Here is a 130,277-nt window from a genome sequence, read left to right as displayed (position 1 = left end):
CGACACCGGTTCCGGCTCCACAGCTAGGAGTGCCCTCGGCGGGGGTTCCGTACGCGGGGGTCTCCTCAGCAGGCGAGTCGGTTCCGTAGGTACCAGTCGCCTTGGGGGTGTCGGTCTCGTAGACGGGCACGACAGTAACGGTCCCGGTGGGGTAGACTGGGTTTGCGCGTTAGACTTGACACCACTAACCAACTGACAACGGGAGAAAACATACTGGTGACAGGGACCACGTAGGAGGTCACGTAGGTGGAGCATTTGCAGTCGTCGGCCTTCTGTTCGAACCTTTTGAAGATGTCGTTGTGGTTGTGACGACGGTGGTTGTGGCTGGCAGCCGACGCGCCACAGATGGCGGTCGCAGCGAGGGCGATGAGAGAGTACTTCATGATTTAATATCTGCAGCACAGACCACGATCCATTAGCCGTCATCCGTCAATCCAAAACACGACAAGATCGCCAATATCGCCAATCTGTCGCCCTCTCAATCGCACTTGGCAGCAACATACCCAAAAGCAGAGAATTCGTTTCGGAACTAGGTATTATGTATCGCGTCGGAATGAAAGAATGCCGCTGAACGAGTGAAGCGGTGGTCAATTAGGTTGCTTAAAGATACGAGTTGGAAATCGTATTTTTTGCGTGGGGGAGGAAGAGAAGGACAGGAGGAAGGAAGAGAGAACGGGGAAAGCTGGCGATTAATAAGGGCCGGCGGCGGGCGGCAGGAACAGTATCTGAAAAGGGGGTACATGGGTCCGGGGGGGAAGTTGCGCCAATTCACCGGGGCCACCACCAGCACCAGCACCACCTCCACCTCACCACCTCCACCTCCACCAGAATTCGGCAGTGAGCAGGGCGGGCACAGCAGCGGCAACAGAGCGCAACACCAGCGGTGGGTCCAGGCAAAGCAAATGAGCTGCCACAGCTAGGCTCGATCGGACCCGCAATCTCGTCCAAAAAAAGGAAGCTCTCCAAGGGCATCATGGGCCGGATCATCCTCGAACAAGGCTAGCCAGTGGGCAGCGCACAAGTCTGGGACGGCGGCGGCGGTGTTTTTGGAACAGGAATCCCAAAGTCCACTTGTCTGGGTGATTTCCGAGGATTGTGAATGTGGGGAACCGCTATTTACGAAGCTGCCCTGCCATTATTGAAGATATCCGGGCCCTCCGGCGACGATGCCACCGCTGTCCGCCTCCTGAGTCTCGAGAGTCTCGAGAGTCTTGTGGAGTGTGGAGTATCAAGAGCCGACTGACCGCCTGCCTGCTTCTGCTTCTGCTGACCGCACAGCGGCACATTACGGATCACGAAGGACGAAGGGCGGGTCTTGGTGGTGACTTGGCCTTTGCGCTATCTTTGCGCATCTTGTGCATAATCATCATGATCATCATCTTTTCACCATCACCCAGTAGGTGTCGAACTTTTGCTCGGAGGTTGGCAAGGCAAGGTGAACAAACAAATATCCAGGTAAGCAAGGAATTCCAGTCGAAGCCTGCGGAATCTCGCGGACCAGGGGTAATTCCTCTGGCACAGGGCCCCCAGAGCTGCAGCTCATCAGAGACAGCCAACCAAACCTCAGCGCGTCCTGCAAGGTACGAGTAACCACTAACAAACCACACTAGGAATATCTACCAGTCCCCCCAGTGCAAACGCTCCAATAGGAAGGATGTTCCATCTCCATCTCCAATTCGGATCGAGCCTCCCCCTGCGTTGGCGAAGCCTCCCTCCCTCCCTCCCCCTCTGATAATTTCGCGCATGGCAGGTGCCTGGCAGGGCACAAAGAAACCGGTTCCTCAACGGCCGGTGAGGGGAGGTGAGATCCGGCTCAAAGAAACTTCCCTATCCAGTCCGCCCAGCATGTCCATTGCTTTCTCTGTTGCGAGGAAAAGATTCTTCGCTGAAGTCCGACAGAGGCGTTGTCAGTTTGTTGTTGTTCTCGCGCGGGAAGGCGAAGGAACGAAGGAAGGAAGCATTTCGAGGCCAAGGCAACATGCTATGCTGGCTGCCGCTATCCCGCCAGCATCGTTAAATTGCGCAGGATACAGCACGGGTACTCTACTATACAAAGTACACAGCTACGATTTCATGGAGCGAGGAGCGAGAAGCTTGAGGGCCATCACCGTGCGTCACCTGGGATCGTTAGGAACGGCACGGAGAAGCCGTGGCTGGATCCTTTCAACTTTGTCGTCTGAATGGGTGGATGACCGTGGTAGTTATGTAACACCATGGAGTGCACACATATCTACAACCGAGTGCAGATGTATTCGCGCCGTTGGTATGAGATGCGCGCCGTTGTTGGTACATACATCTCCGGAACCGCCTACTCGAGTTCATGATGGTATCCAACGCAACGGTGTACAAAGCGCTGGCAAAGGGTGGGTTGCGAACTCAATCGCTGCGTGGATGACAAGCTACTTACCGAAGAAGTTCAGATGGAGACAACATCTCCGAGCGTGGAGTCTAGTGTACCAAACCACTCGATAAGAGCAACTCGTCAGGGGCATCTCACCAAAGTTCCCCCCTTCACCAGTCGGTGAGTCCCCCTCCCTCTCCCTCCCTCCTCCCACCTCCAGCGGTCCTTTCCTGTCCTCTTCCTTCAAGCTTCACCTGCAGTCAGAGCAGATCCCCAAAACCGTATCGCTTCGATATGATATGGATACAGATAACCCGTGTCGATTCCAGCCCGCCCCAAATCTCGTCGCTAAAAAACCAAATCTCGTCGATATGTAAAAAAGAAAAAAAGGAACATGAAACACGCATGAACCCTTTTCCTCAGCTTTTGCTTTGCTTTTGCTTTTGCAAACTTGCAGTCAGCGATCGAGCAGAGGAGACAAATCTCGACAAATCTCGTTCCCTCGCTCGCTCGCTTGTCCGGTCGTGGCGCCTGCACTGTCAGACGTCTCCTCCTCGTCCCTCCCTCGCCCCCCCTCCGGGCCCCCACCGTGATCGCAGCGGAGAAAACCCAACTGGACAGCGGAGAAAAGAGGTTTACCGACCGATTATGTACAGCCAGCCACGTCACCTTCGAACATATGTAAACATCCTGAGCAACCGATGCAAGAAAAGGGGAAGGAAAACGGAGTGTTGTGTTGTGTTGTGTTGTGTACGCGGCCCTGTAGATACATGGAGCAGGTACACGGGTTCAGGATCGAGCGGCAACGGCCCCGCGCCCCACCCCGGTCTCGACTCTCGACTCTCGGCACCGGAAGTTGGAAGCGCATGGTGGCGACAGCATGGTGAAGAAAATAGTTTATCCTCAATCCACAACCCACGGTGTGTATATACCTACATAGATTATTCCACAGTGGCTGTGGCTATGGCATCTTTCGCTTCTTGGTCCCCATTGTTGTGAACCATCAAATTCCAACGACAGATCTGATCGCGACTCTGTGCGTGGTCTGTGTATGCGTGGGGGCGACAGTTACTTTACCGGTGTAAACTATATATGTACCGTCGCGAGTCGCGACTGACGTGCGCGAGTAGAATATCTGCACAAAGATCTCGCCTTGACGTTCATCTCGAACTGGCCCGATGGTACCTGCTTCAGGAGGCCTGTAGCTAGCCATGCCAGAGTACCCACCCTCTGGTCAAACGCCATCACGCAAGACCACCCCATATCACTCGTCGCCAGCAAAAACTTCCTGCCATGCCGAGAAGATTTTCACGCCCAGAGACGCCGGTGTTTCGGAGGGAAAGATCTCGACCTACATATCTACCCGCCATGCCGGAACTAGAGTTTGCACATCCGATTCGCGGCTGGCGAGGCAGAGCAGCGTGAAGAGTAAGAAGAGTGTAGACGGTGTGATCGTATGTAGTGATGTGCATAGTAGAGTAGCGGTGAGGCTATTGTTCGGTGTCACTCATGAAGGTTGTTACCTATACCTACTACCACTAGTATACATGAGCCGCGAAACATGGAGAGGACTCAGAGGAGCAGGCTGTGGATCCGACATGGCAGATGGCTGGTCGCTTTGACTAAGGCTTTAGACACCTACATCTATATGTAGTACTGCGCTTGATACACACGCCGACCGCCCTCCCCATGTGCAGTTGTTCGTACTGCTCGTCTGCATGACGAATTATCCATCCAGCATATCAAGACCACAGTACATTGCCGGTCCCATGGCGGAAACCAGTACCCACAGCTGCGCCCGTCCACCTCCCCGAATCAATACAATCACTTAGGCTCCGTTCATCTAGCCATTATCTCATTATCTGGATATGCCAAGCACGTAGCGCGATGGGGTGAGGGGGGCACCCACCACTTTATGATTTTCGAATTCATGTTTCTAGCACGGAAAAAACCCCGCGTGGTCTAGTGGTTTAGGCCATGCAATCGGCGAGGGAAGTTGAGGGAAAGTTCTGGGTTCAACCTAGGTGACAGACCTTTTTATTCAGCTCTTGGGGTTTCCAGGCCACCCGCCGGGGATGGTGATGGTTTTTGTTTTTGACGTGACGGGTGAAGCACGATATATCACTCGGTGGTGTCATGTGACACCCGCACAGGAGGAGGAAGTGAAGGAGGATTCAGGCTGCCAGCGGGAGGAAACGAATTGGAGAGAGAAATGACGTTTACTGCTGATCGTTCACCCAAATAAACATTGCAACTTGTACGCTATGAGGAAAAAAGGCCGACTTACAAGCAGAAGCCTGAGTTCCCAGTGCAAATGAGCCGCACTTTGTGCTGATAGCGAGTTCACAAGCAGACTCAGACACTCCCAGACGTGCTCCGCCGCTCCGTGTTATACCGATACATACATTATAAATATGTCATGCCGAAACAAGTTACAAGTTACAACCGACGAAAAAAGGTAGAACTCCATGATGCCACTCGGACTCAGTATCACTCGTCGCTCGGAGTGCTAGGTACCGGTATCACTCGGGACCCTCATTGGGACATGATATTGCCATGATCTAGATAGGTCGCATGCAATCAATGATTGAACAAAAAAGAACACCCATTGGGTGGCGGAGCGGATGAAGCAGCGAGACAGCTCACGACCAGCGCTGGTATTGGTACAACAAGTCCAAGCAGATGAGGACCCACTACCTGTTCAAAAACTGCAACAGGTAGTGAGCGAGCTCAACAGAGAGTGCTGTGGTCGGAAACGATCAGGAAGGAGACCGGAAAGAAATGGAAAAACAGGAAGAAATGGAGCACAGCAGACCTGTAACCTGTTTGTAGATGAGTGCTGCTCGGACGCAGTGCTAGAGTACTTAAGGACGACTGGAGCATCGGTCCATCTATCTGGGTTTCCAAGCCACCCACCGGGGTGGTGAAGGTTTTTGGTTCAAGCCACGGTTCCGTTTTTTTCTTTTGTTTATTCAGGAAGTGCTTGCGACCTGGATAGATCATGGCAATGCAAGGCCACGTTCCGGCACGGGTTGTCACTTTATTATCACTTTATCACTTTGTCACTCGTCGCGTGAGATCGCGTGTCTGGCTCCTGCTCGTGTCCGGACTGGGATCAGCCGTTCCCAACCAACCAGAGACAACACACACGCATCGTTAAGTCTACCAAGACCTCAAATGGCGTTGATAATCTATGGATTCTGGGAGCTCATATGGTTGACCGGTCACCAGCGGGCTCAATAGACGGAATCCGCGGTGAGCCAGGCCTAGCACTGTAAGACAGCATACCTAGGAGGACAACTTGAAATTTGGAATTTCACATTTTACCAATCTTCAAGGCGTCCCCGCTGTGGGAAGACCAGAGGTTGTCAGACATCGAAGTACGGCGAAGGACAACGATGCTTGCTACAAGATATCACTCGGCAGTATACATCTCGTGACACGCCTTGTTGGCTTTTTCTTTTCTTTTCTGTTTAATCATCATTGATTCGACTTTGGTAGATCATGGCAGATTAAATGACCGTTTCCACCCGGCTGTCACAGACCGCTAGCCGCAAGCTCGATACCGGTTCCCTATTGCTCTGATCCGGCCAGCCCTCCCGGCGAGTCAACCCTCCCTGCTCCCTCCCTGCCCAACTCAACCCGACAGAAACAAAGAAGGAAGCAAAGAGGGAATGGATGAACGATTGAGGGTAATCGTAGGTCCGGTTCTCGCCCGTCCAACCACCTGTGAGCTCAACTAAGGAATCCAGTTCTTCGTCCATGCCACCCGTGTTTTCTATGTCCTCTGCCGGCGAACCGTCTCCTCATTCGTCTTGTATTTTCTCACCCTGGCTCTCACTGTGTGCAAGCCTATAAAGCTGCCTGGGGTTGGTCACCCTGGATCGGCTGGACAGAGAGGTACCGCGAGGGGTAACGAGTGAAAGCTCGATAGGCGGATGTATTTCCTTGCAATCCGTCGCTATCGTGTACCTAGCCACCTCTTTTCCTCAACTTGATTGGTGCGTTCGGTGGTCTAGCTAAGGGGCAGTGTAGGAGAGGAAAGCGTATTTCTTTGATTCCGTCATATCCGCCCAACCCAGGAGGTAGAGCTTGTGTGAAAAAAGTGTACTGCGGTGTGGCTAGGCGGAGGTTTGAGAAGGGGCGCACCTTATATGGAGGCCGCCATCGGGATTAGCCACGGAATTACGAAGAGTGTGTACGTCGACGGAGTCTAAATAAGTGGTTTGAGTGCAATCAAAGAAGAGCCGGAACGAAAAAGACGTCCGAAGACCTAAGCTAGGACAAAACCAATTAAGCTCAATGTTGTGACTAGGGTAACCAGCCCACGGGACGGGGGAAGCGGTCAAAACGAGTACATAAAACTCTTGTAGATTCTGATAACTCCGCTGACCTCCAAGCGTAATATCCATCCGCGGACGATTCTTGCTCTATGGAAACCCGAACCGCTATGCCCAGTACTAACGCGATCGCCGTAGAACCCGACGTCCCCACGATGGCTACCAGTATAAACGCTATGGGTAGATCGATTCACGAGGATCCAGCGGAGCGGTTGGAGTTCCCCAAGCCGCCCGTGTTCCCGGACATCCCTGCGTTCGATGACAACACGCTGCAGCTCGTCGAGATCAGGCGCATCGTCATATCTCTCATGAACGACATGATATCTCAGCTGAGGGCAGTGTGAGTGTCTTCTTTTATGACCTCGTTCCGATCACTCGCCGAACACGAAACTACCATCTGATCCCCTCTAGGGACGCCGAAAACGTCGCCCGTATGTCGAACGATGGGCCGTCCAGAACACCCAGTCCGACATTGACTGCGCCGTGTACTCCCGGTAATCAGAGTGTGCCGAGCCCTCCGAATCCGCGTGGTGCCATCGGTCGTATGAGTGGTGCGCCATCCTGTCCAACGGCCAAGTGGACTGCTGTTGACGGTAGATACCTGTTCTTGTAGCGGTACAGCTAAATTTGCTTCTCGCCAGGTATGGACAATCAACGCGGGGGACCATCAACCGACGCCGCCGCCGTCTCAGGCGTTGCTACACAGCCATTTTTTCGGTATTTTAGGGGCTCGGTCTGCTGCACTTCTCACCTTTCGAACTTGTGCGCCTCCTGTTTGGTCAGGTTTTAGGTATTTTTTGTTGCCAGTATTGTGATTGGGAGGGGGCATGTACTGTATGTATTCTTTTACCGATCTCCTGTCTACGGGCGAAAAGAGAGAAATGGTGCTTTCATATAGACGGGGTTATCGTCGTCGTTTGGGTGTGCTGTACATTGGTGGACGAGACCACAGTCCAGCTGCTTTCGAACCAGGGCGCCAAAATTGAGGCCAAAAACAACAACGAGTTGACGCGGTTGCACTTAGCGGCATGCAGTGGAAGAGGGACCACACAGTCCGTCTGCTTCTTGAACGGGGTGCTAGTATCGAGGTGAAAGACACGCACGAGCATGCGGCGTTGCACGTGGCTGCAAATAAAGGCTATTGGACTGCAGTGCGGCTACTTCTGAACTGGAGTGCCAGCAGCGAGGATTGGTATGCATATAAAACACGGGAGTGCCTCAAAAACAGTTGAAATACTTCCCGCTGCCCCAACATTGTTTTCGGATGCCTTCTCCCGCACTGGAAGCCACCAACGAGAATTCCCACCGCCTGACGAGAAAAGTCAACAGGCAGTGTACCTATAACAAAACCAACTTCTATCCTGACTACCAACACTTCCTCAGTTCGCTACTGATCGGGGATGGACGTTCAGACCACCACTTTCGACATCCACAGCAGTAGCTACCTTGTACAAAGACCGTTCGAGAGAGAGACAGAGAGAGAGATCTTCACAAAGGCCGTTCGTAAGATACCAGGACAAATCTATGCGAGCGGCGAGTGATACTCAATGATGAAACGTTCTCAGCAGCAGCAGCAGCAAGAGACTGGATTCCAAGCCGCTCCGTGGTGTCAAGATGTACATACACCGAGTAGTTTGGCAGTCCGAAGTCCGAGAGTCCATGCGAGGCGAACCATACAGATTGCCGACTAATTAGTGTTCGGACTACCTACCATTCATTTGGGATAGGATTGGACAGGACCGACCGCCCCGTCAATGACCCGATTCCAAGTCGCTGTTGGAATGTTGACTCTTGAGGGTAGTTAGCGAGGGAAATGACAATGGCCACAACTTTATCTGGTGTCTTTTTGGTTCTAGCCATTCCAAGCCCTGTCTGGAGAGGGCCCAACAGCCGACCCGGATCATGACACAGACCAACACTTTCACAGCCGGCTGACTGCTGCGAACTGAATACTTGCGTTCAGCACCCGAAATCCGCCTCAAATATTGACTGGTGTCCTTTGAGAATCATTATTGATAGGTATAGGTGAGTAAGTTATGAATGTAAGAATGCTATATGTACAGTAGTCTACACGCTTCGGGAGATGCGGCGAAATATGGATATATGGTACAGCGAACCGCAAGCACACACGCCCGAAATAAACCCACTATGGACTCCCGGAAGGCGAATGGGCAGTCAGCACCACCTCCTCGTCGGTAATCTTCTCCTTCGCACCCGCGCCCCAAACCCTCTGCCAAAAACTCTTTTCCAACCCACTCTTCGGCTCCCACAGCGGGGTAGGCTGCCACGCCCTCACCGCCCCGGAACCCGCATCTGCACCAGGGAACTTCCCTTTCCCACCCTTATCCTTCCACAACTGCTCCTCCAGTGCGAGCACCCTCTGCTGCAATAACTCATGCTCGCGCTCCTGCTCCTCGAGCCGCTCCTGGTCCTGGCGCTTCCGTGTCTCGAGTAGATCCAGACGCTCAAGCACCGTATCCCGCCGCGAAGCCTCCTTCCGCTTACTCCGCAGCGCCTCGACAAAGATCAGGGTGCCCGCCACGCTGAACAGGAAGAACTCAGAGATGAAGTTCGCCCCAGCATCGATCGCCTTACTCTCCGTCAACGGCCTGATCCTCGGCGCAGCCACCTTGCCCGCCTCCTTCGCAGCGCCATCCGCCGGCTTCGGCACCGCGGTCACGATATCACTCCGCACCTGGCCCGTCTCCGCCGGGTAGATCGCCTCGGACTCCTTCATCTTCCGTAGGGACTCGTTGTGGCGCCGCAGGGCCTCGGCTTTCTCCGCTTTCTCGATGTTGGCCGAGGTGTCCCGGAGGAGCCCCAGGCGCAGGCGCATATCGATCTGGTGCAGGCGCTGGGCAAGTACGATGCATACTTTGCGGAAACGGGGATGGTCGCGCGCTTGCGATTTTATGCGGGTCGCTATGGGTTTTGCTACGGGGGATTAGCGGTGGAGATGGAGGAGGGGGAGAGGGAGTACCAAGCGTGCGGATCACGAGCGATCCGAGCTTGAGCGCTGTTGTTGACATCTTTTCTGGATTGTGGTGGCCGGAGTGAGGGTGAGAGTGGTGATGCGGGGTGCAATGGAGGGGGGCGGAGGGGTAGCTCGAGCTCGTATCGTCGGATTAGTTTCGATTTCAGTTCTCAATGGCGGCGGAGGGCCATGGGGGTTCGATGTGACAGGAGGGGACGGGGGAAGAGTGTACAATTGACACGACAGAGAGGAGTCACACCCGCAGGCTGCAGAAGAACGAATTGGTGGATGATGCCGGGCCGACCTGTAGATAGAGGTTGTTTAGGCCTCTAAGAGCCGCCATTCCAGGGAAGACAGCGCAGAGCCGCAGGGTTATTGGGGAATCTGCAGAGCATAGCGGCAGTGCGGGCCTGGGGCGGGGCAGGGTCCACCGACTTCGGCTGAAGACTTCATGGTGTGACGGAAATTGATAGTGCATGGTTGGCGAAAACTGGGCAATTGACTGGTGGTCAGGCCGAGACGGAGATGAAGAGATTTACGGGCGGAGGGTCAGTCCGTCCGAGTTTGTTGATGCCACGGGAGTCGGGGACACTGAAGGTTCGGGGCCGGGACCAGCTGGTTTGTTTTGTGGTCCTGGTCCATGGAAAAGCTACACCGGCAAGGCACACCCACCAGCCACCGCCACATTCCGACACCATCGGCTGGCCACAGCAAAGCCACACGGACAGGAAAGCAACAGCCACCGCCACAATCCGACTCCATCGGCTCGAATCACGCCGCTGCTGCAGTTGCCCTGACAACCAAGCCTCCCAAACACGGCTAGCTAATCCGCTTGCTTTGTCTTTGCGAGTCGATGTACAACACACCCACACACATTCGTCTTGATCATAACAACACAACTCCTCACGCTCGAGCAAACAAGTATCGCCGTGAGAATTGCAAGAGGAGGACGCGAAGGAACGCAAGGGCTTCATACACCATTGTTTCCATTTCGATTATTTTGTGCTCTCCAACATTCACTCACCGCGCTAACCGATCGTTGCTGTCCGTTCGAACCAACCAACTGAACGCCCTCTTCCTTCCTCCCGACCCCCGACTCGTCTTTCTCTCCTCCCCCTCTCAGGTTTATTGATACGGATACGATCAGTTTCTCCTGTCGTTTATTGCCTACTCCACGCGGCTGCATTGCGACATCGCCTGTACCGCTACCATGGCCTACCGCCGCCCGGCCCCTCTGGCCTCAATGGAGCCCAACCTCCACCACAACCTGGCACCCCGAGCTACAGCCCACCGCAAGGCCATGACGAACCGCCTACCCGCCTCGCCCCTCAAGAAACAATCCGACTATGAAGTGGTCGCGCCCCTCGCCTCGAAGCCCGCACGTAAGCCGATCTCATCCCGGGCGGCTCCAGTCACCCCGCGGGTCCGCAAGGAACGTAAGAAGTACCTTTGCGCTACTCCGCCGGCAGTGCTGCACGATCTCAAGGGACTGAGAGAGTATGATCGAGGACGACAGCTGGGAGAGGGTGGCTTTGCGAGGTGTTTCCTTGTTCAGAATAAAGATGGGTCCTTGTTTGCGGCCAAGACGGTGTCCAAGAGCAGTCTGCAGAGTACAAAGATGAAGGGAAAGGTTGGTTTCCGTGGCGGATGTGGATGACTCGGTGACTGCGGAGTGCTGATGAGTAGCAAAAAGTTCTTTGGAGAGCTATCGGTTCATAAGACCATGCTACACCCGAATGTCGTCCGGTTCGTGGAGGTCTTCGAGGACGACGACAACATCTATATGATCCTGGAGCTGTGCCATAACAAGTCGTTGATGGACATGCTGCGTCGTCGAAAACGATTTACCGAGCCTGAGACCCGCTTCTTCATACTGCAGCTGATGGGCGCGCTCAAGTACATGCACGGGAAACGGGTGATCCATCGGGATCTGAAGCTCGGCAACATATTTCTGGACGCAAACATGAACATCAAGATTGGCGATTTTGGGTTGGCGGCATTGTTGGTGGATGAGAACGAGAGAAAGAAGACCATATGTGGAACGCCAAATTATATTGCGCCAGAGGTGCTATTTGATGGTGGGAAAAATGGCGAGGGACACAGCTTCGAGGTCGACCTATGGGGGGTGGGGGTGATTATGTATGCAATGCTGGTTGGGAAGCCGCCGTTCCAGTCAACCGATGTGGATTCGATCTACAAGTGAGTTCTTTGTTCCGATTTGCGCTAGAGTGTTGGACGAGTGTAGACTGACATTCGTCCAGGAAAATCAAATCCAACCAGTTCGACTGGCCAGAAGATGTGATGGTTAGCCAGTCGGCGAAGGCCCTGGTTAATTCTCTACTCAACCGCGACCCTAATGCGCGACCTTCACTCGACGAGATTGCGAATCACCAGTTCTTCAAATCCGGACTTTTTCCCAAGTCGATTCCGGTTTCGGCTACCACCACGGAGCCTGTCTGGCCGAGTGCTGGAAACAATCTTGCTGCCGTTACTGCTAGCAGGGCGGAGTGGAAGCGGAATTACGATGCGGTTGCGAGAGCGGCTGGTGTCGGAATCGACTCTACTGGTGCGCCGGTCGAACCTGTCGGCGAGAAACCAGGGAAGCCGGTGGAACCGGTGCCAATGTCGAGACCTCCGTCGGCCATGTCCACTGCATCCAATGAATGTGCGGACATCGGGAAGTTGCTCGAAAAGAAGAAGAAGGAACAGAAGGAGAAGGAAGAGTCGCTCAAGGCAAACGGTGGATATATCCTTCCCGAAGCCCTGTCACCCAGGGACGGTCATGCACGGATGCGAAATATGGGATTGATTAAGAACGTCCCGAGTCGATTGGCTGCTCTAAGAGGTGCCCTACCACCTGGCTTTGTGCCTCAGCGAGAAGAGCTAGCGGCTGCTGCCACAAAGGCTCCCGGTGCCATTCAGGAGGAATCGGAACCCGAGGAGAGTGAGAGTGAAGAGGAGGAGGACGAGGAGGATGAACCGGCCCCGGTCTCAGCTCCGGTTCCCCTAGCGAGACCGAGACAGATGGACAAGGCCCCCATGCGAAGAACTAACTCTGACACTAGAGAGGCTACATCCGCAATGGCACGCGTTCAGATATCGAAATCTGCCGCCCTGCCGCCGCCGCCAGCCCGCCGCGTGACTAGATCCCATGCCGCCCAGCAACGGGCAGCGGTGGTAGAACCAATACCCACCAGACCCGCCCCTCCGGTACAGGCGGAGAGGTCGGCTAGGAGATCGGCCCCTGTCGAAAATCACCGATCTGCTCCAACGGCCGACCCGGCGCCGGCACCGGAGCCTCAACAGTTGTCGCGCGCCCCCTCGGTCACATCGATGCGTGCACCCTCAGTTGCGGAGTCATCGAAAGAGAGGAACAATGGTTCGGCTCAATCATTCGACGGCATTCCTTTCGGATCCACCCTCTCCTCCAGAGTGGGGAAACCCATCGCCCAGACATCAACTACTGCCATCTTAGCTTCGCTCGCTCCAATCATCGTCAACCTTACCGCCTTTGCATCCGGCAGTCTTCGTTCTCTTCCATCGCAGCCCGCCATCACTACCGAAGCGGTTCGTGCTTTCCGCCGTGGGGAGAGGAATAGGGCCGTCTTCATCAAGAAGTGGGTGGACTACACGAATAAATATGGCATGGCCTACATGTTGTCCGATGGTACCTGTGCAACGTTTTTCAACGACAACACATCCCTCGTCGTCGACTCGATCGGAGGGGAGCGTGTAGAATGGATTACGCACTCCCTCGCCGAGCCAGTGCAGGCGGCGCTTGGTGGTGGCAAGGAGACTATCTTCCGACGACTGTTGACGGAGATGTCGGTGATCAAGCAGCGATCCCACAGTAGCAAGGGACTCAGGGCTAAGATGATGATTTGGAGGAAGACGAGCAACTACATGAACAACTGTCTCGGCATCACGGAGCACTGGGGCTGCGATAGGAAGGAGTCTGTCAGGGAGCCGTCTATTGAGCAACTTTCGAATGTTCTACTCTGGGTTACGCACTACGCTCGATTGCGGCGATGCGTCGTGTTCCGTCTCATTGATGGCACCATTCAGGTTGGTTTCGTCCTCCTTTTGATGTGGCCAGTCCGCTAACATTTTCATCCAGTTGAACTTTATCGATCACACAAAGTTGATTCTTACGTCGGCTGCACGAACCATCCGCATTGTCACGAAGGATAATGAACTCCATGTCTTTAGCCTTGAAGACGCCCTCGACCTCTGTCGTAGAGGCGAGCCACTAGCCACTGAATACGGCCTGAAGCAGAAGATCCTATACGTCAAGGAGATTCTGCGGACATGGCACAGAACCGGAAGGTTCCCTGGGGAGATGGATACCGATGGCGAAGAGCCAGTAGTCATTTTGGGAGAAGGACCAGCGGAGTAGATCATACCCTTCGTTCATTGGTGTTTTGTGGTGTTCTCTTCGTTTGTTGCCGGAGCGCATTACTATGGTGTTTGTTCTTCCCTTCGCTCTGACTTTGTTGTTTCTGTTTCCCGTGGGGGCATGGCGTTGTACTTTCTGAGTACTGTTTTTGTTTCTTTCTGGCCGAGCTTTCGCATCATTTGTGGTCTTCTTGTTGGCGCGGGTCTGGAGTGTGGATACATGTCGATACCTCCTTACACATACATACGATCGAGTGGTTGTATCAATGAGCATTGAATGCTTGTGAACTAGCTGCCTGTAGGTTCTATGCATCCAGTGAAAACTGCCGGGTTCAGAACTAGAAGAAATCACCACAGAGTTCAATTGCCGTTGCCGTTGCCCAAGGCTTAAATACTTTAGTAGGTTGGCCATATATATAGAACCGATCATTTCGCTCCTGTCCCGGCTCCGACTGATGGGGAGCGTCTTGACGGGCGTTACCGGGCCAGCCATCTCCGCATAACAGCCCAGCTTTCCTCCAAGCTGCTATTGCTATCATGGTATAGGTACATTTTCTCTGTTCTCTGTCTACACTTCTCTAGGATGGAGGAGAGAACATCAACATATTGTTGCATGCGGCGCGTCTACTATAGAATAGCGGATAAGAGTGTCCTCCGGTCTGCCGATATCGGGCGAGTGACGTTGCATGTCTCGGGCCGATAAACAAGGCATTGTTTATGCGGCTCCGTGCGGCTCCCCTGTGCTAGTCCCCATTCAGGCAAAGCGCCCTTCCTAGAGGTCGGAGTCTGGGGCGTCGCCAGTAAATGAGAGCGAACATAAGAGCAGAGCCCAGAGAGCCTCTTCCCCAAACCACATCACTCTTCCCGTACAGCCCCTACCCACCGCCCACCACACCTGCCCCCACCTCCTCTCGTCCGTTCGTTTCCCGCTTGCTGCCAACTCTACATCCAAATATCCACTGTTGTCCTGCTGTTCTATTGATCGATTCAGTTCGCCCTTCGAGCGACGAAGCGCGACGCTGTCGTGTAGGTTGACACGCGAAATAGACGTCTCGCCCGCCCTTTCGCCGAGCACCCACGCATCCACATACCGCCAATATGTCTGGCCCGGCCAAAGATAACTGGCATCCTCCATCGCACCCTCCATCGCATCCTCCATCGCATCCTGCATCGCATCCACCGACACAACCCGCGCAGCAGCAGCAGCAGCAGCCGCCGGCTGACCAGTCGCAGCCTCCTCCCCCTCAACAACAGTCAAATCCTCAAGGGCCACCGCCTCAGAGCTTACCCCCACACAGGCCCGCGTACCAGTAAGTGCCAGCACGCGAGATACAGGTGGTTTGGGCGCTGACGTGTGTGTCCGTGAAGAACCAGCTCGCAACAGCCACCAGTGCTACCGCCTCCGAGGGATATTGGGGCGGGTGCTTGTAAGTTTTGATCGTTCGCGGTGGATGAGGGATTGGGACACTGATCGTTCGTGAATGCGTGTAGCTTTCTACAACCAGCCTCCGTCGCACGGTCATCCCCTTCCGCTCCCGACGCTCTCGGCCGCGAGCCACCCCGCGTACTCGCTTCCCTCCCTCGGCGCTGGGGCGCCAGGGCCGCCACTACCACAACCTTCACAGCAACAACAGCAACAACAGCAGCAGCAGAGAGAGCCACCCCAAGCACAGCCTATCGCCCATCCGGGAATGCAGAGCAGTCCACAGATGACTTCGTCGGCCGCCGCGGCCGGCATGGGAGGGATGCACACCCAGGCTAGCCCATCGTTAACATCGCAGGTAGCACAGATCACGGGCATGGTCACGGGACAGGGTCCGCCATTGCCTCCACCTCAACAGTCTCAGTCAGCTACAGCTGCTCAGACTCAACCGCCACCAGGTGTTTCGGGCGGAAGTCAGAATGGGCATATGCATACGGTCACTACTGTCACTCCTGGGTCCGCACATGCGGCTGTTGTCGCTGTCGCTGCTGGACCGCCGCCGCCTGCGGGTGCGCAGGGCCCAGCTGGAAATGGGCCGGGCGGGCCCATTTTAAATGTAGGCCACCATATTGTTTTTAAGTCCGAGATGATCCCCTTGCTTTATTACACTTCCCGTGAACCCCGCGTAATGTTCGGTGGTGGTGGTGTTAGTGTTGGCGGCGTCTGTCTCGTTGCTTTGAGCAGATGGAAACTTCCATGCTAGCTGGCCCGCATCAGTTGCAAGCCCTGCTATATGCGGGTTCGCGTGTGGTCTTCCCCCACCTTGATATCCTTCTGCGAGTCCCTGTAACCCTTATCGGCTTCTGGTGGTTGTGTATACTCACAACATTGGTTCCGCAGGATGCATTATCGTACCTTGATCAGGTTAAGTACCAGTTCCAAGATCAGCCCGATGTGTATAACAAGTTCCTGGACATCATGAAGGACTTCAAGAGTCAGGCGTGAGTGGTGTCTGCTCCTTGACATCCCACGTTTTGCGACTGACATATTTGGGTCTCAGCATTGACACACCGGGGGTGATCGAACGTGTGTCCACACTATTCTCAGGGCATCCAGGCTTGATTCAGGGCTTCAACACTTTCCTTCCTCCGGGTTATAGAATTGAGTGCTCCCAGGATCCGAGAGACACTAAGATCACAGTCACCACTCCTTCTGGTATCCACCATGCTTCTTCTGGTGACAACGTATCCATCACTGGCAACACTGGAATCCCGCTCGCCCAATCTATGTCCATGGCCTCGGCCCCTGCACCTGGACAGCCCCCTTCGCGCTTCTACGAGCAGCAGGGCAGTCGTTGGGGAAACAGTGTTGAGGGAATGTACGGACCATACGCTTCTTCTACCAGTCAGCAAGCCCAGGGACAACAGGACGCGATGGAAATCGCAAGACATCAACAAATCGCCCATGCTCAAGCCCAGCATGCTCAAGCCCAGGCCCAGACCCAACAACATGCTCAGCAACAGCAACAGCAGCAGCAACAGCAGCAGCAACAGCAGCAGCAACAGCAGCAGCAGCAACAGCAGCAGCAACAGCAGCAGCAACAGCAGCAGCAGCAACAGCAACAACAGCAGCAACAACAGCAGCAGCAGAATCAACAGCAGCAGCAAGCGGTGGCGCAACAGCAGCAGCAACAGGCAGCACAGCAGCAAGCGCAGCAACTCCAGCAGACTGTGCAGCAGGGTGTCAGTCAATTGCAGACCGCAGCTGCTCATACCAATGGAGCTGGCTCGAAGGGTCCTTCTGCGATGGCTACAGCTTCTGGTCCGAATACACCTGGCGTCGGCGAGAGAGGCAAGGGGCCGGTCGAGTTCAACCATGCGATTAGTTACGTGAACAAGATCAAGGTAATTCATGCATACCATCAGAGTACGTGTTTGGTGCATCGAGGAGATTAACCTGGTGATTAGAACCGCTTCGCGCACCAACCGGAGATCTATAAGAACTTTCTCGAGATCCTGCAGACGTATCAGCGGGAGAGCAAACCCATCCAGGATGTATACTCGCAAGTGACCCAACTATTCCGGGAGGCTCCCGATCTTTTGGAGGACTTCAAACAGTTCCTACCTGAGAGTGCCGCCCAGGCGCGTGCGGCGGCGGCTGCCAAGGCGGCTGCTGAAGAGGCTGCTGCCGGTTCTGGTGCGATGGGCGGTGCGCCGCCGACTGCTGCTGGTTCTGCGAGGATTCCTGCCCTCGGAACGTTTCCTCCCCCACCATCGGTTGCAAAGGAGAAGGGAAAGAAGCGTGGTGGGCAGGTTCCGCAACCGCCAGTTGACCAAAAGGTAGAGACTGTCGTTGGTGTCGGTAGAGCCGCAAATAAGGTAGGCTCGCAGTCCCCATCCTCGTTGCGTATGGTGGGTAGGATGGCTGTCGTGGACGTGTAGCCGTGATTGCTGTGGTGCCGTTCGCGGTTGTACACGAACAACGGAACAAGTTTGGATCATCAGCACTCGTCACACACCACCCATCCTTCTCTACACTCCCAAAACCGTTTACTGACACAGAACAGCGACACAAAGCAGCACACCCCAAGCCAACTCTCGAGCAGCAGATTGCGAGCGTCTCGCCTACTCTTACGCCTTTTCAACCGGAACCGATGGCTTCGCCACAGCAGGCAATGGCGACTACTGAAGAGTTGGCGTTCTTCGACAGAGTCAAGAAGTTCATTGGCAATAAGCAGACGTACAATGAGTTCCTGAAACTACTCAATCTTTTCTCGCAAGGCCTGATGGACAAATCTGTCCTGTACGACAAAGTTCGCAACTTTATCGGTGGAAACAAGGAGCTCCTGGAATGGTTTAAGAGATTCATTCAGTGGGACGGTGTCTCTGAGGAAATCCAAAACACGCCGCAACTAATGAATAAGGTTCGTTTGAGCGTGTGTAGAGCTCTAGGTCCGAGTTATCGGCTTCTTCCTAAACTAGTATATATATCCCTCCCGAGAAAATGGCTAGGTGCTAATCGATTTGTTGCAGGAGGCCCAGAAGCTATGTTCCGGACGGGATGAGACGTGCAATGAAGTGCTCAATGACAAGTGGGCGTCGCATCCAACGTGGGCCAGTGAAGATTCTGGCTTCGTGGCTCACAAGAAGAACCAGTTTGAAGACATTCTCCACCGGATCGAGGAGGAACGACATGATTACGACTTCAACGTTGAGGCGAATCTTCGGACGATTCAGCTTCTGGAACCCATTGCGTCGCGGATAGCAACCATGAATGCGGACGAGAAGGCAAATTTCCGCCTGGCTCCTGGCCTCGGCGGTCAGAGCAAGACGATCTACCAGCGTGTCATTAAGAAAGTCTGGGGACGCGAAGCGGGTCTTGAGGTTATCGAGGCGCTGCATAATGATCCCGTCCGCGCCGTCACTTTGGTTTTGAGCCGCCTGAAGAAGAAGGATGAGGAGTGGAAGGCGGCACAGCGCGAGTGGCAGAAGGTCTGGCGTGACCAGACAGCTAGAGTCTTTTGGAAGTCGCTCGATCATCAGGGCATCTCGATCAAACAGAATGACAAAAAACAGTTCCAGCTCAAGACGCTCGTGGGCGAGATCTCGGCGAAGCGCGAAGAGCAGATGGCCCGTCGGCTTTACCCCACCACGCCGGCTCCGGAGTACCAGTTTGCGTACGATTTCAAGGACACCAACATCATCCTTGACGTTAGCCGTCTCCTGGCGGTGGCTCTCGAGAACGGTACTGGTTTCTCGATCAGCGACAGGGAGAAGATCGATGGCTTCATCAAGAGCTTCATTCCGCTATTCTTTGGCATCAACTCCAGAGACGTCGAGGATACCGTCAACTCGATCTCGCGTAAGACGCCAGACGACGAGGGCGACCCCGAATCGGCGAACCACAGGGGCAGTCGTCGCGGCGCTAAGTCCGACACCAATGATCTGCTCCGGGACGTTCTCAAGCGTGGCAAGGGCAAGAACACGAGGAAGGACAAAGACGAATCTGCCACGTCGCTTACCAACAGCCGCGACTCTTCGCAGGAACCGCATGACGGAGATGTCGAGATGACGTCGCCGTACTCATCCGACCGGCCCGTCAAGGAGGAAGGAAATTGGATAGCCAGGCCAACCAAGCACCTCTCCGGGGTGAAGCCCAACTTCCCGATGAGCCCCGCCGAGCACGACGATCGGCAGTTCCAGAAGAGGACCGTGTTTACCCTCTTCTGCAACAGCACGATATACAGCTTCTTCCGTGCCTTCCAGATCCTCTACGGCCGGCTGGCGGCTGTCAAGGCTACCGAAGAACAGATCCGTGCCGACATCGAGAGGCGAAAGACGGTCAAGGTTGCACGCGAGATCAACATCATGACGCATCGCGTTGAGGACATCTTCTCGGATACCTCCCCGACGGCGAACTACTACAGCCAGATACTGGACATGTGCGAGAAGGTTCTTGAAGGTGAGCTCGACACTGCCGGCTTTGAGGAGACGCTCCGGAGCGTCAATGTCCAGCAGGGATGGAAGCTGTTCACGATCGAGAAGACGTGCAACTCGATCCTCAAGTTTATTCAGAGCATCGTGCCTAGCGACGGCAAGGAGAAGAATACCGAGAAGGAGAAGACAGCCGACATCGTCCTACGCTTCCAGAAGGATCGTGATAATCGTGCGTACGAGAAGGAGGGTGGTGAGTACAGAGAGCTCATTGCGTACCGCAGAGCCGTTGAGGGTATTCTTGGGCAGACGGATGATCTTTACAGGATCGATTGGGTTTGTGCACTCTCTCTCTCTCTCTCGTTCGCGATGTTTGGATGAGAACTGACTGGATATAGCACGAGATTGAGCAAAAGGCGACTATCCGCCTTGTCCCCCGTGGCTCCCCAACTGTCACCTCGGAGCTCGACCGAGACGAGAGCTGGCAGTACTACATATCCACCTTCATGTTGACCTCGCCGACCGAAGGCATCCCTCTCGACCGCTGCAGCAGGGTTTTCCTGCGCCGCGGCTTCCCACAGGAAAAGGACCTCACCACCGATCCCGGCAAGAGCAAAGTCCGCGAAAATATGGAAGTCCGCATCTGTGTCAACACATACCGGCTCTTCTTCATGCCGGGCACCGAGGATCTCGTTGTCAAGGACCCCAAGAGCTGGGCCTCCGTTCCCCCGGGCACGATGGAGAGGAGGAAGGGCATGTGGAAGAAGACGCTGGGCACGCTGGGATGGATGAAGGATACCAAGCCCGAGGAGGTGGAAGAGAAGCAAAAAGAGTGGGAGTCGTTCCTGCGGGGCGATAATGCTCGCAAGAAGCGCGGCAGCGTCGAAGTCGAGGATCTCGAGGATGCTGCTCGGACCACTAAGAAGGCGAAGAGTGGTGAAGTCGAGATGGGCGGTATGTGATTGGGGGGGTTAGTAGTAAAGCTTGTCTTGTTTTTTTTTGCTGCTTTTTCACACGTATATCTTTTTGTTTTTTTCCGCCATTACATGAATTGATTTGAGTTGTGTCTGTGTTCGCTACGGATTGGGGTTTTTTTGTGGAGTTTTGTTTTGTTCACTGGTCTAGTAGTCATCTTAGTTTGATGTCTTGTCTTGTCTGTTTTGTCTTTCTTGTCTTTCTTGTCTTTCCTGTCTTGTCATGTCTTCTTTTCTTGTCTTGTCTTGCAGTTGATGTGCGATTTGGCTTTACGTAGTACGAATTAACGGTACTTTCAACTTTGCTACGTGTTGCGTGGTGCGTGGTGAATCGTTTCCCTTCGCCCAGGCCTCAGGGTGGCTGGCTGGCGGGCGATAGGTGTGGGATGAGGGCTCAAATGCATGGTGATTTTGCAAGTACTCGACTCGACGATAGTTACGAGTAGTTTTAACGAACAGAAAGATCCGGGCGTCTCGTCATGGGTCATTCGGTCCGTAGATAGTGGTGGGTGGGTTCTCGTCAGTGCCGTGTTGCAACAGCTAGAGCTTTTTTTGTTTACTCATTACTCATGAATTACATGCGACTTGGATAAACCATGGCAATATCACAGCCAGAGTTCCAGAACTCCAGAATTCGTCAAAAAGTGTGATAGACGAGTGATTCGCCGTGATCGCAGTGATTCTACAGCATCAAATAGAATAAAATATTCCCTCAAAACACCCAAAGTGCCCGCAAAGCCCAAAGCGTCCACAATTAAGCACAGATATGGAGACCTCAAAGATTCAAAGTCAATGGCACCTCAAAGATCCAAAGACAATGGCACCTCAAAGATCCAAAGACAATGGCACCTCAAAGACCCAAAGATAAGATAGCTTCAAAGATCCAAAGCCAATGAGACCTTGAACAATCAAGGATACAGAGACTGCGAATCAGGTAGAGACCCCAAAGAACAATGCCATAATAGTACATGCGGCTATCATCGACAGTACAAAGTGGAAGCACTGAAACACAGAAGAACAAAAGTATGGAAGCACGGGTTCAGGGCTTGCAACAGAATGAAAAAGGAAGGGCCGGCGCAAGGTTCAGAAGAGTTGAGAGGCAGTGCATTGGCATCACAAGGATAAGTCGCAGAGGATTAGGGCTGTGTGCAGGAAGCATGGGTAGCGCGGCTGTGCAGGGTATGAGTCACGAAAGGAGGGTACTCGCAAGGTGGATTTGTCATGATCTGGCACATGCCCACAATCATTGTCAGGTTGCAGGAAGAAGTGGAGGATTTCCTATATAAACGGGCCGTTGCCCCTTTGTACTGAGTTCTTCATGCAACAACTTGTTAATTCAATCACTGTTACCTCTGTCCTCACCTCAGCTGCCGTCTGCGCCGTAGTTGCTGTTTCCACCCTTGTTTCTCAGTTGCTGTCTGCACCAAGTCCCATCTCGCCTTGTCTTCAGGGCTAGTCATACCTTGCCCAGCCCAGTTCCCGTCCATCTGTCCACCCGTCTTCGCTACCTGGAGCCCAGCCTGACCGTGCCGTTACACTTTGCTGCGTCTCTATCTCTCCACCTAGCGAACCGTCATGGCTGCCAACCCCCAAGCTTCAGATCTGGCCCAACCGGAGGTAGCCACTGCAGTACCCCCCTTTTACGGAGAAATTCCCACCAACATGTGCGAAAAACTTCAAGTGATTGTTAACCACGGCGCACCAGCCGAAGATGCAACCCTGCAGAGGGTGTATAACGGATTCAAGGTCATCGGGTTAGCAATCACCCAGTCACCAATAGCAGCACCAACATGGCGCATAGACAACCTGGAGGAACAACTTGGCGGCGCAAGACTAATCGTCACCCGGCTTGCCACTGTCAAAGCCCAGCCTCAAAGCCGTGCCGAGCGTGTCCCAGAGCCCGCCATGTGCGATGGTACCTGCGAGAAACTGGAAGGATTCATTGCACAAGTTCAACTCAAGCTGTAAAGCGACTCAACCCGGTTCCCCACCCCCGTACTCTGAATGGCCTAAGCCTTCAATCTTTTAGAAGGCCCCGCTCAAACCCAGATCCTGCCATACATACAGGACAACAACATTACACTTACTGACGCCAATGCTATCATCACACTCCTGAACATCGCGTTTGGTGACCCCAACCCAGCGGCCACCGCTGGAGCCAAGCTGCACCACCTGAAGCAAGGCAACAAGGAGTTCACCTCCTACTTTGCGGGATTCCAGATGCTTGTCTTCAAGCTCAATTGGGACGAGCATGCGAAGCTCGACCCGCTGCAAGAAGGAGTATCCATCGAACTCCACCGGCAACTTGTGCGCCGTTGTGACACCCTGGTCGCAGTCGGCCCGGCTTCAGGGTCCCGCTTCTTACCAATGGAAGTTCGGGAAGCATAGTTAGATAGATCGGGGAGCAGGAGGAAACCTTTAGATTAGTCGTAGCTAGTCAGAGACGAGATGGGAAGGAGGGAAGCAAACGGGACCAGAGTCTAGGTGGGATCAGAGGCGCAGCGATACGCATGAAAAGTCCGATACAGTCATGCTTGACTTGAGGCAGGCGAACCGCGAAACAAGCGCAGAGAAAACTCTGATCGGAGACAAACCACTCTGACGAGTGTTGCCCCTCTTCTCGCGTCTTAAGCAAATAAGAGCCGTGCCGAAAGGCGCAGCCGTGGCCCAGCGAAGAGATAGCTGAAACCGGACTATGCTCGGGTAAGGATTGATGCGCCATACCTGCCTAGTTTGTATAAACTATCCTGAAGGCTTACGACGACTCTGATGACATGGCGGAGAAAATCTCCGCACCAAGTGCAGAGATTTCACGCCAGGGTTTCCATCCGGCAACAAGCTACGGCAACAGCTGGCACGTTATTCGACCAAATCACCCAACTATATAGATGTGACACCCCGATAGGTATCGGAGGTCACGACGGTCGCAAGAGATGTGATTAGATAGTTCGGGTGATTAGAATAGAGTTGCGAGCCGAAAGGATAGTTAGAAGCGATCAAGGACAAGATAGGAAGGAGGGAGCAAACGGATTCCAGAGTCTAGACAGTGATCGGAGATGCGGGAGATCGGGATAACAGTCCAGAGGACTTTGAGATCTCCGATCATAGGGCCCCGCAGTAGGAACTCTGATCCAGGAAAAAACTGTTATGACGAGAGAATCGAACATCGACCGATGGGGGCAGACAACTTCGAGCGAAGAACTCTGCCGGCGCATGAGGGAGATAATTGCTCGGAAACTCCGATCTATCTTGGGCGCGTGGTGTTTACCACCTGCCTAGTCGAGAAGACTATCCGAAGAGAGCTGACGACGACTCAAGGCTAGGCCGCGGAACTCCGATGCAAAGGAAGCAACGGAGCTACGTTAGGCCGCACTCTAGAGGAATCACGTGCTGAGGATCGGGACGGCTATAAGTCGAACCGAGCGGGCAACCGAACAAACTACAATCATCGCACCGAACAAACCATCGAACAAACACCCTTAAGATTATTCCGTTGTGAATTGTCGAAATCCCTGACTTTTATTCTATCCTCGATATCACCATAGACTCCGACGGCACCAACCCGTCCCAGTCTCACACTATAATCTTAAGGTTACAGTCACCGATTTCTATCGATATGTCCTCCTCAAACCTCGACATGCTCCGCCTCCAACTTCCTCAGACCCTGAGCAATGCGCTCGTTAGCATCCCGCAAGCATCCGAAACCGTCGAAGTACGAAACCCGGCAGCCTGGCTCAGGCTGATGAACCACCAATACCAAACGGCACAAAGAGACCTGCGCCAGCTTTACCAAGCATGCGGTCAGAAGTTCAACGAAGAGGACTCCCGAATGCAGGAAATCAGAAGGAACTACGAACAACTCTGCGATGGGGTCAAGTATGTGTACAACCTCTACGCTCACAATGCCGAAATGAATACAGAATGGCTTCGAACCGAGCTGTCAACGGTAGCGAACGCGACGCACGCCCTGAGCAGCGACGTATGGGCAGTCATTCGAGAACGTAACCAGAAAGACGAAGACAACCGCGAGTTGCAAAGCGTCGCAAACGCTCGGCTACAAGACGCCATCGTGTTCCTCGAAACGGCGCAAGTCGAACAACGCAGGGAGCAAGCGGTGTACAACCGCAACGTGGAAATTTGGGCAGGGAAACAGGAAGAGAAGGCAGAATACCTCTACAAGGAGCAACAGCGAATCAAGGAAAAAATCGCTCGAGCAGAGAAAAAATTGAAGGCTGTAGAGGTAAGGACAGGGAAGGCGAAGGAAAAGGCCCCGGAGTGGGTAAACACTACCCCAAGAGGAGGATCGCGGGCAGAAAGGTCAGCAACAAGGGAAACTCCGGCAGGTGCAGGAATGTCCCCTCCTCCTCCACCCCCAAGACGTCCGGTGACTAACCTTGGAGGTGATCCCTCGGATGAGGAACCATCGGATGATGACGATTCCATCCCCTTGCCGCGTCGTTCGCCGCCCCGTCACCGACACGCTCCGCTACCAAGAGAAGACGACGAAGACGAAGAGAGTCGCTTCGCTCGGATCATCGCTGCTGCCGTCTCCGCATCGAACCCGAGGGCCATCAAGCTTAAAATGAAAGAGCCCAAGCCGTTCGATGGCAAGCAAAGAACAGCCTTCCGTCCATGGTGGGACTCAGTTGAAGAATATCTTGAGTTCCACCCAGAGACAAACGAGCAGCAGAAGATAGCGTGGGTGGGATCCCGACTGGAAGGGACAGCGGCAGAATGGCATCAGGCCCGTCGAAAAAGCCTGAGACAGCTACACTTGGAAGATACCTGGCAGGCGTACCAAGAGGCACTCAAGGAGGCGTACCGCGACACGCAGGAAGGAGCGAACGCATTAAGAAGGATGTGGGCCCTCGAATACAAAGGAGACATTCAGGCTTACATGACCTCCTTCCGATCGCTCAACATGATCGCTCGCGCCACCGGCGAACCGCTACAAGACATAGTCAACCAGGCCATGACTACCGACATCGTCGATATGTGCTTCAACCAGCACACCGAACCCTACGAAGACGATGAAGACTTCCTGGAAACGGTGCTCAGGGCTGGCAACCATGTGGAACGACGGGACGCGCTGAAGAAGGCAAGGGCAATGAGGAAAGGGGGATCGGGTAGCCAGGGTTCCGGCGGCGACCGGAAGGGACCTGGCAACGGCCGGCAGGGCCAAGGAAAGGGTAGAGACCCCGGGGGCCGCAAGGAAAGCGGGGAGTCCCCGGAGGGCCGAAAGGCCAAGGAAGCAACAGGAGTCAGGAAGGGAAGGACAAGGGAAGGGGACATCTACGCAGGAGCAAAGGAGGCTCTGGTAGGGGTTCCCCAGAAGGAGATCGATGCCCACAAAGCATCCAAGTGCGACTGTTGGCGTTGCGGACGAGACGGCCACCGAACCTTCCAATGCTACGCCAGAAAAACAGTCGCGGGTACCGAACTCCCCGAGAGTCCAAAGGTGTCATCCGTGACAAAGAGAAAGCGGGACACCCAGGATGCCGAACCCACTCGACCAAGGTCCAAGCAACACAAGGCTGCGGCGGTTGTGGTGGAGGATGAAGCAATGACGGAGGCGCCTCCATTCTGGGAAGGGAATGAGAGTGAGCCGGAGGATTTTTGAGCGGCCCCAGCACTCCGCAGACTGGACGGCCAGGTGTATATGTTTGCGGAACGAAGAGACCACGGCCTCAGGATATCGACAGCGAATCCAGAGATAAGCGAAGACGGACGGACCGACCTATTTCTACGAGTCCAACCGCGCCGAGCGCCTCAGGGTGTGAGCCCCCAAAACCTGTCAGCGGACCACGACCAATCATAGAAATGATGCTCCTCTGGTCTGAGCACAAGCGACGACGGATCCCAGTACTCCTCGACACAGGATGTGCCATTCCGATCATCAAACGAAGCCTTGCACGAGAACTTGGGTTGCCCCTCATTCAACGACCTAAGCCGGTGGAAATCAAGGACTTCCACGGAACCATAGTCGAAGGAGCCGGGGAATATTATACAATGCCGATGCTCCTTCAACACCGGAGGCACTACACCAACGAAACCTTCGAAGTGGCTCCCTTGGACGACTGCGATGCCTACCTCCCGTATTGGTGGATGGCTAAGCATGAACCGACAGGGTTGTGGGAGAATGAAGCACAGAAAATCTGCTTCACCAGTGCCCGTTGCAAGGAACAATGTACCTTGCATCAAGCGACCAGCTTTCCGATGGAACTTGACACGTCTGTCGTTCACAATTCGGAAGCTCGCATTATCGGATACGTGTCGGCTGGCCCGGAATCAGATCCACTCATAAATCTGCTTCCGGAGAAATTCAGACGATATGCCAACATCATGAGCAAGGAAGCAGCCGGTAAGCTTCCCGACCACAAGTCCTACAGCCACGCAATCGATCTCAAGGAAGGAGAGACTCCTCCATGGGGCCCTATCTATGCGCTGTCAGAGAAAGAACTTGAGGCCCTCAGGGAGTGGCTCAAGGAGATGCTCCAGACAGGCAAGATTCGAAGATCCAAATCACCAGCCGGGGCGCCGATATTATTTGTACCAAAGGCGCACGGCAGGGGTCTCCGATTGTGTGTCGACTATCGCGGTATCAACAAGATTACCGTAGCCAATCGCTACCCACTCCCGATCATGGCAGAGTTGCAAGACCGAGTCAGGGGTGCGAAAGTCTTCACCAAGATTGATCTGAAGAATGGCTATCACCTTATCCGCATCAAGGAAGGTGACGAGTGGAAGACGGCTTTCCGCTGTCGATACGGACTGTTTGAGTTTTTGGTCATGCCGTTTGGGCTGACCAACGCTCCAGCGACGTTTCAGGACATGATTAACCACATATTTCGGGATATGTTGGACCTGGGACTGGCCGCGTGCATCGATGACCTCCTCATCTATGCGAAGACGCACGAGGAGCATGACAAGATAGTCATCGAGGTACTAAAGAGGTTGGAAGAAAATAAGTTGGCAATCTCACCAGAGAAGTGTGTCTGGTCGACAGGGAGAGTCGAGTTCCTAGGATACGTGATATCCCAAGATGGAATTGAGATGGCTAAGGACAAGGTGGAATCTGTGATCTCGTGGGAGGCGCCGCGGTCCCTGAAGGAAGTACAAGCCTTTCTTGGGTTCGCCAATTTTTACAGGCGCTTCATCAAGGATTTCTCAAAGATCACGAGACCCTTGACCGAGAGCACAAAAGAAAAAGGGAAGGATTGGAGATGGATAGGGGAGATGGAACTGGCCTTCCAGGAGCTGAAGTATAGGTTCACCACGGGACCGATTCTCAGGCACTTCAACCCGGAACTACCTGTCGTGGTCGAATCCGACGCTTCGGACTTCGCGTTGGGCGCGGTCCTGTTTCAAAAGGCAGAGGATGGGAAGTTACACCCGGTTGCGTTCCACTCAAGAAAGTTTACCCCAGCCGAAATCAACTTCGAGATTCACGATAAGGAACTACTCGCGATAGTAAACTCTTTCAAACGCTGGCGGCAATACCTCGAGGGAGCAAAACACCAGATCCAGGTGTACAGCGACCACCAGAACCTTGAGTACTTCACAACCACGAAAGTACTCAATCGACGGCAGGCGAGATGGGCACAAGAACTCGCTGGCATCGACTTCAAAATCTACTACCGGCCCGGCAGCCAGAACGGCAAGCCTGACGCATTATCCAGGCGCCCGGAGTACCGCCCTGAAAAAGGGGGGGGTGAACATCAGCCGATTACGACGATCCTGCATAAATCACACTTTGCAGGCGACGATTCGAGACTTTCATCAATCAGCACCGGAGGCGAAAGCACCGTGTTCCTAGTTTTGTCAACCCGGCTACAATCAATCCCCGTGCCAAAGTGGAATGAAGAATTTCTGGGTTGGGTCAGGAAGGCAGGAAAGAAAGATGCTGGGTATCAGGAGGCTCTGAGTAGCATCAAGGACACGAACGAGGACGCGGCTCAGAAGGACACTGAGTCGGAGGGCCGAAAGGCCTGGGAACTGGCCGCCAAGAGTAGGGACTCCGGCAGGATGGGTCGAAAGGCCAGGATGTTGAGGATTAAAGAGGGGTCCCTGTATAGGAAAGAAAGGCTATGGGTACCAGACGACAAGGAACTCGTCAGACACATCCTCGAGTCGGAACACGATACGAAAGTCGCGGGGCATATGGGCCAGGACAAGACTATCGAACTTATCCGGCGCAATTTCTGGTGGCCAAAGATGGACGAGCAGATTATAGACTTCGTCCAGAGTTGCGCGCAGTGTCAGAAGGACAAAGCAACAAGGCACCAGCCGTATGGACTACTCAATCCCCTCGAGTTACCATACACCCCATGGCAATCAATAGCCATGGACTTCATTACCGACCTACCGGAATCCAACGGATGCGATCAGCTATGGGTGGTCGTCGACCGCTTCACCAAGATGACGCATTTCATCCCCCTACCTAAGGATGGAAAGATAGCCGAGGATTCCGCGAAGATTTTTGCCCGCGAGTTATGGCGCTTTCACGGATTACCAGCAGGCATAGTGTCGGACCGAGACTCACGGTTTACCTCGGGTACATGGAAAGAATACATCCGGCTGCTAGGCATTAAGCCCCGGATGTCAACAGCGTTCCACCCACAGACGGATGGACAAACCGAACGCCTCAACCAGACGATCGAAGCATACCTCCGCTCCTCCGTCAACTACGAACAGAACGATTGGGTAAATCTCCTACCGATGGCTGAGTTTGCCTACAACAACTCGGTTACATCGGCAACCGGAATGTCGCCCTTCTATGCGAATTTCGGATACCACCCGTCGGCGACAAACCCTGCTGCGGCAAATTCTCTCAACCCCGGCAGCAAGGTCTACGCTCACTGGATGCATACAGTCCACGAGGAAAACATCAAGACCCTCGAACGAACGCGCGAACGAATGCGCAAGTATGCAGATCAACATCGTCAGGAGGCACCGGCTTATCAAGTAGGAGACTTGGTAATGCTCAATGGGCGGAACATTCAAACCCGCCGACCCTCGCGGAAGTTGGACCACAAGAACCATGGTCCCTTCCAAATCGAGAAGATCGTATCGCCGCTCGCTGTCAAGCTCACTCTGCCAAGGAAGTGGAAGATTCATGATGTCTTTCACGTCTCGCTCGTTGAACCGTTCCGAGCCGGCACCCGAGCACCACCGGATCCCTCTCAGATCTTACGAGAGGCCGACGATGTGGAAGGCAACGAAGAATACGACGTCGACGAGGTTATGGGCAGCTCGAAGAAAGGTCGACGAGTGCTCTACCTTGTGAAATGGCTCAACTACCCCGAACGACGGGACTGGACGAACGAGCCATTCGACAACTTCTCAGTAGGCGGTCGGGAAAAGCTACGCGAGTTTCATCGCAAAAATCCCGATGCGCCGAGGGACTACCGGCTCACAGATGAGTAAGAGTTTTTTCCCATGTGGTTTTCTCGAACTCGGGCAGGTAGTATATGAAGGGGATGGAGGACTTCATCCACAGTTATCAAAGTTAGGATAAAGGCGAGGACTTGGGTGCTTCGGGCCGAAGCCTCGTGGGAGGGGAGATGGTGTGACACCCCGATAGGTATCGGAGGACACGACGGTCGCAACAGATGTGATTAGATAATCCGGGTGATTAGAATAGAGTTGTGAGCCGAAAGGATAGTTAGAAGCGATCAAGGACAAGATAGGAAGGAGGGAGCAAACGGATTCCAGAGTCTAGACAGTGATCGGAGATGCGGGAGATCGGGATAACAGTCCAGAGGACTTTGAGATCTCCGATCATAGGGCCCCGCAGTAGGAACTCTGATCCAGGAAAAAACTGTTATGACGAGAGAATCGAACATCGACCGATGGGGGCAGACAACTTCGAGCGAAGAACTCTGCCGGCGCATGAGGGAGATAATTGCTTGGAAACTCCGATCTATCTTGGGCGCATGGTGTTTACCACCTGCCTAGTCGAGAAGACTATCCGAAGAGAGCTGACGACGACTCAAGGCTAGGCCGCGGAACTCTGATGCAAAGGAAGCAACGGAGCTATGTTAGGCCGCACTCTAGAGGAATCACGTGCTGAGGACCGGGACGACTATAATTGAACCGAGCGAGCAACCGAACCAGTTAACCATCATCGCACCGAACAAACCATCGAACAAACACCCTTAAGATTATTCCGTTGTGAATTATCGAAATCCCTGACTTTTATTCTACACTCGATACTACCATAGACTCTGACGACGCAAACTGGTTCCAGTCTCACAGCAGCCGAGGCAGAGACAGAGGTAACAGTGATTGAATTAACAAGTTGTTGCGTGAAGAACTAAATACAGAGGGACAACGGCCCGTGTATATAGAAAATCCTCCACTTCTTCCCGCAACCTGAAAATGACCGTGGGCGTGTGCCAGACCCTGAGAAATCCATCTTACCAGTACTCCGCTTCCGTGACTCATACCCTGCGCAGCCGCACTACCCCTGCTTCCTGCACACAGCCTTAATCCCTTGCGGCTCATTACTGCGCTATCCCTGCTCCCTGCACACAGCCCCCAATCCTCTGCGACTCATCCTTGCACTGCCTCCCAACTGTTCCAATCCTCGCGCCGACCCTCCCTTCGTCATTCCGTCGCGAGCCATGACAGGGTCGTTGAATGAGGGGCAACCCAAGTTGTTGTGCAAGGCTTCATTTGATGATCGGAATGGCACATCCTGTGTCGAGGAGTACTCGTATCCGCTGTTGCTTGTGCTCAGACCAGAGGAGCATCATTTCTACGATTGGCCGTGGTCCAGTAACAGGTCTATTGGGCTCACACCCTGTGGCGCTCGGCGCGGTAGGACCTGTAGAAATAGGTTGGTCCGTCCGTCTTCGCTTATTTCTGGATTGGCTGCCGCTATCCTGAAGCCGTAGTGTCTCCGTTCCGCAAACATATACACTTGGCAGCCCAGTCTGCGGAGTGCTGGGGCCGCTCAACAATTTTCCGGCTAACTCTTATTCCTCTCCCAGTTTGGAGGAGCCTCCGTCATCGCTTCATCCTCAACCACATCCGCCGCAGCCTTGTGTTGCTTGGGCCTCGATTGGGTGGGTCCGGTGTCCTGGGTGTCCCGCTTTATCTTTGTCACGGAAGATGTGAGACTGGGACGGGTTTGTGTCGTCGGAGTCTATAGTAAAATCGAGGATAGAATAAAAGTCAGGGATTTCGATAATTCACAACGGAATAATCTTAAGGGTGTTTTGTTCGATGGTTTGTTCGGTGCGATGATTGTAGTTTGTTCGGTTGCCCGCTCGGTTCGACTTATAGTCGTCCCGATCCTCAGCACGTGATTCCTCTAGAGTGCGGCCTAACGTAGCTCCGTTGCTTCCTTTGCATCGGAGTTCCGCGGCCTAGCCTTGAGTCGTCGTCAGCTCTCTTCGGATAGTCTTCTCGACTAGGCAGGTGGTAAACACCACGCGCCCAAGATAGATCGGAGTTTCCGAGCAATTATCTCCCTCATGCGCCGGCAGAGTTCTTCGCTCGAAGTTGTCTGCCCCCATCGGTCGATGTTCGATTCTCTCGTCATAACAGTTTTTTCCTGGATCAGAGTTCCTACTGCGGGGCCCTATGATCGGAGATCTCAAAGTCCTCTGGACTGTTATCCCGATCTCCCGCATCTCCGATCACTGTCTAGACTCTGGAATCCGTTTGCTCCCTCCTTCCTATCTTGTCCTTGATCGCTTCTAACTATCCTTTCGGCTCGCAACTCTATTCTAATCACCCGAACTATCTAATCACATCTCTTGCGACCGTCGTGACCTCCGATACCTATCGGGGTGTCACAGAAGACACCTTTGGACTCTCAGGGAGTTCGGTACCCGCAACTGTCTTCCTGGGGTAACATTGGAAGGTTTGGTGGCCGTCCCGCCCCCAACGCCAACAGTCGCACTTGGACGCTTTGTGGGCATTGATTACATTCTGGGGAACCCCTACTAGAGCTTCCTTTGCTGCCGCGTAAATGTCCCCTTCTGTTGTTTTCCCCTTCCTGGCCCCTGTTGCTTCCTTGGCCTTTCGGCCCTCCGGGAACTCCCCGCTTTCCTTGCGGCCCCCGGTGTCACAATTCGGAAATCCTGGCCTTAAGTAGCTACTGGGATGCAGGCCTTCAGCCATCAAAATACCTTTTGGTCAAGTCGTATAGTACCTTCCCAGTGTACTTTATTACACGCAGGGCTTGTGGCTGTAGGGTAGAAACGGTAGTTCGCATAGAAGGCGAGATTCCTGTTGCCGTGGTGGCGGAGTTGTTCTCTGCAAACTCCGCCATTGGTAGTAGGCTGACCCGCCGTCTTGTTCGTGATTCACGGAGTAGCGTAAGTAAGCCTCAATAGTTTGATCCAGGCGCTCCGTCTGTCCGTCGGTCTGGGGATGGAATGCCGTGGAGATATGGGGCCGGATCCCCAACAACTCGGTGAACTCCTTCCAGGTTCCTGATATGAACCGCGAGTCCCTATCCGGTACAATATCCGAGGGTATCCCATGGAAGCGCCATATCACACGCACAAAGATTTTCGCGAGGTCTGCCGCTGGTTTCCATTTTTGGGTAGGGGGATGAAGTGTGCCACCTTGGTGTATCTGTCCACGGCCACCCACAGCTGGTCACACTTTTCGGATAGGGGTAGGTCAGTGATGAAGTCCGTCACGATTGACTGTCATGGAGCGTATGAGAGCTCGAGGGGGTTGAGCAGTCTGTAGGGTAGGCAATGAGCTGTCTTGTTCTTCTGACATTCCACGCAGCTGCGGACCAAGTCTATGATCTGTTCGTCCATCTTTGGCTATGAAAAGTTGTGACGGATCAACTCAATCGTCTTGTCTTGCCCCATGTGACTAGCCACTTTAGTGCCGTGTTCTGATTACATTATCTGAGAAGAACCAAAAGAAGGTGTTGTTGTTCACACAACAGTTGAAGACGTGTATATTGTAGAGATGATAGTACAAAAAGAAGAGAGAAAAGCAAGGAAATTCAACTAAGAGAGTTGCATGGGGCTTTGTGTGATATGTGGCGCACACAACCAGTGCAAACCTTCGAGAAAGCAGTCACCTTCAATCTCAGGCCAGCTCAACCGCAACCCCTAGGTCTTGGCCCCATCACCTCGTCAGCTTTTCACACTTCACACTAGGGAATTTGCGCATTTGTATCAACACAACAAGCTTAGACCCACCAAATTCGGCACTGTAACACATTTCTGGTTGCAGTTCCCATTCCCATTCCCCTTCCCTTTTCAGTTCCGTTGCAGTTCCTGTTCTGATACGCTCGTCATCCGGCAGGTGGAGTTCTTACCCGGATGGGCTGCTGGTCTTTGCCTGTCTTCAGTCTTGATTGTCGTCCCTTACGGTACCCTCACATCAACCCCACATCAACCTAACTCTGCACTGCAAGCTTCACTCCCTACTGCACGCTTTACTCTCCACTGCATGCTGCACTCCCACTGCACTCCACTGCACTTCACTCTCCACTCACTGCACGCTTCACATCAACCTCACTCTCCACATTAACCTAACATTTTCACTCACAGCACAGCACAGCACACATCTCATAAGATCAAAAACAGATAACACCCCCGCCCCCTCACTCCCTACCCTCGATATTTTCCCAATGATTCGCTCCTCTTCCAGTACCTAAAATGTACACACACACCATGGCGCTCAAACAACCGCACAAACAAACTGAAGAATCAAGAAACAAGATGCAGCCACAAAACAGCCACAAAACAAAACAGACGCAAGGTATCCCCACACACAAATCCACTAAACCACAAAAAAAAGAGCACAGATTAGAAGTTATCGTACCTTGGCTACCAGCCAACCTAAAAGTACGTGTAGCAACAAAAAAATAAAAAAAGAAAAAAAAAGAAAGGTATCCAAAAGAAATGTAGTCGAAAAGAAAAGAAAAGAAAAAAACCCAAAAAGAAAAAAAGAAAAACATCACATGATACAGCAATCGCCCTTCCCTTCCTTCCCTTCTTTGCCCTCTTTCCCATCCTTCCCATCCTTCCCCTCCTTCTCCTTGTCTTTATCCTTCTCTTTCTCCTTCTCCTTCTCCTTCTCCAGTTTCCGCGCCTTCTTCCCGCCACCGCCGCCTCCGCCAGCCGCCTCATTGATAACCTTTAACCTAGCGACGGCGCGCTCATCGCCATGGCTGGCGGCCTTGACGTACCATACATTAGCCTCTAGGGGGTCGCGACGACAGCCAATGCCCATTTCCGTAAAGTAACCGATTGCGTACTCCGCTTTCGGGAGGCCTATTCGCAACTGTCAGTAGCTGTAAAACGGGGGCGAGGGGGGGAGGGACGTACCGAAATCACACGCCTGCTTCGCCCACGCATACGCCTCGGCCTCGTTCTTTTCCAGCACTGGTTCCGCGCCGACGAGGTACCAAGCACACAGTGCCATCATGGCCATTGGGTGGCCGCGCTGGGCCGCGCCGGTATAAAAATGTACCGAGAGGGCGGGGTCCCTCGGACACGAGAGTCTCCCGTGCTCGTAGGCCTCCCCCATCCTGAAGTTGGAATCCGCATGTCCCAGTTCCGCCGCCTGGGTGAACAGCTGTGCGGAGTATGCGGGGTCGGGGAGCACGCTCTCGCCGTAGCCGGATTCGTGCAGCAGGCCGAGCTCGTACGGCGCGCTCGGGTACTGCTCGTCGGCCACTTCGGTGGCGCGCTTGAGCCACTTGAGCCCTTCGCGGTAGCGATCGTGGAGGCCGAGGTCGGAGCGGAGGCAGGCTATGCCGAGCCGCGTCATGGCGCCCGGGTGCGATTTCGACGCCGCCTGCCGGAAGAACTGCACCGCCTTGAGCGGGTCTTTCCTACAGCCCCAGCCGAATTCGTAGCAGAGTGCGGCGCGGTAGCCGGCTTCGGCGTGGCCGTGCTTCGACGCTGCGACGAAGAGCGGGAACGCCTTCTCGTTCTCTTCCCGGCCCTTGTTGAACAGCCCGGAGGAGTAGGCGTCCGCGAGGTAATACTGTGCCTGCGGGAGCTTGGACTGTATCCGTTCCAGCGTTTCCCGAGCCTCCTTGAGCAGTTCCTTCCTCGTCACCGCGGGGGTGGTGGGGGTGCCGGAAGGAGTCGCCGAGTCGCTCGCCGCAGACATCTTCCGCAGACCGGGTGATTCAGGAGCGGAGGTTCCCTCCGCCGACTGTTGCTGGGCAAGCTGTACCATAAACACGGCGAGGTTGTATTGCAGCATGGGATCCTGCGTCTTCTTCGCGTTGGCGCGGTACATCTCGAGCGTCTGCCTGGCCGACATCCGTGACGCGAAGGCTCCGACCTGCGACTGCAGGTAAGAGTTGTCGAACGAAGACACCGGCCGGTGGTGCTCCTCCTGCGTGTGCGCGGGCTGCGTCAGGTCCATGTACGAGGAGCGCCGACTATCGTAGGAATGGCCAGAAACCGCACGAAGGCGCGGTTCGGCACCTGGTGATCGCCCGCGACTGTCGGGCGCCAGCGAGTACTGCGATGTAGGTCGCGAGTTCCTTCGGTACGCGGCTTGCGGCGCCAGTAGCTGTCCACCGGCAGGTTGCGAGAACGGGCTCGCATCGGATGCTGGCGAAGACGAACCGCCCGTGTTGATCGTCAATCTCGAATCATTGTTGAAGCTTGGGTTCGAGCTATTCGGCGAGTCCTGGAATTGCGGGTTGTTTTGTTGCTGCTGCAAGTGCGGGTAGACCTTGGCGGGTTTCCGTGTTGTTGTTTTTGTCGTCGTCTCCTCTCCCGCGGAGGACATGGCGCTGACGGGCGAATCGGTCCTACCGTCCGCGTAGAAGCCCGAACTCTTGGACGACCTGTTGCTGTCGCCGGATGATATCACCGCCATCTGCGGCTGCGGTATGGGATTGTCCTGAATAATGTGTTTGGGTTTGAAGGAGGGCGACGGGAGTGGGTCCTGGAACGCTGGATCGTCGCGGTACGGGCGATTCAACATCATCTCCGAAGTCGGTGTGGCGAGGTCCTGGGAGTCATTTGACTGCAGCGACATTACGCGGTTGCCGCCACTGAACTGCGGCAATTGATTCTGGTATGCGGCGGCGGATCCCCCTTGCGTATTTCGATCCGGCGATCCGGCGTCCTGCTGTTGCGGGGACGCCAGCTCGTCAATATCGTTGAGGGGATAGCTATGCTGTCGCTCATGCATGGACAAGGCGGGGATGCTCTTCCGCCGCACCTGCTGACTGCGAACCTGTCCTTGCTGCTGCTGATTTTTTGCGGAGGAGGTCGGGGATGGGGGATAGACCCCATTTGGTGACGACGGGTCGCTGGGATAGTGGGTCTGGGAAACCACTAGGGGAGCCACGACGGGGGACATGGCAGCCATCTACGTAGGTACTCCGGTCTCGTGTCAGATGTTTCGCTCGTGATCTGATCGAATGTCGACCGATCGTTTGGTCGGTTCTCGACGTCCCTCTCTCTTCGTATGCGTAACCGTCGGCCGCTTGCGTCCAAACACAATCCTCCAAGATATCCGATCCAGATCTCACGGTTGCGCAACCGCAGATGTTGCGAAAGCTGGCGGCAGACGGCAGGCGGCTTGGTGATCCCCAATGAAACCCCCCTCCTTCTCCTCCTTCGCCGAATCGACCGCTGCGGGACGGTGACGGTTAGAGCAAGGTCCTGAGACGCGCACGGATCACACAGTGTGCCACCCAACCCAGCGAACTACGAATCCCCTCGGAGGAATAAATGCGCAGCGATCGGACGGTGGTAAGCGGGGCGTCTCGAGGGGTTGGATGTCGAGGAATGCAAGGCGCGGCGCGGCGATGCAAGGCGGTAGTGGGCTGGCGGTTCGGAGCGACTGTAATCCGTCGAGGAGGCAGAAGCGACGGGGAGGCGAGGATGCAATGTTCAGACGAGTAACTACCGGTGGAGTACGATCCAGGCTTCTACGTGCAAGCAACGTCACTCGGTCAGCGGTATATAACTTTTGTGTTTGTTTGTTTTTTGTTTTTGTGTTTTGTTTTTTTTGTTGTGTCCCCACCCTCATCCATCTTGAATCAGGAGGCGGCGGCGGTTGGAGGAGGAGGGGAGTGGGAAGAACAAGAACAGGGAGGCATTGCATGGGTTTACGAGACTGTGCAGTGTGCGTACCAAGGTTATGCTATGTACGACACTCTACAACGGACCAGAGGAGTCCAACAAGATGCTTGGGTATTTCGATGCTGTGGAGGGACACGGGGAACGAACGTCGGGAGGGGAGGTATGAGGTATGAGGTGCGAGGTATTCGTGATGAATTGCGGGGGAGGGTGAGGTTCGGTGGTGGTGGGAATATGTACTCTGTGGTGATATTAGGAGAGGTAGCGAGCGTGGGACCACAGTGAGGCTGGAGCGCTCAAGGTCTGTGAAGTTGTGGGGGGAGGAGGAGGAGGAGGAGGAGAAGAAGGAGGAGGAGTGTAGGAAAAGAAAGAAGAAGGAGGGGGAGCAGGGGAGAGAAAGTAAGAAGCAGAAAGAAGAAAGAGGGAGTGGTAGTAGCAGTTGGCAGCAACTACTCTAGTTCGATGCGGAGAGAGTGCACCACCGTGCTTAGGGGGATCAGGGTCTCGTCCTTCCTTCTCTTCGGGCTTCCGCAATTCCGTGAGGACAACGACCAAGACGATGACGGCGACGAATAACAGCGTCGGAAAGCCTTTTCGAGACGCTGCCACAGCTTGCGTTTATACATACTCTGTGTACACGATTCCTCACGCCGTGTGAATGCGAGAAGCGAGAAGCGAGCGAAGTGACGGAATCCGCATGGCCCATCATGTGCACGAGTATCACACTATACATGGTATATGTAGTGTAGGTGGTGGAGAATGTACTCCCATGTCTCGACACTCTTCAGCCTGTGTTCCCTGTCTATTCTTGACCTGTCTGTCTGCAGCGACTCCCGTCAGTCCGCCCGTTTCCCCTCACCACCGGACAAGTAGAGTACCTCGAGAGTACTATATAGTACATTGCGGAGTGCCAGGAGTAGGTACTGCGCATCATCCTGCACTCGCAGCAAACAAGTCTCGGCCTCCTCCTGATCCGCGGTGGCGGCGGTGGTGGTGGAGATATTCATAGCAGTTGATTAGTGGTGCTGGCGATGGTGGTGGTGGGTTCGCGACGCTAGCGAGCTGCGTGGGGTCGGCGTTCGGATGTATCGCACTTTACATACAAAAATGACCGCTTCAAGGCCGCCCGTGGCGACTGGCGAGGACCTTGCGCGCCGACCTCGCCTGCTGATTCCCCTTTGCCTGGCCGCTGGCGAGCAACGGAAACCGGGGGAAAAGCCCAGGGCCCATGCTCATGCTTATGGCATCGCCGTCCGCTGGCGGAACAGTACCGACAGAGTCCGGGGCATCGTCCAGTCGGCTCCAGTCCAGTCCGACGATTCGCCTCGGCTATTACTACCACCACCACCACTACTAGACCATCGTCCCATCTCCATCGTCCCATCTCCAAGTTAACGGCAAGCTACGGAAAACGACCTACGGCAAGCTACGGCTGACTTCGTAGCCGGCAGCGCTGAGCAGCAGTAGCAGCCAATCGTCTTTGACCGCACCGCATCACATCATGCAGGGACGAGACATATCCGCAAATCCACAAAACTAGGTACTCTCGTGCCGGTAGAATCGTCTGAATCGATCCCCACACCCGTTGACCGCTAACTACTGACCACTCCACCGATCACCGACCACCGACCACTTGTTGCCACTTGCGCCTTGGTGCCGGTCTTTCCTTTCCCTTTCCATCTGTGGCCGTTGTGGAGCGTCGATCCGAGTCCGCAGACGTAGACGCTCTCGGGCTGGCGGGCTGGCGGGCTGGCGGGCGAAGGGCGAAGGGCGGGTATGTAGGCGGACGGTGCTTCGACTCGAACGTATATCTATCCATCCAGGTGGTTATCCGTAGGTATGTAGAGATCTCATACATGTAAGCAAGCAGCACATCCACGAGGAGGCAAGCTGTTCAGTGTTGGGGCTCTTGCGCACGCACCCGTCCGATTCACTGTCGATGCTGCTGGCCGTGCGAACCTCCACTCCTAGTAGATAACAAAACCACCAGCAGTGACCACCACCACCACCCCACCGGAGCCAATATCGCTAAACACAAAGATGGTGCGAAAATACTCCACGGGGGATCGACTCGGGCCTGCCATGCCTTGCCATGCCTTGACGGTACGATACCATGTAGCCCCACCTTCCTTGTTCCCCCAGATGCGAGATCATTGATCATAGATCTCTCTGGAGGGGAGCTCAAAGCTCCAGGCTCCAGCAGAGAAATAAATGCCAAACGCCTTGTTCTTGCGGGGTCGGCGGCCGGGGTAGTTTCATACGTCTCCACCGGATGTATGCACTACTATATAGAGTACCGGTACATACCCCGTACCGTACCGTACTTCACCGAGTCTCTGCGCGTGTTAGAAAAGGAGATGGATTTTCTTGGCGAGGCTGAGCTCTGGTTCTGGTTCGGCTCTGGGTGTGATTCTGGACTTTCCGTGAACTCGGAATCACCAGGTAGACACTTGGTTACCTGCTCGAATACCGTGCTGCTCTGCTGGCCGCTGTAAATACTACCGGTATATAGAGACATATGTAAGTCAGAATGTAAGTGGTGGTTACTCCTCCACCGCCCCCGCCGCCCCCGCCGCCCCCGCCGCGGCCCGCCGCGGCCCGCGAGTACTCTACCTATCGCGGCCCGCAGCCCGCACCGTCAGCCCGCACTACTAGCCTCCAAGTGCCAGCCTCCCTCTCCTGAGTCTCTTCCGCTCTCTCCTGGGCCCTGAGTCCCTCTCCTTCCCCCACCGGACCGGACCGTGCCATCTACTCTAGGTATCACATGCCAACCCTCACCGACAACGACCGGCATGCCGTCGTTCCGGCGGCGAAGGAAGAGGCTACCTATACCACATAGTACTTTAGACGGCGGGGCCGGTCCCTCTCTCTTTCGCTCTCTCTGCCAATACCTCTGTGAAGTGTGTGCAACCTCTCAGCCCCTCCAGGCTCCTCCAGGCTCCTCCAGCTCAGGGGTAAGAGATTGCCCTGCCCATGCTCTGCCGTTGCGAGGCGATGTGATGCGCAACGTTGCACCAGACTGAACCAGCAAGCGACCTGACCCGTCGCCCAGCGTCGTTCGTGGTCCGTGGTATGTGGTATGTAAGCATAACAGAGATTCGTGCGCAGTCGGCGAGTGCTGGTGCTGGTCGTGGTGGTGGTGGTGGTGGTGGGGGGGGGGGGGGGGGGGGGGGGGTGGGGGGAGTGATGTTCGCACATAGTGTACCTAATCGCAAGGCACGCTGTGGAAAGTTGCTATAACCACTATATCGCTGTTGCTATTGTCGGCGCCTGAAATATATGGTGTTCTGCGGGCCTTGAGGTGTGTTGGGCCGTTGAACGGCGGCGCGGGCCTGGGCATGCGCAGTGGGGCCTGGGGTGTGGCTTCTTCGCGCCTCGAGCCTCGACTTCGTGGCGGTTCGGAGGCGACAACCTGGAGTACCTATTTGGCATCTTCAGGTCTCGTCTCTTGAGTCTTCGTGGATACTTAGACCTCCCATTCCTACCAAGTATGTACCTCCCTCGCCCCGCCAGTTCCCTCGACTGAGCAGTGAGTGGAGAATTTACACCCTGAATCACGTCATGGAGTACCGTATTCTACCCATAGGTAGTATGTAGAGCAAGCTGCCTACACAGAGTACTTAGGTAGTCCTCGGGCTGCGCGGAGGCTGACACCCGATGGCGAAACGCTCAGTGCTCAGTGCTCACACTCGCTTACCTACCGTACCGTACCGACGTTGCCTGGCTGGCTGACTAGCTGGCCGGCTGAGTTACCGGTGGGATCCGACTTTTCTCTCCATGGTGCGGCACGGCGGGTGAGATTCCGTGCGATTCCGTGAGTGGCCACTAGTCGGTCCGGTCCGGCACGGTGCCTGCTCTTGGACTGTGGATCGTGGACCGTGGACCGTGGATCGTGGATCGTGGATCGAAGGCAGAGCACACACTCAGGAACGAGCTATTTCAGTTCCCTTGATGGTATGTACCTATGTAGAACCTCCATCCGTCAGTGCGAATCCTACATAGAAATGGAGAAGCACGGCGGACGACAATGCGGACGACTAGTACCCAATGGCACGCCCCGCTTCGGCGACCCCACATTCCAAGCTCCAAGCTCCGGCTTGCGCTGCTACCCAAGTCCATCCAAGCCCGAAGCCCAAAGCCCGCCAGACTACTTCCACCGAGCGGCGGAATTCCGACAACGAGTGATTGCGCGTGAAGCCCGTCACCGCCGACTGCCCACCGCGCACTGCCATTCGCCAACTGCCATTCACTCACAGCCCATAGCCATTCGCCAACTCCCGTGCACTACCTAGTATCTTGTGAGGCGGGCTTGGAGAATTCCGACTCGTGTAGCGCGGGTACTTCATCTGCGACGACTGCGACCGTCGTCTCCGCCGTCCGCCGGTTCGTGAGCTCCGGTGCAGAAGGAAGAACACACAGAGGCTACTACTCGCTACGGGGGAGGATTGGCGGCAGTGCGGTGAAGGTATGCGGATTCAGGTATGCTCCCGGCTCCGAACTCGGGGCTCGGGGGATGGGCATGCCCTCGAGTACCGAGTCCGAAGCTGTAGGTACGGTACGGTATGTGCATAGGTATCTTAGATCTGGAATGATGAATCGATAAAATTGGCCCGCCGACGATGGTGCTGCTGGTATGTTTACACATATTCTACATACCTCATACCTTTATACCTCATACTTCTCTACATACCAGTAGGCACCTAGGCATGTAATTCCAGCCACCCGCGAATCCGCGATGTTACATGTTTTCAACGTCTTCCGATCTTTATTTACTTTCTGCCCTTCCCCGCACACACACATCATCCAGAGACGGTATCTGCGTCATTTGTCGAGAAGCTTGTTTCCGACGGCGCAACGCGGATTCCTCTCCTCTCCACTGGCCGCACATTTCCCGTATGTACCGGTGCTCTTATATATTCAGCCGTCGCGCTCCGGTTTGCGGTGGGGTGGGGTGAGAATTTACGATTCGTGGGTATCTGCACCGCCCCGCCGGCCAATCGCCTGCTTTGTTGATGTTTTGTTGATGTTTTGTTGTTTTGATTTTCGTGGTGGTTTCGTGGTGATTTCGCGATTCGTTTGGCTGGCTGGCTGCACGCTCGTTTGGCGGTGAGGCATCACGGGAGGCATCACTCTATTACTGCACTAGTACTGGTAACTGGAGGTAAATAAACACGCCCTCTTTTGCCATCGTCACTGTGGCAACCCCCCACGGCCCCCACGAATCAGCACCGCCGCGACGCCAGGATATGTACGACTCCACAGTCGAGAGTTCCCAGTGGTCCATGTAAGGTTCATCTACCATACACTAGTGGACCGAGTGGTGGATTGTATGATCTTATTGGCTGCTGGCGGTTCGCCGTAACTCTTGGATATCAAAGGGGGGCAGGGAGGCAAATCGCAACTCGGAGGGAAGATGGAGAACCAAACATCAACAATCATCACTCGTTCTGATTGACCCACTCCGTAGGTTGCTCTGGTTACCATCTGCACATCCGCCACCCCACCTAGGAAGCTGGAAGTCATCAAGTAGGTATCTACCGTATCTATCGTGGTTGCGTGAGCAGTTGTTCGCTACTACTACTACTACCACTACAACTACTCCTTTTTCGTACGGCGCAAACGAGAAACCAGGCGATCCAACACCCGAACGCAACCCTGTACCTGACTCCGGGCGAGCCGCGCTTCACCTGCTGGACTCTACTCTAGTTGCAGTTGGCCTGACCCCCCGGGGCGAAGCTCTTCTCTGCTCAAACCTCCCCCCTCCCTCCCCTCCCTACCACAAGCGCGAGAGCGAATTTCGCACAAAAGTTCCGAGTCCCGCTGAACGGACCGTTTCCCTTCGAACCCGCAACGTCGACGACGATTCTTTCTTCCTTCGTTTCACCGAGATTTCGCGTGACCACAGTCACTCTGCTCCACTCGTTCGCTCGTTCGTTCCCCTCGAGGTCGCGACCAAACTCTACATACGCATCGGATCCGGCGCGCTTCACGCCTACACGCACGATTCCACGGTCGCCGCGGAGAGTGCATAGTTTCGGGGTTGTCACAGGGTGCGCTTCCATCCGGCGCTGCGGAAGGACGGAACAAGCAAAAAGCAAGGGAGGGAGGGAAGTTGACAGTGACGTTTAGGGGTCGTCCACAGCAGCAGCGATGTCGTTACCACCGCGTCCGAACCCGGGCACGCCCACGACCCGCTCGGCGCGACGTAGTCGATACCAAGATCTAGAAGGCAGCGGCGGAGGTGGAGGCGGTGGCAGCGGCGGAGGAGGAGGCGGAGCAGGATATTTCCCACCGGCGGGCGAGGAGTCGCGGCGGCCTGCGCAGTTGTCAACGCCCATGTCGCCTATCGGATCGCCGGGCCCGTACTCCGATGGAACGGGCACGCCGGGCCCTGATCTGGGCAGGAAGAAGAGCCTGGTCAAGCCTGAGCGCATGCGCATTGGAAAGGATCATCCTAATTACTACTACCGCCAGCACGCGCAGCAGAGGGGCGTCGATGTCATGCCCTCGTCCACCGGGAACGATCCGATAATTGAGGATCAGGAGGCGGCGTCGACGAGCACGAGCACCGAGGAGACGGATCTCAAGAGTTTTGCGAGGCATCAGCAGAGGGAGTATGATGATGAGCGGCCGATTGGCGGCGGTGGTGGGGCGGCGACTAGCAGAGCTGCTGCGCCGAAAAAGCTGCAGAGACAATCGACAAAGAGGCAGTCGTACAATGAAAAGGCCATGGCCAAGAAGCAGCAGAAGGAGACGCTGAGCCCGCCGAGCGCGTGGAATGTCTACTGCGCGATCGTCACGTTCTGGTGTCCGGATGCCGTGTTGAGGTGCTTTGGCAAGCCGCAGAAGGCTCAGGCGAGGGCGTGGCGGGAGAAGATGGGATTGATCTCGCTCATCGTGCTGATCTGTGCGTTCGTCGGCTTCCTCACCTTCGGATTCACCCAGGCCGTCTGTGGGAACGCCACCGAACGACTGAAGCCGCTGGGTCTGGACAGAGGCTACATGATCATCCACGGCCGCGCCTACAACATGAACCTCATGACGCATCCTGCCGCCGTCGACATCCCGGCCGGCACCAACCTACTGTACAATCTCCCGGTCGAAGGCGGGGTCGGCTACGGCGGCATGGACATCTCGTTCCTGTTCCAGAACGTCAACGGTCACTGCAAAGGGCTGATCACCGCCGCCGACAATTCCGACGTGGTCACCTCCTCCAACGGAGATCTGGCCTGGTACTTCCCGTGTAAGGCCTTCCGACCCGACGGCTCTTCGCAGCCAAACTCGACGCTCGGCGAGGGACAGTACGAGGGCTGGGGATGCCACACGACCGAGGTGGCTCGCCAGGCCTACTGGAAAATGAAGGTGTACGGCGACGTCTACTACAAGTGGGAAGACATCCGGAACTCGTCCAGGAACCTGGTCGTCTACTCGGGTAGCGTCCTCGATCTGAACCTGCTCACCTGGCTCGACCGGAACCAGGTCGTGTACACATCCAAATTCGACGAGATCCGACAGAACAGCGCTCTGCGCGGAACAGACATCACCCATCGATTCCAGGCCAACGAGGAGAGGCAGATGGCAAAATGTCTTAACGAGATCATCAGGGTCGGAAGCATCGACACTGAGACCGTTGGGTGCATCGCTTCCCAGGTCGTGCTCTACGTGTCGCTCGCCTTCATCGTCAGCATCGTGCTCATCAAGTTCATCCTCGCCCTGTTTTTTGGATGGTTCCTGAGTTGGAGGCTCGGTGCGAACCGGGATGCCGCCTCGAGGAAGAACCTGAAGGCAAGACGGAACGAGATCGAGGACTGGGCCGATGACATCTACCGCCCGGCACCCAAACTCCAGGACGCAAACAACACCGATCGATCCGCCAAGAGGGGCAGCTTCCTTCCCACGACTAGTAGGTTCACTAGTCCCTACGCCGCCGATCGCCCTCAGAGCAGACACAAGCCGACCATGACGACGATGGGCTCGCAGACCTCCAGCGGGCGACACCTGGCCCCCGGCTCGAATTTGTACTCCCAGGGCAATGGATCCCAAGCAAGCATCAGCGGCATGAACTCTGGCGTCAGCTCGCAACTGTTGAACCCTTCCTACGGATCCGGAGTGCCGGGCGACAGGTTCAGTCAGGTATTCAGCGAGGAAGGCAGTAGTCCTGCCGGCTTCGTCCACGAGGCCGTTGTCCCCCAGCCGCCTCCAGAGTACCAGCCTCACGGATTCCCGCTCGCTCACTGCATGTGTCTCATCACCTGTTACTCGGAAGGCGAGCAGGGAGTCCGCACCACCCTCGACTCGATCGCGACCACCGATTACCCGAACTCGCACAAGCTCATGCTGATCGTCTGCGACGGTATGATTATGGGTCACGGAGAAACCATGACGACGCCGGATGTCATCCTCTCGATGATGAAGGACCACGCTACCCCGCCCGAGAAGGTCCCCGCGTTCTCGTACGTGGCTGTCGCATCGGGTTCCAAGCGTCACAACATGGCAAAGGTCTACGCCGGATTCTACGACTACGGTGACAACTCGCAGGTCCCCGAGGACAAGCAGCAGCGCGTGCCCATGCTCGTCGTGGTCAAGTGCGGTACCCCCGCGGAAACGAAGAAGGCCGGTAACAGAGGAAAGCGCGATTCCCAGATCATTCTGATGAGTTTCCTGCAGAAGGTCATGTTCGACGAGCGTATGACGGAGCTGGAGTTCGAGATGTTCAACGGAATCTGGAAGATCACTGGAATGTCGCCAGATTACTACGAGATGGTGCTCATGGTCGACGCCGATACCAAGGTGTTCCCCGACTCGGTCACCCACATGGTCGGTGCCATGGTCCACGATCCCGAGATTATGGGACTCTGCGGAGAGACGAAGATCGCAAACAAAACGGCCTCCTGGGTGTCCATGATTCAAGTGTTCGAATACTTCATCTCGCATCATCTTACCAAGGCGTTCGAATCGGTCTTTGGAGGTGTCACCTGTCTGCCCGGATGTTTCTGTATGTACCGTATCAAGGCACCCAAAGGCGGACAGAACTACTGGGTCCCGATCCTCGCCAACCCGGACGTCGTCGAGCATTACTCGGAGAACGTGGTTGAAACCCTGCACACCAAGAACCTGCTGCTCCTGGGAGAAGATCGTTACCTGTCGACACTCATGCTCAAGACCTTCCCCAAGCGCAAACAGATCTTCGTGCCGCAGGCCGTGTGCAAAACCGTTGTCCCCGACGAATTCAAAGTCCTCCTCTCGCAACGCCGCCGCTGGATCAACTCGACGGTGCACAACCTCATGGAGCTCGTCTTGGTTAGGGATCTCTGCGGGACCTTCTGCTTCAGCATGCAATTCGTCGTCTTCATCGAGCTGATCGGCACGCTCGTGCTCCCCGCCGCAATAGCATTCACCTTCTACCTGATCATCATCTCGACGTACACACGGCCGGTGCCGATAATCCCGCTGGTCCTGCTCGCCATGATCCTGGGCCTGCCCGCCGTGCTCATCGTCCTCACCGCTCACCGCTGGAGCTACGTACTCTGGATGCTGATCTACCTCCTTTCCCTGCCCATTTGGAACTTGGTCCTCCCCAGTTACGCGTTCTGGAAGTTCGATGACTTCTCGTGGGGTGATACTCGTAAGGTCGAGGGCGAGAGTAAGGGCGATGCACACGACGACGAGGGCGAATTCGACTCCAGCAAGATCGTCATGAAGCGCTGGGGCGACTTCGAGAAAGGTACCCTCCCTTTTCCCCCCTTTTCTCTCTCGCTTTTGTGGTTTTGTTACTGATGTGGGGATATAGAACGTCGCCTGAGAGCCCCCCAGAGCAGTTGGGCGCCAGACGCGAATCGGGCCGCCGCTGCCGCTGCCGGTTACCCGCCCCCGCCACCGAGTCAGTATCACTCTGGAGGGGGAGGGTGGCATCATTATTCCGAAAGCGAGATGTAGTATGTATGTATGTAAGTAATGTTAGGCGTGCGTGTGCGGTATGAGCAGGAGGGTGGGGAGGGAGGTATTAATATTTGATTGATTGATTGATTGATTGATGTTCTTTTTGATTTTTGATTTGGCGGCCGGCGGGGTTTTCTTCTTTTCTTTGGCGGGTGGATTACTCTACTCTACTTGTAGCGAATTATGCGTGCTCGTGGTGGTGCTGTTGGTGGTGGTGGATGATATCCTGTTTTCTTGTTTTCTTGTTTCTGGTCATTTACTTGACTTGACTTTTCTTTTCTTTTTTTCTTCTTCTTCTTTGATTCTATAAAACGGGCGGACGAGGGCGAGAAGTGGGGGGTGAATGGCGGGTGAGAGTGAATGGAATGGAACAGCTGTGAGAGGACAATGTGAGATGATATCTTTCTTCTTTCTTTGACCCAAAAACTTTTGTTTTCATGATCGAGTGATATGAAACATCCAGAGGATCATTTGCGCTTTGTTTCTTAGTATCTCAGTAACGGGATTAGGGTTAATGGCGGCGAGGTGCGAGCGAATGGAGTGGAGCAAGGCAAGGCGAGAGTGAGGACTACTGGAAATCTAGAATAGGTAGACATGAGGGCGAATGGACAATGCGAGTACCTATTCCCTTCACCGTCGTCGACGTCGAGTGACCGACCAACCAACGCGGCAGACAGAGAACAGAGTGAAGCTTCAATTCATCAATCATGACGGTCACTACCTACACCCTAGCACAGCGGCACCATGAAAATAAAACCCGTAAGCAAAACCGAAGAAGTAGTCCATAAGTAAGTAAGTGAGTAAGTTCATCGTCGGGCAAGAAAGGCAAGAAAGGCAAGAAAAAAAACGGAAAAAAAACGGAAAAAAAACAGTAGAAAATGTGCGACTCCCAACTCCTAATAGTATCCAACCTAAGCAACCGACCGCGACGAGCCAATCCACAAGCAATGTGCAAAAAATTAAACTAAACCATGACCGCCAGCCCACCCGAGCCGAGCCGTTTCCACCTGCCGCCCTTCCCCGTCCTCTCCCTCCTGCCCAATCTCGTCCCTCCATCAACCTCGATGAACTTCTCCTCCTCGGCAGTCTTCTTCTCCTCCCAGTCCGGAGTCCAATCAGGGTACCAATCGGTGCCCTTCTTGCGCTGCAAAGTCATGACGCCGCCGACGTAGCGATCACAGTTAGCGACGACGACCTGCTCGCCGTCGGGCGTAAAGTCGAGGCCGCCGACCTCTCCCCAGAAGCTGACCGTCTGCGCGTGCTCCCACGTCTTCGTGTCGACGAAGTGCAGCAGGTCCGCGGGCTCGGCCATGGCCAGGACCTGGCGATTGCCGTTGCCCATGGGCGAGAATTTCAGAGTCCTGCAGCCAGCCATGGTCATGGAGAAGGTCTTGAGCGTGGACGAGAGGTTTCGCGCGTCGAAGATGCGCACTGTTTGGTCTTGGTTGCCCGTGGCGATCGTGTAGCCGTCGTCTGACCACGCTGCCGCGAAGCCAAAGTCTTGGTGGCCCGGGAGTGTGAACTCGGTGCGGCCGCGCTCGGCGTCGACGATGAGGACGTCTTTGGAGTCGCCGACTACGGCGCGGAGGCGCGAGTCCGGGGATGTGGCACTGCAGTTTACGGCCCATGCGAAACTGTGGTGAGATATGAAACGTCGGCGAGGGTCGACGATGTCCAGGATTCGGATGTGGTTGTCGTTGCTGCAGATTACGGCTTGAGGGGTAGACGTGCGCCGCGAGCGGATTATCTGAATATGGTTTGTTATACCGTTTTCGTGGCCCGTTATCGCGCCGGTTATGGGAGGGTCCGATATGTTCGCGTTCAGCGGTTTGATGGCGAAGGTGCCATTAAAACCTCCGGCCATGAGAACCGCGTCAGGGCCCCCGCAGGCTCCGAGGGTGGAGATGCGGATGGGGTAATAGTCGCCATGGGCTTCGTCGCTGAGGTCGAGGAAGGGCTGTCGGATCGTGTTTGTGACTGGGTGGAACGAGGTGACCTGGTCGCCGTTCGAAAAGAATATATTGTTTCTGTCGGTCAGGGCAAGCACGTTGCGCAGTTGGAAGTGCATCAGCCGGCATCGAAGGGTATTATGTCGGAGGAAAGTGAAGAATTCGCGATTCGACCTGATTGGCTGCTGCTGTACGTTAGTTAGAAACTGCCCCAATGCCCCGAAGGCAGTAACATACCCGCCCTTCCTTGGTGAAACTCTGGATGTTGCGGTAGTTGATATATCTCCCCTGCCTCCATCTCCTCGCTTCCTTCCTTCCCAGCTCGAGTTTGTCCCACTGTATTCCCTGGATGTCTGAGCCGATATCCACATCCTCTCGCGTAATCTCGGCAGGCCGTGTCCGTGACCATTCGGCGATATTCAACCCTTCCGATGAAATGTGCGGTGGCGAGTGGTTGCCGCAGCGATAGTGATCTCGTATCGACGGTATCTGCGAATGCCACAGCTGACCGCAGAAATTCGCAAAGTCCGAATTGTACTTGTCCATCTCTTGCGTCACCAGAGCATCGTCGAATATCACATCATTAGGGTGTTCGTCGTGGTCATCGAACGGGTTTATGGCCTGCGCAGAAGCGAGATTGACGAGGGACGCGACGTGTGAAATGGTAGGCGGGTTCGTGAACAGGTCCGGGAAGAATGCTGGCACAGTCATGTATTCGGGATAGGCGAAGATATGGGGGTGATTCTCCAAGAACGAGGTTGGCGGGTAGTCGATGATGAGCTCGGCAATCGGTGTAGGTACTGTAGGAGGGCTTGCTGGAGACGATTCATCGTTGTCTGTAGGTTGGCTGGGAGGTATATGCATCTCCTGCTCTTCCTCCTCGTCGGATGCCGCTGTTGCAACATCTGAACTCGGGGATGATGGCCCGGAGAAAGGTGTGGTAGGAGCTTGCGGGTCCGTGGGCGAAGCAGGAGAAGGAGGGACAGAGGAAAACAGTCCCGACGCTGATGGCGGAGATGGGTACTCAACTTCAAAATCGAGTTGCATGGCCGACGTCGAAGATACTTCGCTCCCGCCAGCGCCCCCATTCAGAAGTTGTACGGTTTCTGTCAGCTCGCCTCCTCCTCCACCAACGGGCGACAGCGATCGAGTCGTGAAGCTACTTGGGAGAAGCTCGTCTACGGCCATTGCTGGTGACGGATGCATGGCTCCGACCGAAACGCTGTCATCATCAATCTCCATGTCGAACGAGATGCCACCTTCGTCGTCGTCGTCGGTATCGATTTCTTCGTACGCAAACAGGCCTAATTCCTTCCCGACGATGGACGTTGCCTGTGTATCTCGCGGCGTGATGGCAGCACCTCCAAAGTCCGACGCCACCGACGACGACGATAACTGGCTGCCTGACGAGCCGAACGACGGTGGCGATTGGAGATTGTCCTCCCAGCGGCTACCAGCAGCTGTGGTGTTCCAGATATCGTTGTTAGTGGTGGTAGTGGTGACGGAGGCAAGGGCGCTAGGGGCGCCGCGACGTTCTAACGTAGTAGCCCCCTCCTCCACCTCCATCTCCACCTCACTCTCGGAGTCGGCCAGTTCTCCTTCGATCGTATCCTCGAAAACGTGGAGGTCGGGCGATCGACCAGCACGGGGGACCGAGCGTCTGCGAAGCGAGTGCGGCATGTGCGAGAATCCGTTCGTACGGTCGCGGGCTACGCCGACGGGAGTCGACGATGGTGTTGATGGATGTGGGGGCGTCGAGTCGGACGTTGTCGGATTAAGCGGCGTTTCCGAATGTTCGCGAAAGCGGAGTCGGTTACTATTTCGAGGAGCTGGATTATCACTCGAGGACCAGAGTAAAGAAGATGGCGTCTCTGCCGTGTCCGTCCCCGCTGTTGGGGATCTCAGGTTCGCTGGCGATGAATGGCGGTAAGCGCCGCGAGACCGCACTCCACCGCCACCTTCTGCTTCTGCTCGGGCTGCAGCAGCTGCACCGAGGTCGAGGATTGCTGACAGTGGCGATCTTGGTTCATGCCGCTCTCCGTCGGCAGATTCGTTGGACAGCTGAAGCCCCACCTCGTGTGCTACTAGAGATACGCCGCCCCATTCTCCTTCTCCTTCTCCCTCACTCTCACTCTCGCCATCTCCTAGTCCATGTCCATGTCCTTCTGCTGACCATGAGTGGCTAGGATTGGCCGCCGTCGACGGCCGCCAGCCAATCGCGGTGTGCTGCGGAGTTCCAGACATGAAGCTAGGTACTTTAAATAGTTATGCGTGATGTTCCCCTGCCCCACACTGTCGTCAGGTATGTAGATGGTCAGTCCGGTCCTGGGAACTTCGCCGCCGCGGCCTCCGGCAACGAACTTGGCGGTTGGTTCAGATTGGAGGGGAGAGGGTGCGGGGAAGAGAGGAACGTGAGGTGGATCGTGCGTAGAGTATCGAGGGTTAGAGCAGAAGGAAGGAGCGCGGATGGGGATTGGTTTTTCGAAGAATTGGCGGGGGATGGCGCCGATAGCGGGTAGAAATCGGGACTTTCGCCTTAAAGTTGGTTGAAGGTTCGCTTCTGGCTCTGGGCTTCGGGGGGGTCGATAAGCGTCAAGCCAGGTCAAGGGCAGTTCTGACTGGCAGCTGGGTCTTACCAGCCATATGACGATACCTGAAAAGCTGCCGGAAGAACGGCCGATCATGGTTGACGGCCAGAGCTCGGAGGTATGTAGCAGTGACTCGCCTGCTGTGTAGAGTGTTTGTTTCGTGTGTGCGTTTGGAAGTCTTGGCATCGCCGTCTTGGGCGTCGCGGAGGACCTTGATGGCCGTCTTGGGCTGTCTTGGAAGTTGGCCGTCTTGGAGTCTGGCTCGGAATGCTCACACCGCATCAGCCACACCTTCTTGCTGGGGCGCATTGTGGCGGTGCACTGTAATACCTGGCGGCATGGTTACCACTCCCACTCCGAAATCTCTCGGTACTGTGGCGGCGCACTGTGACCGCATAGTTACCGCTTCCTCTCCGAAACCTCTACGTACTTACACGACCATCTACTCTACTCTATTGCAATCCGCAATCCCACACCCGGAGCTGCTGCACCGCTGGGCATCTCAACTAGCTTACACACCTTCTGCAGCGTCACCAGCCATGCTAGGACCGAGACGGAAACATGCTTACCAAGACAAGCTCCCCCCGTGAAGACCTCGCGTGACAGTCGAGCGGAAGGCCATACAGATAATCGCGTCGACGACCAGGGAGAACAGGTTATACTACAGGTTAAGGTGCTTTCTCGAGGAGGGGTCGCACGATTCACGAGCCTGCTGACAATAATGACAGCGCTCTCCACGACTGCAACCCTCACCGCCAAATACCGGTACATGCGGTCCTCGATTGATTTGCATATTGGCCAGCCGAACGCACCATACTATCAAGTACCCACCTTGCCTACCCACGGGTTGATCTGGGTGACAATGACGCTCGGTAGTCGGTTTTGGTTGATGGAGTCGCTCGGCAGTCTAACCGGCCATCTCGTTCAATCGCAATGAGGGAAAGGATACGGCCAGCTGATTCGAGCAGCCCGACTCGAGCTATCGCAGCTCGACCGGCTTGAAAGATCCGGCCAGCTGATTCAAGCAGCCGACTCGAGCCATCGCAGCCCGGCCGGCCTAAAAGATACGGCCAGCTGATTCACGCAGCCGACTCAAGCCATCACAGACCGACCCAGCCTAAAATTATAGGACTATCAAAATGCATATTCTGTGCAGGAGAGGAGGGACACTCCATGCAACTACGGATTTGCGCAACACACCACCGCAACAAACCGGGGTGGTCGTGCTCACCCCTACTCTGTTAGTGTCACCGAAGCCTGACATCATCGAAGACCTGGTGTGCTGCGGTATTCGACATCACACTGTAGAGTAACTACATACTGGTTACCATTCACCCAACCGGACAGTTGTACTTAGCTGAACCTGCTGCTTCTAAGGCAGGAGAGAAAAAAAAGCCATAAGCTAGCTGTTATCGCAACCCATAGCTCTTTCGGCAGATGTTAGCGACTGGAGGCGAGTGACAGCTTATGAGTGCACGTCTACTCCTGCACGCATATGTGCCAAAAAAAACCTGGCCGGAAACGCATGCATGTATCGTTCCATGACGACGATGGACCTAAAACAAACAATATCACAACATATTCAAAAGTGCTTCCGCATTCATCCAATCTCCGATCATCGCAGCATCCTCCCCCCTGACCTTCGTGCTGACCGAACACCGTCCACACCCTTTCCTCATCTTTTGCAAGTCCAACTGGTCCCCATTCTGTGGTCCTCACGCTGCACTGGAGCAGAGTGCATACATATCCCGGCCCTACCTATGCTAACTCGTGTTAGTGTTCACAGGCTTCAAGCTCAAGCTGCTCCCTGAGCATTCCGCCGCGGATTGCGATCCATGAACTCCATTGCTTTGTCCGCCATGAAAAGCTTCGGCTAGCGCCTACCACCTAACCATCGATCCTCGTCGAGGAAGTGAATCAAACCCCGCATCCCCATCAATCTTCCCACTCATTCCTCGATTGATACCATCCAGGGTCTAGGCGGTTATGACCTCAGATACGTGGCATATCTCCATGGTTCCTCATGCATAGCACAGGTAATATCAACGGATCAAGAATTCGACAAAACCAAAGAATGCGCCGGTCCACCCAACTCTAGAGTGAGTAGTGGGGTGGAGTGGAACATCAGCTTCTCCCTGGATTACAGTCGGGTGGTCAAGAATTGCGCTGTCCAGGGAGTTGACTGGTACATACATACATACGTACAGTCATGGCACGGAGAGGGCGGGGAAGATGCAGATATACGCGTCTGGTTCCGACGTGGACTTTCCGAACTGGTCTGATTGGATCTATTCATTCGGTTTCATCTGCCCCATCGACACACATCGGCCCGCTAACCATCCGTTGTATCGTGATGGAGTACATGAGGAATTTATCGGGTGATCGGAAGCCCCCGCCGAGACATACACTACCCAATCTTCTCTACATGTGGGCTGCTTGAGCGAGCTGTCCCGCGCAAATGCGTATGTGCGGGGGTTATACTCCAGGCCCCAGTGCAGTATACAGCTTCGTGCAAGAATATGGGCAAGCAACCGGGGGTTACGGAGAGCAATGGGTCTTGTGGGCAATAAACTCGATCCACAGAGTCAGGAGGAAGTTTGAAACGAAGCTCCTTGATGCGCCAGTCACCTCCCCCACCCCCCACGAGCGGTGTGCGTGGTCTCGTGTGGAAGATCATTGACCTAACATCGGTAATCCCTCGATATCAGCAGCACAAATATAACGGCGCTAGTGCAGACATTCCGAGAGCTCCGTTCCAATTGGCACCGTAGATAGGCATCGTGCGTATGCAGGCAGGCTGCCTTAGTTTTTCAAAAAAGGCCCGAACATCTTCAACCAGGGAGCATCATCAACACCATGACCACTACCCACCATCACCGGCCACCACCACCACAACCACATCACCACTCATCATCGCCACTATTCCCTGAGTTGCAGCCGTACTTTCAGCTCCTTAATTGGGCATTCCATGCACTTCATACTGCCCGAACTCCGGAGTGCAGTATCGAATCATCGCAGTGTTGGGCACCAGACGAAGCAAGCTGAGATTCGAGCAGGCGCCAAACAGATTTGGCTCGTTTTGGAAAGAGCTTGTGGCTTGGATATGGGAAAAGTCTTGAACAGCTCGAGCCTAATGGCCGAGCAAGGATGCCCTGGGCTTTTACGTGACGACGGGTTGATAGATAACCACTTTCGCCTTCGCTTTGCCTTGATCGACGTGATGGAATGCCGCTTCTTCTTCGTGCCGAGTCGGGAGGGTGGAAGGGTGCCCCATCACCCGTACGATTAACATGTGTCTGTTGAGGTGCTGACTATGGCCGTAGTTACTGCTGGACGCCCAATCAGTACTACTTACTCGACCCATACTGCATCACTGTATATCACTCACAAAGCGTAGGGACCAAAAAAGAATAGCCCTGAACATGCTTGTCTCGTCGCTGCTCTTCCGCTCGTCTCGCTCGCCGTAAAGTCCTGTCCCGGGGCCTCAAGGTGATTCGCCTTGTGCCCAACATCAAGTCCTCCAGCGGACGGCGAATGGGCAAAACAGGAGGGCATATTTACCGTGCGTTGCAGTCCTCAAAGCGAGTATGTATTTTGGAACTTGAGAGTGGTCTTACAGCCGGGCGAGTCTAGAATGCGCGCGCAGGGCCAACAATGGGGGCCGATCGGTTTCTGGCGGCATTTGTGATCATGTTCAGGGCCGGCTCCTTCGATGTGCCTCGCAGCGTCTACCTACATCATCGATGATCGGAGGCCGGCCCAGCTGGCTATTCCTTGGGGTGTCGCCCGGCCGTGGATTGTTCCGGGAAAGCTCACCCCAAAAGAGACACCCCTCCCTATTGACGCGGGACGGCTCCCCGCACCTGGTAATCCGCGCGCCTAATCGGGGCCTTGGCAAGCTATTCGCAAAGCAGACTGGCGATTTATATATTTTCTGTGCGCTGTTCGGAAAATATATGTGCGTTAAGCGCGAAAAAGCAAACAATTGAGGGGGTTGCCTCTTAAATGAGGTTTTTTTTGGGCTGTGTACTTTCTACCACTTACCTGCCCACCACTGTCCCCATCCGACATATCGTAAAGAAAGCTCCCTGCCAACCCCCCATCTCCGTCATCGCTTTCTGTCTTCCTGCAAATCCTAAGTTCCAAAGGGATGCCCGCCCACACGCATATACCTCCTCGAAGAAGATTTCCTCCGGGCAACACCGGCTTCATCTTTGATTCTTCGCACGTTAGTGCAACTTAGACTGCGTGTTAGTGGTGTTGGGGTAGAGAGAGCGACGTGTGCGGGGAACCCAACATTACTTCCGTCCGTCGCTCGGGTTTTATTCCACCACTACGCCTCCTATCAAGACAGGCCTTCAGCTTCACATAGCTACAGTCGTCTTGGGACGCCATTCAGGTGACGGCCTCCTCGGCGCAACGAAAGTTCTATGCAGCTACTCTTCCGCGACTCTGGAATCTGGTTGGTGGGTGATATCATGCACATGGCTTCGCGAGGTTTCAAAAGGTCACCAGCTGACATCTGTGCAGATGCCTTGGTTCAAATCATCAACCTTACCGGGTCCCAGGAGCCGGTTCTCGCCCCCCCCCCCCAGACCGCTTCCTATGCAGGCTCGTGGGAAATCGAACACGGGTGACACATTGATACCGCCTTTTTATCGACTTGGCCAGGCCAGGTCAGAAGAGGCGACCCGTCGTTCGCTACATATTGGTCCCAGATACCTATCATCCGCTAGAAAGCCACAGTACCTATCCTCCACCCCAACAATCGACTTACAAGCGGGGTAGCACACCGCTATGTAGGCTCTCCCTCTCGGCGGCAGAAGTTCGGATTCCTGAATCTCGCCTGCTAACAGCTCGTAGCAAGACCAGCTAAAGATTACGGAATTCCAATCCCGCCTTCTCTCGACGCACTATCCTCCTAGAAGCCCCTAGGCTTTCGCCTCCCGGGAGGTTTCCGCTACGTACGTAGTAGTACTGCCCGGCTTAAATACATGGCTATCGAACCGATGTCTCGTTGTCTCCTTGTCGGCGGCCCGTCCTTTGGGGGCAGCCGTCGACCAGCTCCTGCGGAATTCTGGCAATTTCACGTTCCGCAGGTTCTTTGGCCGTTCGCACCATCTCAATCCTCTGATCCCGGATCTCGGATGAGGGGAAGCAGCGCCTTGCGATTGCATTTTCGATCATCCCATCACATCGGTACCGAAGATGTGGAGATTTGCGGAACAGCCAGTGTGGTGGGGAACCCCAAAGGAATAGGTCAATTATCACTTTTTTTTTGATCGTGATTCACGAGCAGTAGTGCTAATTAAGGGTTCATGTACAGGCCTAGTTGAAACATTTTTGCCCACACCTGCGGCATTCGGTCCATTCCGACGCAGCTTTATATCGATGATGCCGAGCACTTTTCGAAGGGGGCGGCTTTTCATGGAGGCGCGTGGCACCTGCTCCGATTACACGCCATTCGGCGTTCCCCGAGATGTTCTGTCGTTCCGTCGATCCGATATCCGAGCGTACCGGGCTGAACCGAGCGTCCCCGGGATGGCGTCTGATCGCTGCTTGTCCTCGAACCTCCTCATGGCGTTATTTTGCTACATCCGATATGCATTCATGTCGATGAGGTCCGAATGGTCTTCGACCGTTTCATGTGCAAACCACCTTGATCGTTGGAAACGGTTGGAGATATCTAGCTCCACCCGATCTGGCTATTCTCTGTCGACTGCGAGTGCGAAGGAAAATTTGACGATTCTCGATTTCGATCCGACTTTCGGCAGTTTCATACCTTGATAAAACGACAATCTCTCGACCCCTTGTCACTCACAATGACAATCGACACTCTCTTGATGCCGCTCGACAACCAAAGGGTTGACCTTCGAATGGTGTTTACAAGCATCCTTCAACTGAGTCTTCAAACCGTCGATGAAGAACTTTGGTTTTTAGTCCTGGCCCCCAGCACTTCGGTGCGATTACGCTCCTTTTTATCTTGGCCCTTCTGATACAGTCCGCGGATTATTTGTTTGAACCTTTAATCTTTTCATCCTCTCAGACCCTAGGATTCCCTTCCTACAGTCTAATCCCACGACACAGTTTCGATCGATGGACCAGTACGAATTCTCCGTCACACCTCCTTCTCCGTCCACGGCTTTGGCCGACCCGGGTGCCACCACCTGGGTAGCGCCAATGTTGCGTATAACTTTAATCGATTAGGTTTTGAGATTCTACATACGTGCGAAACACTTTCGATATCCGCAAAGGAGGTAAAGAACTATCCTCCACCCGACCTTCCGCCGAGAAGCCGCGACATCTCTGAATCACGGACTCCTTCGATTTCATCCAACCGGCGGAAGCTCATTGTCTGCCTCAGCTGAGGCAGAACCTACAACCCTGCGAAGGGTGTTACCGCAAACAATTCACTCTGGAGGTGGGCTATATCTCGGCGATGACACTGTGGTTGGGCGCTTGCTAATCCTTCGTGTAGTTGTACGACAATTATTTTGATCACTCGAGTATCCTAAACGTGTCGACTCCGCATGCGCAATTACAATCGTGTCCTGCGGCGAGCTAGCTTTCCCCTTACGAGGCTCTCAATTACTCCAGCAAAATCTTGACCGATCTTGACCAGTCGAACGCGACGGCGTTCACCGCCGGACTTCAGAGGCTCGTACGGCAGTTTTGTGCGACGAGTCTCGTTGATGACGAACCTATCTTTAACCATATCACTGCATGATTGGATCTACATTACGAACCGGCGAATACGGCGCAAACAATTGAAGCTGATACATCCACAATCCATCGCTTTATTTTCTTCATAGTCGACAATACCGAAACCATCGAATCCCAACTGCTAAGACCCATCAGTATCACCGTCAAATCGACCGACCTTTTGGAAAGTACCCTCGGGATCGACTTTGCCGATAATTATTCGCCTTCGAGTTCACGGGGTGGATGCTGAACGAGCTGGCCATGTGTTGGTTACGGAGGTTTATCTAGCGGGACTTTTGACCGAACTTTGGACGTTAGGGGTGGTCGGGTGCATCATAGTGCCCCCTGCCCGTGGTGATGTTTTATGGCATCACTAGTGACTACGGATATACCCTCTGCCCTCCTCGATATAACAGCAAACTTGAACAACCACGAGCTACCCCCGATTTGCCACTGCTCTACCGTCGCCGTCGGACGGATCATTTTCCTTCCCGCACCCCGAGACTCTGCCGCATCGGTCCATCCATTACAACGAACGGAAACCCGGACCAGAACCAAGACACACCGCGTCCCTCGACCACTGCACCAGACCGGCACGTCATGATCCCCCCCCCAACAGACACCGACTTCGTATCCGATCATTCCGACTACCTGTGTGTATCCGTTCTCGATTTCGGCGGAACATGAGTCGTCACCATGGATTTCAATTTTGAGACGACCATTTGATCGATAACTCCCGTTTACCCTTGCCTATGACCAAGATATGTCTGTGATTCTTGGAAGGAGATGATGGCAGTCGGGACAATGACGAACCAACGAACGAGGTCGAATGCTATGATGATTAAACAAAAAAAATCCGGAGACAATCGAATCGTACTTCCGGCAGCCAGACAACCAACTGCAGAAAATTCGACACTATCAACTTCGCCGAACGGACTGGGCCACGTCAGTCTGCGGGAGGTCGCGCAAAATACACGGGAGGTCGAGCAAAATACACGGGAGGTCGAGCAAAATACACGGGAGGTCGAGCAAAATATACACAGAGGGGAATCCGCATCGAGCTGGAGATCATTATCTCACAAGCGGAAACCTAGGTTCTGCTTTCGAATCGGAGGGGGAAGAGGAAGGGGAAGAGGAATGGGAAGAGGAAAGGGAGGAGGAGAAAGAGGAGGAAGTTGTTATTTCCCTTATTTCCTGTGTGTCTTACCTACGTCTTGTCCAGAGTTGGCGGTATATACGCACGTTTAAACATCATCCGCATAACGACACGGCCTTTTCCAGAACGCCTTCACCACCGATTTCCCCTAGCCCTTTAAGACCGATGCGTCCAGTGGTGTGGACGACGGTCAGACCAAAGAATCCAGCAATGACAGTGATCCATCGAGCTGATCCCACATGCATTCAATGGCCGCCCGTCCGTCACTGATTCCCCCACGATCGAAGAGATGGTGAAAACCAGCCCTCTCATGATCTTTCGCGGAGCGGAAGTCAGCACGCAAGCCCCTCGGAGACGAAAAGAAGAACTGTTTGATCCTCGCGTCATAGTCAATTTCAATCCCAAAGGCTATGCCAACTCAGCAATCATGATGTTTTGGTTCGAATACATGCTCCTTCCCGCTCTCGGCTCCCGTCCCACCCTCCTCGTTATGGACCTTTTCAGATCCCACAGCACTCAAGAAATCAAAGATTGGCTACAAGCCAGCCATGAACAGTACCCAGAAGAAATGGAACCTACACCGGACAAACGACCTTCACCAGACCTAACGCCTCCTCCGGAACCAGTACTACCGACACATCAGGACTGCGAAGGAAACTGCATGGAACGAGTTCCTGGCCGATGCCAGGAACAAAGACATCTTCACGGCTTTGCAGTTCACCAAACCTAGGAAAACTCAGAGAACACCTACCCTCACGGCCGGCAATGACTCCTTCACCACATTTGCTGAGAAAGCTCGCCTCTTCCGGAAGGTGATGTTCCCACCCCCGCCCGAACGACCACCCCCAACATCCCATCCAGCCGACACCAAGGAAGGCACCCGGTCCTGACAAAATACCCTTTCTCTGCCCGCAACATGGTGACGGAGGCCGCGGTCACAACGCCTCTAACCCCCCGAGCTCCCCTTCCTCGTCCTCGTCTGAGGATGACGCCTCTGGAAGCGATAAGCGCAAGCGGAAGCCTCCGCGGCCTGAGCGTACCCCCCACAGGAAGGAGGGAGTCCGGATCACTATCGAGAAGCCCAAGCTCGATAAACTGGAGAAGTTTTCGGGTCGAGACTCGAAGCCCACGTTCTCTGTGTGGTGTTCAATAATAGGCAACTATTTTGACTATTACAAAGGCACCTACCAGAACGAGGTCGACAAGATCTCGTTCATAGGCAGCCGCATGCAAGGGAACGCGGAGGAGTGGTTTGAGGGAAGGGTCGCGCATCTGCACAAAAACAAGCTGACCGACAACTGTGAGGCTTTCACCCACGTGTTGGAGGCCCGTTTCCAGAGCCGCTCTGAGGAGCGTGATGCCCTCAAGAAACTGGACAAAATAGAGTACGATGGCAACATTGACCTCTACATTAACCGCATGGAGATCGTGAACGCGAGAGCCAACCTTGCCGGAGTTATCTGGCAGGAGAAGCTCAAGGCGGGGGCTCTTCAAGCCTATGCGGTCGAAGCTTTCCAATGTGGGACGCCTTCCCATGCTCGCTGGTGCCTCCAGTCGTCTGTTGGAGAAAAGGGCCGATATCACGATGCATGGGAACTACATGGATGGGATATTTGGACTGAAGGAATATCAGACACCTCCTGTGTGCTGATGTCGATCACTACGCATCACTTCGGCCGGGAACAATCCATCTTCATCCAAATCCTACTGCTATCACACTCCACGCTGCCTTCTATATTGCCATGATCTAGATAGGTCGCATGCAATTACTGATTAAACAAAAAACAACACTCCACCAGCCCCCCGCCCCGTCTTCCTCCGCCTAGCTTGCGTATCGAGATATTCTCGGAAGTCTGATGTGGCTGATGCTGTGCACCAGGCCTGACCTTGCCTTCACCGTGTCCATGCTAAGCAAGTTCAACTCGGCACCGACCACCAACCACCTAGCCGCCACTACTGCCCACAATGTTATTCCTGTACCGAATTCATTGCCTTCATGTATCTACCTCACTTTTCAACTTTTTTCCATACTCCCAACGGAAGTACGCCATCCGCACCCTCACCATGCCCAAGATCCACCCAATGAGAGGACGCTGCCCATCTCCATCTCGCTACCAAACGTGTCTTCACTAGCCGAGACGTTAAGTTCGATGAAGAAACGCTATATAAGCACTCCCCGCAAACCACTGGTACAAACTGGACCTCAGCCTAGAAAATCGGAAATGGAGGACCAGTCACGGCTACTTCAACAGCTACCTAAGCAAGTTCCCCACCAACGACGTCGAAGACAGTGGCTGCTACTGTCCTATTCCCTTTGGTACCGAAATTCCTCACGGGTACCATGTACGTAAACCCACCCTGAAGGATTGAATTTTACTGATCCAGTATAGCTACGATCAGAGATTCCCTCATTTCTGACGTCGCTTCTCCAATCCTACGAGGAGCAATACCTGCAGGTCAAGCTCGCATCCAACCAATTTGCGGGCCAAGTGGCTACGGCACCGAAGGCCGCAAAGGAGGTCGATCAAGAAAACTTCAAGCTGCTTGCGCAGGAAGCCGAACGGCAGGCAACCGAGAACCAAGAGGCCGTGGCGTTTGTGAAGCAATTCGCGGGCCAGAAAGACCACTACCGGGAAGGGAAAAGGTGTTGAGAAGGAATGTACGGTGGAAGAGGTGGACTCCGAAAATGGTGAAGATGGGGGGGACAGTTGCGGAGCAGAAAGACGAACGGACGCAGGAAAGGGTTGGGGAGAATGAGAATGAAAAAGAATTGTAAGAGAAGGAGTTAGAGGAGTCGAAAATGCAAGGTGTTTTACAACAGGAGAGGTACATCGGGAGACATTGAACCACATGACACATTGAACCACATGGAGAGACACTGGTACAACAACGCGAAACGATGGGAAGCTGATCCGTGAGGGAAACGATACTGGAAGAATCTTTTCCTACGGCTCTCTGATATGTCTCCCCGGTCAACACAAGCAAACTGGTGAACCGCACGCCTGCCGCCTTGCTCATGGATTCGAACGGAAGCAGTGAGAGGAAGCGATAACGGAGTCAGGGGCTGGGGGGATTCCCCGGATGCGGTTGAGTGGAGCCAGCAGAATTTTGATAGCGAGGAAAGAACTGGCTTCCAGGGGAACCAGATCGGTTGGGATCTCCGCCTTCAACCCTTTGGAATGGCGGACGATTTGCAACGAGAAGCGAAATATCCTCACATCCTCACATCCTTACGTTCTGCGACACTGGTCGGCCAGATCGAAGATCGCCCTTTATCCACCAACTGGCATTCACAGGTCAATGTTGCAAGAACCGGGAGAAACACCATTAGGCTTCAGGATCCAATTGGACGATTACAATTCTTCATGTATCCACATCGACGATCGAGCGCATATCGCCGTGATTCCCGGGCTGCAACTGCGGCCTGGATCACAATCTTTGCGTTGAACTCCATCCCGTGTGACACCAACTAGGTTTACCCCGCACCGAAGAACCGATCTCAGTATTCCGGCGACTCGTATCGAACTGGCGGGGACGGGGAGGAATCATCACTTCAATCCCTATCTGTGTCGGCTAACCACTTGCTTCTTCGCTTGGCTGATTGCTGGATGGATGCTAAAAAATTATGTTTAAGACGGCCATCGACTCGATTCCTCACTTCCCCTGATCCGCCTTCAGTGCCAGGTTGATGGATACCACGTTGACGTTTGACGGTCCCTACCGATCCATTCAGTGCCGGGCTGCGGGGCGTAGTACTGCGCAAAATATGGGCTTGAAATATACCTTTCCTCGTCACCTACCTTCTGCTCTCAGCATCCACCCAGACAGGAACTTCGTTCGACCGACTACCATGGGAACCGATGACTCGCGATTTTGGTCCTCAAGGGTGCCCGACTGTTCCCACCCGCTTCAAAAAGAATACTCTTTATTCGCTCCTTTTCCCGCCGTCCGACTGGTCTCCTCGGGGAATTCAACCCTCCGGTATGTCATCCCACGTCAATGATGAAGTTCTCCATGCTGATGATGATCTTCGATCAAAGGTCCTGGGCTTTTAATGCCCAATCGACCACTACATCCGCCTATGGCGTAACTCAAGAGGCCGCGGGCCAAGAAATCCCCGAAAAGGGTGTTGGTCTTAGAGGAGCGTTGAGGACTTTTAGATGATGAAGTCACACTCTGAAGCTACAGGTGTGAGTTTCCGAGGTGAGTAAGCGAATCCCCATCAACGCACATCTCCCCATTATGTACTAATAACTGTGGTTAGGTGCAGCTGGGCCAAACCAACTTCGACGTGGCATATCCGGGCAGATGTACATCAAATATCGGGTGTCCGGAGAAATCGGTTCTGGATCATGCATACCTTCGAGTCCACGGCAGTCTTCGTCACGGCAACACGGCCGCCACAAAGTGGGTGCCCCCGGGAACTGGTCGAAATGCACGAATCCGAGTCCCTTTGAACTCAACGAAGCCTTACTCTCGCCAACCAAGTCCACCCGTCGATTGCGATAAAGACGCTTTCGTCCTCCCCACTAGCAGCCAGCAGGCACGCACCCGGTAACATCAGCGATGACGACAATGTACGATACCATCTCGATCATGGCAATGAAGAACACACCATCCTTACAAGTGATGCCTCGAGGTCTCGTTCTTCAACCGAAGACGACAGTGAACTCCTGCACTCACCTGAAGGAAATGAGGACCATACCAACGTCTCGGGTCTGGACGGCATGGCTGCCCTTCGTACGGATACAAGCAGCATATCACACGCTGTTCTCGATGCTCGCTGGCCCGACCAAATACCGATCACCCGCTCGTCTCAATCCACCGATTTCCCGAACATCGGCATTTTTGTGGAGGGATCCTCCAGACCAGAAAGTGTATATTCAAAAATTAGTCGGGAGAATTGAGTCAAACGAGGGCGGAAATGGTTGAACATGATCCATTCGTTTGAAGCTCGGTCCGTGATCCTTCAGGAACAGTTTTCACCCACCTCCCTGCCTGCTCGCTGTCCCGGTTATTCGACAATTTTCGGTTGATCGTGAGCAGCGGTGGGGGCCGTGGTGCTCTTGGCTGAGTCTGTCACTCGTCTGCTCGACAACGCACTGCCCTGCCAATCACCGGTGCCTGACTTTATATTGCCATGATCTAGATAGGTCGCATGCAATCAATGATTAAACAAAAAAAAAACGGTGGGCTGACTTGCCATGATCGAAAACGATCACATGAAACACGACGGAACAAAAAACAAACGAAAACACCGGCGCGGCTGCTCGTAAACACCGGCGTGGCTGCTCGTAAACACCGGCAGACCCCCTTTCCACCCTCCCTAACGGTCCCCCCCCCCCCCAAGCCCCTGGGGAAGGTTCGCGCGTGTCGGACGCCAAACGGATCACGTCGAGACCGTGCCATCTTGGAACCCCAGCCGCCTTTTGACATCGGAAACGGAATCCCAGCCATAACCTTAGGGTTCCATGCTGTATGAAATATCATCGGGTCGACGTCGAAAGATGGCCGAGGCATTTGGAAAGCATCGATAGGGTATCCCTCCGCCAGCGAGCTATGATTCCGAGGATCACAGATCGTGGAAATTCCGAGCACAACTTTCACAAGGAGTGCGTGAGTATCACTCGTCTCTTTGAGTTGCTGCGGACGGCAACTAAGTTCGTACCCAATGACGTGAGGTAACGAGTTCGCGGCCAGCGGTCGGAGACAGTGGGGTGGAACTGGACGAGTGTACAGCCATGATCTGATAAGGTCGAATGCTATGATGATTAAACAAAAAAAGGCGGATACTGCAAAGGCCAACCCCACCCGGCCCCACCTAGCTAACGCACGCGTCACTCACAGGAAATACAAGTTCAATCTCCGGTAGCTGACGACGTTTTGGAACTCGCCATCGCGATCCAAAAGCTAGGTGTTGAGGGTCGAAAATCGGGCCAGAGACCGGACGGGACCTCTTCGCGGACAAGCGCTGCAGCAAGGCGATTTTGGAATTCCTCTTCACCACCGATGTGGGTAGACGGATGCTAGAGGCGGCTGAGGGAGATTCAGAGAGCGAGGTATCGGAATGGGAGCTTAGGGAGCGGGAAGAAAGGGGGGCAGAGCTGGAGCGAGAGGAGGAGGAGGGTGCTGAGGTCGAGGAGCCAGGCTCATTCCCGCTGTTCCTCCCCACACCTTCTTTCATGGAGGCGGGGCGGAGTAGGGAGAGGGAGCGGAATATGTCTTTTCCTAGTGTTATTTCTATCTTCATTGCTGGGACAGGCCGGGGCGGGGAGCAGGGAAAGCCACATCAGGCCACTTGATGAAAGTCGGGTTGAACAGTGGCGTGGAATAGGAGTGTGTACATATATTGCCATGATCTACATAAGTAGGTCGCAAGCAATTGCTGATTAAACAAAAAAAAAATGACGTGAAGGAATGGATCAGGAGTCCAGTCAAGGGGACTTGTCACAAGTTTCCCTGTTCACCAGTGCAGGAGCTTAAAACGTGGAAACAATACACCCGATGGCGGACAGGCTTGTTGATTATCTCAAGTCAGTCTGCAATCTTCGTGGAGACAAGTCCAGTTCTAGCGTTCGGCCGATGGAACGCAGGTCTGAAGGATTCAATTCAAGCTCCACGTCTACTGTTCAATTCTTGAGATGGGAATGAGTTATGTAGTTTTGTCGGGCTTCTTGTGCCGAACCGTGAATAGCTCTTTGTCGACTCGGCCATCCTTTTATCTCGCCATCCCAGAGCTCAATGGGACCTCGTAGCTGTGCCAATGACTCGCGCATTCGTCGTCTCTTACAGTCTTACTTGTAGTACCCCAGTATGACCGGAATAGAATACCCCCCATCGAAATAGAAGCGTGGTAGTGGTTGACCGATCACTCGCACTCTCACTCTCCCCTGCCGTGAAATAACTTTCTCCAAGCCAACGTTACACACACAAAATAAGCTTCACCCCGCCATCCACCCAACCTACCTCCTACCTACCACCTACCACCACACACCTCAAGCTTCACGTCACCCTCACCATCCTACTACTAACTAACCCCACCAACCAACCACAACCCACCATGTCGACCACCTCAGAAACCGCCACCGCCCCATCCTCCAAGTTCCGCGGCGTACTCCCCCCTTCCCCTCCCCCCTCCCTTCCCGCTAACACCCCCCAGGCGACAGTCGAAGACCTCGACCTCGCGCCGGCGCTCTCGATCACACCCGAGACGACGATCGAAGCGGCGCACGCGCTCGCGTACGAGCGGGACTACAGCCAGCTGACGGTAGTGAACGAGCGGACGCGGGCGCTGCTCGGGTACGTGGACTCTCGTACGCTGACCGTGCCAAAATTCTTTTCGTCGCCGAACCGCCCGGTCAGCGCGGTGATGCACTGGTTCGACCGGCGGCGGCGCGCGAAGCCCTACTCCGTCATTACGCCCGCGACCCCGCTCGAGGAGCTGCAGGGGTTCTTTGAGCAGGGCGGTGAGCAGTTTGCGGTTGTCACTGACCCCGCCAGGAGGTTTGTCCTCGGCGTTGCGACGAGGGGCGATTTGGAGGAGTTTTTGAAGAGGAGGCCTGAGTAGGAGAGGGGCGACGGATGAGATGGAAGCGAATACTATACCAGCTGTCTGTCTGTCGCATCGTGTGTGTGATTGTCGTTCCGCCGTGATATTGTGGAGATGGAGTGCGATGGCGGGGCTCCTCTGTGTAACATCAGATGCGGCATCGAAGAATTTCGAAGAATTTCGAAGAATTTCGCAGCCCCCACAGGCCACAGCATCACCGTGCAAGCACTCACTCACTCGATAAGGTACCTAGGTTCTGCAATATTTGATTTTGGACAATTGACCCAAGAGAGCTCGAGTCCGAATTCACTTCACTTGACTTTACTGACGAATTGAATTGAATTGAATTGAACAGCTTTTGAAGCCTATATATATAAGGTCGGCACTCCCGCGCAGGTAAGCTACCGTAGTTAGCCCCACAGGGCCGAAGCTTCCCTCCGAGGCTCCAAGATTAGCGCATCCGCGTCCTTAACTAGAGTACTCATGATCGCCCCGCCCCGCATAGCCATCAGACTCACGGCCGTGAATTCCAAAAAATCCATAGGATCCGAGTGTGTATACAATCCCTCGTGTATATTCCTACTATAATTGGGCTCGCAGAAAACAGAGATAACCTTCTCAGTTCTCCATTCCGTTCATCTGTCTGCCGCACCATCCCGCAGTTTTCGAACCCATGGTACATAACTACGTTGGAGCTTGGAAACTTCAAGAAGTATCAGCTCCATGCATTCTCGTGCGATTGTATCCCGTCGACTCCACGTCGATTCCAAGCCATTCTGTGAATACGTTATGTAGTTCCGACACCACCGCCGCAACCACCACCACCCCGCCGTCCATCCGCGCAAAACTAAAACCAAAGTCAACATTCCCTCCAACTCCCGAACCCGACTACTACCTACACAAAAGCCTTAGGTACAATCAAACAAAACGCAAAAGCAAAATCCAAAGCAAAGGGTATCCCCGCACACGCAACACTCCACACTCCACACTCCACACTCCACACTCCACACTCCACACTCCACACTCCACACTTCACACTCCACACTCCACACTCCACACTCCACACTCCAGACACTCCCACCCGGCAGCGCCAATCGCAACCGCCCACCGCTTAATTGTCTAAAAATACCACCATCCCGACCCCCTCCGCAAGCCGCCTACACGCCTCACCACTCTTCCAGAGCACGTGCCCGATCTCCGCGTCCTCAACCGCCTTCCTCCCCTCCTCCCTGGCGGCCCAACAATCCGCACTAACCCTGCCAACCAGTACATCCGCCCTCGCCACCCTGCCCGCCACCCTGCCCACCCTCCCCTTCCCCCCCACCCCCGCCCGCCCCCCATCCGCATTCGCAGCGACAAGCTCCGCCCACTCCCCCCCCTGCACCCTAACCACCCGCAACCCGTCCAGCACGGGCATAGCAAAAACATACACGACCCCGACCCCCTCTCCCCCCACCCCCCCTTCCCCCACCCCCTCTGCCCTGCCCCTCCCCACGCCAGCACGATGAACAGCCCACCCCAACTCGGCAGTAGTATACAACCCGGCGCCGAGCTCCGCCGTCGCGCCGCGCGGTAACACAGGCGCAAAAAACCCGCGCTCCCGGAGGTCGCCTCCTTTGTACAGGAACTCGGTGTTTGGCGGTAGGAGCGCTTTAATCGCGGCGGCCGTTGCGGCGGGCGTGGCGTGCCGGCGGAGGCGCAGGGTGAAGACTGCCTTGGAGACGGGAATGGGGAGGTGGAGCGAGCTGAGCGGGTGGAGTTTCGGGGTCGTGGTGATGGATGGGGGGATGCTGGCGGGGCGGAGGGGGTGGGTGGGGAGGAGGTCGAGGAGGTCAGGTGGGAGGTCGGATGGGAGGTGAGGGGTCAGGTAGGGCAGCAGCCACTCGAGTGGTTGCAGGCCCTTGGGGATTTGGCGGTGCGCCGGGGTTAGGAGGGGGGTGTACGTGGCGGCGGGAATGCCCAGGGGCGCGAGGAGGCGGGCGAGCTCCGCGGGGGTGAGGACGCATTGGCTTGTTGGCCAGGGGGCGGGCGGGGGCGTGTGGGTGTGGGTGTAGGTCGGCGTGATACGGCGGCGCTTGGTGGGGCGCAGGGGCGTGTCGCAGCTGTTGCTGCTGCTGGCGGGCGGCGAGAGGAGCGAGATGGCCATGGTTCGCGTGGCGGGAGGTGAGACGTCGTGGGTCTGCGGGAGCATGCGGGCGGGGGCAGAGCGCGATCCAAAACAAAACAAATATGTACACACACAGGTGCAGGCGTGACTTCGCTATCCCTGCAGCTTGGCACGTCACGGACGAGTATATCACGGTGAATCCCTCGACTCGAACCAACCCCAGCAACGCTTCGGCATCTCGATGTAACTATTATGGTACTCGGCGTCCCCACGCGCCATCGGCCATCGGTCGTCTTACTTCCATCGCGGAAAATCAAAAGGTTTCGAAATGCAAACGCAAGAATGAAAAATTGGTTACATCAAGCTGGTTCCAGGTTCCAGGTTCCCCTCCCCCAGTGTCCCCCCGAGCGACTCGCAAAACGCCGTCATGCAAAGATAGAGTACTGTATCACGAAGGGAGAAAAAAAAAGTAGAACAAAAGCAAAGCAAAGCAAAGTATAGGGCGGGGGCGACGTCCGTGAGGGATCAAGTGCAATAAAACATCTCGAGAAGGAGAAGGAGAACAACGAAAGAACGAGAAGAAAAAAAAAACACATCGGGCGAATTTTGTGCCTGGAAAAAACAAACAAACATAGACCAGAACCGCTTGCTCGATAAAGAAGGAGGTAAAAGGGTTAAAATGAAAATGAAAATGAAAAAGCGAAACCCACAAACGGTGGTGAGCTGATATCCATACAAGAAAAACCCAGAAAGCAAAATTAAAGGTTATTCTACAAGTAGTACCGCACAATTCCCCCTTATTCCCCTACTCCCAGCGCCGTCTGCGCCTTCGCCTTCTTCCGCAGACCCCATAGGCTCGGCCGGTGGTGGTGCAGTTTCTTGCCGCTCTTGTCGCTGTCTCCTTTGTCCTTCTTCTTGTCCTTCTTCGATACCACCAGAGGCAAGTTCTCCTTGTGATGGACCACCGGTTCGGGGGCTGGCGGGTCGTGCAGATCGACACCGTTCGTCATCGCAGGAGCGAATCTAGGATTCGGAGGTTGCACTGGCGGTGGTGATGATGGCTGTTGCGGTGGTGGTAGCTGTGCTGGCGGTGGTGGTGATGATATGGGCCGCTCGACCGACGACAGAGGGAAGGTGGCTTGTCTAGTTGGCGATAGCAGCGGCACGGATGGCGTGTCCTCCTTGTCTTTCTTGTGCCCAACTCCGAGCCACTTGGGCGGTTGTCTGAAGCTTCTCGACCCGTTTCGGAATCGACTCATGCTTGTCCTGCCTTCCATGCCATGCTCCTTCTCGTCCACCGGCCTCCCACCCTTCTTCTCAGCCTTCTCACGCTCCTTCTCCTCCTTCTTTTCCCGCTCCCGCTCTTTCTTCGACTTGATGTGTGTAGCTGGGTGCTCTGCCGCAGCATTACCTGGCGGCCTATGGTCGTCGTGTGCGAATTCCGACCTGGGTAGCGGCGACGTGACGGCGGGCTGGATCGAGACCATGTCCTCTCTCGACAGGTCCAGAGGCTTCAACGAATGTCCGTTGACACCGTTGGGCACAGATGTAGCCGCAGCCGCAGCCGGGACTGGAGCTGGCGTATCCGTCTTACCCGCTGCAGCAGGATTGGATGCCGCCGACGCCTGCTGCTCCTCCGCCCACATCTCCCGTTGCACGGCTTCCAGCGTAGTTTCCTGGTAAAACAGAACGTACGCACTGGCAACACCCGTCCCGGTCCGTTCCCCAAAGAAGTTGCGCACGTACGACTTGTCGACCGGCTCGACCAACTCGTCGTCAAACAGCAGCCATCCCTTGTCCTCGGTCTTGACGATGGCAACGTAATGTCCGTGGTAAGGGCCTCCGCCAATGTGCACGACAACCGCATACAACTCGTACAGCCGGTCCTGATCCTCGGCGTCGTCGGTGGTGTTGAATAGACGCAGGTGGTACGGGTACAGTACCCTGTAATGCAGCTTCTCGAATCGATTCGACGATTCCATGTACTTGAAGCGTTTAAGGTGCAGGGCGAGCACCCGTGGCAGCCGCTTAATCTTCATCCGCTTCTCGGCTTCCTGCAGCCCTCCGCAGTGGTCGCAATGGAACTTGTTCCTCTCGCATAGCATCTCGGACGCCGAGAAGTTGCGGAGACAGGATGTGACGGAGGAGTTCTTCTCCAGATCGATTGAGAGATCCATAAACTGCTCGTTGCGCCTAGAAACGTTTTCGCAGGTGAGACATTTTGTCTCGGAGGAGAGGAGCCCCTCGAACAGATCGTGAATCCATCCTGCAGCCGTCGCGGACGTCATGGCGGTGCTCGTCGAGGCAACCGATGAAGTCTCGACGGGTGTCGCCGAACCGGACAGCTTCGGCGCGCCTCCGTTCTCGCGCAGCATCTTCTTCTGGTGAGCCTCAACGTTCTCGATGACCTGATTCAAGACGTAATTGAGAAACTCGTGGGCGTCCTGATGCTGCTGTCCGTTGAACATGTCATTCTCGCGCCTCAGAATCTCCAGGAATTTGTTCGGTTTCACGATCCCTGTCTTGGAGCTGTGTGCCATAACACTCTCGAATATATCCTTGAGTGCCGTGAACAGCGACTCCTCCATGCCGTAAGCCGCGTGATTTCCCTGATCCAGATCCAATACCGGCCCGGCTTCAAGCGCCTTCTTCTTCTTGTAATCCGGAGAATCCTTGTTCTCGACGGGATTGGCCGGCATCTGAACCATCGCAGTCGCCGGAAGTATCTTTTTCTTTCCGTCGTCTTTTCCGTTGGGGTTCACTATCGGCGTCTTTGCTTTCGCGGCTGCAGCCAGCGCACTTGCCGAGGTCGTCGGCAATGGTTCAGTGTTGATCCGGACAAGAGGCCGACCGACGCCGTTCGCCAGCGGGTCGACAGGCCCACTGGATTGGTATGGCTGCTGGCCTCGTGCGGGAAAGTTGACGACGTGTTCTCGGAACGGCTTGGAGTAGTAGAGGCACTGGAGGATCGAATTGCAATAACTGCAGCCAACCAACAAGAAAACGTGTCAGCGACCAGGAAAAAACGTGCGCGTAAGGAGGGGAGGTCAGAGGAGGGGAGAGTAGAGGCGGCATGGAGGCAGCCCTCTCCAACAATCTCCAGCAATCCCTAACCAGGACGAAGCGTCAAGCAGGCAGGCCGTACCATGTATTGCCAAACTGTGCAACCTGTTAGCAAATCCGCTTCAGATCCGATTCGTTACGTACCGGAGGCTCATTGCGTACGCCGACGATGTTCTCCATGCCAAAGAATCGGTCGCTTCCGTCCAATCGAGGTGGGCCATCGCCCGTCAACGTGTGTAGTCCCGGCGGTTGCGAGTCGACCTTCTGTTTCGTCGGCGACGCAGCAGGATTCTGAAGTGCACCCTGCAAAGCCACCAATGTCAGCGTTCAGCGCCATCCCATCGAGTCCGATCACCGAGCGCGCCTGTCCCCCCCGCCCCTCCCCTGCCCATTGCGTTGCCGCCGCCGCCCATCCATTCCGACGTGCCAGATCGGAAGACGCGCTCCGCCAGGGGCGGAAAGGGAGCGATGTGGGGGAGGGGGGTAAGCAGCCCCAAATGCGCGCAGCCGGTTGGAGTGCGGAGAGGCTCTCGAGTCCCCGGGTGCGTGTCTCGAGGAGAGAAGTAAAAGCTGGGGGGCACTGACCGAACGATTTCCAGCCCATGGTAGAGACTTTATCGTGTTGAACATCGTGCTTGGACCGCTTCAGCGTGCAGCGTGTGATGGTGGCGGCGGCGGCGAGCGATCAACACTTGTCCGTCTTGCTCTTTTCTCCGTGTCGCTCCGTTTCGCGCGTCGTCGTCGGTAGGTTCCGTCTTTCGGTGGGTGGGGGAGGGGGGGAATATCTCGGTAATGGGATGTACAACGGCTCGCGACACGACAAGATGAACGACGACGGTGACAGCTGGGCAGGCTGGGCGGGGAGAGAGGGGGGTTGGGATGGGTTGGGTTGAAGGGGTTGGAAGGGTTGGAAGGGTTGGGCTGAATGGTAAGCGCAAACGCAGTCCGGCCTGGGGGGTGGGAGATACTATCGAAGGGTTGAGTCTCTGGCAGTTGGAACAGTGTCTGGGGTCAAGACAAGACAAGACAAGACGATGCGGGATATGTAGGACGAGGGGACAGGAGGACGTGAGGATATGATGACAGCAGGACAGGCAGACAGGAGGACAGGAAGGAGTGCAAGAAAAGCGAAAGCGAAATGACCCGGGTGGCTTTGCTTGGTTGTTTGCTCAGGCCGAATGGAGGGAAAGGAAGGTGGGGGCGGGCGTCACACTTACAGGAAGGTGATGTGGTGAGTATGGGGAGGTGGAGGATGGAATGTTCTGGTGGTGGTTGTAGTGGTGGTTGTAGTGCTTGTAGCGGTGGTGGTGGTGGTGGTGGTGGTGGTGGTGGTGTTGGAAGTGGTGGTGTTGGAAGTGGTGGTGTTGAATGGCGGTGGTGGAGGAAGTGGTGGAGGTGAATGGCGGTACCCAGTAGGGGAGCATTTAGTACGCCTCCGGCGTAATAGCCGGTGGGATACCTATATGTGGAGTATGGGGTACGGTAGGGCGAGGCTGTAGGTGCGTTAGGTGTGTATGCATAAGTCAAGTTTTGCCTACGTTTGACCGTCAGTCTTTCGTTCCACGTCCTCAACCCGGGCAGAGAAAGGGTCCCCTCCATTCAATCTCGCGGGGACGCCAAACGACAGAGCCAATAGCAGCGACGATCTCTCATTGATCTTGCTGGCGCTCGAATTGCAAATATCGTGGGTTCGGAGTTCACGTGACTCGCCCCGAAGCGGCAATTGAGTGTCCTCATCGAGGCACTGCCACCCTCAAACGGGAGAAAAGAATAAAATAAAACGACTTCTATGACTGCTATGACTGCTATCGAGAGTGGCCGATGGCTGTCTCGCCGTGTTACCACAACACTGAGCCTTGCCACTGAGCCTCACCACAAATCACAAACCCCTCGTCCGCCGCGGGCTGTGCGGAATGCGCAGAACATCGGAAGTGGAGAAGGCAGACGACGCGGCGAACAGACAATCGCCCACAGCCCCCCGAAAGCATACATAAGCATCGCAAACGTTAGCCGCTCCTTGCGCGCTCTCATCCCCCCATTCCCATCCCCGATGCACTTTAAGCATACTTGTCTACCCCAGATTCTCCAGACATCGCAAACCTACTCTATAATCCCCCACCATGGTCCACCAGCAGTTTCATCGGTCGACTCCCCTCCCTCCCAGGCTCCCACCTCCCACTCGCTCCAGCAGAAATAGGTAGCTACCGTACGGGGCAATAACCACCGCAGCCCGCATCCCGGGTATGTATGATATGATACAACTCGTACACACCCACACGTCAGCCAGAGACCAGAGTCCAGACACCGACAGACAGACAGCATCCCTTGCCTTGCCTTCCCTTCTTCCTTAGCCCACTGCAGGAACAGCCTAAACCTAACATCCCGCCCCAAGGTTCACCACCCCTCGCAAGATTCACCACCCCCCCGCGACCGACCGACAGAACCACGTTCCCTCCACGATAACACGGAATAGGTGCCGACCTACATACACACATACTTATTCACTCAGAACTCTCCACCCCGACTCCCGAGACCAAGGAACGAGCGCCCATCCATCCATCTATATAGTACCAGTACCAGCAACAGTACCAGTACCAGTACCGAGCATGGTATCATCCAAGTATCCGCCCGCGCTGCATGACTAGCAACGATGACGACGCCGCCGCCTCCATCTCGGGAATTCCGTGGTCGCGGAATCAAGATGCTCCACCATCCCCATCAACCCCACACTTCAGACGCCACATCTTCTTTCCGCCCGTGAGTTTCAGCTCGGGATAAACCGCCCCGGCCGGCCGCTGACGCCCCCGCTATCACCACTACCAGCACCACCACGCCCACCACCACCACCACCACCACCACCATAACGCCCACCCCGTCCCTAGCCCGCAGAAAGAACCTCCACCAGTCGGATCTCGCAAAGGGGGAAGCGCAGCATATACACAGCATATGTATAGCATACATATGTAGGTATTCAAGCATAAATGCGACAATGCGACAGTGCACTGAATCACTGCTGCCGAAATCTTGCGGCTGCGGCTAAATCCCCACCTCCGCCCCCCTCCCCCCTCCCCTCAATCGCCACCCATCCACCACCCATAACCCACCCACCACACACCCACAGTCAGGGAAACGTTAAGGAAACGCTTGCATCGTAGAGTAGTTGCCGTGTTTTGTTGACTCCAACGTTTTTTCCATGCCTCTGCCGCGCCTGCAGCTAGGTAGGTAGGGAGGTAGTTAACTGCTCGCCCAGCGGCGACGGCGACAGCGACAGCGGGGTAACTGGGTAGAGCAGACGTGTTCGCACAACATATACCTAGAGTACATGCTCGTGAGTGCGCCCCCACAACCATCGGGGCCTTATTCGGGGAAGAGGGATACTGGGCAGATGGATGGATGGATGGGATGGGCAAAAGGATGGATGCTTGGATGGGGCGGAGGGTGGAAGGAGGGTGGAAGGAGGGGGGGAAGGGTGGTATGTAGAGTACTCTATGTAATATCGTTCACCGGTCCGTATAATGCTCACGTGATGGGTGGTGGGCGATGGGTGATGGGCTGCCCTTACTCTATATCTACCGTAGCCACGGCGAGTATTGCTAGCTTTATGTACTCTATGCACGCAGAAACAGTAGAGTGGAGAAGAGTAGAGTATAGTGAAGTATAGTGGAGAAGAGTGGATGGATGGCTGGATGGTGGGGCGCTTGTTTGTTCCGAAGTGCTCCTCCTGGCCAGGGCTGTCCCGACAGACAGACAGACAGACAGACAGACAGACAGACAGACAGACAGACGGACAGACGGACGACACATGGAAGATGGAAGTCGATGGCATGGTTCCTCCCACCTGCTTTCCTTCTTCCTTCTTCCTCTTCTTCTTCTTCACCGTCGTCGTGTGCCGTGTACTTGTCCTATCGCCGGTATTTGGACTGTTGACAGTTGCAATGCCCCTTCGGACCGGTTTTCCGGCCCACCGATGCGGCGCGGTGCGGTCGGTGCGGTGACACAGCGTTGACCGAGCAACCCAGCCCAGTTCCGAATAGCCTGGTGGTGCTGCGGATGGGATTGCGTCGGGTTGGGGTATCGAGTGTTCACGGTGGCGGTGGTGGTGGTGGTGATGGTGGTTGTGGTGGTGGTGGCGATAGTAGAAGTAATCTGCAGAGTCAGTGATGGGAGTGAACCAGGCGAGCGAGCTGGCAGCGGAAAGGATAGGGATAGGGAGGGAGGGAGGGAGATGATTCGTGCAGCCGCAGCGGTTAGGTATCCCGCACCGATTTCCAGGTCGCCATTCCCATTCCCATTCCACAGTATCGGCTGTTGCGGTGCACGCGGCACGCCGACCATCCTCGCACCGATCATATGGAGCAGAGTACAATTAACGGCCGCATATGTAGCGACATAGGTGGGTGTCCTATACAGTACACGACCAGGTCGAAGCACTTGCAGCTTTGCAGCCTTGCAGGCCCCTAGTACTCGGGAGTCGGAATGCTCACCCGCGGCGGCAGGTGCGGGTCGAGTGGCCTCGTGATTGCTGTTGTGGACTGTAGTCTCCTCCTCCTCCTCTTTGTTATTGTTGCCGTACGATCTGGTGATCTGGTTGTAGTCATGGCTGTAGGTAGTCTCCTCCTTCTCTTAGTTATTGTCGCCGTACGAGCTGGTGCCGTGCAAGCTGGTGATCTTCTGGGAGCCATGGCTGTAGTCTCCTGCTTCTCTTCGTTATTGTTGCCGTGCGAGCTGGTGGTCTTCTTGGAGCTATAGCTGTAGTCTCCTGCTTCTCTTCGTTTTTGTTGCCGTACGAGCTGGTGGTCTTCTGGGAGCCATAGATATAGTCTCCTCCTTCTCTCCATTATTGATGATGCACGAGTTGACGCCGTACGAACTGGTGATTCAGAGCCATAACTGATAGCCCCTCGCCATCAGCACCGCTGCAGCAAGAACTGATCCCAGAAGCATAGCCGTTGCACTCAAAAGAGAGACATCGAGAACCGGGAGCTTCAGAGGGATGAAGAAGTGAGAAGCACTCTTGAAGGGAAGTCCCTTCAAGAACTAGAGCTTGAAGCTGCGAGGTAGTGAATCCGCACGGTTGCCAAAAGAAGTGGCCAGCTAGGTACATATAAATACGGCTTTCGTGGATGGGGAGTAATGCAGGCGGGTATTACTGCCGGTACACTAACTCTGGAAGAAAGAATGGAGGTTGAATGAGATGAATAATGAAGTAGACTTTCAACTCACCTGACTTTAATCCCGTTCGGAGCGTGGGATATCATGAAATCTCACACCTGATTCGCCAAGTAATGGACTATGTGGTGCAATAGCAACTCGGGGGCCAGGAGAGGTGTTGTAGGATGAATGGGACACTCTTTTCCTCGTCTATTATCTGGACTCCGTGAACGCCCGGCATGGTTCGGTCCGGGCGGTAGTCCGGACGGGACGGACTGACGTGGTCCAGTCCAGTCCGCTGCTTTGAAGGGCGGCTGTCAAGCCAGTCCCGGTGGCTAGCCACTGGATCGACTGGATGGACGGCGGTCTTTTGGATTGATGCCGAGGGGAATTGGTACTGAGAGGCCCAAAAACGGGTGTGAGACAAAACGTGATCAGTAGAAAAGAGGTCTAATGATGATGTACAAGATAAGCAAGATGAACAGGAAGAACAGAAAAGATTCAACGTTCAACGACCGCATCGGGTCTGCATCGGATCCCATCTCTATAATACATAGGTCCGGCCAGGTCACAACATGGTCTCCTCTCATCGGTGCTCACCGACGACGCCAAGACTCCAACTCTTCCTTCCCGCCCCTCAGTACAAAGTGTGTAGAGTATCGTGGTGAGGGTCGCGGACAGAGGCAGCTTGGCGTTATCCGATGTGCACCGAACGAGCGGGACTTGGCCAGGCCTAAGTGAGACCGATTGCCGAAGGAACGGGACCCTATCGGATCTGAGTGGGACTTGGTCGGACTTGAGTGGGACTCACTGATGGAGAAGCGGGACTTTGTACTGACCTGACGAGACCAGCTGTCTTGAGGATGATGCCAGTTGTTTCTGATGGGAGACTTGATGCGGGGCATCAAACGTTTATTTGTTTTGCTGCGACTATTTCTGTTGTCCTTGCCAGTGTTCTCCATAGTCCAGTCCAGTCCGTCCGACCCATGGACAGGACTGGACTACATACATCCAGTCCGTCCGGAGGTGTCTGTCGGACGGATTAGTCCACCAGTAAGGAGGACGGAACGGACTGCAGTCGACTGCCGTCCAACCCCGTCCAGCAAATTGGCGGACGGGACGGACTACTTTTATCCCGTCCTCCGAAAGGCACGGACGGGACTGGATCTTGGCAGTCCGTCCCGTCCGGACTAAAGTCTAGACCGGACTATGGAAAACACTGGTCCTTGCTCGTCTTGTTTTGTTTTCATCGTCATCGTCAAAAAACCTTTAGTCCAATTGATCACGATTTTATTTCTCACCCGTTTTTGGGTCACTCAGTAGAGCAATAAGGCCCTGTTCATTTCACATTATCTCATTCCTGCTACCACACAAATTTGACAACTAGTTTTTCACTCATAATTTGGAGTGGCATGCGTTCTTTGCGACCCGTTATCTCAAACATCAGATCATACCCAGTCACTCTGATCTGATCTGATAAGATAAGATAGTGCCAGGCCTTAGAGTCGACGCTGAGAGAACATCACCTTCTCATTCATCTTCTTTCCTGTGCCTAATTCATCTTCAGATTAGCTGGTGATCGTGGTAGAGGCATTTTTTCACTCCTGTGGGGCCATAGGTCTTAGACGGGAGGGTGTGTTCCACGCCCCTCGCGGCTGCTGCTTCCCGTGCCCACTTGTGGCGGGCCGAGACGGAGAGAGAGAGAGAACATCAATCTATTGTCGCATGCGGCCTTTACTAGACTATGGCGACCACCAACTTCCCGACCTTTCCTACCAGCTCCGCGGGGTAGACAGTGTTCTCCATAGTCCGGTCCAGGCTACAGTCCGAACGGGACGGACTACCAATATCCAGTCCCGTCAGTGCCTTTTTGAGGACGGGATAAAAGTAGTCCGTCCCGTCCGCCAATTTGCTGCACGGGGTTGGACTGCATCGACTGCCACTCTTTTCAGCACTTACCCCACCAAATATGATAGTATTTCCCACCATCGTGTGTCCAATTCCGTCCAGTGCTAGCGAAACCGTGACCGGCGACACCATCTTCGTCCAGTACCAGCATTGCCGCGCCGCAATCTTCGTCCAGTAACAATAATCTGCGCCACAATTTGCACCACAATATTTATTTAGTACCATCAACGCCGCGGCGTCATCTTTAGCCCATGTGCATATACTTCCCTCAGCCACTGCAACCACCGGTAATACGCTGCGAGCTTTCTGTCGTGATTTCTATCCCCTTGTACCAGTCTTGGCAGTCGACTGCAGTCGACTGCAGTCCGTCCCGTCCGACCTTACTGGTGGATTGGTCCGTCCGACAGATGCCTACAGTGGAAAGTAGCAGTGACACCGGAACAGGCTTTTGTTTTTGTTTAATCAGCAATTGCATGCGACCTATCTAGATCATGGCAATATCACCCCGTTGACACCGGAACAGGCAACAAGACGCATAATATCAACAGGGCCCGTATCTCTCTAAAGAGTGATAGTACGTGAAGCAGTGCACTCGGCAAGTAGGTAGGCGAAAGTTTGCAGCACTAACTATGCAATCCGAAAATCTTCTCTGAGGGACAGGTCTGTTTTCCAAACCTTCGTTTAAAAGACTTGGATACAGTCTGAACACTTTCGGACGGCTCCAGGAGGCACCCCATTCGTCATCATCAATTGCACTCAAATTAAAGAAAACTCATTCATTAACTCCCACGCCCCCCACGCCCCCCACCCTCTAACACATCGTGACGCTCTGTGGCATCGTGGTATCATAGCGACCGACATTGGAAATCCACGAATTTTCAATCCAGAAATAAGTAAGGAAGACATCCACAAACGCCACCAGCAATTGAGCTTCAGTAAAAGACCCACTTTTTATCAATGGAACATCGTATATTCCTTTTTTCTCCAATCGCGCTACCCCCTCGCTATCCCGATCGCCTAGCAAATTTATGGAACTGCAATCGACGACCCCAGGCTCACTAGTCAAGGTGTTGGTTTGGAGTCTATCGGAGTCCTTTTCGGTGAGTGCCTTGAATCGCACTAGCAGGTCTGTGAAGAGGGGAGTTGACACTAAGATTGCCCATATGAGATCGTTTCCTTGGTAATTCAGTTCATCCGTGGACGAGAAAATCTTATGAAGTGTCTGGGACGCTTTCGAGATGATACCTATGTCGTTGATCGTAAAATCCGCTCGGCCCGTGCTCTTGATGGCTTGGAATTCGTTTCAAACAGTCATAGCGTGGTATAATTGCCCGAGTCCGGCTTCGGGTGGAGAAGAATCGCTTTCCCAAGCTTGAAGTCCGCTGGTTGGAAAGATTTTCGGATCGAGCCGGTCCGAATAGTCATCGACATGTTTCCAAATATTCATCACACTGTTTTTGAGTATCGCGCTGGGCGTGAAGTAATAGCTGTCTGGCTCCAACCTCTGGACAGCTTTTTTGACGAGCTTTAGAACTTCGTCGCTCATGCACAACTGGCCGAGTCGATGCGGGTTTTCGCTTTTGGTGTAATTGTAATCGGCAATATCGGTGTATTTCCTACGATATTCGTAGCAGTTGCGCGAGCGAAGGTCGATTCCGCGACAGTCCGCCAGTTCTCCTTCTGTAACCACGGAGAGAAGGCCGGGGCACGGAACGAGGACGGCTAGTTGCAGAGACTTCTTCTTTTCCTGTTCCTTTAGATCGCCGGCCTGAGATGGGCCCATCTGGACGACATCGGGTTGGAGGGCTCGAGGTCTCTGGGAATTTTTCCCCCACAACATGTCCATTATCTCTTCTTCTGTGAGGTCGCGAGAATCAGCCATCACTTGGTTGCATATATCGTCGGTTGAGCGCTGTTCTTCGGCGGGGTCGTGCTCCCTAGGATCTGCGCCTGAAATGTAAAGAAGCTCATCATCTGGCAATGAGAATCCGGACATTGATTGCCAGAGCCGTGATTGAAGGCATAGAGGTCGCGCATCGAGCTTCGCATAATATGTGTGGGTTTCTTTGGCTAGATGGTCCTTTCGCACCCTTCTCCTCCGGAACTCGATGACGCATCCATCTGCGCTGGCCCTGAACTGCAGCCAACCCAAAGGCCCCGACCATTGAGAGGGAAGGGTCATGGGCATATCGGGTTCCTCTTGGTTTTTCGGGGGCACCTGGAACCCAAGCATCGAACTAATTCCAGCCAAATACCTCCCCTTCCAGCGCATTGGAACGATTCCATTGACCATGTCGGATTGGGTTTGCATTTCGTAGCACTTCTTGTTGTCGTCGGCAATGCTTAACGCCTCGAGGAAGTTGACCCAACTAGCCTCCGCCAGGACGAGCCCGAGATCCGCAGCCTTTTCGAGGTCGCAGTGAGGGTCCTTTGCGGCACCCATGGGGGAGGTGATTCTTGTCCGCCAAGAGGGAGTCTTCTCCGGCTTTGGGTCGAACCGCATGGGGAAAGTAATCCTCGGTTGCCAATCTTCGGGCTTCAAGGCGCCTAATTTCGCCAAGTTGATCGTCGGCGTGGAGATTTGCGTTTGCATTTTCCACAGTGATGGCCGAACCACCGCCTTTTCCCACGGACCGAGAGCCTCCCGGGAAATACCCAACCGATAGGCTTCGCGGCGCGAAATTATCGATATCGCTGCGTGGTACACCGTGAGGAGAGTGATGATTGCTGCAATGGCTGCCACTCCGGAGAAGACTGCCGACATCCAGTCGGTCGCCGAAGCTTCGACCATCGTGCGAGAGGCAGTGCCGAGAAAGAGAGGAGATGCGTGGAAGTCCGCCGGATTGACGTCGAGAGCTGGGGCAAGCCGGAGGCACAATCTGTACACTTTTCAGGGCCGTCGACTGGTATCTTCAAGAAATTGACTGTGGACGTACATACGGAAACGTGATCGGGTTGGCGTTTTAAGGATCGGATATATGCCCAGTGAAAGGACGGTGACGGTGTGTGATATCGGCAGCCAACAGAACAGTAGGATATAGATATCGGATCAAAGAATATAGCAGTTATTGCAGACGAAAAGTCTTGATTGAAGTTTGAGCGCCGGCGAACTCGGACCACCTGGATACAAGTGAACATGGCCCGCGACTGGCCCGCACGAGTTGCATATATACTAAATAGGAGGGTGTTTGAATACCAGTCTTCGATGATGAAAACAAGACTATGGACGCAGCTGTATGCATAGTTAGCTGTAAGCATCCCACATCTAGCGCAGGGTTGGCTCAAGCAGCCCTAACAGGTCACTCAGTAGAGGTCTAATCTCGATTCCTTGGGTACATATGGAGTATATACTGTAGATAATCAAGTATCACGCAGGCACTCGGCCTTACTTGCCGTCTTCGGGTTCCGAAAAGTGGTGAAAAAATCTTCACAAGTACGGGACTTTGCTTGCTTTCAGCCATCGCCAGAGCTTGAGTGCTGTATGGAGCTCTCACGATGCTCTTGAGCCTCTGAATTTTCAGGTATTAATGCCAATCCGCCTGACCCTCATGATCACCACAGCGGTGTTTGCAAAGTACTTCTACGATTGCACGCATATCCTCGTACATGATATGGCTGAACTGAAACACAACAAATCCGAGCGAAAGCACATACATATCAGCACATGAACGGTCACTATTCTCCATCCAATTCTTTGATCTCGACAGCCCTCCAGATCTCCTCCCGCCAGGTCTCCTCGGCTGGTGCACGGAGCGTATTTCCTAGAAGAGTACGTGTGGCCGCCGCCATCCCACCCCAAAAAAACACTGCATCTCTGATGTGTCCAAAGGTGCTCAAAAGTTATCGTTCTGTATTCCATATGACAATCGCCTCGAAATGTCTCATTTTCAGAAAACAACTGACTGTCAATCACTCCACGTCTGGTGTAGAATATGGATGCGGCTGAGGTCCAACCGCACGACAGCCAACAATCCAACCCCAATGTAATTCAGGTCTCACAATCCATATGGACTCCAGTACGTTGCTAGCCTTTCGATCACTCCAGGTATTTTACGAATCACCTTTCGACCACTCCGGTTTATGTACGAAGAACACTGTGCTTTTCAGATGTTGAAAACCCGACATGAGCCAACGTTGCAGCTATTTCTGCTGTTGCACTGCAGCTATGTCTGTTGTTGCACTTCGGCATCACTCTTCGGTTGCTCCTTTCCCGTTGACATTCTTGCCACGTCCCCTCCATCCTCTTGATTTCGGGGGCGGGGAAAGCCATATCAGGGCCACTTGATGAAAGTTGGGTTGGACAGTGGTGGGGAAACGGGGGTGAACGTGTAGATATTGCCACGATCTTGATAGGTCGCACGCAATCAATGAATGAACAGAAAAAAAAACATCCTCTTGATTTACCGTCCAGCAATTCATACCCAGCGCAGCTTCGCCCGCACTGACCGGGCCAGAGATGATGCAGCCGCATAGTAGAGGCTGCCAGCCTCGACCTTGTTCTAAGGGCATTTATTTGTTTCATCAGATTCGCATTCAACCCATCCAGGCCATGGCGGCAACGACTAGAATGTTCACCCTTCCGAGGGGATTATTCGTGCAATTTCCCTACCACGTTTTGCCCGGTCTTTGATAAAAGATATACTCCAATTCCACGAGAGGGGTAAAGAAGAGTCCCGACTCCCCAAGGCATTAGAGTGTGTTTTTAGTTGGTCATCGGCAGAGGTATTTTAATTACACCGTGTGCGAGTATTTTTGATCTCAGGATCATTGAGCCGCCAAGCCAGTAACTAGTTAGCCGGGTGGTGTCAACCGAAATCCGTATATCTAGATAACATTACTCATGGATAACCACGCCTTCGACCAGGCAATTCGCGCCAATCTACATCCAGTCTCCTCGCCGGACTCTCTCGAAGGATTCGGAGTGTACGAGAGCTGAAACTCACCCACCTACGTGGAGGTAGGATGCAAGACGCAATGGCGACTGTTCTCCCCGGTTGCCTTTCGTATACGTCCGTCGGAGAGATGAGCTCGAGTGCGCACCTTTTTGTGGTGCATGCACGGAAAAAACTGCCAGATTATGGCGAGCATTGGTAGCGGCCTCTCTTCCATGTGGTGTTTTGATACCCTCTCCGCTGCGAACTGGTTCGACTACGTGTGATAGCTACGAGACCAAAAGAGACAACCTGAACACCTGCCCGTACAGGCCCCCATCAGCCCGGTTGAGCAACACTAATTGCCCAGGTTACCTCCGTCGTACTGGCCTGCGTATGCTACGCCCAGCTATTCTAAACGGTTGTGGCCATACCTATCTGTATGGTGTACAGACACTTGCATTGTGCTTCTAAGCATGACAGGTCACTGGCCAGTGATTTAGGAATACATGGCAGCGCAGAAAACCGACCTGTCAGCCTCAAATGTACTGCGGGACGGCCATCACCCAGTGTGGACGGTTGTGCGCACCGCGCTGCATAGCCCAAACGTCTAGTGTCTTGATGCCGTGGTCACTTATATCACTCGTCACCAAACAACCTTCACGCCCGAGTGGTTTTACAAGTGTGGATCCATAGCGTCAGGTACTACAGTCAACCGTAGCCTTTGCTTTCGAAGCTCCTTCCGTCAATGAACCTCGGAACTCGAACGCAACCTCCGAGAAGACTCATGACACACGACCGTTCAAGCCCTTGCATTCCGCTGCAGCGGAAGAGTGGGAACGGCAAAAGAAGCAATATGACGACAAGAACGATGCGATCGACGAACTCATGGTCCCATTTGCGAAAGAACGATTCAACGTCGTGTTCCAAGGAAATCCTGGGACTGGTATGTGACAAACCCTGGCTTGACCATCGGTATCGTTCTCAGTACTAAACTGGTACATGTAGGAAAAACAACTGTGGCTCGTATTTATGCGAAATTTCTAGCATCTGTGGGGATTTTGACATCAAACGAAGTAACTGAGACATCCGGCGCAAAACTTACACATCAGGGGCCCGATGTGGTTCAAATGCACATTGATGAGCTTATCAAGCGGGGAGGGGGGGTCCTCTTCGTGGACGAAGCTTATCAACTTACTGCTCCCTACACGCCGAACGCAGGACGACAAGCTCTCGATATCATCCTCACTGAGATAGAAAACCATATCGGCAAGCTGGTTGTCATTTTTGTCGGGTACAACAAGGAAATGGAAACCATCTTCGAACACAATCCCGGATTGTCTAGCAGGATTCCTTACACCCTGCAGTTTACCGATTTTGAGGATGTGGAGCTGTGGCAAATTCTATCCGACTGCATCGACAAGAAGTACAGCATCTTCGAAAAAAGAAGAAACCCCATCACTTTCGTGGCTCGGACTCTGATAGCTCGGACTCCTACGAAGAGGTACTCAAGATGTCAGGCGCTGATAGGATGGTGATTGCAGGGGGTATAGACGGTCTTTTCATGCGTGTTGCTGTCCGCCGATTGGCCCGAGGCCGAGGACTTAGGGGTTTTGGGAATGCTCGTTCCGTCAATAATCTGTTGACGAAGATATCAGAGCGCCAGGCCAGGCGTCTGACCGAGAAAAGGAGGAGCGGCATCCGTCCACAGCCGGAAGAGTATCTTGAATTCACGCAGGAAGACTTGATCGGACCAAGACCTACAAAAGTATTTGCCGGACCAGCATGGGAGAAGCTCAATACGCTCATCGGACTCGAAGCCGTCAAGTCGTCGGCGCGGACGATGAGCGAATTGATTCAAACGAATTACGAACGAGAGCTCAAGGAACTGAAGCCACTTGACTTCCCTCTTAACCGGGTCTTCGTAGGATCGCCAGGAACAGGCAAAACCACGGTTGCCAAGCTATATGGGCAAATCATGGCTGATCTATCGCTTCTCAGCACTGGAGAAGGTAAAGAGCTCCCTTCATCGTTTGGCACGTGGCAAAGTCGCCTACTTCATCGTCTTAATAGTGGTCGTGAAGAATCCAGCGGATTTCATTGGCGAATGTCTCGGAAAGTCGGAGGCCAAAACGAGAGCCCTCCTCGCAACTACACTAGGAAAGGTTTTAATCATTGACGATGCGTACATGCTGAACTCCGGCGCACCCGACAAGCAGCAGGATAACTACAGAAAGGCAGTGGTCGACACCATCGTGGCAGAGGTTCAGGGCGTTCCTGGGGACGACCGATGCATCCTCATGCTCGGCTACGAGGACAAGCTCAAAGAAATGTTCCAGAATGCCAACCCCGGACTCGCCCGACGATTCGCCATCGATGATCCTTTCCGGTTCGAGGACTTCGATTTAGGGCAGTTGAAAAACATCCTAACGTTGAAAATGAAGGAATTGGATGTAACTGCAACACCGGAAGCTCTCAGTGTCGCTCACGACATCCTAGACCGCGCCCGAATGCGCCCGAACTTTTCCAATGGAGGAGAGGTTGACGCATGTCTCAATAAGGCCAAGCTGAACTATCAAGCCAAGCAACTGAGGGGGGAAGATTATACCAAACGACGATACGATGCTGTATTTGAGCCCGAAGACTTCGACCCAGAATTCGATCGCAGCCAAAACGCAATCAGCAAGTGCAGGCAACGTCTCAAGGACCTCGTGAGCAATAGCATCATCACGAAGTTGGAGGGCTTACAGCGACTCGCGACTGTGCTGAAGAACCACGGTTTCAATCCCCGTGAGCAAGTTCCCACGCGCTTTGTATTCACAGGTCCACCGGGTCAGTAAACATCCACTTGCGCACATCAATCCGCTCTCATTGGGTGGGCAAGGCTAACAATTTCGATATTCATAGGTACTGGGAAAACAACCACGGCCCGCAATATGGGCAAGATTTACTATGATATGGGCTTCTTGTCCACCCCGGACGTGATTGAGTGTTCCGCTTCAGATCTCATCGGTCAGTATGTCGGTCAAACCAGTCCCAAGACCAAGGCACAACTCGAAAATGCCCTCGGAAAAGTACTATTCGTGGACGAGGCGTATCGTCTTGCCGACGGACAATATGCAGCCGAAGCGGTCCACGAGTTTATATACCTTCTGGGCACCCCACGATACTCCGGCAAGATGATCGTCATTCTCGCAGGGTACTCTGTGGACATGTCTCGCTTGATGGCCGTCAGACCCTCGCTTTCGAGTCTCTTTCCTGACGAAATCGTTTTTGAGAAGCTGAAGCCCGCGGAATGCTTGTCCCTACTAGACCGGGAGCTCGAGAAAAGGCGAATTTCCGCCAGTTTCCTTAAGAATCCCTCTTCCCCGGGATATCGTCACCTGGCCAAGCTGTTTCGAATTCTATCCGTCTTTCCGACCTGGAGCAATGCCCGAGATATCAAGACACTAGCCGCGCAGATGTCATCGGTTGTGTTCGAAGTGATGGCTCAGGGTCACACAAGGGAACTGTTCTTCGAGCCTGCCACCGCGGACGCGTGCATACGGAGGATGATTGCTCTGCAACGAGAGAGATGCAATACCAGCGCTGGAAAGGCCGGTTGCCCAACACCAAATCAAACAGGTGAAGATTCCCTTGCCCGTGCCCAGGACGAAGCACCTCAAGATAACACAGCTACCCACGCCGACACTGCCACTGCCAAAGCTACTGACCAGGCGCCACTAATTTGCACCCCCCACCGCACCAAAGAAGCAGCCGGCCCCAGCGGCAGCAGACGAACGAACACATTCGGACCATCCTCTCCACAAGATGCTTCCAAGGTACAAGAAGAAATTGACAAAGAGGGCGAGTAGGAAAAGAGGGCGCAAAAAAAGCTGAGAGAGATGGGGGTCTGTGTGGCGGGATACAATTGGAAGAGAGTAGCGGGTGGATATGAATGCGAAGGAGGGACGCATAGTATCAGCGACACGCAGCTGCTTGCAAGTTGAGGCTGTGTTTGCGAATTTGTTGGATGTGTTATTTCGGAGTTCTACTTCTGTTTCAGCGTCGTTATTTGGTGTTTCGAGGGAGGCTACCGCACTTATGATACGAGTTATCTTTCAGCAAAAAAAAATGTGGGCAAAATTGACACGGTGTGAACCATGTATTTGGCCTAACCCCGTGTCAGTACGGTGATTTACCAACCACTCTTGCAAGTCCGGATGCTTGGAATTACAGAGTGCTGTGTTTGAGCAAATCCGGTGTGAATCTTGTATTTCTAACAACACGTATTCTGCTACAACCCCGATTGGCGTGGACTGTTAGCCAACACCAAAAAAAAACTCTCAAGAAACACGGATTTATTCTAATTCCGCAGTTGATTGCCCTTTGCATGAACTTGAATAAGAATTCGAAGAAAAGCGGTAGAGACCGCATTAAACGCAAACACAAGAAAAAATGAAACAAAACATCAAGGAGTCAAGAAACTGTAGGTATTGCATGTGGAAGAGGTACTTTCTTCATCACAGGCAAGACGTAACATGAAAGTTGTTCCACCACCCACCCGATGCTCATTCGTCACGGAGCCCTAAGTGAGAGTCCTCGCCATGCCACTGCACCCGCGGCGGATACCGCACTGGCACCACCGCGGATACCAGTGTCTTCCCCTACTGCTACTCGCCCTGCTGGACCTGCGGTGGATACTCTGATATCCCAAAGGCTGCTCCTCGCCCTGCCCACCAACGCGGATACCGTCTCCTTCTATTACTCCTTGTCCTACCGGCACCACCGTGGATACCGTCTCCTCCTACTGCTATTTGTCCTGCTGGATCTGTGGCGGATACCTTCTCACCCCTATTACTCCTCATCCTACTGGTACCACCGCGGATACCGTCTCCTTCAAGTAGGATACACGCCAAAACACCGCTTGCAAACGAGCCGCGAGTCAGAATCGGGGACAAATCTGGTCACAGCCACACCTGAAGATTATAACTACCTACATCCTATTCGTATCCGAGATCCAACATATAAAAACCCTCAAGGACTATCCATGGATCGTAGTGTGCTGGAGTTCCGAATATAATCGCCTCAAAAGTGCCGGCCTCTCCAATGCCGACACCCGAGGCGCCCACCCAAATTCAATCAGGAAGATTTTGACCCGCCTGATACGTTCTTCGGATACAGATCTAGCATTTAATCCATTGACGTGATATTGTGATGTTGATGTTGGTTCAAGGCACACTTTCTACCTATGTAAAAGTGCAAATCCGCGTGATTTTTACAGCTTTTCACGACCCATACCGGCCCACCACCACCACATGGAATCTTTCCCCGAACCCCTAAAATTCATACAATATGATACAGCTGCTCCTCAAATTACTGTGACGTAGCGAGAATCCCCAGACCTTACACGATCATTGGGTCTTGAGCGCAAATGGCGACACTTTCTCTCCTCTCAGGATGAGGCTGATTTTTGTCCTGCGGTCTATGCCATCGAAACTACGGTAGTAAAGAGAGGTTGTATGCCATGCTAGGTTACCTTTCCCAGCAACTTTGAAAATTATATAGAACTATCAGAGATGACTATCTATAGAACAATGAAAATGCGGACATCTGAAGGCTTTGAATTTTGTGGAGAATCTGAGAAGGTAGGTAGCTGGCACGGTTCCATGTATGGCCTCTTGCGGAAACGGAGCCAGCAATGCGGCCTCAGGACTGTGATTGTACCATGTCTCCAGGCCAAGCAGGTGAATTTCGGATAGCCGGGACTTGTTTCAGGACGGCGGCGGGGGTGCGATTTGTGTGAATGTCAACTGCTAGCGAGTGATATTCCGTGTCACTACGTTTTTTCATCCGTGCTTTGTCTTTTGAGGAGCTGGTGACACTGGATAGCTTCTACTATACCATATCTTTGCTCTCTGAAGTTTCTATGATGCAGAAAACGGTTGTTGTGCTGAGCCTACCAGGTTTTTGTCTGAAGTTTTGACTCGCCGGAACACGAATCCCTCACGCCGCGTCTCATTTAAAAAATCAACCATAAGGGTGGAGACTTCCAGATCTTGCCACATTGTAGATAGGAGGTAGAAGAGCAGCGTCCTTCTCCACAAGTTCTCTGGGCTTATATGATCTACTTTTCGAGAGATACCGGGGTGAGTGGATCTGTGTAGTCATTTTGGAACTCTAAGCCTAAACTTACGATTCATGGGATAGGGCCACAGGTATCCTCCGAAATTGGGCACAGCGGATTCACACACACAATGAGGCTCGTCAGTCACAATCGCGACGACCAGAACCAGACCAATAAACCGCATTTTTTATTCAATGATCCCCACCCCCATCGTCAGTGCGCCTGTCTCACTTCATCAAGAACTGCTGCGCCAACCCCATCAACCCAGCACCACCACCACCACCGCTACCTCCAGTAGCAGCATCCATCTTGCTCTTCAAGAAAAGCTTGAGTGCGAACTGTGCAGCCTGTCCGACCACGTCCTGCTTGGTCTCGGTGGGTGCCTACACCCCAGTTAATCCACGTGTATCAAATTAAAGAGAAATAAAAGTAAGACTTACCACATTGCCCTGCGCCCTCTGCGTATCGAACAGCTTGACCGCCTCGGCCATCGCCATGCCAATAAACGCATTCTGACCTCCGGCGGCGGCACCGCCCGAGCTTCCGCCACTGCCGCCCGTAAAGTGTTTCAGCGCCTGCATCGCCGCCGCCTGCCCAAGACTCTGGCTGCCGAGCTGTCCGGTGTTCCCGCCACCATACACCTGCTTGTGCGTATTGACGACTTCGTCCTCATCGACGTCGTCCTTGCGCGCCTGGCTGCCACTCAACATCTTGAGCGCACTACTAAACAACGATCCGCTCTCGGAGCTCTCTCGCTCGGCCACCTCAACGGCGCCCCGGTACTCCCCAGACGCACCGGAGTAGTACTCCTGCGCCGTATTCGCCCCAGCACCAGCACGGTACTCTCTACCAGCAGGAACATCCCTCTGCGCCTCCTCGCGAGAATACCCCCTCACATCGCGCTCGCTATCCTCGCCGTACGTCGCCCTTCCCTGCTCCTGCGCGCGGCCACCATGCCCACTATATCCACTCCCCCGCTCATCGTCCGACGGCCGCGGGTACCCGCGCACATCGCGCTCCGAGTCCTGGCCGTAGCCCGCCGGCCGCTGGTCCTGCGCCCGCCCCCCGTGCCCGCCGTAGCCCCGCATGTGGTCGTCGTCGCGCGGGTCGTGGCTCTGTGCTTCGTCGCGGCTGTAGCCGCGCGTGTCGCGCGATGAGTCCTCGCCGTACCCCGCCGGCCGTTGGTCTTGTGAGCGTCCGCCGTGGCCGCCGTAGCCGCTGCCAAGGTCCTCGTCTCGGCGCTCGTCACGGCCGTGCGAGGACTGGTTGGGTGGGTAGGAGGAGGAGGATGAGTGCTCGTTGCGGTTGGATGAGGAGGGGTAGGAGGCGCGCTCCCGGTCGGCGTCTGTGTCCCGCTCTCGCTCGGTGTCTCGGTCCTTGTCTTTGTCGTCCCGTCCGAGGGCTTTGTCAACGAGGGTGTCTTTGACGGCGGCAAAGATTGAGTCCATTGCTGTTTTATTTACTCGTAGTATTTGCTTGTGATTTGTGGGAAATTGAGTGTGATGGATGAGATGAGTATCGAGGGGGGAATTGAGTGATGAGTGAGATGAGCGTAGAGGCGGGCGGTGGGTTTATATCGAGCGGTATGTATACGTCACCGCCCTCCCTCCCCGCTCCCCGCGCTCCGCCCCCGTGCCACGCTGTGGTGGTGGGACGTCATGGCGTTATGGTTGCTCGGCGCATCTGGTCGCTGGGTGCATCTGGCCACTGGCACTGGTGGGTTGGTGGTGGCACCCTACGCATGTTGCCACCGCAGATGCAAGATGGTACTCAGGTAGTTTCTTGGTTTGTTGCTCGCACATGCACACCAAGGGCTTGGTGATGCATTAGTTACGATTGGCGTCGATGTCTCGAACACTTTGTCATAGATAGTCACTCGACGGTATCGTGATAATGAACGAATAAAGACTGGTTGGTATATTACGCCAAATCAAAGCAACCTCGCTCCGTCCTCCTTCTTCCCCTTATTTTCCCCATTCTCTATCCCATTCTACTTCTTCTCCTCCTCCGCAGCCGCGCCACCCGTAGTCGGCAGTCCGACCATGATCTTGAACGAATCATACATGAGCCACTGCAGACCGGTGAGGGTACCAATCATGACGATCCTGACAGGCAGACCATTCCACAACCCTCCGAACCCAATCTGCTTGTAGATTCTACTGGTGGCCTGGCCCGCGCTCTCGCCGGGCGCGCGCTTCTGGTTCAGCTTGGAGACCATCACGTCTGCCGGGTGTGATACGATCGCGCACAGGATTCCGGCGAGGTAGCCTCCCGTGAAGGATACCGCCGTCTGCACGCCCTTGCCGTATTGGTCCTTGGGCTTCGCGAGCCGCGCGTAGATCATCGAAACGATCGTTTCGAACGAGGCGAATTTCATCATCGTGTCTGGCAATCATGCATCAGCAACCATCCCCGCATTCCCCCTCTCCTCCCCCACCCAATCCCCCAGCTCGTTACTCACAAGGAATCTGCCTCCCCCACAACGGGACAATGCCCTTATACAGGCCAGCCACGCCCTCCTTCGCCACCACACTCGAGATGCCCTGGAAGGTGCCTGTGAACGTGGGCGGAATCGTCGTCTGCATGCGCACCTTGACCGCCTCGAACGGGCACAGCGCGATATCCGCCAGGAACTCTGCACTGGCCGACGCAGCAAGATAGACTCCGGTCTTGTAGCGCTCGGCGTTCTCGGGGCCCGCGAGCGTCGAGTACGCTTTCTTGAAGTACTCGTATCTGGCCGCACATCCCCGTCAACCCAGCCCAACCCAGCACGCCATTAACTAAGAAGGAGGAGACATACCCGCCGTATTTAAACGCTCCCTGCGCACTGTACCCAAAGAACGTGGGGGAGCCGCCGGTGTAGATCCCGCGCACGCCCTCGGCCCGCATGATCGTGCTCCACGCTTGGAAGTTGCCCTTGTAGAGCTTCGAATCCACTTGTCTGCGGCATTTGACAAGGTCTAGCGGGGTGACGGCGGTGTGTGTTACGCCCTACGTAGGTGGACGAGTGTCAGTGGAGGGCGGGGGAACTGGCGGGGGGCGGGGGAACTGGCGGGGAGCGGGGTGGGAAGAGGGGGATGTACGCAAGCAAGCATCCCGCCAATGGTGCACGCGCCGTAGAATTTCGCGGAGTACAGCTCAATCCCCGGGCCGCCGGGGGTGGCTTTCGCGGCGAGTGCTTGCGCTTTGTCCATGGCTCGAGTGATATGCTGTGGGGTTCTGTGACTCCGTCGATGTGAAGATAAAAGGGAAGAACGAAGGAAAAGAAGTGCTCGTTATATTGTGTATCCGGCTCAACCGGCAGCCGAGTTGTGTTGTTGCTGCACCGTCTTATCTCCGGCACGCAGTTTATCCAGCAGCGGAAACCTGGAAGCTGAGACGTGAGGGGTGATGTCACTGCTAATATGCCTACTCTAGGGTTGAGGGAAAGCGAGTTGCCGGAACCTGACGGAGCGAGAATACATAGGAACTGGATAGAGGATACCATTACCACTGCGGGGGAATTGTCCATCCCGGCTGCGGATGAGGGAAATCTGAATCTCGATCGGTTTCGGAATGAACGCACAGTGGATTCTGGAAGAGCCATGGAACGTGCTTTACTAGGTACTACTCGTCGGTGTGGCGCTTCCCGTGTATCTGTGGCGGTGCACTACGTACTCTGGAGTACTTACCAGATCGCGTGGATATTTAAAGTCCACTGCAGCTAAACGCGGCAACTCCCTCACGCTCACGCCCACGCTCACGCATACGACACCTCGCCCGCGAACCTCACCACGATCACCAGCACAGCACGGCAACACCCACCACCTCCCATTCCCGGAACACACCACCCCCAGAACCGCCAAAATGCTCTTCGGCCTTCTCCCACTGATCAAGAGTGCGCCCCCAGTTCCCTCCGCTCCCCAATCCCTCCCCCCTCCCCCCTCCCCTAGCTCCCTTCCCCCCTTCCAGTAAGCTAACAACCCCCAGTGATAATCCTGATAATCAACGGCATCGCGATCCTCTCAGAAGACCGCTTCCTTGCGCGCATCGGCTGGGCAGCAACGCAGCCGGAGCAGGTGTCGTTTGGCGGGAACACGGGCGATGTCAGCATCAAGGCGAAGATGGTAAACCTCATATCGGCGACGAGGTTGTTGACTAGGAGTAAGTGCTTCTCTGCTGGGGGCTGGGGGCTGGAAGGGGTGGGGGAAGGGGAAGCTGGGGGTGTATTGTGGAATTGGGGGATTGGGCTAATGTGTCGACAACAGTACCGCTCATCGGGATTAATACTGTGGTTATCATCTACGAACTACTTCTGGGCTAGACGTTTCTCCTGACGGGGGAAGCGGCGGAGTAGGAGGAGGAGGAGGAGGATATCAATGCCATAGAATTACTGCTATTTTTACAAACTCTGCCTACGCACGATCCATATCCACTCCCTCATGTTGACACCGACCCACCACCCACCCAGATACCTCCGTAGCCCCCACCCCTCGCCGCCCTCCTCATCACCAGGCCTGAACACCCGCACGCCCCCAAACCCACGGATGACATCCACCACCTCGTACGGGCCAATCGTCTTCTCCTTCGCCGCGACGAGCGCATACTCCACGTCCTCCCAGAAGGCGGGCGTGAGCAGCGTAGTCGCGTCTTCCGTCTTGTCCCAGACTATGTGACTCGCATACTTAGGTGTCGAGGGGGGATACAGCGGCGCTTCCTGCAAGAACCGTGTGGCGCCGGTCATGCACGTCAACACGTCGAGGTGGACCTTCATCTCCGTGCCCGTAGTATTCCCCGACACCGCAAGCGCGTGAACCCTCTGCATCGCCTCGCCACCGGGGTAATTAAACGAGCTCACTGCGGCCATCCCGGCGGACGCCATTAAGCTCACGGGGACCGACGCGAGCACCGCCAGCAGTAGCAGTCGGATGGCCACAAACTTCGCGCGGCGATTCCACAGCCACGCCGCCGCGAGGGCGGACATCAGCGTGATCTGCGGGACGGTGTACACGATGAAGCGCCACTCTTTGTGTTTCACGGCGGCGGAGTAGACGGTGATGAACGAGAGCGCGGGTAGGAGGAGTGCGCGTGCTGCGTGCGGCAGCGCGAAGGCGCCCAGGGGTAGCAGCACGAGGCTGGTGGGGTTGAGCAGCAGCTTCGGCAGCGCGGAGGTGAAGTAGTAGTGCCAGTGACTATCCCCCCATTGCGAAGCGGAGCCCAGCACCGCGTTGAAGTGAAAGGCCGAGAACTCGGGCCACAGCAGGCCGAAGCGCTCCGTCAGCACCGGCGTGGTAAAGATCGGTGCGGCGCCGAACGACAGCCAGAAGTAGGAGTCCACCGCGAGCGTCGCCACAAGCCCCATGATCCCGCCGGCGAGCCCGGCAGCGAAGATTTGCGGCAGCGTCAGCCGCCGCGAAACTAGCAGGTCCAACGCCTGGAATGCCAGGAGCAGCACCAACTCGCTGCGGAATACCACCGTGGCGAGGGTCAGCAGGTAGATCCCGAGCTTGAGATGGTTCCGCTGCGTGGATTGCCGCCAGCCCGGCGCGGGAAGGAAACATGCGTGTGCGATCACCGAGGGGATCAGTGCGAATGTGTTGGGGAGCGTGCGCGAGGCGTAGTATGCAAAGTGGAATTGCGACAGCTGGAGTAATGTGTAGAACCATGCTGTGGGTGCGCCATAGGCGAGGCGCACGCGACGGATGTAGTAACTCAGTGCTAGAGAGGAGAGGAGACCGAGTGTGCCACGGACTGGTTGTGAGGCGTGTAAGCTGTGCGTGTCACGGAGGTGAGGGGGGACGCTGGACCTATTACTTGCTCGTTCACGGAGCCGCCAAAGAGGTGGATGAATGGTATGCTGGCTTGCGAGAGGAGAAGTGGCCCGACGAAGGAGCGAGGGACGGCACCTGGAAAGGCCAGGTGGTCATAGTGCGCGGTGAGATAGGAGGGTAACGTTGCTGGTTGGGAGGCCGTGGCGAAGTATGTCGTGAGTGGCCTGGAGGGAGAAGGATTCCTCGACTTTGGTGAAGGGCGAGACGAGTAGGTGGCTCAGGATCGTGAGCGGTGGCAGCAGGTGCAAGATGACATCTAGATGCCAGTTAGTAGAAGGTCTGGCATCGAGGCGGCAGAGTTGTCGACAGACCCATTGCGCCCATTGTGATGGTAGGATCGAGCCTTGGGGTGACGTTGAATCTAGGATACCGGCTACAGTTGAGTTACCAGGGAGCTCGAGATAGAATAGGCACCTAACTATACACGTCATGTCGATCGTTGGTGGCGCTCGAAATCTCAATCGCGTAACGACCATCTATTACCACCCTTAGACCGCGCGAAATCATTAAACAAAAGCAAACCGCTCAATAACAATGATAAAACTCATAAAACATACACAGGTGACAGGAGCAAAAGCAGAATAGAGCAAAGAAACACCATTAAACACCATTATCTCCCCAGAAAGCCAACCCCAATACTTGAATGAAATAGACCTTCCCCGAGCACTATCCTTCGTCCAGTCATTCTTATTTTCTCAGCCCTCTCCCACACTCCCATAATAATAAGAAACACATAAAGCATCTCGTAAAAATAATGCCCAAACACCACACCCCATCACTCGAGCGTTGTACCACAAGCCAAACAATCAACAGTTTCATCCCATTCCTGAATCTTGTATTCAGCATGTTCGTGTTCGTGATTCTTATTTCCAACTGTAGCACTGACACCGCGGATATCACGCACATGCGCCATCACCTTCTTGCCGTCGACGAACGTAACCTGTATCTTTTCGAGCTCGGCGAGTATCTCCTTCTTCGTCTTCCTCTTTCCGTTCTTTGCATGCACCGCCCCGGCCGCAATATGCGTATTCTTCTTTGGCATCTCGGGGACGGCAGCAGTGCGCAGCGCAGGGACGGTAAGCCCCACACCCACACCCGTACCGCCGCCCTTCCGCTTCGGCGCCACCTTGACCAAGCCCCCACCACCCTCGGTAATATCCACGTCCATCTTATACTCCGTCCTCGGCGGCGGCCCACCCCCGCGCTCCATCACCCGCTTTTTGACTTCTTCAATCAGACACTCCTCATGCAACCACTTCCCACACGCCGGATTACCGCAGCCGTACATCTTCCTGTCGGGATTATAATATCTGTCACACCTGCAGTGCCTCCTGACCTCACCAACCGTTTTGCTCATGTAGTCGTAAATCTGTCTCCAGTAGAGCATCGGCAGCTCCTCGTCGTCATCCATTTCGAGCCAATGTCCAACCTGGGCCTTTCCAATGACCGTCATAGCATCGACCACATCCATGTGATTACTATTGACCACCTCGTTGGCGCCATGATGCCACTGCTTCCCGCCCTTCAGGTCCCCGGGCCGGTACATCCAGTAGATCCGCAGGTACACGTGGAATTCGTCCGAGGCCTTGATCTCGAGAATCCGCGCGATCCAGAACTTCGACTCGTCCACGCTTGTCAGCTCCGTCCCGTGCGGTATGCTCTCGTTGTTGATGTACACAAAGTCGCCGGGCACGAAGTGCTCCTCACCGACTGTCCCAGCATCAGCAAGCATCACCCCCACTCCCATCCTCCCCCGCCCCAAAAACAACAATCACAACCCACCAGTAAAATCCCGATACCTCTTCAAGGCCTTCCACTTCTTCTCCGGCCGTACAATATAGACGGTATTCGAATCCTCCGGGGGGCGTCTGACATCGATGGCGGAGGCAGCCGGCTTCGCACAGTACCTTCCCGTCCTCCCCTGGCGGAACTCAATGTTGAACGGACAGTCGACGACGGGCGTGTGCGCCTGCGACGAGGACGAGGCCGGGTTGCTGCTGGACGTCGGCGTGAGCACGCGGGCTGTTACAGCGATGGTCGCGGCGTCAGGGCCGGCGGAGGCGGAGGTGGAGGCACCAACATCCACCGCCGCGGGAGGCGTCAGTGTGCTGGTGCGCTTGCGCTTGCTGCTTTGAGACATTGAGTGGAGGGGCACGGAGGATTGGAGAGGGCGTTGGTGGGTGTATAGTACTACACAAGAGTGTACGCGTCGGGATGTAGAGTAGGGTAAGTAAGGAGATAGCTATTTCTCTAGGTGGGATGTATCTAGGCAAGGTACGGTAGCCGAGAACGGTTCGTGCCGATCGTATCTATCAAACGTGCTGATTTCTGACCTGCACGCAACGATCTGGTCATTCGAAAGCTGTGGCACAGACCCGAGACTAAACAAAGCCGGGCTATCTACCGGTCACGTGGTGTCCCACCGCGCCGACCACAGTTCCGGAATTCGATTCTTTGGTGACAGGAAAGGAAACGAGATAAAAGTGGTTTCCGTCGGAGGTCTTGCTACTCTAGATCTACGATATTCCTTCGAATCTCACTATTCCATACAACGGAATGCGTGGACGGCTCAAGCCCGTTCACCCACCGGCCAAAGCAACATCTCGCCATGTACCGTATTAACATTATCGACTCCCTCACGCCTTACGTCACCCAGGATATAAATCTTGCATGGAGCACACAACACAAGTACACCCCCAACTCCGGAACCGAAACTCCCCTACCGCAAAGCCTCCATCTTCTTTTCAATCTCCCTAACCCACGTCTCAACCTTGACCATGTTCCCCTCGACCGTCTGCCCGCTCGTCTTGACCACCTCCTCGACTTTACCCAGCGTCTCCTCCCACTTCAGTATCTCTGCCGCCATCTCCTCCTGCCGCTTCTCCACTGCCACCAGGATCTCGGCCGCCCTAGCCGCATCCTGATGCACGGCCCTCAGACTCCGCAACCGATCCAGCAGCGCCGGCAGCAGCGGTTTCATACTCTCGATGGTCGGCAAGACGCCATACAGCGCATTGATCTTCGCGGTGGTCTCATCATCCTCCTCGGCCGTTACCGCCTCCGTCTTCGCCGCCTTCCGCGCCTCCGCCAGCTTCTCGGTGTCGGCGGTGAGCTGCTTTACGCGGCGCGACGCGGAGTCGAGCGAGCTGGTCGTGCTGCTGTTCAGCACCGTCATCTGCCGCGAAAGCTCCTCGAGATGCGGGATCATTGCGGGGGCGAGCAGGGAGTCGCTGTCGGCGTCGAGCGTGAGCGCTGACATGCCCAGCACCTTCTCGAGAAACGTTATGCGGTCGTCGAATTCTGCCACTTTGGCCAGTGTGTGTGTCTTCTTGTAGTCCGGGGCATATGTGACGGTGTACGTTGATGTGGTCCCGGACTCCATATCCTATCGATCATCAGCCGCCGTACTCCACTATGCATAGAAAAGACCCCACCTCTCCCTTTTCCGCCTCCCCCCCCTCCCCAACCACCCCGGGCGGCACCTCCTTAGTAGCTGTGACCACCCGTCCCTCCATTAACCTCTTCAACCTCCCCGGCGCGCCATCGACCAACATCTCCAACGCCTGCGCCAGTTCCTTCACCCCGTCCCCCTCACCCTCTTTCTCCCCCACCTCCTGCGCCCTAACCTCCTCCACCTCCCTAACCAACCTCGCAATCCGCATCTCCCTCGTCTCGCCCTCCCACTTCCGTCGGACTTTGTAGCTCCGACCGCCATCAATCCTGTCCGAGAAGTCCACGTCACTGGCATCCACCTCTGCATGTAGAAACCTCTTCGCGGCATCGCTGGGCTGCAGCGGGGTTGCGTCGATACTGCTGGTCGACGAGCCGGCGGACGACGAGGCGTCGTCAATATCTGGGAGGGTGGTGCCCGGAGCTGTCGAGACATCGGAGGTCAAGTCGGGTGTTTCGTAGATGTCTTGAGAGTTGTCCTGGAAAGGGACGGGGAGGTGTTAGCATGGCTCTGGGGAGCTGCTCGGAGGAGCGTGGGGCAGTACGAGATCGGGTAGTGCGGCGTATTTAGAAGACATTGTGGAGGTGTAGTCTCGCGACATTTTGTGTTTGGTTTGGATTTCGGGATGGCGAGGGAGGCGGGCGCGAGTGATGGGCCGGTTATTTGTATGGGGTAGATATGGAGGTGAGGTATGGGTGGAGCTGGCTGATGCTGGATGAGCTATGCACCGGTGTGGATCTTACATACAGGGTTCTCGGGCTTGGCAGCAGCTGAGGACGTGACAGCCACGCATCGAAGCACGTTCACCATGCACATCACCGTTCTCACTACTCAGGTACACACCAGACCTTCTTCACTGGAACCCTCTACTCATTCTCATACTGTCCTGACCATCACCTGTTCCCTAGTCTTCCATCTACGTTAGATACGAATCTCTTAAAGAGGATAAGAAAAGAAAGAAAGACAAGAAACCCCTTTATACAAATACAAGCCTTCATCCCCTCACGCCTACCCCCACCGATCCATACCCCATCCCCGATCCCCCTGCTCCCCCAAAATCAAACGCAGAATGCAGTATACGCGGAAACTCCAATCAAACAATACCGAGAAAACTAAACATACAAGAAAGAAAACCGGAACCAGCTCATTTCAAGTCTCACTTTATCACCTTTTTCTTTCTAGCTCCTCTCTGTCGGTTATAACTGAAATAAGACAAACGGACAAGAATAAAAACAATAAGCAAGAGACAGTAGCGACGCCATCCCCAAGTCTACGTCTACGAGTGTGATCCTTCAAAACTCCCAGTTCTCATCCGCGGACTGCAACGCCCAATTGAACTTGTCCCGGAGAGTCTTGGTGAAAACCTTCTCGATGGGTACGTTGTACTTCTTGCAAAACATAACCGTCAAGCGAGGGTCGATGTAGTTCTGATTGATATAATTAGCTTCAACTCGAGAACAAAGGAAGGAAGCAGTCGGAGCTCACAATCTTGGAAGTACCCAAGGCGACAGTCTTGTTGTCGTCCCTGACCTTGGCTTCGACTTCAAGTTTGCGGATACGCTCGTCCATCTTCTCGATGCTAGCCTCGATCTTTTCGATGGTGGCACCTCGGGTTTTGGGCTCGGTGGTGCCGGACTTGTTCTCCTTCTTGAACTCGTCCTCCATCTCCTTGAGGGCCTTCAGGCGCTCGTTGAGGTCGGCGGTTTTCAATTCCTTCTCGCCCTCGGCAGCAAGCTTCTCGTTTTCCTTTTCGAATTTCTTCGTGATCTTCTCACGTTCCTGTTCTATAAGGGCCTTCTGGTGCTCTTTGATCCAGTCATCGTCGTCGATTTCCGGATCCGGCTTGAAGAACTCGGGATTCTTCTTCTTCCGCTTAGGATCGAGGAAGAGGATCTGTCTCTTCAGGCGCAACTTCTGATACCGAAGAGCTTTGATCTGTACGCTCCCGTTAGAAACGAGGTTACCGCTGTAAGGGGCGGATTATCATACCCTCTCTCCCGCCTTGGCCAACGAGGCTTCGTGCGTATTGCTCACGGTCCTCTGATGGTTACACAAGATGGCAACCATTCTGTTGGCTTCGTTGTAGGCGGCATACTTGTCGTGAACTGTACCCTCGTTCGGTATCCGCATCATCTCACGCTGCATTGTCCAGGAGGCGTTGTAGGTACGGAACACCTTGGCAGACAATCCCTTCATGTAGCCCTGAAGATGCTTGTTGAGGTCGGTGGTCTAGATGGAATGTCAATAATCCGTGCAAATGCCAAAACGAAAGGGCGCAGAACGCACATTGAGCCGGTCAAAGATCATGTCACCGGTGGTTTTCGGTGCCTTCTTGAAGATCTTGATATTCTTGAATACCTGGGGCGTAACCTCGACAGTATCGTGGTAACGAATCGAATCTTTACCCAAAAAGTCGAAGACGACTTTGTTCGGCGGCTCAAGTGTGACGTGCTCGTAACGCAGCGAACAACAACCCACAGTGTCGGCCTCATCGTCACCCTTCTCATTTCCAGCTCTGAGAGCCAAGACGTCAATGAGGTACATCGCTGTGGCACGCTGACGATCGGCCATGAGGGTAGACTTGAGGTCCTTGGTGTAGTCTTTACGGATACGGTCGATGTGTTTCTAACCGCAAAAATGATCGTCAGTTGCTGCCAGCCACATATGAACATTGAGAGTTTCCCACCTTCAGTTCCCGAGCCTTTTCGAACTTTTTGTAGTCGCTGATGCCCTTGAGACTACTATTGGCTGCCAGCATAACGTACTTGATGTTGCCGTTGATGTTCTCCTTCCATGTCGCCAACCATGTAACTTTGTCGTCATGCTGAATTCCGCCCCACTTGTGGCCCTCCGGAGGCGGAGGAACAGGAGCTTCGGTGCCGATGTTCAATGTGACTTGCTCAGGCTGAACCCGTTTCTTGACTTTTCCGGTCTTGGGGTGGTCACCACGTCCTCGGAAGAGTCCCGGAGGTTCGATACGGAAGTTGCCAACTTTCTCCTTGCGACCATCGAGGAGACAGGTTGTGTACTTCTTCTCGGCCTCCTCTTTCTCCAATTTGAGTGCCTTCTTCTCCGCAGCGCTCATTGCCTTCTTCTCGGCCTTCCTCGCTTCGAAGTAGTTGAACATGGCCGTGAAATCGCACTTCTCAAAGACCTTAATCGGTACTTTCTGTATAATTGTCAGCATCGAAGCCACCTGAGAGAGAGAAAGATGGATCATCGAATTTTTACCTTTCCCTGTGGATCTCTTGCACCTCCACTCTCCTTGAGAACCTCTTGGAAATCGTGGAAGAAGTTTTGAACGAATTTCTTGTTGTTTGCCTCGTTCGTTTCCAGCATCGCACCAAAGAAACCAGCAACCTCCTCGGCGGCAACTGGCAGTGTGACGGGAACACCATTGTAAAGCATCTTGACATCCTTGGGAAGGGGCTCGTAAGGCGGCGGAAATACGACACCGTTGTGCTCCAACGTAGTCCATTTGACCGTGCCATCCGTTTCAGGCTGTTCCCACCACTTGTACTCTTCCTCCTCCTCCTCATCTCCCTCTTCGTTCTCTCCGTTTTCACCGGGCGTGGCTACCGCGGGTGTTTCTGATTTCTTGACACGTCCCTTGCCCTTAGCTTCGGTCTTGACGGCGGCCCCCTTGACCGCCGCTGCCTTGGAAGCCCTCGGCTTTTTGGCAAGAGGCTTGCCGTCATCGGAGGACTCCTCCTTCTTGACGCCGTTCGCCTTCTTGGCCGGGGGAGCGCGTTTCTTGGCCTTCAATGGAACGTCGCTGTCACTTTCTTCCTCCTTCTTGACCGTTGGTTTCCGCTTCTTTGCCGCAGCAGCCTTCTTGTCCTCGGCCTGAAGCTTCTTCGAGGTTTGGTTCTGTTCCTTCATGATCTGAGCCTTCTCTTTCGACAGTTTTGCCGCAGCCAGTGGAATGTCAGAGTCCGACTCGTCGGTTCCTCCTGTTATGGTGGGAGGCATCCTGATGACGGTTGGGGATGTTGACTTTCTCGTCGCCGCCTTGAGGCTCGATTTCTTCGCAAGCGGTACATCGTCGTCCGAGGAATCAACTGCGGCAGCAGCCTTGGGAGCACCGTTGGCGGTTCTTCGGCGTTTCGTCTAGAGGGCATCAACAAAGGCCTGAATGATGGGATGGAGGGACAGGAGGACTCACAAGCGGAGCGTCACTATCGCTGTCACTTTCTTCCTTGATCGCGGGCTTCCGGACTTTTCGTTTCGAGAGTCGCCTACCGTTGGCGTCGTATTCCACTACAGGGCCATTGCTGATCGAGATGCCCTGCGGAACGTTTTCCCCCAGGTTGTCGACGTCCATTTTCTGGTACTCCTTGTCGGCCTTGCGATCGGTTGCCTTCGTAACTTTCGTCGGAAATATAGGGCTTCTTCGGAGCTTCGACGGCGATGACGATCCTATGCATCGACCGAGACGTCAGCGACCAGCGAACGGGTCCGGGAAACGGAGTACACAACAGAAACAGCAACGGCAACCGCCACCGCAACCACCGCCGGTGCTTCCGTTGTCTGTGTCAAGCCACGCCACGCCACGCAGCCAGCAAGCGACACGCGAAAGCAAAGCTGAAAGAAAGGAACGGAAGGGAGCGGACTAAATGTACACGCATGGCGAGGTTGAAATGGAAGTCGTGGCGAAAGGTAGTGGAGGTTTCACATACCATTAGTTGGCGCTCTCCTTGCCAGGGGCATGTCTTCGGAGGAGGACGACATGGTGGCGAGTATCGAGGGCGGCGGAGGTGGAGGACGCGAGAATCTAGCGGCGAAGGTTGTCGTTGCGGTCGTAGTAGTTCTCGATATTGTTGGGTGAGGTGTTCGCGGAGCGCGGGTGTTGAGGTGTCGCAGGTGAAGGAGGATTCGGGGGTTCGAGAAAGCTGGGAGGACGTGGTTGCTGGGTGGTGGCAGGAGGCGTCGCGCAGCCCAACGGGCTGATGTGAAAAGCGAAGAAGCGGCAACCCCGATGACGCGGGAGCCACCACTGTTGGCGCAAATTATGTTGAGAGGGAAAGGGATTGAAGCAACCCCGATGCAGGATTCTCTGGGGACAGAGAGAAGAAGATAGAGAACGGCTTCGGGATCCGAAACGAGATGTACACGAAACTATATCTATCTCTGAAGTTTGTTGGAGCCGTGGGCGGAGGTCGTTGGGCGACGGTTTGCTGGCGTTGCTGTGTTGAAGTCGACGAGATGGAGATGGAGATGGAGATGGGAGATGAAAAGAGAGGGAATAGAATGAGGAGAAGCGGAAGGAGAAGGAGTAGGAGGAGGAGAGGGAGGAGAAAAGGAAAAAGGGCGAAGAAGAGACGGAGAGAGTTGAAAGGATCGGAGAGAGTTGTGTGAGAGAGAGAGAGAGAGAGCGAAAAGAAGACCGAGAAGAAGAGTGAGAAAAAAAGATGCTCGTTCGCCGTCAACTTCCACTAGAGCAGGTATGTAAACCTTCTTGACGATTCGATGAAGATGGCAATTTCAGGACCTGGCACTCGCGCACGCGGTCCGCCACTACCCGCTTTAGCTGAGCATAGTTCGAGCGGAGAAGAACAGCGGGCATTGCGGATGTCCCGGAATGCGTGGTGTAGGTAGGTGTTGAGTCTCCTCCACATGACCGCAAAGTCGGGCTGAAGAGACTGAGCGGAACAGAATTCAGTATCTGTACTTCGGGCAACCGTCAGGACCCACAACGGTGATATCCGCACTCAGCACGGCTGTGAAGTTGGAGAGCAGAACGGGTGAGACTCGAGCCCAACCCAGCTCCATATTCGCCAAGATTAACGAGAGAGGTTGACACGATGATCATGGTAGCGGGAAGACTCTGCCGAGTGAGAAGGTCTTAATCCATTCGACGGTCCCCAAATCTCTTCTCCTCTTGCAGCCCATCTTCACGTGAAAGCAGATGCATCGTCTCATCCGTCCCATCTTTTTCTTCTTCTTCTTCTTCTTCTTCTTCTTCTTCTTCTTCTTCTTCTTCTTCTTCTTCTTCTTCTTCTTCTTCTTCTTCTTCTTCTTCTTCTTCTTCTTCTTCTTCTTCTTCTTCTTCTTCTTCTTCTTCTTCTTCTTCTTCTTCTTCTTCTTCTTCTTCTTCTTCTTCTTCTTCTTCTTCTTCTCCATCATCCTCTTCCTCTTCCCCTTCCCCTTCCCACTGCACCCGCGTGCCCGGTAGATACTTCCGATCCGAGTTTATCTGCTGTATCTGTCTCGGCTATCGATCGCTAGGAGGCACCTTGCATGCCACCCCCTCGAGTGCTTCTCTGTGGACTGCTGCTGGTGGACATGGAACTTTCTGTGTGGGATGTGAATCACTGTGTTGCCGACTGTTTACGTGGTGGAATCTCCCGAAATGCCAACGATTGCGATGGTCGAGATCTCTCTTCCGGGTGGAGTTGTCGTTAACCGCTGCAGCTGGGACCGGCACATTTCGTCGAACGTGTCGAGCATGTCGAACACGCACCCAGCAGACCGGCCACCGCATCAGGTAGGCATGCGGTAGAGTATACATAATACACCGGCAGAAGAATCTCTGCCAGCCGAGAACCCGGATTCCTGTCAGACAGCCCCGTCATCTGCGCGAGAGACACTTTCCTGGCCATCCACAATGGAGTGCCCGAGACATGTAACTATGATAAGTCGATTTGAGGACTCGGACCGTCCCAGTATAAACCACAGTCCTCGATTTTCTGCTGACGGTGATTGCTTGCCGGCCGAGAATTTCTTGCGATTCTTTGTCGAGGCCCAGACTGGGTGCCTTGGGCCCGTAGATCCCCGCTCACGGAGTCGAGGCTGCGAGCACCATTTCGACAGATGGTGAAGAAGCGCAATTGTTGTCCCTGGATCGTGAAATCACGTTGCTGTTCCAGATTAGCGGCTTCAACCTACTTTCGTAGCCAAAACACATCGTTGAGATGTAAGGCTGAGTGACAACAGGTGATTGGGGGACTTCTCAGTCACTGTTTGGCCGGATGGAAAACTGCTGGACTGTTGAAATAGCATGCCCCAAGGTAACGATATTTCCTCGATGGACCTCTGGTCAGTCTTTGGGCATCCATCTCGCCAATCTGTCATCTTGGTCACCGTAGTTTGATCCCATGGTGGTCTCGATAATGGATATTGGCGACATGAGCGGTCCCATTTTCTAGACGTGTTATCAGGTATCATACTTGAACATGCCCTTTTCGCTGTGCCGCTCCATCGTTAAGGTGAATCCTAAATTTGTTTCTCAAGCCGATTTCTATCGATTTCCCGCAGTCGTTTCTGAGGGTGAATGGAACAGAGTCACGTATCATAACTCTACGATTCGAGGGATACAGATCAGAATGAACTGCACCGCATATGACTAGAATTCTCCTCATAAGTCCTGCTTCGGGGGAAAAGAGCTTCACAATCGTGCGATATCGATTACTTGTATGCATTTTTTGCGTGAATAAAAAATGAATGTCGAAAATCAAAGAAATACTGTGGTCATTACTAAGCCCTAGCCAATCAGCGTTCGTCTAGACAGCCGAAACGGACCAAAATGAAGCGGAGTGAGACAAGGCAGGCAAATCAACCCTCCCCGGCTCTATCGCGACTTTCTCCGTTTTGAAACCGAAATTCCGTCACCTCTCCCCTCCGAGCCATCGCCCCCCACCCCCCACCAACACCGTTCACTTCCACAAGCGTCCTCCATCGCTATGCTTTCCCGGGCAGCCAGACCCGCCCTTCAACGGGCAGCCGCTGCTTCTTGCAGGTAATTGCCCTCCCAATGCTCCTCCCCCACCCTCAACCCAGCATCCCCCGCTCCGAACCGAGAACAAGAAGAAAAGGGTGTCGGTCACTGGTGACTGGTTGCGGGTTTGCCGAAAGAAAGAGAGGAAAAGAGAGCGAAGGAGGAGAAGAGGGAATAGAGCGCTATGGACAAACCGAACTGACCGCCTTCGTCATCCACCTTTTGTCAGGCCGGTCCTCTCCAACAACTATGCCACTCTGCGCGAGATTGAAGGTCGTCTCAAGTCGATCAAGAACATCGAGAAGATCACCAAGACCATGAAGATTGTCGCTTCTACCAAGATGAACCAGGCTCAGAAGTCCATGGCCGAATCTCGGATCTACGGAAAGACGTCCAACAAGCTTTTCGAGGAGGCCGAGGCTCAACCCAGCGAGACCGGCAAGACCCTCTACATCGTCTCGTCGTCCGACAAGGGACTTTGCGGAGGTGTGCACTCGAGTTTGTCGAAGGCTGTGCGTCTGAAGTTGCTCGCCAACGAGAATGCCGACCTTGTCGTCATGGGCGAGAAGTGCAGGGCGCAACTCGGAAGATCGAACGCGAGGAACATGGTGTTGAGCTTCTCGGGTATCGGAAAGGACGTTCCCACCTTTGCGACCGCCCAGGCCATCGCAAACCAGATCATGGCGCTGGACACCGAGTACGACAATGTCGAGATCGTATACAACTCGTTCTTGACCCCCGTCTCGTACGAGGCTACCACCATGAACGCCTACTCTGAGGAGTCGATGAAGGCTGCTGGTGAGTCCATCATACCTTCCCCCTAGCACTCTCCCCCCTTTCCTACCCGAACTAGTGATGAAAAGAATTCGGATGTAAACCATTGTCATATCCGAGAGCGCAAAACCATGTGGATATTTTCCGTTGCCTTCCTTCTGAGGTTCCTTGTCTTTTCTGTCGCATCCGCCGTTGGCTTTCCGTCTTCTGTTGTTTAATTCGGCTAATCCGGCAATCACCAACCAGCCAACATCTCCGCCTTCGAGATTGAGGATGAGCAGCTCCCCAACCTTCGTGAGTTCGCTCTTGCCAACTCCATCTACTGGGTAAGAATGAGCCAAGACAATCCGATCATCCCCCGCTCCTGTATTCACTGACGCTGGACAGGCTCTTGCCGAGGGCTACGCCTGCGAGATTGCCGCTCGTCGTAACGCCATGGATAACGCTTCCAAGAACGCTGGAGAGATGATTGGCAAGTTCCAGATTCTGTACAACCGTACCCGACAGGCTGTCATCACTGGTGAGCTGGTCGAGATTATCACCGGTGCCGCCGCTTCCGCCGAGTAAGCAAGTACAAAAAAAAGGACAGGACTTCGAAAAAAGGATTGTTTTTTTTCCCTTGTATAATGCTTCGGAATGGACGAACGGAAGTACGGATGATGGATGCATGCGGGTGGAGGGGGGCGACTGTATCTTAGTTTTGTCGGAAGGCGGATTTCGCAGTACAATAGAATCGCGTGTCTTGCTTTCCACTGAATGCCGAGCGACTGTCGATGTTTCCAGCAATGTATCTAAGGACTCATCTAGAGTAAATGTTCCATTCAAGTAGTTGATAACGCAAAGACGAGCGACATCTGATGATGGACATGGTCCCTGCAATCCGCCGGGTAAGCGAGTGACGTACCAACACCTCCAAGCTCCCGCAGTGCTCAACCTCTCGCCCACTCCCGCACCTCCCCCCACCTTACGATACCCAACGACCACTCGCCACCCACTCCTCGCCCATCATGTCCCTCGACGGCCAAAGCATCCTCGACGAATACAAATCCTTAGTGCGCAAGCGTGCGGTAGCGTGGGATGCATACATCCGGTACAATGTAGTAACAGACGCGGATGTGAAAGCGATCAAGGCGGCCGACAAGGTCTCGGCAGCTCGCAGGACACAGATCCTCCAGGAGGAGCCCGAGACGTATGCGCAGCTCATACTGGGCGACACCGGAGTCGTGCGCAAAAGCGCCAATGTCGACAGGATTGATCTCGTCCAGTGGATGCTCATGTGGACAGGCGATCTGTTGGAGGGTGAGTGTGCGGAGATGTCTGGGGGGTGATGGGAGACGATGGGAGAGGGCTGATTGGGGGTGATGATAGATGTTCCCAGCTTTGCGCAGTCGCTACTGGCCCTAAAGAACCCCTTCGAGCTCCTCCTCTCCCTCCTCGAAGGCTCGACCGACCCCGTAATCCCCGTGCTCAGCGCCGCTATCCTCACCCCGTTGCTATCACTCTCCCTCGCCAGCAACAAGAAGCTCTCCCCCGCCGTCCTCGATGCGGTCCCAAAATTCTACCGCTACCTCAGCACCGTCTCAAAGGCACAGGAACGCGACCAACAAGACCTCGCCATACAAGCGTACGTAGTGCTCCTGCGCACGCCATACGCTAGAGAGGCGTTTTGGGACATGAAGGAGGAGATCATGCCGCCGCTCGTGGGGCTGCTGCAGGAAACGGCGGGTGGGACAGCGAGTGATCGGAGTGATGCGAGTTCTACGGGTGCGTCGGTGGGTATTGTCCAAGGCGGCGTGCCGCTACAGCTTGTGTATCATGTCCTGCTGGTGGTTTGGCAGTTGACATTCGACGAGACCGTTGCGGAGGAGATAAACGAGTACGCATATCCCCTCCTCCGCCATCCATCCGTCCCCGTCTAATAGCCAGTAGCAAATACGACATCATCCCCCCGATAACAACGATCCTCCGCTCGCCGATCAAGGAAAAAATAACCCGCGTCACCCTCGCAATCCTCACCAACCTCGTCCTCAAATCCAGCAGTACCAACCTCCCCACGCTGCTCGTAACCAACATCCTGCCGTACCTGCAAACGCTCTCTACGCGCTTCAACTCCGATTCGGACCCAGACCTGACCTCAGACCTTAACACGGTGACCTCCTCCCTCGAAAACTTCCAAAACTCACAAACCACACTCTCCTCGTACCGAATCGAGGTGATGTCCACACACCTTCGCTGGTCACCCCCGCACCGGAACGAAGGCTTCTGGAAGCGGCACGCGCGCGAGATCGTCGAGGACTCTGAGCTGGTAAAGCAGCTGGCCAAGGTCCTCGCGCAGAGCACGGACAAGACGGTGCTCGCAGTCGCGTGCAACGACGTCGGCGTCCTCGTCAGAGAGGTCCCAATGGTCAGGAAGAAGTGGGTCGAGCTCGGCGTTAAGGCTAGGGTTATGACGCTTATGGGCGATGGCGATGCGGAGGTGCGCTACGAGGCGCTTAAGGCGGTTCAGGGATTCTTGCAGACGGCTTTCAGTGGATAGATCGTCAAACGAGCAGGAAGTGGGGTTTGTTTTGTTTTGTGCTTATTGTGCGGTATGGTTTTGATGGTATATATTTTACGATTCGAGCGATCTCTTTGTGTTGTGTTGTGCTGGAACTGCTAGTTGGTGGAAATAGATGTGGTGTTGATATCCTTTGCACGCTGGATCACTCGTGTTTACTCTACGTTTTGGTGTGTGTTACACCCGCCAACTTCCGGACGACCCACCAAGCAAAAAAAATAAAAATAAAACATTTCACCATTCACATTTACATCACATGGTAAAATGTAGCGACCCCGTACCGGTAGTATGATAACTACGGTAAACACCCATCCGTTGGAACTTGGCTGTTCTCACTACGGCCGCTGCCCACCGCCCACCCACCCCACAGACAAATAAACACACAAACACACAAACAAAGAAAAACACCAGTCCACACAATGCAATTCGAATCGCGCCCAGAAATAACAGCAACGAAGGGAGGGAACGAATTAAGAGAGCTGTAGGTAGAACAAAGCACACGTAGCAGACAAATCAGAAGAATGGAAACGCCCCCTCCCTCCCTTTCGGCTCGTGGTATGTATGTTATGACGATGATGATGCCATTACATACCGATGAGAGCCGCACCGACGGCGATACCCGCCGCAACGATGCCGACGCCGTATGCGCTGCCGAGCTTCAGCAGCACGCCGGCAGCAGCGTTGTCGGCATCGGGGGGTACCGGTTGTGGCGAAGCCGTCACCGCTGACGACGCCGGTCGAGGAGGCGGAGGCCGACGTCGACGACTTAGTCCCAGAGGCGGTGGCATTGATCTTGCGGGGGGACGTGGCGCCGCACACGTACGTCTTACGGCACTGGTCGGCACATGTGTTGTCGCTGCCGCAGTTCTTGATGCAGTCGCCTTGGTCGAGCGTGCAGAGGTAGTACGGGATTGTCTCCGAGTACTGCGTCAGGTTTGGGCGGCTGCCATCGCTGCACACGCACACGTAGAAGAGGTTCTCCTGGGGGGACGGGGTTAGTGGGTTGCAGGTGGAGGAGGAGGGGAGGGAGAGCGTACGGGGAAACAGTCGTTCTCCTTGTCGGTCAAGCCCTCCTTCTGGTCGGCGCAGAGTGCGGGACACTGGGCAACCTGTAATTCACCAGATCAGTGTCTTGGTCCAACCATAAGCACATACGCCGTCCGCCTCATACCTGTGCATTACACCAACCGGTTCTCGTATCGATAGCGATGGAACTGATGTTGTAGCCCACGGTCACGGCAGGGAAGGTAGCTCCGAAGACGAGCAGGGCAGCGGAGAGGAGCGTGTTGGAGCGCATCTTGTCGTGTTTGTGATGTTTTTTTGTGATTTTTTGTTTGTGTGTGTGGGTGCGGGTGAAGTGAAGGGCGAGGAAGTTGGAGAAGGAGGAGGAGGGAGTTTAAAGCGCTGAAAATACAGGAAATACAATCAGGTTAGCCAATCGGATCAATGCTGCAATTAACGGATCATGAGGAAGCTGGCTAGGAATGTGGAGTCCTTTAGAGGAATATCCGAAGGGAGAGGGTCTGTGACTGAGGGTAGGGGGGCCGGTCTGTAGACTTACGAACCTCAGGGGTGGAGACAAACGAATGAAGCCAGGGGAGCTTGGGAGAAGCGACAGTTGACGACAAGAAGTGAGGAAAGAAGTGAGGAGGTGAGCACGATTAAGAAGTAGTCAAGAAGAGCGTTGGTCACTGGGGCAGGGTGTGTGCAGCAGATAAACGAAGGACTTCGGGAAGCACGGGGAAGAGCGGATGCTGGCGGATTGAAGATAATAATAAAAACAATGAGCGATGACAAGAAGGAGGGAGGGAGGGAAGGAGGAGGAGGACGGGGGACGAGCGTGATGGGGGATGTTTGGCCACACCGATCTCGAATCAGCCGAAGTGAAGGTGTCACACACGCAACTTCTCCACACAAAGGGGGCCGCCATCCCTGAGGATCATTTTGGGCGATTAGTTAGTGACTTGGGTGCGGACTTCTAACTGTTGACCGCAACGAGCAAGGCTGGGCGGGTGAGTTGCTTGCTTCCCAGCCTTTTTTCGCGGGAGAGCGCGAAGGAAAAAAGCGAAAGCGAAAGAGAAAGAGAAAAAGAAAAGAAAACGAAATCCCCCCTGCATCCGAGCCCGTTGCAGTGTTGCTTCGACAATCCGGATTCAACAGGGCCGCGCAAGCCTGAAGACTTTCGTCCTTCGTGATCGAGGTGCAAAAAGAGAATCAACGGACAAGCCTCCTGCACTCTTCATAGGCCGGCCATGGCCAGCCGTAGCCTGCCAGACATCGGACGCCCATCATACGACCACTAACGCTCGCTGCCGACAGTTCCGTGGGTTCCGTTCCTTCGGCGTTGACAGCCACCGGCCGCTGAGCGATCGACAATCTGCATCTGAGTGCAACACACTCTACATATCTAGGTACTCTACATATCCACCCATACGTGCGACGTATCTACCCGCACCCGTTGCATACCGGTAGTTATCTGTCTGGCTAACTTGTGATGCGGATTCACTTCCCGCCAGTGCCCGTACCTACATGAGTACTATATACTTGCGCGGTGGCTGGTAAAATATGTGAGGATGAACATCGCAGAGTAATTACTACCACCATCACTACTATTACTACAATTGCCACTACAATTGCTACTACTCCTACCACTCCTAGGCACTACTACTCCTACTAATCCTACTACCAACTACTACTAGTGGAGTGGAGTCCTCGGCCTGTCAGGCAGATTCCCGAACTCGGTTCTCCACGTCAAGGATGTCACTGCTGACCGGGAACGTCCTTGCACATCCACTGCGGTCAGATTCCTCTTGCTCGGACGGTTAATGGTTAATGGGGGGGGGGGGGGGGGGTTCATCATCGCCAAACGAAGTCCGGGGAATCGATCGCTGTGGGGTACCGTACACAACCAGCATGTATGTATCCACCTATGCAATCATATGCTGGAGTTGTGGGGTGCTCTGCAAAGAGCGAAGAGCGAAACGGCCATACCACCAATCTGCTGCCGGAAGCTTACGTACGTACGAAACACACACACTCTCTCCACCAACTCTGGCGATACTTGCTTAGTCAAGCCCTGACCGATCTGCCGTCGAATCGCCTGTACATAGACCCCAGACATCTCCAAACGCTTGTTTCAATTACCTGCTTCATAGGTGCATTCTATCGTTCGTTCGCTGCGGATCCTGCAATTGCAATTGCGATTGCGCTTGCAGCGGCCAAGCTTGAGCTGAGCTGAAGAACTGGATGCGATGCGATGTGGTGTATGCATGCCGTTTCGAACTTCAGAGCGGCCACTCTATCGTTGGAGGGAATAAAAGGCAATGCAATGTGATTTGTAAAGAAAATTCGAGAGGCTTCATACTATTTGGAAGGATCGACACGAATAGATGCAGGTTTTTTTAATGTTATATCATTTCAGCATTCGATCTGTGAGGATCATATACTTAACGTACGCACTCCGTTTCTCATCCACAGTTCTACACATGTCCATACCCCCAAAACGGATAACGCCCAATTACTTCAGAGCGAAACGTGAGAAAACCGAGTGACGGTTCATGAAGATACCGCCCCCCCCCACCCGTGGTCGACGACTGACCGTCGCACGCTCCGGCCGGATAAACTGCCCGAAGCAGCGCGATTTTGCTCATCTATGTAGAAGTATATGCAACGCTTATTTTCGTCGTGATGGAGGCTGGAACACCCAGGTATTATGTATTATAGTTGTGCGCTTACTCCGTGTAGTCTATGTAGATACAGTATATAGAATTTGATGAACTCTCCTTTCTCCATCCATCCTCCATTGAGAAAATTTCACAGCAGGGACTTTTCATCCCTGCCCCATATGAAGAATCTAGATACCCGTATGTACAAGAAGTAAAGCGAAAATCTCTTCTAAGTTCTTGGCCTCTTTGCCGTGGTCCTCAGGCTCAACTTTCAATTGCCATGGCTGGCAAATGACCACCTTTCTCCGCTGCCACACACGGCTACATACGCACGTGACAACCAACGAATGATTTCCAGGCTCGTGGAAGAGTTGCGTCTCCCCCAAGCCAGACTTACCTAGGAGCTCACCCTTGCAACCCGCAACCGGCTTTCGACGAATACTTCTTCTTCTTTCTTGCTGACGCAACACCCAACCAATACCTACAAGACGACACGCAACATGTTGTAGCGAGCAAAAAGAGACCGAAATTCATCTCCGGACATGAACATTACTCCCGAACGACCGCACGAAGAATCGACACATGGTGGTGGCGGTGATGATGGAGGATGCCTGAGCTACTATGGTCATGACGACGACCACGCTGGCGGAGGGGGAACACTGAGCTACAACCTCCACGACGATGACGACCACGAAGGCGGCGCACTCCAGCTACTATCGCCCGCACCGATCACTCTCGAGGACCACACGGTGACTCCAGGCGAGAACACGGCCGGCCTCTGGGCCCGGCGCGCCCAGGTCGTCGACTACGCCATCGTGTCCGGGAGCAGGACCCGAGCGGGTGCGTATGTGGCGTGGAACTGTCTGATCGAGACGTTCGAGGTGCGTTCCTGTCCAATCCCCCGTCGTCGGGAAATAGATTTTTGACAGACGTGAACAGGGCGCTCAGTTCACCGTTCGCAAACGGTATGCCCATAACACCACCCAGCGCACCCCACGCACGCGCGAGTGCGTGCGCGCTTAGCTTGATGCTATGGAACTAATGTGTTGCTGTTGAGGTTGGACAGATACTCCGAGTTCTTTCTGCTCCATGAACAGTTGAAGTCGACGTTTCCTCGGTCCGTCAAGTACTTGCCGGAGCTGCCTCCGAAGAGTGTGATATGTATGCACGCCCATTGCCCCATATATTGCCCCATCTTTCCCCCATCTTTCCCCTCCTCCGGGGATGTGTTCTCCCCGAGTCCAGCCCGCCCATGGCTAACTGTTGTCCAGCCAAATTCCGCCCAAAGTTCCTCGAGTCGCGCCGACAAGGCCTATCGTACTTCCTATCGTGCGTCTTACCCACCTATCTAACCTCCTCACTTACTCATTCTCTCTTGTCCTCATCTTGCTGGGTCGGGTCGACTAACGGGTCACCGCAGCTGTATTTTGCTCAATCCTCAGTTCGCCGGCTCGCCGCTGGTCAAGGACTTTTTGTTGCATTCTTGATACCTACCGCTTTCACTCCTTACTCGACGTGACGATGGGGATGGGGTGTTCAAGTCCCACACCTTTGTCGCGCAGTGTCATGTAACTTAATGTCTAGTCGTTCGATGCATTCTGGCGTTCGTTTATTTGTGGTTTTTGCAGTCGAGATTCTCAGTCGGTTCGGTCAATGTGTTTATTTTCTTTATTTTCTCTCTTTCGCATCGTGCCGATATTCCATAGATGGTCGTCTCCTCTCTCGGACGGAACCACTCAGTGCGCGCGGACGGGGCCCCCAGCACCTGCATAATGAAATAGAATACTTGCCAGACGCTTGGATTCGATCGAGCGAGTCGGAGTCGTTGCGTGAAGCTTAGATTGCCCTCCCCTTTGTTCCCGTTCCTCAAGCGCATAGGCAGGCGGTGCTTCCGAGCTGCGCGGTGATGTGATGTAATGTGATGAGTTTGGACCAACCTTCGAATCCTAACCCAGCAAGCAGAGTAGTCGCAGGTAGCATCTTCTCCATATATCACATCCCAGTTGTGCACGCGAGCGCGACCGGGTCGCTGTGGTGAACGATCGAAAGCGTTGGGAAATTGAAACCTCATTTTTTGTCTTCTCCTCCTCTTGCCCTCCTGCCCTCCCCCATTCAGCGGCGGCGGACTCGACTTCGGGCCCGGGGGGTTAACCTTCGCAGTACACACTCACAAACTCACACACTCAACTTTAATAGCACCTCACCTCACCACACCTCACCACACCTCACCTCACCTCGTCGCATCGCACCCTCACCCTCACCACGCCACACCTCAACCCAACCCAGCCGAGACTCAATAGCCCTCTCACTCACAGCGTCAGCGAACCCACTCCTCCGACGAGAATCCGCAAATGAAAGCGACTTTCCAACATGAAGGGACGACCACGACCTACGATAATCCTTCGGTTCAAGTCCGACACCACCACCACCACTACGACTACCACTACCACCGCACTCTTACCACCACCACCGACACTACAACCTCCACCAGAAAAATTACCACAACTACAGAGAACAACAGACATGACGTCGAGCAGCGACAGCAACGGGGGCGACTGCGGCGGCGACAGCGGTAGCGGCAGCGTCGGCAGCGGCCGAAGCACCAGCAGCAGTTCCAGCAGCAGCGGATCGGGCGCGGAGGCGGCTACGACCAGCACGCCCACAACCACTCACAATGCGAAAAGGAAGCGGGAACGCGAGCGCGACATTCCCATTGCAATTGGCGGCGGAAAGGGGAATCTGATCCTACAGCAGCAGCCGCAGCAGAAGAGGGCGAGACAGGGCAGCGCATCGGGAAAGGAAAAGGAAAAGGAAAAGGAAAAGGAAAAGGAAAAGGAAAAGGAAAAGGAAAAGGAAAAGGAAAAGGAGAAGGAGAAGGAGAAGGAGAAGGAGAAGGAGAAGGAGAAGGAGAAGGAGAAGGAGAAGGAGAAGGAGGAGAAGAGGGTGCTGAGGAGTCAGGACGTGGAGAAGAGGAGTGAATACGAGGAGTGGTTTGAGGAGGTGGAGCGCGGATGTTAGTACCCTACCATACAATTCCCGCGGCAGGTGCAGATGTGGGAGGGAAGGGGGAGGGGGGAAGAGGGAGGGGGGGAGTCGCAGTGCGCTGACGGAAGTGATGACAGTGAGCGACGACATCCAGATCCCGATCGTTCGGCGCGAAGTCTGCGAAGGCCCACGCACATCTACCCGGAGCGCACCCGCGCCCTCGCCAGCTTCGGACGTCCCCACGGCGGCCGAACTCCTCATCTCCCCCTCCAAGAGCGTTCTCGCGATACCCACGCACGATCCGGACATAGTGCGCATCCGCAACGTGCCGATCCAGACGATCTCACTCGAGGAGGAGCTATCGAAGGCGGGCATGCGGCCTCCGCGCTTCACGACCGACCCGCTCGCGGATGCAGTGTACGTCTCGGCGCACACGGGCGCTGAGCGCCTCGAGAAGCGCAGCAAGAATATCGAGCGCGACTTGCTGCACCATAATGCGGCGAAGATCGAGAGTGATCTGGAGAAGCTTCGCGGCCCGGAGTGGTGGAAGGTGATTGGCCTGAGTCAGGCGGTCGTCGCGGCCTGCGGAAAGAAGGAGCTGGCCAAGCGGAAGGAGCCGTTGGTGAAGCATCTCGAGGCCACTCTCGATAAGTACAAGGCGTGGAGCAACAGCGAGAAGAGGAAGAAGCATGGAAGGACCAGCAATAGTCCCAAGGACAGTCAGGATAGGGATAGCTACGACAACACCGGCAGTGAGCGCGGCGGTGGTAGATTCGCTTCCCACGAGAGCGGAGTGGCGGGAGAGGAAGGATACGGAGGAGAGGAGGACGGAGAGGAGGAGGAGGACGAGGAGGAGGACGGCAACGAGAGCGACATCCACATCCAGAGGAGAACCACGAAGAAGCGCGCTCCGACCTTGAAGAAGGCCAGGCGCACGTCACCTACCGCTTCCGACGCAAGAGTGCAGAAGAAGCAGCTGCCACCGAAGCCGCCGAAGCCCGAGCCGGAATTCACCTCGTTCTACGACACGCCGTCGGCCCGGCTACAGGCCATCAGCAATAACCGCCGCAAGAGCTCGCGCATGCAGACGGCTTTCGGTGTTCCTCTCCCCACTATGGAGGATAAGGAATTCCAGCTGCCCGAGGAGCTGCTTGCTAGCACCTCGGCTGCGAGGCATGCCAGGGCCAGGAAGCGGTTGTCGAGGTGATCGATCCCTCTGTAGATGCCCGAGTACAGTGTGTTGGTGCCACTGGATTGGAGGTTCCTCGTTGGATGGATGTACAGTTTTCCGGGAGTGGGTTTCTTTTTTTCCTTCTTTTCCTTTCTTCTTGGGTGGGCTTTCGGCACCCTTGTGTTTCTTTTGAGTACTTTTGATTCTCTCTTATATTCTCTTTTTGTTTCTAATTGGGTCTGGATTTGGGTTGGGGGTGTCAATGGATGTGTTTTCCTTTTCCGCTTCTGTTTTCCTTTCTCGCTGGATGGGATGGGAATTCGAAATTTTGGATGGATGGGAAACTGTATACTAGTATTACAGATGCGTGCTGTGCTGTGCAGGTCGGGAAATGGATTGAAGTGGATTGAAGTGTATTGAAATGCATTCCTGTAGAGTACGGTACTCTACATTAGGTACATTATGTAACTACAAAGCAGGAGCTGTAACCTCGTCTTCGGTCTGGTGTATTGGGTCGAGGTGAATGATATCGTCGAAGTTCGACTCGTCGTGAATGATTTCGGGATTGATAATTTGATATCAAGTGATGTCTTGGCGTGGCGCACGTGACACTGCCGTCCTTGTTGCGGCGCATTTTGCCGCTTCCGTACAAGCGCTCTAGCTGAGTTTCGCTGCGGTTGAATGGTTGATGTGCGTGCGTGAGCGAAAGTAAAGTTGAATGACGCTGGCCAGCCATACTGTAGAAAGTACGGTAGTTACAATCCACCACTCACTCACTCTCCAACGACCCTCCACTCCTCAACGACCCGCCGCGCCGCCTCCTCCCCCTCGCTCCTCCCCTCCTCCTCCTCACCACTCCTCCTCCTCCTCCGACAACGACGACGACGACGACGAACACACAGCACACGCCGCACCGCACCGATCGTCGCACGCGCACCATCGATACATCCACAACCTAGCGCGATTTTTCACCTCGTCTCTCTCAACACACATATCACACCGTGCCGTACTTAACCCACCCACCAGCTCCTTTTCGTTTTCGCGCGCGCCGCACGTAACTCCGCTCCCCGCCACCCACCACCTACACCTCCACCGACACTTCTAGGCGATTCGACCCACTCACCCGCTCGCTCAACGTCAGCGCGCACTCGCAATCGCATTCGCACCTGCTCCACACGCGAAGGATATCCTGCAAGCAAGCACAGCGCAACGCACCGCAACGAAACGCAACGTACGGCATACCGCTCCGCACCGCAGCACCACCGTCGGGAAAGACTGCGGCAGAACTGGGACGCGAGACAGTGAAGGAGAGACAGAGATAGGGACAAAGAGAGAGACAGCGACGGACGGGACGGGGGACCGGGAATGAAGACGGGGGCTTCTACCGACTAAAGGAGGGCCTGCTTGCTTTTTGATTCTTTCCTCATTTTCCACTTCGGCGCGAAAGTTCGAGTTCAGTTTAGTCAAGAAAGGAAGAAAGGAAGGAAGGAAGGAAGGAAGGAAGGAAGGAAGGAAGGAAGGGAGACCGAGACCGAGATCGATGCCTTCTGCCATGATGGATCCGCTTGTTATGCCGCCGCCGCCGCCTGTTGCGCCTATTGCTACTACTGCTGTTCCTGCTGTTCCTGCTGCTCCGGCGGTTCCTGGGGCTCCGGCGGCTTCTGCTGTTGGGGCGACGCCGGCGCAACCGATGCCGCCGGCTATGGGAAACAGGGGGTTCAATATATAAGTCTTCCTGCGTGGGAGTGGTTGTACGGGTTCGTGGGGGATATATAGGGCGGGGAGCTGATGGGCTGTGCACAGGTCATCAGAAAGTGGGATTTGATGTGAACTTTGCGAGGCGCCAGTTGAATGTACGGACGTCACGGGGGAGAGCCGGAGGTGATGGATGGAGGTTGGTGCTGACGCTGGATTAGTGCTGGACGGAGATCTCGATCAATCCTACGGATCCGGCGTTGAGGCAGATACGACTGAATTCGAGACAGTGTGGTATGTTTGTCCCGCAGTTCTATATGTTGCGTGCAGCTGTGTGGGTTTGAGCGGAAGGTTCATCGTCATTTTCGTCTACAGATATCATGATGTGCACCGTCAACGGCAAGACCGCGTCGCAGGTCAAGTACGAAGACCCGTATTCGAAGTTTAAGATCCACGGATCGGCTACCGTACATCAGCACCACATGCTGCGGAAACGGCTCGATGGCGTACTACACGATCCTCCGGAGTTCGAGCTGGTCATCACTTTACCGTCCAATGTTCGGATTGAGCCTGCTGTTAGCATCATCCTCCCCCCTGCCCCCTTTCGCATATCCCCGGAACTGTTTGCTCACTATACATGTGTCTCGGAATAGGATCCGTTCAGTCTCGCCGCACAGAACGCATTGATGGGCCGCAATGCTCCCGCTAGACGTAACACTCCAGATGCGCCGGACGGAGCGGCGGGGGCTCCGCCTAGAACGCCTGCCCCCCCTCTGACTGCGAGGCCGGACAACATGTACACTCCCTATATGCCGCTACTGCTGAGAATAGAGTACGTGCTTGACAATTTTCGCGATGGGTTTACGTTTGTTGGCTGCGAGTCCGGAGATATGCGGTACCCCCATGCGTTCACGACCAATTCGCCGTCGCCCGGCGCCGCCTGCTGTCTCTTCCCGACGCTCGATGGTATACACGAGCGCTGGACCTGGGAGCTCGAACTCACTGTGCCGCGCACCATTGGCGATATAAACAAACGCCCAAGCATCAGGCGGGTTAATGATACTAGTAACGGCATCACCGGGGGTCGTTCCTCGAGGCTGGATGACGATACGCCGATAACAGATGAGGATGACGATCTTGATATGGTGGTCGTCTGCAGTGGTGATTTCGTGGATGAGGTCTAGCTCCTCGTTCGTAACATGTGTTTTTTCCCCTTCGGTTAGACTAACGGCCAAAAAGGAAACCCATCCCACCGACAATTCCAAGAAGATCGTGAAGTTTATCCAGTCCCAGCCCGTTGCTCCGCAGCATATCTCGATAGCAGTAGGTCCCTTCGAGGTGGTCAACCTTTCCGAATTCCGTGATCAAGAGAACGAGGACGCAATGGCTGCGATCGCTGTAGATGTGATTGGGTACTGTCTGCCAGGACGAGATGCTGAACTGAAGAATACATGTATGTTCATGCCTAAGGTAATAACCCATAGTTCATCCTTCGTGATATTTCGTTCGAGCAATGTTTGCTGATTGCTGCTCGCAAGGCCATTGATTACATCGTCAAGGAGTTTGGCCAGTACACCTTCTCCAGCTTCAAGCTCTGTTTCGTGGATGATCTTGCGACGGATACGGTCGAGTCTGCGTCGCTGGCTCTCTGCAACAATAATCTCCTCTTCCCCGAACAGATCGTTGATCCGTTATGGGATGTAACGAAGAAGTTGACGTACACCCTCACGACGCAGTATGCAGGTGTGCAGATTGTGCCCAAAGACTGGGCGGACATCTGGGTCATCATCGGCATGTCGTACTGGATGACGGGTTGCTTCATGAGGACATTGATGGGGAACAACGAGTACCGTTTTCGGCTGAAGAAGGATGCTGAGCGGATAACGGAGTTGGACATCGATCGAGCGTCGCTGTACGCCCAAGGATTCCAGGTGCCGATCGAGCCCACGTCGTTGGATTTCATCAAGTTGAAGGCACCGCTGGTGTTGACGATCCTCGAGAAGCGGCTGTGGAAGATCAGTTCCTCGATGGTGCTGCATCGCGTCGTGCGGAAGACGTTCATGTCGGCGGTGGCTGGAGAGTTGAAGAACGGGCTGATGAGTACCGCGCACTTCATCCGGCTATGCGAGAAGAACAGTCACAACAAGCTCGATGCGTTCTTCCAGCAGTGGGTCTACGGCGCGGGATATCCGCAGTTCGAGGTGTCGCAACGCTTCAATAAGAAGCGCATGATCGTCGAGATGGGAATCCGGCAGGTACAGGCTGCGCAGACGCGGACTCGGAGTGTCGATCCGGACGAGTTCCTCAAGGACGCCTTGGACCGAGAGAGACACGTCGTCACTGCTCCTACGCAGCCGGTGTTTACGGGGCCGATGACCATCAGGATTCACGAAGCCGACGGAACGCCGTATGAGCACGTTGTCGATCTGAAGGAGGGCTACACGAAGCTGGACATTCCGTACAATACCAAGTACAAGCGGCTAAAGCGATCGCGGAGACAGAAGGAGCGTGCTGCTGCTGGGGCGGGTGTGGACGTCAGTATCGATGCCCAGCAGAACGATGACGTGCTGCTGTACTGCTTGGGCGATGTGCTGCAGGGCGAAGAGGAAGTTGATGATTGGCAGCTGGAGGACTGGTCCAAGGAAGACGAAGAGCGGATGGCGCAGGAGAGCTTTGAGTGGATACGCATGGATGCGGATTTCGAATGGATATGCACCCTCAACATCAATCAGCCCGACTACATGTTTCTGTCGCAGCTGCAGCAGGATCGAGATGTCATCGCGCAGTACGACTCCATCCGGCACTTTGCGATGACACGGGAGTCGGCGCTGATATCGACCATCCTCGTGCGGACACTCATGGATCGGCGATACTACTATGGCATCCGTGTCGAGGCGGCGATGGCATTGTCGCGATGCGCCACGGCAGAGTTGGACTGGGTGGGCAGATTTCACCTGGTTAAAGCATTCCAGGAGTTCTTTTGTTATCCGGGCTCCCAGATTCCAAGAGGCAACGACTTTACCGACCTCACCGCGTACTACGTTCAGAACGCCATTCCACGCGCGATGTCGCACATCCGCAACACCCAGGGCGCCTGTCCGGACCACGTGCAGAAGTGGATTCTCGATGTCTTGCAGTATAACGACAACTCTAATAACAACTACGACGATTGTTACTATGTTGCCAACCTGATGAGATCACTCGCCGATACCCTTTCACCTCAAGCTCCGGCGATCGATTATGGATTTGATATGATGGATGAGGATGTGGATGACGATGAGTATGGAGAGAAGAAGATGCATGAGTTGGCACTCGCCGAGATTGAACGGTACCAGCGGATGGACCAGTGGCAGCCTACGTACCGGAACATCGTTTCGGAGGTGGCGTTGGATATTCGCAAGGACCTGATGTTGAAGGGCATTAAGGATGTCGATTACAAAGTCTACATGGCCTACACCCGAGAAGGAACGCTCGATACACTGCGCGTCAAGGCGTTCGATTGCCTCGTCAAGCTCGGTGCCCTCCGGCAGCCCGCGTTGGCATCATACATCTGCTACGTGATGGGGCGGGACCCTTCGCCATTCGTGCGGAGGTGGGTCCAGCTCGCGTTTGGTCGGGGCTTGGGTATGATTGCCGTCGGTGGACCGAGCGGACCGAGTGTTCCCAGCGGATTGCAAATGTCGGGCGAGATGATCATTGAGGACTCCAGCGCCGATACCTCCGCGGCCAGAAAGGATGAGCTCGCGAAGAAGACGATTGAAGGCGCCGTGGCGGTGCTCAAGGCTGAGTTGAGCAACGATGAGGCGATGAAGAAGGCTATCTGGCGCGCTGTGATGTTTGTTCCCCAGACAATGCCGGATGATTGAGTCATGCTAACCGTGGGTAGATCTCGGAATCTCGGCTTGCTAGAGCTGCGGTTCTTACTCGATATCTGCGCCATCTTGTATCACACCAAGACGTCTCTCATCGTTACCATGAGGCATCCAAAGCACCTTCGCTGCACGCATCTTGGCGGGGTAAGACCATATCTTGTCATGATATCGAGACGCGTTCACTGACTATTAATAGGGTAAATTGGCTTTCACGCGCGTATATCTAGATCCCTTACGACAAATATCCATTCCAGCACCCCCACCCGCCCGCGCTCCTATGCCCGGACCTTCTCGCACACAGTCCATCCCGCCAGCGCCGCGCACGCCCACCACAACAATGCCAACGCAGTTCCCTCGCTCGAAGTCAATCAAGCTCATCACCAACCCGCGCGGCAAGCCCCCAGGCACACCGACCAACGGCGTGAGCAAGAAGCACAATCGCGACTCCTCCAGTAAACCTGGTAGTGTCAGACGAACGCCGTCGATGTCGTCGATCAGTAATGCCCATAATACCCCTTCTGCGCCGGGAACGCCGACTCCTCCCTCCTCGTCTACGGATACTCCTAGAAAGATTATCCTCAAGATTCGCCCGCACAGTTTGCAGCAGCATGGCAGTTGACGTGACGGCGACGGCAATGACTTATATATCTAGCTTCCCCTTCCTATCTACAAATTCCATTCTTGATTTTTTTTCCGGTTGATCACCCACTCCCGACCCTCACACTCGCATCGGGGGTTTTCTCTTTTTTCTCTCTCTCTTTCCTTTTTCATTTCTTTTTCGTATGTTCTCACGTAAGTTGCTGTGATGTCGTTTCATCGGGCGCTCTGTTTTGTGGTTCATCGCGCGGGGTGGGGTGCTTGTGCTTGTGCTTGTGCTTGTTGCTTGAACTTGAATTTGTTTGATTATGCTTTTGCTTTTGCTTTGCTTTGTGCTTTGGGGAAATGGGATGGCGTTTTTTTTTAACCTGCTTGCTTCCTTGGTTTTTTATCCGTGTCTGTTTTTTTTTTTTTTTCGAATTTCGAATTTCGAGTTTTGAGTTTCGAGTTTCCGATTAATACTTTCTGCTAGAAGTGGATTTCTGGATGGATTTCTTCCCGAGGAGTGGATGCCTGTGGCTGTGGCTGTGGGTGAGGTGAAAAGTATGCGGTGGTGATGGGTGGTGGTGACGGTGATGGAGGTGGTGATGGTGATGGAGATGGAGATGGAGATGGAGACGGGGTATATATTACTTTACTGTATGTAAAATCCAGAGAAGAAGAAGAGAAGAAGAAGAAGAAGAAGAAGAAGAAGACAGTCATTACTCCCGCTCTCTGCTGCCGATCTCTGTCTCTGTCTCGCCGCCTAGGACTGCCAGTCCCTTGTCCACCGCTCCGCGCTGCGATGTCTCCACCGCTCCGATGTCGGCGATGGTGGCGAGGATGGCGTCGTTTCTGGGATTGTTAGATACTGTGCTGGAGAAATGGTGGGAATTGGAAAGTAGGTAAATACGGACAGATTATTCACCGTCAATAACACCTTCTGTAGCTCGGTCAGGACTTCTTTTTCTAGCGGTGTGAGAATGCTGCAATGGTGCTCGTCAGCTACTATTTATCTCTCTCCTCCATTCCATTCCATGTCTTAGTGGGGGGTGGGTGGTTGTGGCTGGTCTTGGGCCGGTATATATGGTGTGGTCAAGTCTCACCTCCCGCTATCGACCTCCAACTCTCCAGCTCCACTCCCGGTCCCGGTCAACAGTAACGACATCCCTTGCTCACCCTTCACCCTCACCACTTAACACAATACAATGCTCCGCCGCCACCCAACCGCAATAAAACTCTCGTCGCAGGACGTCGCAGCGTACGACGAGTTCCGGCGGGCACAGGCGCAGCAGCAGGCCCAGCTGCAAGGGAAGGGAAAGGCTTTTGGCGGGGGGAGTGGTGGTGTTGGCGGTGCCGTGGATCCCAGGGCGCGACGGAGGGAGAGGGAGGAGCGGATTGGAGTTGCTGGGGCTGCTGCTGCGGCGGCGGCGGGGACGGCGGCAACGGCTGCGGCGGCGGGGAGGTAGTTTGGTTTTTTGGAGGGGGAGGGCGGTGGGGTGGGGTGGATGGGGGGACGGGGACGAGGATTTAATTGAATGTGAGCGGGGTTACGCGGCGTGATGAGGCTCGCTTGCTTGCTTGCTTGCTTGCGTGACGTGAAACTGAAACCGAAACGTACATACGGTAGCTCTCCCCACCGACAACGCTCTCCCAGCCCATCAACGACGAACGACGAACGACGACGAACGACTACGACCATCACAACCTCCAACAGGAGTTAACCAACGACCAATTGCGACTGTCGTCTCGATTCGATACGAACACACAACACACAATGCCGGACGTAAATATCTCCGCCCCGCTCTGCGGCCAAGCTCCAAGGACTGATGGGTGAACTATCTACAGGCTCCCCTTAACTGGCGCCTCTCCGCGCACCCGATAACGCTCTGTTTCTTCCTCGCCTTCCGCCTCGGTAGCCCCCCAGCCAGCCCCATCACCTCTGGTCCGATCACTGATTGAACTGAACAGCCTCGCTCTTGACGTACCTCTTCGGCCTCTGGTTCTCCAGCAACTTGTCCGTCCCCCGCGCACCCATCCGCACACCGCTAACCCCCGCTCCAGCGTTCTAATCTTCATCATCGTGACCCTCCTCCTCTCCGCAGACTTCTACTATGTAAAGAACATAGCCGGGCGGCGGCTCGTCGGGTTGCGATGGTGGAACGAGCCGTCTGCGTCCCCCGCCTCGACAGCGAACAGCGCAGACTCAGGGAGCACATGGATCTTCGAGTCCGCGCCGCCGGAGCGCGTAGCCAACGCGACGGACACGCGCTTCTTCTGGCTGAGCTTGTATGCGTCGCCCGTGCTGTGGGTGCTCCTTGCCGTCGTCGCGATCCTGCGGTTTGAGTTTATTTGGTTGTCGCTTGTGGTGGTGGCGGTGGTGCTGGGTGTTACCAATGGAGTCGCGTTCTCCAGGGCCGATAGGTTCGGGAATGCGTCGAGTTTTGCGGGAAGGGCCATGCAGACGGGTGTGGGCGGGTGGGCGGGAAGGTTGGCGGGCAGGATGATGTGGGGTGGGAGGTAGGGGGTGTGCTGGGGGAGAGAGGGGATATCAAATTATTGTGGCGTGCGGCGTGTCTGGACTGTTCCGCTGTGATTGCTCGATTGGGTATACCAACTGCTTTGCTATGATATCGCGAGACGGTGACGGGTCTTGAAATCGAGGGATATCTTCTAGCACACCCACACACTACAACTAAAAGCAAGCAAAACAGACAAAAAACGAATGGTATGTAACAATGTATCCAAGACGATGCTGCACAAAAGACGGAACGAAAAGAACGCCTGCCCCCACTCTCCTCCGCAGATTACCTATATACAAGACGTCACGCTACGGCTTCTATCGCATCCCTCCCCGCACTGCATCCCCCTACTCCTCAGCCTCCTCCTTCCGCTTGATATTCATCGGCGGCCACCATCCGAGACGCTCATAGCTCTGAATCATCTCCCTCAGGGCCTCCTCCGTGACCGTAGGAACCTCGTAGACGAACCCGGTGGCATTACAGAACCTCCCGCCGTCGAGGCTGAGGTCGGAGTCGCGCACGATTTCCTGCTCGAGGTAGGGATTGATCGGGCCGGGGCGTGCAATCTTGGCCTCGGCTAGCAGCTGGCCCCACGGCTGTAGAAGCTCGTCGTTCTCTTCGTCGACCGCGCTGTTTAGGTTCAGCTTCGCGAATTGGCTGACGATCGTCCCGTGGAAGCCCGTCTTGATGCTGAAGATCTGAGAGATGTGCGCTTGCATTGCGCCCTGGGCTGTTTGGTGGGGTTCAGTCAACTTTCACGGGTCGGTATCTATGGGGGGGAGGAGAGGGGTGGTGGGGGCGTACTGGTATCGCCGCTATCGACCATATTGAAGATGGGGGTGGTTCCCATGTCGTCAGACCAGTTCTTCTTCCCGTTCGCGTACCACTCTGCGGCGGTCCACAGCCCGCGCGCAACATCGAGCACGTGCACAGTGTGCGTGCGCAGGTCTTTGCTCCACAGCCACTTCATCTCCTCGTCCATGTAGGCGTACACGCGCGCCATGCACAGCATCGTGCCGATCACCTTGGAGCAGTACGGGCCGTAGACGTTCGCCAGCCGCATTATCACGAGATTCAAGCTGGGTTCTCGGTTAGCCGCGTACACGTGAGGTAGGGGGGTGGGCCATACCCCTCAATCTTCTTGAGCTCCTCCTCAGCCTCGAGCTTGTACTTCGCGAGGCGGCCCCACGGCTTGAGCTTGTCCGACTCTTTGCGCGGCTCGCGCTCGCTCTTGTAGACGCTGCCGCTCGACAGCTCGACCCAGCACTTGACGCCGCGCTTGGCCGCCTCCTTCGCCGCCGTCACCGACAGCTGCAGCGACCGCTGCTTGTAGATCTCGTCGTCCTGCGAGAACCGGTTGTCGCCGCCGCAGTTGAACACGTAGTCCCATGAGGACCCGTCCGCGCGTGTAAACACCTTCTCGGCCGTGTCTGCCAGGGGTTAGTTTCGGGGTGTTGTGGGGAACGAGACGAGGGGAGCGTACGGTCCCGCGACATGTCGCCTTGCACGAAGCGCTCGGATGCACACGCCTCCTCGAACTCGGGCGCCAGCCAGGCCAGCTGCGGTAGCTGCTTGTCGACTATCCGGACCTCGGAGGCGAGCTTCTTCTCGTGAACGTAGCGGGCGAGGAAGCGGCCGATGAAGCCTATGCATCACTGTTAGATCTGGCCGTCCGTTCGGAGAGAGGGGGAACTGGGGAGGGACGCACCGAGGCCTCCGATGATCAGTATGCTCGGACGGCTGTCTGTCATTATGTTATGTATAGCGAGGGTATCTATGTAGGTATGTATCTGGGCAACGCGGGCTGCTTGGCGACAGAGGTGGTAGTGGTAGGTAGTGGTGGGAGAAGGGTGGTGATGTTGTGATCGATGCGAAGCGTGGTAACTATGTAGACGATACCGATCGACGTTGGACTGTGGGGCGGGGGTTTGGTGTTGGGGGTGTGTGCGGGATAGTTACCGGGGGGTGCTGGAGGTTATGGGGTAGTAGTGGAAGCAAGTGGTCTACTATACTGGGATCGACCAGAACGGAGAAACGGGAAGCTGGAGGGAAGGTGGATAAAGGGCAGTGTGATATATGTCGTCTCGGTATTGGTGGTAATGGTGATGGTGATGGTGGTAGTTAGAGATGGTATCTATAGTACGTATTCAACAATGGTCGTCGTGGTTGCAGGAGTTGGCTGAGATGGAGATGTGATATGCTGGTGGTGGTGATGGTGTTGATGGAGATGCTGATAGTGGGTGAAGATGCCAAAGCAATGGAAGCGCAATGGATATTCGGGGACGATGCCAAAGCAGTGGATGCGTAATGGATAGTCGTCCTCAGATGGATTCAACTCAATAATTGTAGCAATCCAGTCTCCGCCCCCACTTTGACCCTTCTTCACGCAGCACCTCCTCCTTCCTTCGGCCGGGGCAGATGCAGGTTGCGGCTAACTATGGAACTACCGGTAGAGTGTAGATACTTGACTG

General features: G+C 54.6%; 35 protein-coding genes across 35 annotated transcripts in view; 19 read left to right on the top strand and 16 right to left on the bottom strand.

Moving 5' to 3' along the window:
• Positions 1 to 383, bottom strand: part of BZA05DRAFT_360160 (glycoside hydrolase superfamily) — a gene marked incomplete at its 5' end in the record, with an annotated part of 2,546 nt that extends 2,163 nt beyond the window's left edge. The window contains one exon of the mRNA XM_051481484.1: positions 201 to 383. Coding sequence (XP_051334991.1) covers positions 201 to 383 — 183 coding nt within the window. The remainder of the gene's footprint in view (positions 1 to 200) is intronic.
• An 8,312-nt stretch (positions 384 to 8,695) lies between these two features.
• BZA05DRAFT_208226 (optic atrophy 3 protein-domain-containing protein) lies at positions 8,696 to 9,855 on the bottom strand. Its single transcript, XM_051479583.1, has 2 exons — positions 9,662 to 9,855; positions 8,696 to 9,615 (listed from the first exon to the last, which is right to left on the bottom strand). The coding sequence occupies exons 1-2, from the start codon at positions 9,708 to 9,710 to the stop codon at positions 8,828 to 8,830; spliced, it is 837 nt and encodes a 278-aa protein (XP_051334990.1). The 5' UTR covers positions 9,711 to 9,855; the 3' UTR covers positions 8,696 to 8,827.
• Positions 9,856 to 10,865: 1,010 nt separating this feature from the next.
• BZA05DRAFT_344627 (kinase-like domain-containing protein) lies at positions 10,866 to 13,759 on the top strand (the record flags this gene model as incomplete). Its single annotated transcript, XM_051481136.1, has 4 exons — positions 10,866 to 11,285; positions 11,349 to 11,854; positions 11,917 to 12,109; positions 12,953 to 13,759. The coding sequence occupies 4 exons, from the start codon at positions 10,866 to 10,868 to the stop codon at positions 13,757 to 13,759; spliced, it is 1,926 nt and encodes a 641-aa protein (XP_051334989.1).
• Positions 13,760 to 16,229: 2,470 nt separating this feature from the next.
• On the top strand, positions 16,230 to 20,868 carry BZA05DRAFT_344604 (uncharacterized protein; the record flags this gene model as incomplete). Its single annotated transcript, XM_051481133.1, has 7 exons — positions 16,230 to 16,474; positions 16,534 to 16,761; positions 17,323 to 17,377; positions 17,441 to 17,851; positions 18,040 to 18,453; positions 18,506 to 20,242; positions 20,305 to 20,868. 7 exons carry the CDS (start codon positions 16,230 to 16,232, stop codon positions 20,866 to 20,868), a joined length of 3,654 nt encoding a protein of 1,217 aa, XP_051334988.1.
• A 13,953-nt stretch (positions 20,869 to 34,821) lies between these two features.
• Positions 34,822 to 36,618, bottom strand: BZA05DRAFT_344594 (uncharacterized protein; the record flags this gene model as incomplete). The annotated part of the gene is made up of 2 exons (XM_051481132.1): positions 34,822 to 35,138; positions 35,193 to 36,618. 2 exons carry the CDS (start codon positions 36,616 to 36,618, stop codon positions 34,822 to 34,824), a joined length of 1,743 nt encoding a protein of 580 aa, XP_051334987.1.
• Positions 36,619 to 37,412: 794 nt separating this feature from the next.
• BZA05DRAFT_208150 (uncharacterized protein) lies at positions 37,413 to 38,383 on the top strand. Its single transcript, XM_051479581.1, has 2 exons — positions 37,413 to 38,223; positions 38,312 to 38,383. The coding sequence occupies exon 1, from the start codon at positions 37,619 to 37,621 to the stop codon at positions 38,096 to 38,098; it is 480 nt and encodes a 159-aa protein (XP_051334986.1). The 5' UTR covers positions 37,413 to 37,618; the 3' UTR covers positions 38,099 to 38,223; positions 38,312 to 38,383.
• A 5,821-nt stretch (positions 38,384 to 44,204) lies between these two features.
• On the top strand, positions 44,205 to 48,012 carry BZA05DRAFT_412577 (chitin synthase-domain-containing protein). Its single transcript, XM_051485117.1, has 2 exons — positions 44,205 to 47,646; positions 47,713 to 48,012. The coding sequence occupies exons 1-2, from the start codon at positions 44,259 to 44,261 to the stop codon at positions 47,856 to 47,858; spliced, it is 3,534 nt and encodes a 1,177-aa protein (XP_051334985.1). The 5' UTR covers positions 44,205 to 44,258; the 3' UTR covers positions 47,859 to 48,012.
• BZA05DRAFT_412576 (uncharacterized protein) lies at positions 47,874 to 48,470 on the top strand. The gene has a single exon (XM_051485116.1). The coding sequence runs from the start codon at positions 47,956 to 47,958 to the stop codon at positions 48,169 to 48,171; it is 216 nt and encodes a 71-aa protein (XP_051334984.1). The 5' UTR covers positions 47,874 to 47,955; the 3' UTR covers positions 48,172 to 48,470.
• Positions 48,471 to 48,825: 355 nt separating this feature from the next.
• On the bottom strand, positions 48,826 to 50,356 carry BZA05DRAFT_344608 (WD40-repeat-containing domain protein; the record flags this gene model as incomplete). Its single annotated transcript, XM_051481134.1, has 2 exons — positions 48,826 to 49,995; positions 50,048 to 50,356. The coding sequence occupies 2 exons, from the start codon at positions 50,354 to 50,356 to the stop codon at positions 48,826 to 48,828; spliced, it is 1,479 nt and encodes a 492-aa protein (XP_051334983.1).
• Positions 50,357 to 57,033: 6,677 nt separating this feature from the next.
• BZA05DRAFT_207984 (uncharacterized protein) lies at positions 57,034 to 58,532 on the top strand. Its single transcript, XM_051479580.1, has 2 exons — positions 57,034 to 57,657; positions 57,725 to 58,532. Exons 1-2 carry the CDS (start codon positions 57,393 to 57,395, stop codon positions 58,183 to 58,185), a joined length of 726 nt encoding a protein of 241 aa, XP_051334982.1. The 5' UTR covers positions 57,034 to 57,392; the 3' UTR covers positions 58,186 to 58,532.
• Positions 58,533 to 60,683: 2,151 nt separating this feature from the next.
• Positions 60,684 to 62,907, top strand: BZA05DRAFT_422638 (uncharacterized protein; the record flags this gene model as incomplete). Its single annotated transcript, XM_051485804.1, has 5 exons — positions 60,684 to 60,811; positions 60,900 to 61,068; positions 61,118 to 61,812; positions 62,464 to 62,599; positions 62,647 to 62,907. The coding sequence occupies 5 exons, from the start codon at positions 60,684 to 60,686 to the stop codon at positions 62,905 to 62,907; spliced, it is 1,389 nt and encodes a 462-aa protein (XP_051334981.1).
• A 1,199-nt stretch (positions 62,908 to 64,106) lies between these two features.
• BZA05DRAFT_422637 (uncharacterized protein) lies at positions 64,107 to 65,163 on the top strand (the record flags this gene model as incomplete). Its single annotated transcript, XM_051485803.1, has 4 exons — positions 64,107 to 64,237; positions 64,445 to 64,459; positions 64,521 to 64,663; positions 64,745 to 65,163. 4 exons carry the CDS (start codon positions 64,107 to 64,109, stop codon positions 65,161 to 65,163), a joined length of 708 nt encoding a protein of 235 aa, XP_051334980.1.
• A 1,816-nt stretch (positions 65,164 to 66,979) lies between these two features.
• Positions 66,980 to 67,971, top strand: BZA05DRAFT_360139 (uncharacterized protein). Its single transcript, XM_051481483.1, has 2 exons — positions 66,980 to 67,367; positions 67,416 to 67,971. The coding sequence occupies exons 1-2, from the start codon at positions 67,317 to 67,319 to the stop codon at positions 67,821 to 67,823; spliced, it is 459 nt and encodes a 152-aa protein (XP_051334979.1). The 5' UTR covers positions 66,980 to 67,316; the 3' UTR covers positions 67,824 to 67,971.
• Positions 67,972 to 70,547: 2,576 nt separating this feature from the next.
• BZA05DRAFT_207356 (uncharacterized protein) lies at positions 70,548 to 73,795 on the bottom strand. Its single transcript, XM_051479579.1, has 4 exons — positions 73,561 to 73,795; positions 73,120 to 73,278; positions 73,058 to 73,071; positions 70,548 to 72,894 (listed from the first exon to the last, which is right to left on the bottom strand). Exons 1-4 carry the CDS (start codon positions 73,603 to 73,605, stop codon positions 70,710 to 70,712), a joined length of 2,403 nt encoding a protein of 800 aa, XP_051334978.1. The 5' UTR covers positions 73,606 to 73,795; the 3' UTR covers positions 70,548 to 70,709.
• Positions 73,796 to 76,209: 2,414 nt separating this feature from the next.
• BZA05DRAFT_207329 (uncharacterized protein) lies at positions 76,210 to 76,942 on the bottom strand. Its single transcript, XM_051479578.1, has one exon. The coding sequence runs from the start codon at positions 76,799 to 76,801 to the stop codon at positions 76,289 to 76,291; it is 513 nt and encodes a 170-aa protein (XP_051334977.1). The 5' UTR covers positions 76,802 to 76,942; the 3' UTR covers positions 76,210 to 76,288.
• On the top strand, positions 76,943 to 77,400 carry BZA05DRAFT_207328 (uncharacterized protein). The gene has a single exon (XM_051479577.1). The coding sequence runs from the start codon at positions 77,084 to 77,086 to the stop codon at positions 77,366 to 77,368; it is 285 nt and encodes a 94-aa protein (XP_051334976.1). The 5' UTR covers positions 76,943 to 77,083; the 3' UTR covers positions 77,369 to 77,400.
• A 3,485-nt stretch (positions 77,401 to 80,885) lies between these two features.
• Positions 80,886 to 83,151, bottom strand: BZA05DRAFT_412545 (uncharacterized protein). The gene has a single exon (XM_051485115.1). It carries the CDS (start codon positions 82,823 to 82,825, stop codon positions 81,338 to 81,340), a length of 1,488 nt encoding a protein of 495 aa, XP_051334975.1. The 5' UTR covers positions 82,826 to 83,151; the 3' UTR covers positions 80,886 to 81,337.
• Positions 83,152 to 85,385: 2,234 nt separating this feature from the next.
• On the top strand, positions 85,386 to 89,018 carry BZA05DRAFT_360134 (P-loop containing nucleoside triphosphate hydrolase protein). Its single transcript, XM_051481482.1, has 5 exons — positions 85,386 to 85,851; positions 85,914 to 86,298; positions 86,391 to 86,917; positions 86,979 to 87,737; positions 87,813 to 89,018. The coding sequence occupies exons 1-5, from the start codon at positions 85,794 to 85,796 to the stop codon at positions 88,757 to 88,759; spliced, it is 2,676 nt and encodes an 891-aa protein (XP_051334974.1). The 5' UTR covers positions 85,386 to 85,793; the 3' UTR covers positions 88,760 to 89,018.
• A 2,220-nt stretch (positions 89,019 to 91,238) lies between these two features.
• On the bottom strand, positions 91,239 to 92,099 carry BZA05DRAFT_344590 (uncharacterized protein; the record flags this gene model as incomplete). The annotated part of the gene is made up of 2 exons (XM_051481131.1): positions 91,239 to 91,394; positions 91,452 to 92,099. 2 exons carry the CDS (start codon positions 92,097 to 92,099, stop codon positions 91,239 to 91,241), a joined length of 804 nt encoding a protein of 267 aa, XP_051334973.1.
• A 902-nt stretch (positions 92,100 to 93,001) lies between these two features.
• Positions 93,002 to 94,205, bottom strand: BZA05DRAFT_427636 (mitochondrial carrier domain-containing protein; the record flags this gene model as incomplete). The annotated part of the gene is made up of 4 exons (XM_051486070.1): positions 93,002 to 93,396; positions 93,473 to 93,744; positions 93,812 to 94,002; positions 94,095 to 94,205. 4 exons carry the CDS (start codon positions 94,203 to 94,205, stop codon positions 93,002 to 93,004), a joined length of 969 nt encoding a protein of 322 aa, XP_051334972.1.
• A 652-nt stretch (positions 94,206 to 94,857) lies between these two features.
• Positions 94,858 to 95,314, top strand: BZA05DRAFT_449290 (Yos1-like protein; the record flags this gene model as incomplete). The annotated part of the gene is made up of 3 exons (XM_051487339.1): positions 94,858 to 94,888; positions 94,981 to 95,154; positions 95,259 to 95,314. The coding sequence occupies 3 exons, from the start codon at positions 94,858 to 94,860 to the stop codon at positions 95,312 to 95,314; spliced, it is 261 nt and encodes an 86-aa protein (XP_051334971.1).
• A 22-nt stretch (positions 95,315 to 95,336) lies between these two features.
• BZA05DRAFT_412532 (alpha-1,6-mannosyltransferase subunit) lies at positions 95,337 to 97,282 on the bottom strand. Its single transcript, XM_051485114.1, has 3 exons — positions 97,133 to 97,282; positions 96,798 to 96,947; positions 95,337 to 96,741 (listed from the first exon to the last, which is right to left on the bottom strand). The coding sequence occupies exons 1-3, from the start codon at positions 97,143 to 97,145 to the stop codon at positions 95,393 to 95,395; spliced, it is 1,512 nt and encodes a 503-aa protein (XP_051334970.1). The 5' UTR covers positions 97,146 to 97,282; the 3' UTR covers positions 95,337 to 95,392.
• Positions 97,283 to 98,858, bottom strand: BZA05DRAFT_412529 (uncharacterized protein). The gene has a single exon (XM_051485113.1). It carries the CDS (start codon positions 98,566 to 98,568, stop codon positions 97,597 to 97,599), a length of 972 nt encoding a protein of 323 aa, XP_051334969.1. The 5' UTR covers positions 98,569 to 98,858; the 3' UTR covers positions 97,283 to 97,596.
• Positions 98,859 to 99,322: 464 nt separating this feature from the next.
• BZA05DRAFT_412527 (Dynamitin-domain-containing protein) lies at positions 99,323 to 100,277 on the bottom strand. The gene has a single exon (XM_051485112.1). The coding sequence runs from the start codon at positions 100,201 to 100,203 to the stop codon at positions 99,541 to 99,543; it is 663 nt and encodes a 220-aa protein (XP_051334968.1). The 5' UTR covers positions 100,204 to 100,277; the 3' UTR covers positions 99,323 to 99,540.
• A 1,020-nt stretch (positions 100,278 to 101,297) lies between these two features.
• BZA05DRAFT_207157 (uncharacterized protein) lies at positions 101,298 to 105,190 on the bottom strand. The gene is made up of 8 exons (XM_051479576.1): positions 104,952 to 105,190; positions 104,438 to 104,691; positions 103,504 to 104,382; positions 102,959 to 103,441; positions 102,559 to 102,897; positions 102,262 to 102,501; positions 101,758 to 102,207; positions 101,298 to 101,699 (listed from the first exon to the last, which is right to left on the bottom strand). The coding sequence occupies exons 1-8, from the start codon at positions 105,001 to 105,003 to the stop codon at positions 101,565 to 101,567; spliced, it is 2,832 nt and encodes a 943-aa protein (XP_051334967.1). The 5' UTR covers positions 105,004 to 105,190; the 3' UTR covers positions 101,298 to 101,564.
• Positions 105,191 to 107,824: 2,634 nt separating this feature from the next.
• BZA05DRAFT_412522 (ATPase, F1 complex, gamma subunit domain-containing protein) lies at positions 107,825 to 109,591 on the top strand. The gene is made up of 4 exons (XM_051485111.1): positions 107,825 to 108,010; positions 108,219 to 108,787; positions 109,010 to 109,089; positions 109,151 to 109,591. The coding sequence occupies exons 1-4, from the start codon at positions 107,955 to 107,957 to the stop codon at positions 109,328 to 109,330; spliced, it is 885 nt and encodes a 294-aa protein (XP_051334966.1). The 5' UTR covers positions 107,825 to 107,954; the 3' UTR covers positions 109,331 to 109,591.
• A 116-nt stretch (positions 109,592 to 109,707) lies between these two features.
• Positions 109,708 to 111,553, top strand: BZA05DRAFT_412519 (armadillo-type protein). Its single transcript, XM_051485110.1, has 3 exons — positions 109,708 to 110,062; positions 110,132 to 110,639; positions 110,693 to 111,553. The coding sequence occupies exons 1-3, from the start codon at positions 109,771 to 109,773 to the stop codon at positions 111,297 to 111,299; spliced, it is 1,407 nt and encodes a 468-aa protein (XP_051334965.1). The 5' UTR covers positions 109,708 to 109,770; the 3' UTR covers positions 111,300 to 111,553.
• Positions 111,531 to 112,860, bottom strand: BZA05DRAFT_207095 (uncharacterized protein). Its single transcript, XM_051479574.1, has 3 exons — positions 112,492 to 112,860; positions 112,358 to 112,429; positions 111,531 to 112,301 (listed from the first exon to the last, which is right to left on the bottom strand). Exons 1-3 carry the CDS (start codon positions 112,615 to 112,617, stop codon positions 111,885 to 111,887), a joined length of 615 nt encoding a protein of 204 aa, XP_051334964.1. The 5' UTR covers positions 112,618 to 112,860; the 3' UTR covers positions 111,531 to 111,884.
• A 2,460-nt stretch (positions 112,861 to 115,320) lies between these two features.
• BZA05DRAFT_412516 (Phox homologous domain-containing protein) lies at positions 115,321 to 116,871 on the top strand. Its single transcript, XM_051485109.1, has 5 exons — positions 115,321 to 115,866; positions 115,925 to 115,950; positions 116,052 to 116,146; positions 116,257 to 116,314; positions 116,406 to 116,871. The coding sequence occupies exons 1-5, from the start codon at positions 115,528 to 115,530 to the stop codon at positions 116,470 to 116,472; spliced, it is 585 nt and encodes a 194-aa protein (XP_051334963.1). The 5' UTR covers positions 115,321 to 115,527; the 3' UTR covers positions 116,473 to 116,871.
• Positions 116,872 to 118,117: 1,246 nt separating this feature from the next.
• BZA05DRAFT_412509 (uncharacterized protein) lies at positions 118,118 to 119,646 on the top strand. Its single transcript, XM_051485108.1, has one exon. It carries the CDS (start codon positions 118,344 to 118,346, stop codon positions 119,175 to 119,177), a length of 834 nt encoding a protein of 277 aa, XP_051334961.1. The 5' UTR covers positions 118,118 to 118,343; the 3' UTR covers positions 119,178 to 119,646.
• BZA05DRAFT_207060 (uncharacterized protein) lies at positions 119,113 to 119,646 on the top strand. The gene has a single exon (XM_051479573.1). It carries the CDS (start codon positions 119,193 to 119,195, stop codon positions 119,559 to 119,561), a length of 369 nt encoding a protein of 122 aa, XP_051334962.1. The 5' UTR covers positions 119,113 to 119,192; the 3' UTR covers positions 119,562 to 119,646.
• An 818-nt stretch (positions 119,647 to 120,464) lies between these two features.
• BZA05DRAFT_207014 (uncharacterized protein) lies at positions 120,465 to 125,420 on the top strand. Its single transcript, XM_051479570.1, has 9 exons — positions 120,465 to 120,866; positions 120,943 to 120,994; positions 121,058 to 121,130; positions 121,212 to 121,411; positions 121,490 to 122,014; positions 122,076 to 122,306; positions 122,375 to 124,671; positions 124,723 to 124,852; positions 124,905 to 125,420. The coding sequence occupies exons 1-9, from the start codon at positions 120,682 to 120,684 to the stop codon at positions 125,325 to 125,327; spliced, it is 4,116 nt and encodes a 1,371-aa protein (XP_051334960.1). The 5' UTR covers positions 120,465 to 120,681; the 3' UTR covers positions 125,328 to 125,420.
• Positions 125,421 to 125,722: 302 nt separating this feature from the next.
• BZA05DRAFT_207028 (uncharacterized protein) lies at positions 125,723 to 126,804 on the bottom strand. Its single transcript, XM_051479571.1, has 3 exons — positions 126,391 to 126,804; positions 126,213 to 126,270; positions 125,723 to 126,139 (listed from the first exon to the last, which is right to left on the bottom strand). Exons 1-3 carry the CDS (start codon positions 126,450 to 126,452, stop codon positions 125,774 to 125,776), a joined length of 486 nt encoding a protein of 161 aa, XP_051334959.1. The 5' UTR covers positions 126,453 to 126,804; the 3' UTR covers positions 125,723 to 125,773.
• Positions 126,805 to 126,913: 109 nt separating this feature from the next.
• Positions 126,914 to 127,808, top strand: BZA05DRAFT_380105 (uncharacterized protein; the record flags this gene model as incomplete). Its single annotated transcript, XM_051481907.1, has 4 exons — positions 126,914 to 127,070; positions 127,133 to 127,199; positions 127,256 to 127,301; positions 127,349 to 127,808. The coding sequence occupies exons 1-4, from the start codon at positions 127,062 to 127,064 to the stop codon at positions 127,806 to 127,808; spliced, it is 582 nt and encodes a 193-aa protein (XP_051334958.1). The 5' UTR covers positions 126,914 to 127,061.
• Positions 127,809 to 128,153: 345 nt separating this feature from the next.
• On the bottom strand, positions 128,154 to 129,557 carry BZA05DRAFT_344623 (uncharacterized protein; the record flags this gene model as incomplete). The annotated part of the gene is made up of 5 exons (XM_051481135.1): positions 128,154 to 128,536; positions 128,611 to 128,885; positions 128,936 to 129,236; positions 129,290 to 129,451; positions 129,515 to 129,557. The coding sequence occupies 5 exons, from the start codon at positions 129,555 to 129,557 to the stop codon at positions 128,154 to 128,156; spliced, it is 1,164 nt and encodes a 387-aa protein (XP_051334957.1).
• Between the last annotated feature and the right edge of the window lie 720 nt (positions 129,558 to 130,277).

Source organism: Tricharina praecox (assembly GCF_024521635.1).
Source record: "Tricharina praecox strain CBS 144465 chromosome Unknown BZA05scaffold_42, whole genome shotgun sequence".
NCBI lineage: Eukaryota > Fungi > Ascomycota > Pezizomycetes > Pezizales > Pyronemataceae > Tricharina > Tricharina praecox.
Note: the sequence above shows the minus strand (reverse complement) of the source record. Positions and strands in the feature narration are given on the sequence as shown.

Excerpts from the sequence above, each read along its gene's own strand:
- BZA05DRAFT_207157 (XM_051479576.1), bottom strand. The coding sequence starts at position 105,003 with ATGTCGTCCTCCTCCGAAGACATGCCCCTGGCAAGGAGAGCGCCAACT. Across the intron at positions 102,898-102,958 it reads AAAAGGCTCGGGAACTGAAG|AAACACATCGACCGTATCCG; the intron begins GTGGGAAACTCT and ends TTTTGCGGTTAG. Across the intron at positions 102,502-102,558 it reads TGATCTTTGACCGGCTCAAT|ACCACCGACCTCAACAAGCA; the intron begins GTGCGTTCTGCG and ends CATTCCATCTAG.
- BZA05DRAFT_207356 (XM_051479579.1), bottom strand. The coding sequence starts at position 73,605 with ATGTTCAACACGATAAAGTCTCTACCATGGGCTGGAAATCGTTCG. Across the intron at positions 73,279-73,560 it reads CATGGGCTGGAAATCGTTCG|GGTGCACTTCAGAATCCTGC; the intron begins GTCAGTGCCCCC and ends GTGGCTTTGCAG.
- BZA05DRAFT_412519 (XM_051485110.1), top strand. The coding sequence starts at position 109,771 with ATGTCCCTCGACGGCCAAAGCATCCTCGACGAATACAAATCCTTAGTG. Across the intron at positions 110,063-110,131 it reads GACAGGCGATCTGTTGGAGG|ATGTTCCCAGCTTTGCGCAG; the intron begins GTGAGTGTGCGG and ends GGGTGATGATAG. Across the intron at positions 110,640-110,692 it reads GTTGCGGAGGAGATAAACGA|CAAATACGACATCATCCCCC; the intron begins GTACGCATATCC and ends AATAGCCAGTAG.
- BZA05DRAFT_208150 (XM_051479581.1), top strand. The coding sequence starts at position 37,619 with ATGTCGAGGAATGCAAGGCGCGGCGCGGCGATGCAAGGCGGTAGTGGG.
- BZA05DRAFT_360134 (XM_051481482.1), top strand. The coding sequence starts at position 85,794 with ATGGTCCCATTTGCGAAAGAACGATTCAACGTCGTGTTCCAAGGAAAT. Across the intron at positions 85,852-85,913 it reads CCAAGGAAATCCTGGGACTG|GAAAAACAACTGTGGCTCGT; the intron begins GTATGTGACAAA and ends TGGTACATGTAG. Across the intron at positions 86,299-86,390 it reads GATTTTGAGGATGTGGAGCT|CTCGGACTCCTACGAAGAGG; the intron begins GTGGCAAATTCT and ends GGACTCTGATAG.
- BZA05DRAFT_207014 (XM_051479570.1), top strand. The coding sequence starts at position 120,682 with ATGCCTTCTGCCATGATGGATCCGCTTGTTATGCCGCCGCCGCCGCCT. Across the intron at positions 121,412-121,489 it reads ATGTTCGGATTGAGCCTGCT|GATCCGTTCAGTCTCGCCGC; the intron begins GTTAGCATCATC and ends GTCTCGGAATAG. Across the intron at positions 124,853-124,904 it reads GCTGCACGCATCTTGGCGGG|GGTAAATTGGCTTTCACGCG; the intron begins GTAAGACCATAT and ends GACTATTAATAG.
- BZA05DRAFT_207328 (XM_051479577.1), top strand. The coding sequence starts at position 77,084 with ATGGTGGTTGTGGTGGTGGTGGCGATAGTAGAAGTAATCTGCAGAGTC.
- BZA05DRAFT_207060 (XM_051479573.1), top strand. The coding sequence starts at position 119,193 with ATGCCCGAGTACAGTGTGTTGGTGCCACTGGATTGGAGGTTCCTCGTT.
- BZA05DRAFT_412577 (XM_051485117.1), top strand. The coding sequence starts at position 44,259 with ATGTCGCCTATCGGATCGCCGGGCCCGTACTCCGATGGAACGGGCACG. Across the intron at positions 47,647-47,712 it reads CTGGGGCGACTTCGAGAAAG|AACGTCGCCTGAGAGCCCCC; the intron begins GTACCCTCCCTT and ends GTGGGGATATAG.
- BZA05DRAFT_412545 (XM_051485115.1), bottom strand. The coding sequence starts at position 82,825 with ATGGTCGAAGCTTCGGCGACCGACTGGATGTCGGCAGTCTTCTCCGGA.
- BZA05DRAFT_412509 (XM_051485108.1), top strand. The coding sequence starts at position 118,344 with ATGCGGCCTCCGCGCTTCACGACCGACCCGCTCGCGGATGCAGTGTAC.
- BZA05DRAFT_412522 (XM_051485111.1), top strand. The coding sequence starts at position 107,955 with ATGCTTTCCCGGGCAGCCAGACCCGCCCTTCAACGGGCAGCCGCTGCT. Across the intron at positions 108,788-109,009 it reads GGAGTCGATGAAGGCTGCTG|CCAACATCTCCGCCTTCGAG; the intron begins GTGAGTCCATCA and ends ATCACCAACCAG. Across the intron at positions 109,090-109,150 it reads TTGCCAACTCCATCTACTGG|GCTCTTGCCGAGGGCTACGC; the intron begins GTAAGAATGAGC and ends GACGCTGGACAG.
- BZA05DRAFT_360139 (XM_051481483.1), top strand. The coding sequence starts at position 67,317 with ATGTCGACCACCTCAGAAACCGCCACCGCCCCATCCTCCAAGTTCCGC. Across the intron at positions 67,368-67,415 it reads CATCCTCCAAGTTCCGCGGC|GCGACAGTCGAAGACCTCGA; the intron begins GTACTCCCCCCT and ends AACACCCCCCAG.
- BZA05DRAFT_207329 (XM_051479578.1), bottom strand. The coding sequence starts at position 76,801 with ATGCCATCGACTTCCATCTTCCATGTGTCGTCCGTCTGTCCGTCTGTC.
- BZA05DRAFT_412529 (XM_051485113.1), bottom strand. The coding sequence starts at position 98,568 with ATGGGAGTGGGGGTGATGCTTGCTGATGCTGGGACAGTCGGTGAGGAG.
- BZA05DRAFT_412527 (XM_051485112.1), bottom strand. The coding sequence starts at position 100,203 with ATGGAGTCCGGGACCACATCAACGTACACCGTCACATATGCCCCGGAC.
- BZA05DRAFT_207028 (XM_051479571.1), bottom strand. The coding sequence starts at position 126,452 with ATGTCGTTACTGTTGACCGGGACCGGGAGTGGAGCTGGAGAGTTGGAG. Across the intron at positions 126,271-126,390 it reads TTGGAGGTCGATAGCGGGAG|CATTCTCACACCGCTAGAAA; the intron begins GTGAGACTTGAC and ends GCACCATTGCAG. Across the intron at positions 126,140-126,212 it reads TACAGAAGGTGTTATTGACG|AAACGACGCCATCCTCGCCA; the intron begins GTGAATAATCTG and ends TAACAATCCCAG.
- BZA05DRAFT_207984 (XM_051479580.1), top strand. The coding sequence starts at position 57,393 with ATGGCTATCGAACCGATGTCTCGTTGTCTCCTTGTCGGCGGCCCGTCC. Across the intron at positions 57,658-57,724 it reads GGGGAACCCCAAAGGAATAG|GCCTAGTTGAAACATTTTTG; the intron begins GTCAATTATCAC and ends GTTCATGTACAG.
- BZA05DRAFT_207095 (XM_051479574.1), bottom strand. The coding sequence starts at position 112,617 with ATGCGCTCCAACACGCTCCTCTCCGCTGCCCTGCTCGTCTTCGGAGCT. Across the intron at positions 112,430-112,491 it reads CCGGTTGGTGTAATGCACAG|GTTGCCCAGTGTCCCGCACT; the intron begins GTATGAGGCGGA and ends GGTGAATTACAG. Across the intron at positions 112,302-112,357 it reads AGGAGAACGACTGTTTCCCC|GAGAACCTCTTCTACGTGTG; the intron begins GTACGCTCTCCC and ends CCGTCCCCCCAG.
- BZA05DRAFT_208226 (XM_051479583.1), bottom strand. The coding sequence starts at position 9,710 with ATGTCAACAACAGCGCTCAAGCTCGGATCGCTCGTGATCCGCACGCTT. Across the intron at positions 9,616-9,661 it reads GCTCGTGATCCGCACGCTTG|CAAAACCCATAGCGACCCGC; the intron begins GTACTCCCTCTC and ends AATCCCCCGTAG.
- BZA05DRAFT_412532 (XM_051485114.1), bottom strand. Across the intron at positions 96,742-96,797 it reads CGTGAACGAGCAAGTAATAG|TCCGTGGCACACTCGGTCTC; the intron begins GTCCAGCGTCCC and ends CCTCACAACCAG.
- BZA05DRAFT_412516 (XM_051485109.1), top strand. The coding sequence starts at position 115,528 with ATGAACATTACTCCCGAACGACCGCACGAAGAATCGACACATGGTGGT. Across the intron at positions 116,147-116,256 it reads GCCTCCGAAGAGTGTGATAT|CCAAATTCCGCCCAAAGTTC; the intron begins GTATGCACGCCC and ends ACTGTTGTCCAG. Across the intron at positions 116,315-116,405 it reads GGCCTATCGTACTTCCTATC|CTGTATTTTGCTCAATCCTC; the intron begins GTGCGTCTTACC and ends GGGTCACCGCAG.
- BZA05DRAFT_412576 (XM_051485116.1), top strand. The coding sequence starts at position 47,956 with ATGTTCTTTTTGATTTTTGATTTGGCGGCCGGCGGGGTTTTCTTCTTT.